Source organism: Poecilia mexicana, unplaced genomic scaffold, assembly GCF_051168715.1.
Source record: "Poecilia mexicana isolate PSO_F unplaced genomic scaffold, ASM5116871v1 scaffold_9, whole genome shotgun sequence".
In the NCBI taxonomy this organism is placed as follows: Eukaryota; Metazoa; Chordata; class Actinopteri; order Cyprinodontiformes; family Poeciliidae; genus Poecilia; species Poecilia mexicana.
The window spans coordinates 2,686,593-2,808,488 of NW_028263378.1; the positions used below are offsets into that span (position 1 = coordinate 2,686,593).

Consider the following 121,896-nt stretch of genomic DNA (forward strand, 5'->3'; position numbering starts at 1 on the left):
AATAAGAGATGTGAATAGCCCACAGGATGACATCTGGGCTATTTTGGAAGTAAAACAGAGGATGGCACATCATCCAAATGAGCCATGAGCTGGTATAAAAATACTCACGGTATGATCGTAACCTTGGTCAAAGACATTTTGTTTTGTGGCATGAAAACAATGATCAACCACATGGTCTTCACATTTATTTTAGTCAGAAAATGGCATTTGCTACTGTTGGCTGGGTTTTAATAGTAAAGTAATGATCTTTGCAGCTATACAAATATTATTATTTAGTGACTGATTTTAAAGAAAGGCTGGAGTTGTTAGCACTGTTAGCATATAGTTAGAAGTCAGTATGCTGACAATTTGTTCCTCTTTAAAAGCTAAAATAAAAAAAACCCAAACATCATTCTTTGGAGGTAAATTTTATTAACATGAACAAAACATAAATTCCCCGTTGCTCTTTGTTTTATGAGATATTATCTGGAGATGTAAGCTAGCTAGCTAGCCAGGCGTTCTGGGTCACCAGTTAGCTTGCTATAGGCTGCATTTCTAACAGCAAGACAGTTTTAAAAGATGAGATTTTTTTTTACGATGAAACAGTCAGAATTCCTTCAATTTCAACTTTTCAGAGTAAAAATAATGTATTATATTATATTATGGCATTTTCATTAGCCAGGTTAAATATCTTGGTGTTTTTCTTTTCATTGTTGCCAACTTCTCAGCAAAAGTTGTAATTGACTGTCCTAAAAATTGCTGGATGACATCATGACCTAATTTACATATTACATAATGTGGATCCAGGCAGGAGAAATAAGCAACTCAAACCTCTAACAAATTACGCAGGACGTTTATTTATACATTTTTTAACATAAAATAAACTTTTTGTGACAGAACAAGAATAAATTGAAGACATATACTGTGTTTCCATTAAAGTGTTATACATGCATTTTAAAGTATTGCAATAGAAACAGCAAAATTCAAAATAACTTCCACAATTTCACAAAAAATGAATAAATTAATATTTTAAAAGAGATATTGAAACACATTTTCTGAATAAGTTCTGACTTAGCAAACTTTCCCTGAAGCATGAAACTGAATAATTTGAAAGTCCAAACCTCCAGGTTAGTTTGCATCATCTAATTCCTGTTTTTCACAGCCATACTTGGCATCTGCATCTTGCGAAAGTACGCTTTGCTGCAACCAGCAGATAAAGACACTCAAAATCTGCATTTTCTTTTATTTTTCCTTATTTGTGACATTGCAGAAGTTTGCTTAAAATGTGCATGGTAATTGGATGGAAACATAGTTAGAGTAGCTGCATTTCCATTACAAAAATGTACAAAACATATTTTACTCAACTGATGTTGAAAAACACACCAGAAAATTGGCATGTTTGTATTAAATATAGTGTTGAAATGTCAAATTGCACAATTACATGGTGAATGGAAACACATCAAGTGTTGCAAAGTGTCGTGATCCGTAGATAGTTTCATTTATGCTTTTGTTTTATGTTAAGAAACTATTATTTGATTATTCGACTCATTTGTGTTCTGGATTTGTTTCTTTTGGGGGTTTTCGCAGTCCGGTAGACTTGGGTAGATTGGGAACCATAATTTGTCACATTCTCAGCTGCTGTGGTTCTATTTCTAACTATGCTGCATCAGAAGAACCAAACCTTTTGAAAAAACTGTACCTCTCCTCGCCTGTGGGGGCGCTGCACCAAGAACCACTGAAGGAAACAACACAACAACCTCTGGATAAGACACTGAGCACAACTTCCTTCTTCACAAAATGTAAACAAAAACAGAGTAGCATCAGACTTTAGTGGTTGTAGGATGTTTCCATTGTAGTTTTGTGAAATAAACTTTGATACAACCAAGAAACGCATAATGTTAGCACAAAAACCTTTTGTAGAAAAATGTGAAGGTAAATAGGGGAACATCACAACTTTTAAGATTTCTAATCAGCTTCCAGAAAACCAAACTAAACCAGATGTTAAAGCTGCTGTAAAAAACTCCAATACCATTAATGATAAATCAAACCCCGAATAACTGGTTGGTATTTTTTACTTATAGGAGGCATCAAGCAGAATGTCATTTGATTTAACAATATAACAATGAAGAAACAAAAGGAGCAACAGAACAGAACAAAATGTACCAGTGGAAGATATTTTTAAAATTGAACTCCTAAATATTTCCCTGTGGAATGCTTAGAACACAAAAGACACACATTTCTCAGATTTCTGACCCCAAGCAGAATGTTTTGTTGACTTCATGAATTATTAACACCTCATTGCTCCTCGAAGAACAACCTGACCTCTGACTTTACAGAATTGAAATGACCCGGAAAACTTTTTTTTCTGGTGAGGATGAAGCCGCTAGCCTTCCTGCAGGTTCTGGTGTGTAGCCGACATCCTGGTGTTTGGGGGAAAACAGAAAGCCACGGCGGGAAGCGACGAGTCAGAGCGTGGGTTATTGGCCTGTGGGGACTTTCCATGAATTTGGCTACTTTGGCACTCGCTTCCATGGGACGAGCATTTCTTGTTATGGTGGAAAAAACTGGCAAGCTGTGTTGGTGTTTCAAACAGCATGTGTCATATTAGCTGCTGAATGTGTTGATGGTTTCATGGAGGCCGGTTGCTCATCTGTGCTATTTGTTTCCAAAGCAGCTTCGGCTGCGGGGCGAGAAAGGAGACGGTAATGTAATCCACAGCTTATATTCATATTAACTCAGACAAAAACAGGAGTTCCAGCTCTTAAATCTTAGACTCATTAGATAACATAGAAATTTTCCTTAGATCCCACGCGTTTGAATTGTTTTGTAAAATGGTGTCAGGACACCATTACAGGTGAACTGTTTACTAAGTAAACATAACTCTGTTGTGTTGGTCCCATATTTTGAGCTTGAATCAGTTGCAACAACGTGATCCGTACTGAATTATGTAGACCATAATTAGTTTTTTAAATATTAGAAAAAAATGTTTGTAAATGCAAATAATGAAATTTGGAACCCATGAATTAGATATTAAGACTGTTTTTACACTGCAAACTAAAAATGTTAACTGCCTAAAAACCTCGGTCTTGGTTCGGTTGAAGTGAACCCTGGTTCGGTTTGAATGAGCATGTGAAGGCCAAGCAGACCAGAAAAGCTCCAAAAGCAGGAAGTGAACTCCAGCGCAGGTCATTCTGGGTAAATACAACCAAACAAACGCGTTAGCTCACCGCTAGCGGAAGAAATGACTTGCGGTCTTTTGCCAAACACTAAAACGAAATCCTACAAACACTAAAATCTGACGCCACTCCATTTTTGTTCACATTTCATGAAGAAAGAAGTTGTGCTAAGTGTCTTCTTCTGAAGTTTTTGTGTCATTTCATTCAGTGGTTCTTGTTTCAGCGCCCCCTCAGGCAAGGAGGGGAACAGATTGCTCACAAATTTTGAACAGTCTGACTCAGCACAGGGCAAAAGAGAACTGGTTTGGTAGAAGTGAACGATTCGGATGTGAATGCCAAGCAGACTGCAGTCCGATCCAAAAGCAGGAAGTGGACTAAAACAAAGGGCATTCTGGGTAAATAAAACCAGGACAAACGCATTAGCCTACCGCTAGCAGGAGAAATAGCTTGTGGTCTTTAGCAAAAGTCAAAAGATAAATCCTACAACCCCTAAACTCTGACACCACTCCATCTTTTGTTTCAGGAAGAAAGAAGTTGTGCTTTGTGTCTTCTTCAGAGGTTTCCATGTCGTTTCTTTCAATGGTTCTTGGTACAGCGCCCCCACAGGTGAGGAGGGGGACAGGTTTGTTTGACTCGGTGCATGTGAAAATGCAATAAATTTTTATAATTTTGGTGTCCAATCAAACCAAATCTGTCAGGTGGGAGACATTCTAAAAGATTATTTTCCACCTAAATCAGTCAAGCAGGGGTATGAGTAGTTTAGAGCTACGGTGAAAGTATGAGAAGATGTCTACAGGTTATTTTTATGTAACATTATGTGTAAAAACCAGCCGTTCTTGACTTTTATGTTGCTGAAAAAGCATCCAAGGTCCAAGGTGAACAAATTATTTGCATTCACACATCATTAAGAAGTGAACGAGCGGGGACTTCGGCACACACTGGGATCTTTCATGTTGGCCTCGACAGCTTTTTGAGGCCCCAATCAAAGAAATGCTGACAGTCCTCGTATAACTTAACACCGAGCCGGAGGAAATAAAAACAGTTCTGCGGCCTCAGAGCACTTCGACGAGCGGCGCGACCCAATCTGGTCAGGGTGTAACTGAGACGGCCTTGTCTGGTAAACCCAGGTGCAACAGAGGCGTTAAACGCTGGGAGGAAATAAGCAATAACTGGGAGTGTGTGTGTGTGCATATTTTGTCAAAGTGGTGTCAGAGTCGATAAGAGTCCTGCAGCGGCAGCGAACAGCTGGAAATTCAGCGGACTACCGACCGCTAAGCTTGTTTCATGCTCTGCAACTCCTATATTTGGATTAAATTATAGAAGTTATAGAACTATAATTTTCTCCTTATTATCTGAGCGGTAACATGGAAATCTAAGGAGTTTTAAAAATAATGTTTTTCTGGTAAGTTTTGCGTAACATTTCTCATCTTTGAGTTGATAAGAAACAAGTTGACAGAAACCTAATACAGAGCAAGGCAAACATCCAGTTTTCTTTTCTTTCTACATTCCAGGTTTGTTGTGTCGCATTAGATTATATAGTTCTGAATATGTGAAATTGAATACCGAGGTACAAAACGTTTAGTGAGAGCAAATGTCAGTCTGCAGGTCTGCATCTGCTGTCGGATCGGTGGAAACTTTCACAGTTTCACTTAGCAGGCGTGTGAAGTCACTTTTGGAAATGTTCCTCCTGAATCTTTACTTCATGTTCATTATTTCATCTCCAGCTTTCCCAGCTGCAGAAGAAACAGAAAGAGTCCCACAGTTAATAAAGTCCAAACAAGCGAACTGGATCTCCTAATAGAGCGTTTTCTGTTTGATTTAGTAGAATATCCTGTCGATCCTTTGCACGTGACGTCACGCTCTTCTGAACGCTGCCCCGCTCCGCCATGACGGACGTCAAAACAACCCGTCAAAAACTAAATGAAAGCTTAATATCGCTTTTATTTAGTTGATTTCACTTTAAAAATGGTCACAAGGTGGTGCTTGGTCGGCTGCACAAACAGACAAGAATACAAATTAAACTTGTCATTTTGTTTTATAACTTTTAAAGAGGTAAAATATGGCGGCAATGGATAGCAGCCGTCAATCATAATGGACGTAACGTAACGTGTTTTACGTTCACAGACAAATTAGCTCGACTCCGAGTAGAAGTCATGAATATCAACTGGCAAAAATTTCAGTCGCTCTCCTCCCGTCCCTCACTTCCGACGTCCATCATGGCGCCTAAAGTGTTTCTGTAAAGGGTTAATAAAAATTCCCACAAGACTGAACTGGAAGTGATTGGCGCCATGTTGGTAGGCAATCGCAAAGTAAAGATGAACCATGGCTTTTAGATCAACAAAAAGAAAACATACTGACACACTTAACCAATGTGAACGAGAAATGTATATCAACAAATTATTAGAAATTTTCCAGAAGAAAATTGGAAATTTCTGAGTTCCAGGATTCTGAAATGTACAAGAAAAGAAACCTCAATATTTTTTTTGAGATTCAAAACTCAAAAATGTTCAACTTTATAAGCGCAGAAATTTTCCACATTTTTTTAGAACATTTTTGAGATTCACCGCAAAACTTTTAACATATTTCTCACAAATTTCGGAAAATTTCTGAAAATGTCTGAAAATGTCTGAAAGTTGAACATTTTCACCTTTATGAATTCAGAAAATTTCCAAGTTTTTTCTAGAACATTTCTGAGTTTTTCAGAGTTTTGTGGTGGAAATTTACTCCCTCTTTTCCTACTTAAATAGTCCCTAACCTGAAACCAGTGTTCTTTGTGCACCATTCCTGCAGAATTTGCTGCTGCAGCTGCTGTCAAGTCCATTTGCAGCATTTTGCATCACACCCTGCTAAAATAATATGCTAACTGCTGCTTTTAAATCACAGTTGTTATTATCTGCCCTCTCTTTTTAGCTTTTATATTAAGAGTTTGAACATAAATAGTTCCTCCAAGAAAACCCAAAATTGTCCCAGAGCACATTTGTAACATTATACACAAGTGTTAAAACACCATGGCAACAATTTACAGCCACTTAAAGCTTATAAATTTGAACCGTATGACTATCTGCTTCTACATCTGGAGTAGCAATTCTGGAGCTCCAACCACCTTCACCTACGGGAAACCACAGAAGAAATCCTTTAACTTTGGATAAAAAGATTCCTGCTAATCTTGCGTTTTATTGCCCATTTGCAGCACTATTTTCAGAAAAACTACGTCAGCGATCATGAAAGATGTTTTCATATTGAGTTAATTTGTTGCCATGGTTTCACCTCATTAAATCAGTCATGAAAGTGTAACAGTGTATTCCTGCAGAAGAGGGGCTCGTTTTTCAATATCCAACTGGATTTCTTTACTGCTCAGGCCAAACTCGTAAACGTCCAAAATTATCAGTCAAAAGAAAAACCTTCAAGGCTCTAAAGATTTCAATTATATTTGTGAGCAATCCAGTTCACATAACACACAAAAAATAGCATAAATGCTTTATTAGTCACGGATTATTACACATATAGACGTACATTTTTAAATGCAAACTTTTTCTGTTGGTTACAAAAGAGAGTCTTAGCGTTTTATTAATCTTGTTTTATTTAAACTTTATTAAAAATAACCCTACACATCCAGACTTTTACTTAAATATCCATTCACTGAACTTGGCTAAGGAAGTGTTTCTGAAGGAAGAGTAGCCTGTTTTCTTTGTTTGTTGTTGAGAGTAGACTAACCAGAAAATAAAAAAACACAACTGAACCAAACAGTTGAAGAGCTTGTACAGTTGCATTCACTAAATTTTATTGAGTGAATAACTGAAAATATTTGAGATCTCCTCAAAAAATGTTTATAACTGCCTATTTTTATAGTTTAAACACTAAATATACCCTAATATGCATCAATACTCAGTAGAAATCAGAAATTAGCACTACATTGGAAGCTAGGTCTATGGACTTCCTTATTTTTGGGGGCTCAGCCAATCAGCACCAAGAACTATGAATGGTGCTCTGGGATTGGCTGCTTTCCAAATGCCAGCCAATAGCGTGTCAAGTAGCAAAGCAGGTGGAGATTTCATCTTCCAAAATACCTTAGATAGGCTCTGATGACAGATTTTAACAGTAAAATCTGTTATTACTGAACCACAAAATCAGCCTGTTTGTTTAATTAAATATTGCACTTTTGACTTTTGCTCTGCAGGTAAAATTATGTTCAGAGTTTTTGTGTTTTGATTTCACAAATCAAAAAAATGTCCGACTCCACGTCTCTCAGGCATCACCTTCTTTGATCAGTTTGCTAACATTACTTAAAAATTTGAAATTTAAACACATCAAACAACAATAAAACATAAATTTAGATTTTATCTTTTTTTTTTTTACTTAGAGTTGATGCTATTATGTCATTCCTTGACAAGAAACCCAACTAAAATATAATTTTTAAAAAATATCTGGTATTTTCAAAATAAAACTTTTAAATCTTTTAAGAATTGTGGTGACGTTTCCATGGTTATTTACCGTAAACCAAAATAACTAATTTATTTGATTAGGATAGTGCACATTAATCGTTGCACAATCGATGTGTAAATATGCAAGAATTATCCCAATAGCTAAATGTAAACAAAACGCCTCACTAAACAATACTTCACACTACACACATACATATTATACTTCTTCCAATATTCTGGAGGATGGAAAATTATGCATAAAATCTACTAATTTAAGCTCCCAAACTAACACTTTTTTGACCTTTACCTGTGTTTTCACTAACAAACTTGCAACCTTGCAAACAGATTCAGAGTTGGTCGCGTTCACCCCCTGGAGATGGGAAAAACGCAGGAAGTGATTAAAACCCCGAGGTCGTCCGTCGCTGTAGTGGCTTCTGGTTGTGACACTTCAGTTGCAGAGGGATGCCTGCTGAACAGATAAAACTTCACTTCAAGCTATTTATTTGCTTACACAGCTTCCCAGCAGCTCACTTGACCTCCGGGGGTCAAAACAACCAAGCAACACCTGTCTCAGTCAACACTAATTGGAACAAAGTCTGTTTCTGTTAGGGGACAACAGAAACAACCATTCTGCTTCTTGATCTTCTGCATTCACACACACACACACACGCACACACACACACACACACACACACACAGACGTGTAGCGCTGTCTGCTTTTGTGCAGTATTTATGGCGAGTAGACACAAGGGAACCTGACACCACATTTACAACCAATTGCTGTGCGATGATGAAGTGGCCCATTTGGTTTGGATTCAGTGTTTGTTCTCCGGCCGGCAGATCCATCATGACGAGTGGCCAGGCCAACGTCGTTACGCACACGGCCATATTTATCCGCTAAAACCACCCACAACGCTCCAGTAATAACACTTTTTATTTCTATTTCAAGAATTTTATGTGTTTATGTTTCTGTTTCTTTATGTTTTATATGTCTGTAAAAAGGTTTTTATGCAGATATAAACCTTTCTGCTTGCATGCGTTTAAATTTCACTTTCTAGTTTACCATAAGTTTATTTGTGACATTTTTCAGCTTTACATTGTAACAACATGAAATATGTTGATATGATGAAAGAAATGGTCTTCAGTAGAAAATTAATGTGTGTACAAAACCACAACAATGGATTTTAAATTGTGTTTAGGGTTGGACAGCCACTTCTGGAAATGACTGGCTACTGGTTTTAATAAGGTATGGACTGTAGATGTTGGTGCCTCACAGCCCTTCACAGATTGATGCTCAGCATCAGTTGCTGATGTCCTTCTTCAATCAAACTTATGCTCCTTATGAACAAACCATCAAATTTATTTCTTTGTAGACTTACTGATTATCAAATAAACAACTGGAATTTACTTTTCTGCAGACAGGCTTTTTATTTTGGCTTCGAATTTGTATAAAGTTTGGTTTTTAGTTTGTATCAAACATGTAGAGAAAACAGACTTGCCATCTTATTCCTCACCGCACAAGTACAAAATCTTACCAAGTATTTTTGGTCCAGTTTCTAGTGCCAATGTCTTAGTGCACTTTAAATAAGACAACACTTAAGAAATAGAACTTGGTTGCTAGGTAACGGGTTTGGCTTGGCTGGGGTTGCTAGGTAACAACATGAAATAAGTTAAATAATCTGTCAGTGGAACTAGAACTTCTTAAAAATAAATATTAAAGACGTATTAACTTAAAACAAGCTCCTATATGTTGCTGAAAAGTTACTTAAGTCAGTTTAGTCTTTTTTCCAGTGTGCTAATTTATCTGAAACTAGATCAAAAATACTTGGTGAGGTTTTGTTTTTTTGCTTTCTTTTTGTTGACATAATTAGGTGAAACATTGTCGGTAGATTTAAGCGTTCCGAAGCGGATAATGCTGTTCGGTGACATCTAAATCTGCAGAACTCGCGGCCGTTTTAAGTTCTGCCTGCTCCCGGTTTTACTGCCTGACAGATTCTGGCTCTCGCATTCCCTCTTGCCGAGGCGTTCAATCCGCACCAAATGTTTCACATTACCCCAGTGTGAAAACCCTCCTATTCCTCAGATTCCTTTTTACAGGTCCGCGCAACCGTGGAAACTTGATATTTCATATTTCATTCTGGTTTGTGGATGTCATTGCAAGTGGACGCCGGTTCACATGCAACCCTCCAGTCCGCCGCCTTTGATCAGCCTGACCACGACTAATTGTGGACGGAGAACAAATGGAAGAAATATCAGGGGATTTCATGGGAATTGCCACTTTGGCCCGGCGCTGCTCTGTGCCGTTAAAATAGCCAGTTGGCACTTGGAGAATTAGTATGTTTCCTCTTAGATGATTGTTATGGTGCACATGTTGAAACATGATGAAGAAAATGAAGCAGCACTTTACGTTTTCATTTTCTCACTGAAGATATGGCTACCTGTTTACTTCTTCACTCAACATGAGGCCCAAACAGACCAGATGAAAAACAGAAAAAAAGGCAACTTGTTGCTGCAAACGTAACAAATTTTACGCCTTGGAATGAACATTGTGTGATATTCCTTTATCTGTAAGGTAATTCTGGGTTATACATTTATATTCATGAGTTGTTCACATTCTCACATGGGAAAAGCAGCAGAATGTCTTAAAAATGACTGAATTGTTTCACCCGACTGCTTTTAAGGTCAAATTAATGGAGTATTTGAGGCAAATTTCATTTTATTCTCCATTTTCAGAAAATAATTATTTCTATCTTCTGTTTTAATCATGAAAAAAGATTATTTTCTTTTTTGATTTATTTCAGTTATTTCTGCAGTTTGACTTTTTAAAAAATGGTGATATTTGTTATTTGTCATTCATTTTAGTTTATTTTCATAATTTATGGAACTTAAATTTTTTGTTGATTATATTTTGTACTTAAAAAATTAAATCACAGTATTTAAAATATTTTTAACTTATTTTATATTTATTTTTTATTGACGCTGCTCTTGGTTTTAATAGTCCTATGCATTTTAAAGTTGTTGTCTATACCTCTGTTCATACGGAGTGCCTTGTCATGCAAAACTGAAGTAATATTAATATTGATTAAAAAATGTATATATACATCTTCAAATAAATAAATATCCTGGTGACATAAAATAAAAATAAAAAAAATTATATTTTTATTGCAAAGCTTATTTTGTCAACTGCAGTTTTATTTATTTATTTTAGTATTTTATTTTGTAAAGTTTCTGTATGTATTTCACAGACTTATTTTCTAACTTATCTTTATTTCATGGTCTAATATTCAAATGAGGGGGCGGAGCAACTTCAGTTCTGTTTTGCATTAATAAGTAAATAAATCACGATTGACACAATAAGATCCCCATTCATCTTAAAAAATATGTTTATTTTTATTTCATGGCAACATTAATTTATTTGATAGAGTATCTTTATTTATTTTTTAAATAAATGTTATTTATTTTTTAAATAAATGTTATTTATTTAAAAATAAAATTAATACATTTAAACACGGCACATATAATTCATTTCTGTGTCTCGTGGATTTTTGGCTAAAACATGTTTGTTTTTCACTCAGTGGGTAGAAAATCCAGAAATTTTACTCAAGGAAGACTATAAATCCTTCACAATAAAATTACTCAAGTAAAAGTAAAATACTCCAGAAGTACTTTTTTTTTTTTTTTTAATTACTCACTTAAATGTAATTAAGTAAATGTAGGTAGTTACTACCCAGCTCTGCAAGTTAGTTGTTTCTTGTAATTTGGCACTCTTCTCCTTCCATATAACTCACTCACGGTTTCTTTTCTTGTTTTATTTCTGTTGTTTTTCAGTTTTTATCTCATGCTAACCGTTTTAGCGTTACCCTCGTCTCTGAATAAACACTGATGGATTGATTGAGTGAACTTTCCTCTTCAAAAGGCTTTGATAACGTGAACACAACCTGACGTCAACGCGGCTCTTTTCTCATGTCCTGTTTCAGGCTGTAATAAACAGCGTTTGGAAATTTAATACTACATCCACAAAATCCCCATATGTTCTTAAAAGCTGCTCAGCTGAACAGTTCTGGCAAGCAAAGTTCATTCCATGGACCAAATATCAAGGGGCAGATGTAAAAAAAAAAAAATTTAGAGCTGCATAAATGTTCCAAATGTTTAAGAGTGGCCTGTGGATCCCGAGGGGCTCGTTCGCTAACCCCCTTTGTACGCGGTACAGGATGTAACTTTGCAAGCTGGTTTTCATTCAGCCTCACTTTCCGAAGCGTCACTGCATCTTTTTTTTTTTTTACCTGCAGGACAACAAGATGCACCAGAAAAATTAAGGTGTGGTTTTTTTGGGGGATTTTTTTTTTCCCGAACAACGCGTTGACCCCGCGCGGCCTGGGTTAAAAAAGGCGGCTGATTTTCTGGTTCACAGGGCAGGTTAGCCACGGTCCCAGCAGCAGGTGACTGGAAGGAGGTCACGACGTGGTCACAGGAGGGGGGTCCGCATGCCGAACCCTCCGAACAACTGCAGGGAGGGAGGTGGAGCACAGCAGCACAGACCCGCTCCTCCAGTAGAGACAGACAGACCGCACAGGACCGGAAACACGTCATCTCCTCTGCATGGGCCAATCTGACTGTGATAATCTGAAATTAACGGATTTTAAAGGGGGGAGGATTATGTGTTTATAAATCAATTACTCGCATGATTTGTTGCATCTTCCTACCAAAATGCCAATCCCAGACACGCAGAAAGATGATCAGGAATCAAAAGATGAGTTTGATTCCTGTGAATGTTTTTCCATTAGGTTGTTTTCCTCAAAAATGATACGCAGACTTCATGTAGGCCTGTCGCATTAAAACTATTAATTGCATGATGAATTTAAACTAAATAATTTCATTTGCAAAATGTATTGTTTCTCTTTCTACCAAAAACTGGATGATGAAAGTCTTCAGTCTGATGTTTTGGTCTCAGCTAGCCTTTTTATGAAGGACTACTTTGTTTATATAGACTTCATCTTATTTGTTGTTTTATTGTTTTATTTTGGATATTTAAAATGTTCCAGTGTTAAATGTTTATTTGAATTTAAAGTTTATTGATCTTTGAAAATCTATTGAAGTTGATTTGAAAATGGTCTCAAAACAACAATATTATTGTTTATCACAATAACTTCTGGGACAATTTATTGTCCATCAAATTTGTTATTGTGACTGATGGTGCCATTTTATAGCATAATTAAGTAACTGTGTTGACTTGAATTGCTATAAAATGACTTAAAAAATGTTACTTCATAATTTAGGATCTTTAAATTGGGCCTCTGTCTCTTTAAGAAACTCCTGCTCTTTCTGAAGCTGCGCCTTCAGGAAGTCATCACAACATGGCTCCTCTATTAACTCTTTAACAATGTTTTTACCAGCGTTGCTCTGAGAAGCAGCTCCTAACCTGAGCTCACCTGCTGAGCTCAGGTGTCCATGAGCTCAGCAGGTGTTTGCTAGTTGCTGCTGGCTAGTTTGATGGAGTTGAGTGGGGGAGGAGCTTCGCCTTGAAGGCGGGGCTAGCTCCAACCAGGTGTATTGCACAGCTGAATGGTTGACGTAGAGATTAGATTATTTCTCAGACATGCAGGAAAGAATCAAGGCAACATTCCAGGTTTGTTTTTGATGAGGGAATAACATCATAACATGATGGAAAGGTAAAACAAAAGTTATTTTTACATGATGCTGCTCCTTTAATAAAAGTTTTCACCTTTATGTTTGTAGTAAGTAAAACAAATAACAGAATAAACACTGTAGTTTCATTCAGCACTGAGGAACAGAGTGGGAACAAATGTGTTCATATTTTTGGACTTTTCATATATTGTCAAGTTGCAACAAACTTTAAATTTGCAGTATTTAACTTTTACAAAAATATTTTTATTACATACTTGTTAAAGTTATTATGTCATGACAGTATGAGACAGATAATCTGTGACAAAATCAAGCTCCTCCACTTCCTCCCAGTGCTGCAAAAATACACCGCTCCCGGTCAAAAACAACCAATCACATCCGGGAGGCCAGCCTTAACGCTGTCAATCAGTATTGTGTACTCACTGCTAAATGTGCTAATGGTGGAAAAACAACTCGTCGTCAGCGGTGGAAATGCTAACTAGCCTTAGCATTTGTGGCAGGATGTGTTGTGTGAAGCAACTGTAGCTTAGAAAAGAGAAAAGGGGGAGGATTTGAGAATGAGTGATTGACAGCGCTAAGACCCGCCTCGTGGCTCTGATTGGCTGTTTCTAATTTGAAGATGGAGGAGCTCGATTTTTTTCACAGATTGTCTCTTATATTATACTGTCGCACCATAATTAGAATTTTAACAATTATGTAAAAACATTTGATTCTTTTTATAAAAATTACATGCTGGAAGTTTAAGATCAACATAAGGCTTTTGTCAGGTGGATAGAAAATGACACCTGGCTTCATCCCCATAAAAACATGGATGATGCAAACTCCAACAGACACAAACACAAAAAAATAATGCAACAGAAAAATGTTGCATTATTTGAGACCAAATACCAGACCGAAGCACCAGACTGAAGACTTTTATCATCCAGAGAAAAATGATAAATCATGCAAATACCAATTATTAAGATTGTTTTAATTTATCAATTGATTAATTGATTTATTGTTTAAAATGAAGCTCATTTTCCAGACACCAAAAAACATCAACTTACTGCTTTTTTAACCGTTTGGACTGTTTAAAACTCAAATGGAAACGATAAAAACATGCAAAATGTAGATTTTTTAAAAGGTAACGTTAATAAATAATTTGATGACTGACTGAACATATTAGAAAATCCAATCAATCGTAGCTCATTTTTCACTATTCATATATATATCAATAAAAGCTTAAAATAACACATCTATCTAACCAAGTTGTAAAAATGCGCCGCCGGCTCATGGTGGCATGTTTCTGCAGGTTTCCTGCAACATGTTGTCTTCTGGGCGGTATCGCCTTTCACTTCTTACCCTTCATGTTCGCTTCGCCGAGTGGCAGAGGCAGCAAGGAGGCATAAATCTCCCAAAGTACCTGCTAGATATTAGGCCAGAGGAATCTGAACACAGCAAGAATAATAGGAATAATGTAGTTATTTTGATCTGAGTGACTTTAAAATCAAGCTGCTACCCGATATGATTCATAGAGCCTGTGTGAAATTTCCTCCGCTTGGCGTTCCCGTCCTTTCACATCAGAGAAGATGAATGAGCTTGATGAGCTGCTCGGTTTCTGTCTCGGCCTCCTCACATTTGGCCTTCACGCTTCCCTTCCCTCCCTCGCCGCGGAGCCGCGTTACGGGAGCCATGAGAAACGCCAGCCATCAAAGAACGACTCTGTTAGGATATCATGAGAAGGCGGAGAGGAGAAGAGTGAGAAAAGAAAGAAAACTCTGGTAATGCCTCATAAATTACGCTTTTTACGGAACGATGCGATTTGATGTGGGTGTCAGGTCCGCTTAACTGATTGGTAAGATCAGAGCCAGCGGGTTTTATCGGGCTTTGGGTTCGCCAGATGAAGCAAAAAGTGAGAAGGGAAGAGGACTGTTGGCCAAAAACAATTAGTCTCCAAGGACCGGTGCAGCTGCACCGCGCCAAAGATGTGCTCAAAGTCCAAATGTCAAACCAGATTGACTCATTTGTGGATCTGGTTCAAATATGTATGCTTTTCTATCTGGGAAGAACTCAAGACTCTTTAAACAAACTCCCTCCGGTCTTAACAGTATCTAATGACTCCGAACAGGAAGAGATAGGCAGAACAAATCGATCCCAGAGAGACAGCAAATGTAGAAATTAAATTTGTCAGCTTTTTAACAAACTTTGTTCTTTTTGCTTTCAAAAAAAACTCTTCCTCTTTTATTGGCGTATATTTTTTATTTCTCACGTTTCAATCAATGTTTCTCCATGAGTCATATGAAGAGTTTTGTCATGTAATTGACAGGAACTTGGAGTGAGTATTGTGAAAGGTTTAGTGATAAAACAGAAAACTTACTGAACTGGAAAAAGGTGATTGGGAGACGGACAGAGAAACAGGCGGAGGAGAAATCCACCGATGGGCAATGAAAACCAAAAAACTGAGGAAACCAGAGGAAGAGCTGCGCCGCAGCTCCAGCTTAACTAAAACTAACAAAACACTGACATGGAGAAAACATTTTCATTAACTTAAATAAAAACGGTAATTAATGAATAACGAACTATATTGTGCATTTATACAACATACTGAAATTATAGATATAACATCCTTTGATTTTGTGTTTATGAATCTATTTTAGCCTTTCAATCTGATGTGACATAGTTTTTTTTTAGCAGTTTACGGCACTCCTTAACGAACATGAGAAAGTCAGGAAGGCTGTGTTAGCTAAGCTAATACAGCAGTGGTTGATTAGCCTCCGCTGCTATTAGCTAAGCTAACATGGTTGATTAGCTGATTTAATCATCTACTGATGATCTGTGGGTATAACTTTTTTATTTTTCAACTGAACTGAAACAAACTTCCACAGCACATCTGTCAGCCAAGCTACTTTTTTCTTAATTAAAACTTTGTTATCTTGGTGTCGTTGTGTTGATAATTATTAGCAAAGCGCTGCGTCCCTTTTTCTTTTATATATCACTCATGCATTTAAGATTTAGCATGTTGTGTTGCTAACTAACACTGATCAAGAGAATTAAATGTAGAATGGCTAACACTGTTAGCTTAATTGGTCTCTCCAAACTGCCTTTAGGTGCCATTGTTAAATTAATTTCCCAATGGGATGAATTAAGTATTTTTACATTTGAATTTAATGTGTGCATGCATTGCCTATTTCTTTGGATGTCAAAAAGTAAAGAAAAAGAAAATAAAATCATGGGAAAGGACCGTTGTTTTTTCCAGTGGTTCTGAGATTCCCAAATTAAATATCTGGTCAAGATTTTCCACATTGTGATGAATGATGTTTGGACGTTTTCTCTTGTTTCAGATTCTTTTCTCTAGAACAGTCTGATCACACGGGGGGAAAAACTAGCGGACATAAATTCAGCCTCCAACACTTTAAGCCACATTGTCTTGATGACTACGATAAATTTTCAGATTAATTCAGAACGGGGATTATGAAGTCCAGCCCGTCTCCCACTTTCAAAACAACAAAATGACAGACTGCCAGAAATAATTTCTTTTACCAGCACATTTTATGCTGCCAAAAAATAGCAGAAATTTTATGATTTTTGATACACTCCAAAGTTCCCATATGTCTTTTATGATATGATTATTGATTTTAATCTGTCCGAGCTAAAGAGAAAACATTTCTCCCTCAAAATTGAATTTCCACACTCATTTAAATGTTATTATTTTATCACCAGCAGGGAAAACACCAGTTTACCAGTCAGATTCAAACTTGAAGTGAAAAATGCACATTTTTTATAATCCTGCACTGGTTTAGCTTTAAAGCTAAAGTCCACCTGCTGCCTTAAACATGCAACTAAAGTCAACAAGAAACTGTTTTGGTTTTAATTCAGAAATTAAAGTTCAGGAAGTTGATTTAACAACAAGAAACAAACCTGGGATACAAACTGTTTTCTTTGTGGGTCAAAATTTTCCACTAAAAAATACCAACCAACCTGAAATTAAGCAAATAAAATAGCCTGATAGTTATAGTAGATCTAAATTTGAAAGAGGTTTTTCCTTCAAAATCTCAGAAATTTTATGATCAATCTCAGAAATTTTCTAGAAAACTTTGAAATTTCTTAGTTTCAAAATAAAATTTTTGACATTTGAAATTTAGAGATTAAGTTTTTTGGAGAAAATTTCTGAGATCAATCTAAAAATTGCAATTTTTTTTGTAAATTGTCAACTTTTTGAACTTAGAAATTTCCACGTTTTGTTTTTGTAGAAGATTTGACATTAATCTCATGCTGTTTTTCTCACCATTTTGTTTTTTATTTGGAGCCCAGAAATGTTCTTGTTTTGGCCAGAAAATCTCTGAAATTACTCTCAAAATGTCAGTTTTTGGCAGAAATGTAATAATTTCTTTTCTCTAGATTTTGCACGTTTGGTGTATTAAAAGAAAAGCATCTAGTTTTCAGTTTCTTTTGATCTCTATTGGACAAATTGTCAGTAATAAGAACAGGATTTGCGTCACTTTCTTTCAAAGTATTTGCTATATTTAGTCAGATTTAATAAATAAAAACTGATGAGGTGCATAATTTCAGAAAAGGCTTTTTGTTAAAGCTCAGTTAGAAAAAGAAACACTTTGTGTTGTTCTCTACGTTTTTCATTTTAAGAAAATGACAGATTAAAGTGTGAACAGGACATTATCCTCAAGCTTTGCAAACAGATTTAAAATGAACATTTGCCTTAATAACAGAAGAGTCAGATCAACGTAACACACTTCCGTCTCAGGATACAAGAACATGCCGCTAAGCATTCTGGGAAATAGTTCCCATTCTTTTTCTTCTTTCAGTTTTTTAAGTGCTAAAAACTGTAGTTACTTCAACTCTTGGAGGTTTGACAAAATCAATAAAAAGTTAACAACGTACTACTGTAAGTTTATCTTTCACGATCACATTTAGGTTAAAAATCTAAAACTCACTAAACTACAGGCCAACTAAAAAGCAGCTAAATGTTTCGCAGTGTGTGAGCCGACGGTGTGGAAACGCTCCGTCTGTGGAAGGTGTCGTTTCCAAACAGCAGCCAGTTGGAGACGGGGATCAGCAAGTGCAGCCGTCACATTCCACATTTTAACAAGTTTCTTACCGCGTTCAGGCTGTAGCCAAGCCGAACCACATGTAACGGAGCGGACACGGTGTCCAGTCACACAGCACGGCCGTAAGTCACGTCAAAACGCCCCAGAGGTCAACAGCTTCACCCGCAGGCGCAAAACCATGAGCACTTTTACCAAGTACAAGATTCACAATCTTTGTTTTTACACTAAAAAGATCTACAGTGTGTTAAAATCACCTTCAGGTCTGAATGAGCCGTTCTGTCTCGGCATTTTGAAATGGAAATTATATTTCTGTTTTACACACTGCAAAAACATAAAATCTTACAGAATAATTTTGGTCTTTTTTCCAACACAAAAATCTTAGTAGACTTGAAATAAAACAAAACTAACTTACAAGCAACTTTTATTTATTTTTTACTTTTTTTTAATATTTGCACTTTATGCTACCATTTAATCTTTTTCCATGTTTTTTGTTTTACTGTTAATATCTAAATGTTCCTAAACCCAAAGTTAACTTTAAAATAAATCCTAAGTAGTTTCCTTAAAACAAATATTTATATAACATGCGAGCTAACTTTAGCATTTTCTGCCAAGTTTAGATTCATATGGAAGGAAAACTGGAGAGAAAAGTCAGCACTGCAAAAACAGAAAAAAAACACAACATGCAATTCTATTTCAAAATATTTCATAAAAACAAATAGCCATGGAAAAAATTATGTTTGTCAGAAAGTCGAACCTTTCATCAAATTAGCCAAACATTCCTGTAACAGACATGTGAAACGTTTTAGTTCTACATGATGTTCAGCCACCTGGCCACGCTGCTGCTGCTTCTTTTTATCATTTTTTTCATGTGGGAATTCTTTCATAATTCAGCCAGGAATGTCAGATGCGTTCTCAAGATGATGCACCTGATACTAAAAAGCAGTTCAGAGCAGCTCCAGTACAAGACGGATTGCTCCCTGGAGGCCGTTGCCGTTCTGTTTTGCTCTGGAAGCCATCTTTTTTTCCACAAAGAAACTTGCTTTGACAGCCTGTCAGTGTGTCTTTAAATGTAGAAGATATTTTTTTTAATCTGGGTGAATGCTAACTTCTCAAACATGTATAAGTAGCAGGATGAACATGCATAAAGCAATTTCCTGTGTTTTTGCTTGTGTGTTTGGGTCGGCCGCAGAGCTCGGCTCGGTGGGGGGTTGGACGATCTGGCAGCGGCTTCAAAGAGTCCGAGACATCTCAGGTTGGGGTGGGTTTAGGTTTTAATGCCCGTGTCAAAGTTTACGGTAACTTTTCACAGGAACAGATCTGAGTTGGACCAGGCAGGTGTTAACGCTCCCATCTCTCCGCCTTTCCTTAACACCAGGTCAGGTAACTCAATAAGATAAACACATTCACACTTGAGGATGAGCCAGCAGCTGTTCTTTAACGTAAAGGCTGATTTATTATGCATTTTCCAGGCACATAGTTCTGTATTATAGCAGAGTCAAGTAACTATGTTACCTTCTATTGTTATAAACTGCTTTATATATCAAAAATAACTTCAAAGAAAATTGACTGATGCCTTGAAATTGGTCTCCGTCTCTTTAAAAACCTTAGGCAGGTCTTCACACCGAAGTACACTTGTACAGTGGTAAAACCAGCTGACCAAAGGTGTCGGAGCTCAGGTAGGGTTGCTAGGTAACGGACAGAACTCTGCTGGGGTTGCTAGGTAACGGGCAGAACTCTACTGGGGTTGCTAGGTAACGGGCAGAACTCTGCTGGGGTTGCTAGGTAACGGGCAGAACTCTACTGGGGTTGCTAGGTAACGGGCAGAACTCTGCTGGGGTTGCTAGGTAACGGGCAGTGACATTACATCTGGAAGGTTTTTGAAATTTTCCAGACACCAATAAACATCAACTTACTGCCAAAAATCAGCTGGCTGTTGTTTTGTTTTGTTTTCGAAGTTGTAGAAACACAAATGGAAGTACAGAAATGTTTATTTTGAATAATAGTTCTCCTTCAATAAATAAAATACTCAGAATAACATGTGATGGAAAATGAAATAATGTGTCAAAGCTCTTCTCTATTTTGAAATGAGGAATAAATTGGCACCTTTTACACACAACTTCAACTTAAACCTCAGGGTAAATAAACTCTTCATGTCTCTCATTGAGGAAGTTACATCTCCTAAATGTTGAACAAAAAAAGTCCAAACTCCTGCCAACTAAAACAATGCAAACTCTAACATCAAACTTTATCTGATATTCATTTTTACAGATCATAAATTTTACATTTGACAGTTGTGAACTTTGTCTCCAGTTTCCAAACAGTTTATGATGTGCCAATAAAAACTAGTATTACTTTTGAATTGGTTACACGTTTTTAAGATCAAGCAAAGTGAGAAAAAGAAAGAGACTTTATCTCATTAATTACTTAATAAAAACAGTGCCATTTATTTGTATTGTATCTTTGAACTCTGGATAAAAAAAAAAAAAAGACAAATAAAATATAATTTCCAGAATTTACTTAATGTCTAAACATTTTGTTCCTTGTTTTTTCTTTGCTTTGTTTAATTTATTCCATCTCCTTCTTGTCCATCTTTTGTTCTTTTCTCATATTCTTCCCACCTTTCTTCCTTCCATCATTTCTCTCCTTCTCTTTCTTCATTTCCATCTCTTTTTTCTTTCTTTCTATTTGTTCCTTTTTGTTCTTTCCTCCTTTCTTTCTTTCTTTTTGTTCTTTTCTTCTATTATTTCTTCCTTTCCTGTTTTTTTCCTTTTTGTTCTCTGTTTGCTTCTCTTGTTTTTGATATTTTTCTTTTATGTCCTTCATAAAATTCATCTTCCTTTCCATCCTTTGTTTCCATCCTGGTGTTCTTCCTCCTTTCCTTGTGTCTTTAATTTCTTCCTTCATTTCTTTTGTATTTTAAATGGACCTTATTAGAACATCATCTTTTCATATTTTATGCATTAAAGTTTTCTTTCCTTCTTTTTTTGGTTCCTTTCAGTCTTTTGTTACCAGCGGTGAAGTATTTGTCTTTTTGGGTGGCCGTGTTGAGAGAAGCATGAGGAAAGTTGCACATGGCATTTCCCACTGCTGCAGCAGAAACAGGCTCTGCACATCAATACACGTATCCGTCCTTCACATGTAGAAATACCAGAGTATCCGTCACGCAGCAGGCGGCGCGGCTGAGCGGCCCTCCTGCTCTCCTAACACATGTGGCTCTGGATGTCTCACCGCTTTCTGATTCCCACCTCTCCTTGATTATTGGTGCTGTTTCTGTAGACTATAATTCACATATAATCGATTCCTATGTTCTTCTAATAAGAAGTCCCACTAATTATCTTTACTTTCTGTTTTACTTCATCGAACTCATTAAATACGTGGACAAAGTTGTTGGTACCGAAAAGCCAACAACGGCCACCAGAGCAACTTCAAACTGACAAAAGTAATTGTGAATAAAAATGTACTGAAAATTAACCGATGGAAATCATGCATTTATTATGAATTGTGGTTCAATAGAATCATATAAAAACAAACACCAGTCCTGTTTAGTTGGACTCTGCTTTAATTGAAGTTTAGTTCATTTTCCTACTAAACTCAGGTTCTGTTTGATTTCACATGTGAACGCCAAACAAACCAAAACTGTTCCATAAACAGGAAGTGGACTATGTTGCAGGGCATTCTGGGCAAAAACAAGCAAAACCAGTTTAGCACTAGCTGGGAGAAATGGTTCTTTCACCAAAGACAAATCCAACAAAATCGAAGGAAACTCCATTTTTGTTTACATTTGGTGAAGAAGGAAGTTACGCTTAGTGTCGTCTTCTGAGGTTTTTGTGTCATTTCCTTCAGTGGTTCTTGGTGCAGCGCCCCCACAGGCGAGGAGGGGAACAGGTTTTTAAAAGGGTTTGGTTGGTTTGAAAAGAGAAACACAGCATATGAAGATGTAATAAATGTTGCAGCTTTGGTCTCCTATCATACGAAGTCTACCAGACTATCAGGTGTGAAGACAGCCAAATAAAACAAAAATAATGCCTGTAATTTAATATTTCGTTGCACAACTTTTTGCGCAGTCACTTCAGTCAAAGGATTTTACCTGATTCAACGTGTATTTTGTCATCTCAGGTTTGAAGGGTGGCTTCTCCAGACGGCATTGATTGAACACTGTTCCAGTAATCAATGCGACTACAGATAAACACATGGATGAGTTTCTCTAGATCTCACCGAGACATTAGTCCTTTAATCCTATAAATGATCTTCAGGCGATAGAAGGACGACTTTGTAACCGTCTTTATGTGGCTCTGAAGGTTCAGGTCAAAGTTCAGCCTGATCTCTAGTTTCCAGCTGTAACAACTGAAGCTGTGTTGACTCTAGATCTATAACTCTAGATCTATAACTCCAGATCGTTCCTCTTTAGGTCCAAAGACAATAACTTCAGTTTTGTTTCTGTTCAGCTGGAGAAGGTTCTGACACATTTACCTGTTTTGAGCATCTGTTCAGTGGTTCATACTCACCTGGAGACATCGTGGTGTGGAGGTAAGGTCAGGTAATTTCATTTATATAGCACATTTTTAGCAACAATGCAATTCAAAGGCGGAGCTATGCAGCTGAGTATCATGTGCATAGCTAATCTTAGAAGAATAAAGATCTTTCATAAAATCAAGAACGTTATGGCCAACCCTGACCATTCATGAGATCGTAATGAGAAAGCTCAATACGATCTTTTTGTTCTTTTCTTCTAGAGCAGGGGTCCCCAAACTACGGCCCGCCACGTCATTTGGTCCGGCCCCCTGGACAATGCCCGATCCGGCCGCTTCCTCATACCAGAGAGCATTCAGTGGTTTTTTTTTCATATATTGCATTTTCTGGTTTTTATGTGGATTTTTCTTCAACCACCAGGGGGCTTGAGCAGATGTGAAACTAACTTTCCCTCAATGGAATATATACTAGTCAGTCCCAGTCACCGTTTCACTCACGGTTTTTTCCATTTGCATTCTGGGTAAAAAATCTATCTAAAAGCGCGAATGTGTCGTCCCCCCCCCCGTCGACAAGAATTTTCTAAGGTTTCTTTCTCCAAAAACTAAGACCGGCCCCCAACCAGAGAAAGGAACAGCTATGTGGCCCTCGCAGGAAAAAGTTTGGGGACCCCTGTTCTAGAGCATCTTCAGTCAGAGGCTTCTTCAGATTTGTTGAAATACAGACTGCTATAGCACATCTTTCCTGCCAACAGCCATCACAGTCTTCAATAACTCTGACGAATCTGAATTAATATGAGCTACAGCAACATTTAGTTTCCCTTTGGGATTAGTAAAGTATTTCTGAATTTGAATTTATTAATTATATTATAATCAAAGCATGTTTATATAAATGAGGGGGTTCCCAGGACTGAGGTACTCCACATATGATGTTTGTCACCTCCAATGAAAAGTTACCATTTTTAATGTATTTAAACATAAAACCTTTGATTTATTTTCCCCTGGTGTCATTTCCAGATTTAATGTTGAATAATCTGAACTTTTTTCCATTGTTTTAAATAACTAACATTTGCTTTTATTCCTCCAGTAATTCTGTGTGGATCCTGAAGAAGCCAGAACTTCAGTCAGGTCTGTGTAACTTTTCGGTCTCCACCACCGACGTGCGGGCGCAGAGATTACATACGATAAACGATCGCCACCAACAACCACCAAGGTAGATATGACTGAAGTGCAGAGAAGAATGTGTGACGGCGACCAGGCCGATAAGATACTGATGGAGCCGATAGAGGGACTGAGATACGACGCGTTGTTTCACACGCTCATGGAGTAGAACCGTGTTAACATTTTGATGTACAGCCGCGATCTTTATCTCACCGCCAAACTATCCCAAAGCCATCATCCTATCAATTTTTTGGATGGGCGATAAACTGCCTCGTTGATTTGCAGATGGGGAAAAAAAATCCCCCAGTCCGGGTTTTCACTTTGATCAGGACCTGAGCAAGATGGCTGCTCAGATTTCAGAGGAGGCGCACAGACACCTGTGTCCGTGTTGTTTGGCTTTGCTCCACTGGTTGTCTATCAACACCAGCCATGATAGACTGCCTTAAATATGAATGACCAACAAACCTGGAGAAAAAAACGGGAATTAATCCAGACGAAAACCGTCATTTGTGCATAAAAATTATGCCTGCAGATGTATATAGAATTATTTTCTCAGACTGAGTTTGAGGGACCTTCACAGTATCGTAGCTCTTCTACGCTGCAGAAAAATAAATCTTAAGTATTTTTGGTCTAGTTTCTAGTGCAAATATCTTAGTACACCTGAAACAAGACAAAACTAACTTACAAGTAACTTTCTGGAAGAAATAGGAGCTTGTTTTAAATAAATAATTCTTTAATATTGGTGAAAAAGTACTGGCCATTTCACTTATTTCACTAATTACAAGAAAAATGTCTTGATACAACTGAAATAATAATCTGCCAGTGGACCTGGAACTTTTTCTTAATATTAAGGAATCATTTATTTAAACAAGCTTCAATATCTTGCTTAAAAGTTACTTTTAAGTTATTTTTGTCTAATTGTAGGTGTATTAAGAATTAAACTAGACCAAAAATACTTGATAAGATTTTGTGCTTTTGCAGTGTAGAGAATGCTGTATCTATGAATTTCAATTCATTTAAAGATTATTACTAGTTATGAATGAATATAATTCACAGAAATCAGCTTTTTTCTTTGTCACTATTCAAACTAATAAAAATCAGTCCATGTTCTCGTCAGTAATCGATGATGAGTGCATGTATTTCCTGAAAACCCAAAGTGATGCCTATGCAAAGTGCAGCAGGATGAGGAGCCGCGGCTCTGAGGCCAGCAGACGGTCGTTTGTCAGCAGAGCGCTGCAGCTGCTGGAGCACTTTATTACTCGGCAGTTTATGATCTCGCCCATTTACCAAAGTGCTTCTTTCCCCAGGGGGTCTTTACCGGCCCCCCGACTTCATATTGGTACTTAACATTACCAATAAAGTGGGATCCAGTGTCAATAAACAGCACGGCTGGTTTTAAACTGTTTCTCAGGAGCGACTCCAACAGGAGCAGCTCAGCCAGGATCAAAAACACAAACAGTGGCAGGTGGAAATCTTTCATTAAGAAATGCTGAGATAAAATGAAACCCTGACATCACATGGAAACAGTCGTCTGTCACTGTAAGCATCTCTGGATGCTCCAGCTTGTATCACTTTCAGCTGATTTGCATCAACTTCTGATCCTGTTTGCCTTCTGGCCTCATCAGCGTCACTTGTTGATGTTTTTATCCGTCGCTTCAGTCAGTTCGGTTCTGCAACTGCTGAGATGTAATCGACAGCCTAATGCGAGCCGTCGTTCTGTGTTCAGCATGTAACTGAAGATTATTGCAGCCATTTTCCAGTTTTGGCAGGAAGAAGAAGCCATCTTAGAGTATCTATAGGAGAATAAACAAAGTGCAAGTTTTTCTTGTATTTATGCAACAGCTTTTTATGAAGGATACCGTTTCGTTCGTCAGAATTTACTATTTGGCATCAAACAGGTGGCTGCAGTTGTTGTTGTGGTCCAGAGCCGTGTGTGTTTGGTGTAAATATGTACTCAAGCTTTTCAGGAATAAATGCGACGGACTCCGTGCTGCTGATCCGGTTCCTTTTAACAACTTTCACGCTTTGTAAACGGTTCAATCTCGTACCGGGAAAAAGCTCAGTTCAGCTCCACTTTATTTGTTTGGCAATTTTCAAACCCAAATGAAACACAAGCAGCTGAACCGAGACAAAAACAGACACGGTGATGCCTATTTGTAAGGCTGTTTTAAAATAGGTAAACTAGGCCTAGAAATAAGATTTTAGGTCTATTCTGCAAAGCTCACAGTTAGTACAATAGGTTTTTATCTGTGGAATCAATCCATTAACAGGTAGAGTCTAAAACATGCGGTTTGGGCAGGATGAATATCCAGGCCAAAACATCTGAAATTTTTAGATTAATCTCAGAATTTTTCTAGTTCAAACAAGAACATTTCTGAGTTTCAAAAGTTGAAAATTTGCTAGAAAAAAAACTAAGATTTTGAGAAAAATCTCAGGAATTTTCTAGAAAAGTCAAAAGTTTTTGACTTTTGGAAACTTTCTGAGTTTGAAATCTGGAAAAATTTTGACTGTTGAAACTCAGAACTTTCCAGGTTTTTTCTACAAAAAACTCTTAGATTAATCTCAAAATATCAGATTTTTTTTCTAGAAAACTTTGAAGATTATCCTCAAAATGTCTGATTGTTCTCTTAACTTTTCAAGCTCAGAATTTCCTTATTTTTTCTACAAAATTTCTCAGATTATCATCAAAATTTTGGGGTTGTTTCTTGCTAATTTTCAATGTTTGCAGCTCTGAAATCTCCAGAAATCTCTAGAAAACTTTTGAGTTCATTCTCAAAATTTCTGAATTGTGTGGTGGAAGCGTGTCCCTTCTTCATCTCCAATGGCCCGAACACACCATTGTTCTAAATCCCACAAATACTTTGGATCCACTCTAAGACATGTTTGTTTATTTGAATTTTATTCATTATTTAGACTTATAGCTACTTATTTAATGAGATGATCATTTGTGTGACTGTGGTATTTTTCCGTACTGTTGATAATTTAATGTTGAACAGCTGCTATTATTGTAACATTGTTTATTTTGCTTCCACACGGTTCAGTGAGGTTAGTCAACCTGAAGGTATTGAACCAACTTGACATGATAATTATTGCCGTTTTTCATTCCACAGGTGCAACTATGCAAATATTGACTTAAGTCCCTTCAAAGTAAAGCAACTCATTTCCTGTGAATGTTGAAACTGTGGGGTTTCTTTACCGAACACTTTGCACCAGTTATCCTGCCCGCTCTTTAAACAACAACCCTTCAGATTGCCGTCACCGTGGCGATGGCTCACAGATCCACATTCACAGGATGACTGATGTTGTGTTTGTGCAGTAAAGCACACCAAACCCTGCTCTTGCTGCTTTGCGCTAATTCCCTCTGTAGCAAAATGTCAGCAGGTTGGCACTCGCTCAAAAATAAGATACAATATTCCCGTTTATCAAAGACGGAGGACGCGCAAAGAAAACAGAGTTGTCCCAGGCACCTCGCCCTGAAAAACAACAAGACGTGAAGCAGCTCAAGTGTTCCCATTTAGCATCATTGTTGACATGACAGCTTGCCTTAGTGCCAAGCAGGTGAGAAGGGCCAGTTACATGCTTCTCTGGCACTTTTCATTATCACCTGCACAAAAGCGGCGCTGAAAGACAGGGAGGAGGAGGAGAGCCGAACCCAGTAGTATCCCTGCGCTTATTCATTACAGCCGAAGGCATCTGCATCATGCCAGGGTGTCAATAAAGTCGGCTGAAACTGGAGCTGATTTCTTGCTAAATTGCACCATTAGTCACAGGCGCATATTTCAGGATTAGCCAATCATACAGACGGTGATTGTTGCACCAGCAGGGGGATCTTTGAGCTCTCAAAGAAGGTTTCCGTCTTCTTTGTTCGGGAGTTTTTTAACACTTACCAAATGTAAAAGTCACTTTTCTCATCTTTTGCAATTTTCAAGCAAAAAAAGTGATATCAGTTTGAAAGATTGTATAAAAATGTTTTTGCGTTAGCTAATGCATTTAGAGAACAGTGATTGTATAAAACCTTTTAACTCCTGTTAAAAGTCTAAAGTTTTGAGGTCTACAAACATTATACGATCAGCTAGGATTATCAAAATTATGGCTATTTTCTTAATCCCATAACAATGTACAGAAACAACACTGAAGATTTTATCTTTGGACTTGAAGAGGAACGAGATCTAGCTTCAGTTATCACACCTGGAAATCTGGGTTTGAACCTTCAGAGCCACATACAACAGTTACAAAGTCGGCCTTCTGTCACCTGAAGAACTTTTCCAGGATTAGAGGACTAAAGATCTAGAGAAACACCACAAATCTGGAATAAACTTCCAGAAAACAGCAAAACAGCTGAAACACTGAGTGTCTTTAAATCTAGACTAAACCTCACCTGCATAGAGCCGCATAATAACTGAAACATTGACCAACACATGTGATGTGTATGATTCTGATGATGTCACTCATCAAATTGTAACGTGTTGCTGGTTTCATAACTGTTTTTATATTTTTATGATGTAGAGCATGTTGAACTGCCCTGTTGCTACATAAATAACCTTGATTGATTGATTGATTGATTGAGACGGGAACGCTCTGCCTTTTTGTCACTGGGCGTTAGAGACCTGCCGTTTGAGCAGGTTTGTACATTTGGCCGGTCCCTCCCCCAGCGGAGCGTGATCGGGTTTCTCCGTCGCTCTGAGGCGGTTGGAAGACAGCGTGACGCCCCGGCGCTGCTTAAGGTGACATTTGATAGAAGCCTTAATCGTTATTTTGGGGCAAAGCGAGCGAACGGCGCCCAGTCAGGCTGGATTCCCACTCTCTTTTTTTGCATTGTTTGGATTAACACATTAATGCGTCACGTTAAATCTCTGCCACTGAAGGGAAATTTTCAGCACCCGGCTTTAGCTGCAAGACGAACTGCAGAGGTATAAGCCATCATTTTGCAACTCTATCTCGTTTGATTTCTCCCTCCAGTGAAAGGAAATAGTTCCCATTGAGCTCTGTGAAACAGCGAAACCATAACATTTGGTCAGTCTCTCGTGTGGTTTCAGGGGACAAAGCAAAATATCCCGACCAGAACAGGCTTCCACAGGCTCACAGCGCACAGTGAACTCCTGCTGAACTGCTTGTTAATGATTATAACCCTGATACATGCTGGTCTGTATTGTAAATGAGGGCACACTTAGGAAAACCACAGGGGCCTTGTTATGCTTTTGCTGTGTTCTTGCGGTCCACCTGTTCCCTCTTAAGTCATGTTAGCTGGGAAGATTTTAAAGGTAACACCCAGAGGTAAAAACGAAGGGGGCAGCAAGTTTCTGCCACAACCTGGAAAGGAAATATTAATCTCTTAACTCAGTTGCTCGACTTAATGAGAACAGTGGAGATGTTTGGTAAATGTAATAAAATAATGAACAACTCGGCGCATTTTACGTTATTTACAGTTTCTGAAAGTGTGGATTTGCTTTATAATGATGTCAAACAAATTAAATTAAAAAAATTGTTCTTCACTACCAAGTGTTGTAATTTAGAAACACAACATGATGCTGAAAAGTTACTTATAAGTTAGTTTGGTCTGATTTCAAGTGTAGTAAAATATTAGTACTAGAAATGAGACTAAAAATACTTGGTAAGATTTGGAGATTTTGCAGTGTAGATCTGAGTTGCTTTATCAGAAACAAGAAAATCATCTTCTGTTTGTAAAACTTAACCCATTCCTATCAGTTTTATTCATTTGCTGATTAAATTATTTTTCATTAACAAAAATAAAAATAACTGTTGACATGCAAGCAGAGTCATAAAAAACAAAGAACAGTTCTCACCAGCTGAGACTTGTTCAAAAGAATCAAATCACTTGTGAACGAAACAGTAATACTCGGTTTTATCCATCATTAGTTTTAACCACAATCCTTTGGTAAAACAGCTTCCTGCGTCACACTTTGAGCTCACCTCATGGCAAATAAACAGTCGTTTGCATGTAGTATCTTGTAAACCACTAGGAGGCGCCCAGGGACCACAGGTGTGAGAAAAACTGCACTGGGGCAACGGAGGATTCCTTCCCAATAACGTTCTGGTCCGTTCATTTGGCTACAATATAATGTTTTTGTGGGGTTTTTTTAATATATGTTAATATCTCATTAGAGATACATCTTATATAAATCTTTTTCTTTAGGATACAAATGCATCATACCTCTGCATAAGTTGTACAATGGCTACTGGAAAAGACAGAGGATTGTGTTGTTGACTTACTATTCAGAAACTATTTGCTCCATTCTTGTTGGCTGTGCAGGAGGCTCCACTTCTACTTTTCAAAGCATCCGCTTTCAGCCATTTTTACATGTGAGTGGAAAAGTTGTGATTATTTGCAGCTCATTTGGATTTAAAGTGACAAACTTAAAACAGCCAATTCTGAAAGGAGCTCCAGATTGAAATCTCATTCTCCAAGAATGATGTTATGCAAAAAATATAACAAACATGGACATGTTCATGATCTCCAAACAATATTTTTTTTGGTCAAATAAAGCATTGAAAATGTATTCCTGCGATTTCTAAGTATCAACTGTACAGTTTTCAAAAAGAAAACGCTCCATGAGCTTTTCACTTGGCAATTTAATTCCTGTGAAACGCAATAAGGAAAGTTTGGTCTAGCAGGAACAGAGCAATAGAAGTACAGAGTTACAAGACGGGACGGAGGTCGACAGCTAATAACCAGCAGTATCATCACACTCATTTCTAAGTGCTGACTTCTGCTTTCACTTTGGAAATCTATGGGAAAAAATAGACCAAACAAGCCAGTCATGCCCCACTGAAGTTACAGAAGCTGATCTGTTTTCTTTCCTGTGATTAAATGTTCTTCACTGTCCTGACGATGCCAAGAAATTCCCACATTTAGCAGCCACTTCCTGTTGAATGGCATGGAAATCCCATCTGATCTGCCAACAAAGCAGCTCTGACCTGTCGAGGCACAGACCGAACTCTGCAGGTTTGTCTGAAATAAACGGATCAAATAAAGGATCTGTGCTATTATAAAATATGTCAAAATTATTGCACTGTTACTTATGTGAATGCAGAACTCTGTTTGCACAGAGCAAGACCGTATTTCTGACCACATCATCGTCATTTTTAGGCATATTGTCAAACTCCAAGCTGGATAAACGTGAATATTTAATTAATTTAATCACAGCAGCTGATCAGAGGAAGCAGAGAACCCAAAATTACACTCAAGTAAGAATAGCCTTTCTTCAACATATTTCAACTCAATTAAAAATAAAAAGAAGCCACCAAGAAATTACTCAAGTAGAAAAAAAAAGTATTTGGTAAAAAGTTTACTCAAGTACTGAGGAAAAAATTATAAATTTTAGCTGCCAAAAGAAGAATCAAGCAGGAATCCTTTATCTTCCAGTTCTGTTATGTTCCATAATGTTTCGGATTAGCAAAGAGCCCTGGAGGTGGTGATAATCAATCAAGTTTAATTATATAGCACATTTCAAGCAACAAGGCAGTTTAAAGTGCTTTACAGCATAGAAACAAAAAGTCACAAAAGCAACATGCAGTCACCAGTTTGAGACCAAACATTACAGTTTGTGGGAGCATCATCAAAAACATCAACACACAAAATATGTTCCATTAATTACGGTTCATGTGTAAACAGGTGGCTTTTCAGTCTTGATTTAAATGATTAATAAAAATAATCCTCAAAAAATAAGACTTGCCTAAGAATTGAGGACACAGTGTGCTAATCTCATAAATCCTTATTTTTATCCAGACATCCAGACGTTTTTCTAGTTTAATAATGTAACTGGAGTGGAGCCCCGGAACATCAGGGGTTTGGACCACGACCGCCTACGACTGTTTTTAGAAATCCTCCTCTAAAAACGCTCATAACTCTTTTAATAGCTCAAACACCAAACATACCTTTTCATGCTTTAATTAGCACAGCAGAAACCATCTTGGCGCCGCTGCAGAAGCTAACATCCACCGTCTTTCTTATTTCCAGTCTCGGGGATTACATGAACTCCAATTCACACTGATGCAGAGCAAAAAGCCGAACTCTGGTCCACCTAAAAACCGACGCCTCGGTTCGGTTTAAGTACAGTTCAAATGTGACCGGAGGCCGCACCAAAAGCAGGAAGTGAACTACAGCGCAGGGCATTCTGGGTAAACACAACCAAAACAAACGCGACTCTAGCACGAGCGGGAAAAATGGTTCGTCTTCTTTTATTAAAAAACAAAAGAGAAACCCTACAACCGCTCTAGCCTGACGCTACTCCATTTTGTTTAGATTTTGTGAAGAAGAATGTTGCGTTCAGTGTCTTCTTCAGAAGTTGTTTCCTGCAGTGACTCTTGGTGCAGCGCCCCCTCAGGCGAGCAGGGGAACAGGGTTTGGCTTGTTTGACACGGTGCAGTGAGAAAACGACCCGCAGCAGCTGAAAATGAAACAAATGTATGGCCTCAATCGAACCGAGTCTTGCGGACTATCAGGTGTGAAGACAGCTTTAATCTCATTTCTGATTAGCAGACAAAAGCAGGGAGCTAAGATTAGCATGAAGACAAAAGTCTGGTGCTTTGGTCTCAACTTGCCCTCTTCTTCAAGGATCATTTTGTTTACAGAAACTTTATTTCTCTCGTTCTATTTATTTATTTTGGATAATTAAAATGTCTTTGAGTTCCAGTAAGAATTTAAAGTTGCAGAATGTGTTCTTGCATTATTACTATGCAATCATCAGCATTCTATTACTTGAAAATGGTCTCAAAACAACAATATGATCGTCTATTGCAGCAACATTGTGACAGGCCTTGCAGGGTGTAAATAGTTTTGGGTTTAACTGTGACATGCCTGAGTTTAGGGCTGTGGGAGGAAGCCAGAGTACCTGGAGGGAACCCACCTGTTCCAGGCAGGAATGTCCTGACTGAGTCCAGGATCTTACTGCAGCGCTTACAACTGCAGCACGCTAACAACTGCAGCACCCTAACGACTGCAGCATCCTCTGAACTGCAGCACCCTAACGACTGCAGCACCCTAACGACTGCAGCATCCTCTGAATTGCAGCACCCTAACGACTGCAGCATCCTAACGACTGCAGCACCCTAACGACTGCAGCATCCTAACGACTGCAGCACCCTAACGACTGCAGCATCCTCTGAACTGCAGCACCCTAACGACTGCAGCATCCTCTGAATTGCAGCACCCTAACGACTGCAGCATCCTAACGACTGCAGCACCCTAATGACTGCAGCATCCTCTGAATTGCAGCACCCTAACGACTGCAGCATCCTCTGAACTGCAGCACCCTAACGACTGCAGCATCCTCTGAACTGCAGCACCCTAATGACTGCAGCATCCTCTGAACTGCAGCACCCTAACGACTGCAGCATCCTCTGAATTGCAGCACCCTAATGACTGCAGCATCCTCTGAACTGCAGCACCCTAACGACTGCAGCATCCTCTGAATTGCAGCACCCTAACGACTGCAGCATCCTCTGAACTGCAGCACCCTAACAACTGCAGCATCCTCTGAACTGCAGCACCCTAATGACTGCATCATCCTCTGAATTGCAGCACCCTAATGACTGCATCATCCTCTGAATTGCAGCACCCTAATGACTGCAGCATCCTCTGAACTGCAGCACCCTAACGACTGCAGCATCCTCTGAACTGCAGCACCATAACGACTGCAGCACCCTAACGACTGCAGCATCCTCTGAACTGCAGCACCCTAATGACTGCAGCATCCTCTGAATTGCAGCACCCTAACGACTGCAGCATCCTAACGACTGCAGCATCCTAACGACTGCAGCATCCCAACGACTGCAGCACCCTAACGACTGCAGCATCCTCTGAACTGCAGCACCCTAACGACTGCAGCATCCTCTGAACTGCAGCACCCTAACGACTGCAGCACCCTAACGACTGCAGCATCCTCTGAACTGCAGCACCCTAACGACTGCAGCACCCTAACGACTGCAGCATCCTCTGAACTGCAGCACCCTAATGACTGCAGCATCCTCTGAACTGCAGCACCCTAACGACTGCAGCACCCTAACGACTGCAGCACCCTCTGAACTGCAGCACCCTAATGACTGCAGCATCCTCTGAACTGCAGCACCCTAACGACTGCAGCACCCTAACGACTGCAGCATCCTCTGAACTGCAGCATCCTCTGAACTGCCACTCAGGCTTTCAACAGAAAGAAACCTCTAAGTTTCTGTGAAAACTTTGCGACGTTTGTCTGAAATGTCCCAAAAATACTGAATTTCAAGTGTTTGTCTTTTTGTTGCTCAGTTTTATTGTCAGTTTTAACACATTTGACTTTCTTTCATCAAAGTTCTTCCTCTGGTTAGATCATTGTTCCCTCTTTGCTCCTTTGACTGCACATCAGATTCCTCCTGATGACTGCGCTGGGCCTCCTGCGCTCCTGGCAGCAGGCCAGGCCCGTCTACATTTCACTGATGGGCTCATACAGCAATTTGCCTGAACAAACTTATCCCAGCTGTACACTTAAAACCTCTGGAAAACACATCACTCTGACAATTTCAGGCATGTTTGGGTTTTCGGGTGGACTTTAAAGGGATGTTCCTTCCTGTAAGCTTGTGTTATTTGAGTCAAAATAAAAATAGAATCAAAGTGACTAATGTCGGCAGGCCTCACAAAGATGGCGTTCGGCTCATGTCTTTTCAGAAAAGAAACAGATTTGAGTGGAGACGTGTCAGGAGATGAATGGTGGAGCAACGCAGGCTTTGAATTCACTTTTTTTTTCACATAAGATGGAAGATGCATCTCCCCTCTGAAGGCTTGAAGAGTTTTAATTTTAAGTTTTTCTAAAAACGCATGCCTGCTCCTGCCTCTCACCCTTTGGCTGGTTTTGAGTTTAGGGCTTTGATTGAACTTAGTCTAAATGTAAGACTAGAGGTCTGTTTAAACGTCAAACATGGAAAAACCAGGGGATGTAACAGAAACATTCATGCTGCTTATGCTTTATTTGGTTTATTTTGTGGGGAATCTCTGGAAATCTTTTCCAAAAGTTTGCTTTTTAGCAAAAATGCTTAGTGAAAAACGTCCATGACCAGATTTTTACTGGGCTAACCCAACATGTCTGTCTGCAGACTTTGGGCCTTGTCCGTAGCTGATTTACCAAACAGATTTTTATCTGATTTGTCCTTTCATCCACACGTAATCTCTGTTTAATATCACTAAAAATGATTGATAAGACCTCCAGCCAAAGTGAAGATCTGAATTGTCCTTTGCGTTCAGAAGCCAGAGATTTAGTGGTAAACACATGACAGTCTGCAGTCCTGAGGAAAGATGGCTGCCATCAGAAAGCTGCTGATTTTTACGTTTGTTCAGACGCATTTCACTTATTTTGCTATAAGCCCAAATGCTTCAATATGTTGAGCTGCAAAGGATAAAGAGTGATTGGAGGTCGGCTGTTCTCCACCAACTATCCACTCCAGTATGGAGGCTAAATGCTGTTCAGTCATCTGGCTTCATCAGTCGATTGTTTCATGATTTATTAACTTTATATTATATTTAAAAGTAGTTCAGCCTCTGCCTGTTTAGTGGTTGTGAAGGATTGTGATTGGCAGATACAGGTTTTATGTTTGCTCTCCACTGCCCCCTATTGGTGTAGGATGGTTAAAACAACGCTCGGTGGCGTAGTTCAGTGGGTTTGTGTGGATGAAAACCTTTCATCAACCAATCAGGTGTGGATGAAGCTGTAGAGCACATCTCCCAGTCCTAAAGTCCCTCCACTGAGAGAAGAGACTTTAAATTACTGCTGACAGTTTATAAATCACTGACTGGCTTAAAGATCTGCTGTTGTCATAGCAACCATCCAGGCCTTTCAGGTCTTCTGGTTCTCCTCTGCATCCAGAACCAGAACCAAACATAGAGAAGCAGCATTCAGCTTCTATGCACCACACGTCTGGAACAAACTTCCAGAAAACTGCAAAACAGCTGAAACACTGAGCTCCTTTAAATCTAGACTAAAACTCCTTGTTTTGAGCTGCTTTTGAACCATACAAAATGAAACACTGACCAACTTATTTGATGTGTATTGATGATTTTAGTAACAGCACTCCTCCAAATATAATGTCTGTTCAGTTGTTGACTGCATGGTGTTTTCTTTATAACTTTTTAATTTTGTGTTTTTATTATGTAAAGCACCTTGAACCGCCTTGCTGCTGAAATGTGTTATACAAATAACTTGATTGATTGATTTTACAGAAACAAATATCTCGTTTGTCATCGTTTTACACCCGGCTGCGTGTGGACCGGGCCTTTCGATGAGGCAGCGAGCGTCCAGAGTTACCCTGTTCATGGAAAGGCTGCAGACGGAGGAGACGCAGTTTGAGCGAAGAAACAACCACAGACTTTTCACACAATTCTGTGAAAGCTTAGTGCCGTAACAAAACACGAGCCTGACAAAAATGTCACGCCAATCTGATGGTGAGCAAGTCGTCACAAGATTCCTGTCCAGGGCTAGAAAGTTACAGCTCTGAAACAGAAAGGAGAAATGCCTTTTCAGTGGGTAATGGTGCAGAGGGGGTGGGATTTGTGTTGAGAAAGGCCTCAGAGTTGGGAGGCAGGACTTTTTGACAAGCGCTTTGTTAGCAGAGGAGTCACATATTAATTGCAGTGAAGGGCGGCTGCCACTCGCTGCCAGTGAGCTTTCCTCTGCAGCGCCAGATGAAATACCACAGGCTCGAATTCAACATATAAACACTTTTCTTACGCATTGTTCTGCTAAAGTGAGTGTTGAGTCTCGAGTGAAAAGATGAAGGCTGACGAATCTGATCCAGTTTGTCAGAAACATGTCTGTCCACACCTGAGTAATGGCTTAAAGCCTTGAAAGCTGTCAAACTGCACAAGGCTGACTAAACATATATCATCCTCTGTTTACACACACGCTATTAAGACTGGTGTGCATTACAGCAAGTGGAAACCTGCGTACGATAAATCTAGCACGTTTTCAGAAGATCATGGAGGGAAAAATGATGATTATGAAACTGAAATAAACTTGTTTAGAATCTAAAATGTAGAGTAAAAAGGAAATGTGACTTCAGTAAAATCAGAGACTAGTCAAAAGGTTCAGAGAGATAAACAAAAATATAAAACCCGAAGTAGAGGTTTATCATTTTGACCTTACTTGACACATTAAGTTGTTTAAAATGCTTTTAATTATGCTTTCTATACTGCTATAGAAAGCATAACAGAGTTTCATACAATCAAATTAGATTTTTTTTTTCATGATAATCACCAAATAGGTCTGGGAATCAAAAATTAGCAGCAGTGATTATGGGTTATTTAACCTGCAATAAGGTTAAATAACCTATAGTCTAATCCCCATATTTACCACTTCTAGCTATTGGCAAATGAATTTGCATATTAACTAAATATTTAGCTTCATGTTAATTATTTATCTGTAAGCTAGTTTACTTGCAAACTAAGTATTTAGCCCACTAACTAAATATTTAGCTTGGTGCTTCAGATTTAGCTTCAAACAAAATATTTAGTTTGCTAATTAAATGTTTAATCTGGTGCTAAATATTTAGCTTAGAACTAAATATTTAACACCAAGCCAAATATTAAGTTAGTGAGCAATATAGTTTGATGCTAAACATTTAGTTTGAAACTGTGACATTTATAGAAGAATAAAAAATATGTTGAAAATATGACTGGAAAATAAACCCTGATTTTTTTTTCTCTTATCGCAGCTAAATAACAAATTATTGCTGTTTATTTTTGTCTGTGTAACTTTACAAAGGGTGTGCTGTAAGGAAAAGTTGTTCTGGATCCGTCCTAATCCGACTTTATGTCTTCAGCTACTATTTCTGTCTATGAAGCTCAGCACTGCCCCCTGTCAGTGTCGCATGGTACTTTTTATCACCCTCTGCATTTTCACCGCACTTTTATGTCCCATCAGAAACACTACATATGTCACACACACTCACTGAATATATTAGGCAGACTGGAACGATAGCAGGTAATCAAACTTAGCGACGTAAAGAGAGCCAGCAGGGAGCATGTGCTAACTTCCTGTATCAGTAATCCAGGTGAATTTCAGGGATTTTGGCCATAAACATTTTAAAATTATACAGGAAATAAATTTATGTACCCATCAAGAATGTCTCATTGTTAGTATTCTAACTTGTCAGGACGACAGGTGAGCACCGCCTCACCTGTCATCCTGTGTTTACGTCACTGGTACAAATGTAGCAGAGTTTGCACGCAGGTCAAAACCCATGTGAAAAAAACACTGCAAAATACCTTCATCTATCACTTCTGTCATGTTGCTCAACACATCTTTTGTTGAAATCTTCCCCAGTTAAAAGACACTTTGCTTCTGTAATCAACAAAGAGTTTCAATTCACAACTGCTGGAACCACGTTTTCCCTTTATGCAGTCCTATAGCGAAGATAATTCAACGTTTACTGGTTCTAACAGATTATTTACACAAAGCTCCTCTTAATAGTCACAAAATATCACATTCTGGTTTGTTTGTTAATTTTGTACAAGCATCAAGGGGTGAGCAGCTCTCTGACGACCCTGTTGAGCTGTGATCTGTCTTGAAAATAATTTTTTTTAAAAATGGTTTTTCTGATATAAGAGGAAAATAAAATGCTTCATAAAGATAAATGTGACCAAAAATCAGGTTGAAAATGTATCTTTTGACAGAAATTAATGACAATTGTCTGGTAAAATATCAAGCCAAGAAATAAAATGATGGTTTGCACGAGAAAGGCAGCGAAACATATCTGAGAGTTTTACATAAATTTTGAAGAACATTTAAAATATGTTTCTCTTTTATGTTTCCATGAAGATTTGTACGTGGTGTTCAATTTGTGAGCATGGCTGAAAGAAAGCAAGCGCTCTTCTAATCCTAAAGATTTACATATTTTGTAACTATTTAAAGTGATTTATTTTTACTCAGTTCATATTCAAGTCTTTCTCTCTTTACTCTCTCTCCTTTTTACAACAGTAGGATGAAAAGATCAACAGTCCAATCAAGGGATCGCTCCTGACAGGTGCTACTTCCTGTAGCCACAAGCTACGCTGCAGTGCTAACTCTGACTTTATATTAAAATAGCTGGAAATGTTTCTGGTGTTATAATTCTTAGCTGTTTCTCTAACAAAAACAACAACTGACTGTAAACAGGAAACTTCTGAGGGGTCAGATAAAGCATATTTAAACTGTTATGTTTCTGATTTCCTGAAGCCGCTAGCTCTGCTACGATGCTAACAGTCGCAGCAACAAATGGAGATTTGGTTTCAGCTACGTCATTTATAGTGGTGTTTTTCTGTTAAATTCTGTAAACACATTTCTGTTGGCATTTCTACAGGAAAAAAATCGACTTTATTTGCTGCTTATTTATTTATTTTACAGTTAAGTTTCTACGCCTGCCACAAGAGGGAAGAAACTCCGTCAGTCTCCGCTTTATGTGTTCTTACATTCCTTTCTAAATAAATAATGCCTGGTTTTCTACACATCAGGTTAGAACAGAATATTTACATGTTAAAACCCTGGAATTGACAAAGAGTATTTTTCTTTTACCATGGCTGCATGATGTATTATAACAGCTGAAACTCTTGGAAAAGACGTCAGAAGATCTATGTCTTGGTTTGAGTTCTTCAGCCACTCTGTGGTGATTTGCTTATCTTACAGGTTGAATTTTACTCAAGATGAATGGTGAATGATGATGGATCGCCTTTTTATTTGCCAAGTATTTTTCTGAAAGTACCTACCAAACTGTTTCCAACACTTGCTTCACTGTGTAACTAAACCATATGGTGCTTCAAGTTAAGTTGAAACAAAACCTCACTTGTATTTTATGGGTATGAACTTGGAAAAAAAAAGAAATAGGTGAGATCCAGGAGCACTATCATTGAATTTTGTTTGTGGAAAAAAAATCCATCCAAATCACCATACAAACCTCATACCACATATTAAAAGACAGCATTTTTCCCCTTCAGATACCTGATTCTCCAAATACAAACAGACATGTTGCCTCTTTTTTAAGTCCTTAACACCACTAACACCACTTCTGTGCATCTGTTTGAGATGAAGTGGACCTAACAGCTTACAGATGCTGACTGAGTGCTGACGATGGGCAGGTATTCAGGGCTGACTCCATCACCCCCCCATCGACTCACTGTGACAAGCCTAAAACACATGCTGGCTTTGAGCTTTCTGCTTCACTTCTGCTACAAGTTGAAAGGCCTGGAAACACATTTGGATAAAAAGGACCAAACTATCCAGTCTTGCTCTCTTTCATCTGTTTTCTCTGGTTCCATCGGGTTGTGAGAAAAGGACACAACTCAATTATAGACGCCAGTAAAGTTCCAGTAAAGTTTCGTATACATGCCTTAAAATGTTGCAGCAAAATGCATTGAGTACGTTGTTCATTCATTTTTTTAATTCAAATTTAGTAATTTTTATTTACTTGAGTAAAATATGTTGAAGGACTCTTACTTGAGTCCAGTTTTTGGGTACTTTAAGGACTTCTGACATTTTACTGCAGAAAGTTGTTAATTTCTAAATGATCTCTCACACTGTGTGCAGATATAGATCATATGGATTTGTTCTTTGTATAGCCTCTTTCAAAAAGAGGGTATTCTTAGTCATCTGTTAATATCTAGCTAGCTAGATAGCTGCATAACTAGCTACGTATAGCTAACCAGATCTAACAAGCTAGATAGCTTAATAGATATCCAAATTGGCTGATATATTACCTGGTCAAACATGGGGAAAAATTATTCTAAATAGCTAGATAGCGATCTAAATTTGGCTAACTAGATCCAGCTAGCCAACTAGCTAGATTGCTACCTAGTAAGATCTATATATCTAGCGATTTAGCTAGTTGGCTAGCTAGATCTAGATAGATAAAATCTGGCTCAGTCAATTCAGACTTAATTGTTTTAGTTATGAAAACTAAACATTAGATAAGAAAATAAGCATTACTTTGTATAAAGGATACAGAACAAGACTTGTTAAACCATAAAAGGCTTAGTTGAAATTTTATTTTATCATCTGTTAATAATCAACATCTGTTATTATCTGTCAGAGAATATTATCAAGCAGGGTCATCATCGTTCTGCTGCTTTCTTTCAGCCACAGCCACCAGATGTCCAGCAGGTTGTAATATTAAACAGCAGGCTTTAACAGTGAATGGCAGGGCACCTGCAACAAAGGCAACTACAAAGAGGCTTGCTCTGACAGCGTTTCCTTTCTTCACAGCCTCCGACATGGCCCCCGCACCATCTTGGAAAAAGATCTCGGTGCTGTTGCTCTGGACCAGATGCCGGTCCCTGGAGAGTCCTCCGAAAGCAGCTTTTGCAAACATGGAGAAACCGAGGTGGAATGATAAAGGAAGGCACTGGACAACCGCCTGTAAATCTGCTTGAAGTTTTCCTTTCATGAGTTGCAGTTAAAGAGAGAAATAGCAAACACTTGTCAGAGCTTCAGGAGATCCAAAAAACAACAAAAAAAACCCTGCAGCAATCTTTCAGACAGATGATTAGAAAGAGCTAGGTCCAGCAGCGCAAATATTAATCTTACAGCAAATTAAGCTCAGAAGTTTAAACTTGGATCCCAAATTACAAATTGGGGAATCACAAAAGTCTCATGTGTGTATATGGTCGCCAGATTAGGGATGGTTATTTATCGTATTATCATTTAACTCCTAATTCAATTATTTTTACCTTTTTCTTCACTGCAGAATCACCAAACCTTACCAAAAACTTTTACTCTTGTTTCTAGTCCAAGACAAAAATAATGAGACAAAATGTACTCATAAGTAACTTTACAGCAAGATATAAGAGCTTATTTTAATGAAATAATTCCTTAATGTTGCTGAAAATACGAGTTCCGTTGTCAGATAATAAAAATTTTTATAACAAGACAATTTCCCCATGTTATAAGTGAAATAATCTGCCAATGGAGTTAGAATTTGGTTGCTAAGTAACGAGCTGGCTGGGCTCGGGTTGCTAGGTAACGAGCTGGCTGGGCTCAGGTTGCTAGGTAACGACTTGAAATAAGTGAAATAGTCTGTCAATGCAATTAGAACTAGAACTAATTTTGCTTTTCAATAATATTAAGGATTTATTTACTTAAATCAATCTCCTATTTCTTGATGTTGTTAATTTTAGGTTAGTTTTGTCTTAATTCAAGTGTACTAATATATTTTCACTAAACCAGAAATCCTGGTAAGATTTTGTGTTTTTGCAGTGTTGACATTTCAAAAGTTGACTCAAAATTCTCTCGACAACTGAATGGAAACAAAGCTACTGTTTGTTACTGTGAAAATGGGGAAATGAAAATATTTAGATGCCAAAGTCATCAATTTAGCTCTTAGTTTTAGTTTTGGATTTTAGTTCAATTTGATAAATATTTAAAATGTCATGAAATTGATATTGAAAAGTTGGCATTTAGTTATGAAATCTTTTGATTAGGATACAAACACTGGAACATTCCAGATGCTGTTTGTTTGATCTTTTTCCCAGTATGGCAGTTTGGTAAGACTATTTTACAATTTATATTTGTGCAATTCTGGAGAATATTAGTCTAATGAGAGCTGATACAGGCCTGTCGCAATGCAAACTTCTTCTTTTAAACCTAAACCTGGCAGGGTGTATTTCTGTCGCAGTCAAAAACTTGATGACAAAGTTTTCAGTCTGGTGTTTTGGTCTCAAGCAGTCCTTTTTTTGAAGGACAATTTTGTTTACAAAATATTTTATTTATTGTTTCTGTTGTTTTGTTTATTTATTTTGAACATTTAAAATGTCTTCCAGTTCCAGTGTTAAATGTTCATCAGAATTTAAAGTTTATTGATCTTTGAGAATGTGTTCTTGCATTATTATTATGTCATTACCTGTATATTTCTTGAAAATGGTCACAAAAAACAATAACTTCTGGGACAATCTATCATCCAGTAAAATGTGTTATTGTGACAGGCCTTTCTGAGAATACACTAAATTGAAGTTATTTAGAGAAACCAAAGACAGATTTTCAGCAGAGCTGTAGAAAATACCACTTTTCAAATCCACCATCGGTAAACTGTTTTTTGTTTTAACCAACATCCTTTTAGCTGCAGGATATAAAACTAAAGATTCAAACATTCCTCAAGGCAAAATGGAAACTGGAGCGTAAGTCAGCTTATAATAATTCTTGCTAATATCAGTCATAAACACTAAATGTATAAAGGATTGTGAAACAGACTCAAACAGTGTGAACTGTCGTATGTTAAACAAGCTCCTCATGACCAGCATGCTGCCTGTCTCTGCTGTTTAAACAGTCACTTCATCATCAAACCCAGGGAAAAATAATAAGTACACCGCAATCTGAGCATTGGTTATTCAAATGGGAAGCTCAGGTGACACAGAGAAAAGCAAACAGCATGCTGCCAAATGTGGCACATGTAAAACTAATTATAGCACACCTTTTGTTTGCTCACACCTGCAGATTAGCGCGGCTCATGCATCAATGTCTGTTTCTGTATGTCTGTCAGAGACACAACATGTTTGAAAGAGAATAATCAAAAAAGATGAAATCATTTCATAACTTCATTAACACGTAATATAAAATAATTTAATTTTGTTGTTCTTTCTAATAATTTAAATCAGGAATAACAGATTCATTTTACAACAAATATGTAATTCTTTCTTTTATCACAAATGTTTGTTTTGTCTGATGGGAGACAAACAGGTTTTTATTAGTGATTATATCATTTATAGCTACCATGAATGTAGTTTCCATTCATTCTTCTGGAATAGAAATTGCTTTTATTATTCTTTCCTTTTGTACATAAGTAGGAAAGAAAGTTTTCTAAATAAACACAATATATGTATATTTAAGGTGATTTAAGTACACCCCTCAAATATTTTAGAATGTATAATAATGTAAATGTACTGAAGGTCAAAAATAATAAGATTGTTATGAACAAGGACCAATGTTATTTTAAAAACTTTATGCTAAAATCTGTCAGTTATTGTTGTACAGAATCAGAAATTTGTCCCTTCACAGTCAAAGTAACATTTTGAAACATTTATGAAACATTGATGAATACATTTGAATATACTTGACATATATTTAAAGATTATTTTGATTTTACACAACTAAGCAATCAACTGGAAATCACCAAACCACATGCCAGTGTGCTGCAATAAAAATAAGAAAAGTTTTGTTTGCATTTTGCCAAAAATATAATTTGCACTGAATATTTTTAGTGGTTAAAAAGTGTAAACTTAAAATGCAGTCACTTAATAAAAAACACAATTTTTAGTTGATTGTTCAGGTTTCACATGAATAAAACAGGATTTTGGAAGGAGAATACGCCGTCTTTGTACCTGAATGTTCCATTGTTCAACCCGTCCATTAAAAAAGGCCGGTTCCCTTTGAATAAAATGTCATGCCATTGACTTCCCAGAGACTTTTTACGGCACGTTTCAAGGTGAATGGAAGCCGTAACCACTAGTCCTTTCACTGACAAATGACTGCGGCCAAGCCCTTTCCTGGCTCTGCGACTCTAAAGACGCCGGCGGCTGCAACCGCGAAGTTGATTCAATTTGTTTACTTTGGGCCAAATTTACATTTGGGAACCCTCTGTGCATCCTTTCTGTAGATACATAAGAAAGAAGAGAATTGTTAAGGAGGGGAAGTTAAGATCAAAGTTCAAATGAGCTTTGGTCATTGACCTGTGAGTTTAATCAAATGAGGTTGGCGAAGCCTTTGAGTGTCTTCCCAGGTCATCCCAGAGTCACCGCTCATCCACAACGCACACATACCAAACTATGACGCATTGCAAATCCTTCTGACTGAATTTTAAAAAATAAGTTCCGCTCATCTTGCTGCAAATGCACCTTTTTCACTTTAAATAAAGGTAACTTATGACAGCACATGTTTACACAAAAGGTATTTCTCAGAGTGAATGATGAGAAATATTTTGAATACACATTTCTTTAAGCTAACCAACATGATTTGATTTATTTGAATGAGGTACACTCGATGTCAATGCAAACAAATATTGAGCTGCAGGGAAAAAAACAGGATAATGATGATAATAATAATAATTATACGACTGTTGAGGTTTAACAAACAAATATCCAGAGAAAACAGCTTTATCTTTTCATAATGAAATCAAAACACAGTTTCTGATGTCAAAATGATGCAAATAAAGTTTTGCTAAACTTGTGTTTCATTTGCATGCCGAGCCTCTGCAACTCCACAATGCTATAATCAGACTTACTGATATGTAAATACCAGCTACATAGTTTCAGACTCAGCTCTTGTTTGTTTTGAGCTCAGGTGCGTGTTATTCATAAAGACTTGGTATTAAACTCCAGAGCTGCACGAAACCCATTTTTACTGCGACAACTGTGGATCAGGGCTGCCATCTAGTGTTCATTTAACGAAATGCCTACAGAAACTAGAACGCGCCACATTTAACCTAAGATACATTCACTAACAAAACTTCACCTTTGACGACAAACAGTATGGCAATGAAAGCACAAATTTAATCTAATTATTATTTCTTAAGACCAATAAAACTTGAAATTTAAGATTTTTAATCCAGAAATACCTACAAAAAATATGTTAGTGTTTGGAAGTATGAGCTGGTGTCTGGTTATGCTGGGAAATTAAATTTGAAGTTTGTTAGTAGAAGGAAGCGAGAAGTGAGCAACACTGCAGCCCTTTTCATATGAAACCAATATCTGACTTTTTCACAGCAGAATGAACCAGTTCTGATCTTTTCACACCCAAAAACATCCAACCTGTGCCATTCATATGGAACTAATTCAGAAGCGGTCGGATTTAATTAGTAGTGAGAACAACTATGCAAACAAACAAAAAAAGGATTTCAGTAAAAAAAAAGAAGCAAAAAACAGCTAGAACTGAGCATCAAGACATGTTGTGAACACCTTAGAATGGTTTAATGCTTTAATGCTTTAATGGTTCAATCCATATCTTCAGTTCAACCTCTTCTGAGGTTTTGACAATAGCCTCAAGGGTAATGTTTTCTGTGTTGTTTCTGCATTTTTTCCTTCCACTCAACTTCCAACTGATATGGATATGGCGTTTTGTGAACATCCAGCTGGTTAAACAATGATATTAAAAAAAATAATAATAATAATAATCACAACTGTAAAGTCAGTAGTTTTCCACGAGATTGAAAGGGCCATAGCATAATTCCTGTCAATCAATGAAACTTCAGTTGGGTCAATTTTGGATTATTTCTTACTTTAATAAATACAGCTAATTATCAAAAGTAGCAATAAAATAAACATTTGAATTGCCATATGATGGGTAGGGTTTATACCACCACTCACTTAAAAGATGTGAAAGACAACAGATGAACTTGAATAACTATACATAGTTATTGTGTAATGAGTCTGCATAAGAGTTTCACGTGTTGAATATAAATACTGAAAAAAATCTTAGTACCTTTTTGAGAGCCAAACGAGTGTAAACAGAAAAAGTAGATCCAGATCTCAGAAAAGAGCCCTAATTCCCAATAATAAGTGGCAATAAAGTAGGCATACGCCCCATATAAACAAAACAAAGGCTGACTGATATTCACCCAATCACCAGCCTCGGGAGGCGGAACTTCCGGTGACATTGACAAATCAGTGTCGGCGAGGCGAGACGAGAGCAAACTGAATATGACAGCAAAACAACACCGAGGGGGAGTGAACTTCTAGACACCCGTCATATTTCTGAAGAAACGTTACAGTAATCCCTTCTAACAGTGTGCGGTTTCACAACAACTGAAAGGTAAAATAATTCACGTCGCTTTTCCCCCCTAATCTTTACGCTTTTCTAATAACTCTGCTTGGTGTTTAACTGTCCAAACTTTGTGACACGGAACACATCACAGGGTAGCAGTCCGAAACGACAGCTAGCAGGCTAAGCTAGCTAGCTGTTAGCTAAGTTCTCGCTCGAGCCAAACAAACACCTTTAAAATCGCCTCAATTATTTGCTCTGCGAGCCCTCGTCTTTCTAAGCGTCGTATTTAACTTGCATTAAGTCTCTAAAGGTGCTGGCATGACGCTGACAAAAGCCCGACTTTCATCTTTAGTTTGATTTTTGTCTTGCACATGATGGCCACCAGTTTTTTAGGGGAAGCCATGATGATCCAATCAGAGTCGCTTCTTCTTCATGGTAATAGTTCACCAGCTAACGGTCACGTAACTGTACAGGAATGTCTCAGAGATCCCGTTGTGTGTTTAACTTTAAGCTTTATATTTTGGTATTGCGCTAGGCAATACCAGTGTGCATTTCAGTCCAATAACCAATAAAACATTGAACTATGCGTCTGTTATGTATGTTGCTGTTAACCTGGACGTACTCCTTCATCGGGGATGTCATTTTTACACTGTACCGAAAAATCTGTTTTCAGTATTGACAGCTTATTTAAAACAATAACATTTTATCAGAAAAAGATAGCAATAAACATTATACATGACTTCATATCGGCTTTTAATTAAATGTTTCCTATGTTGTATTTTTCTAGGTAGCTTTATGGCATGGGCGGTTCTAGACGGGGTAAAGAGGGGCCAATGCCCCATAGAGCTGTACTGAAAAGATAAGACTAAATCTGTTATGACTAATAATCCTCTTGGATCAAATTAAATTTTTCACCTTCACAGTTTTAGTTTAACCATGAATCACAGATTAAGGTTTTGTACTTTTAGCTGTACTGAAATAGGATGACAGTTTTCATCCCCAGATCAGGAATCTGCAATTTGCAGTTCTGAAACTGAAACACTGCCTCTTTTTCCTGTTGTAATTTTTGTTTCATTATTTCTCTTCTGTGCTCCCACAAAAGACAAAGCAAGACAAAAACAAAACAAATTCATTTCATTTCATTTCAGCTACACAAAAACACATAACTGGCTCCACACTATGATTTGTTTTAAACTGAACACAAATAGTCAAAATGAAAACCTTTTCTGATTTCACACAATTTTAGAAGGAGAAATTAGAGCAGTCAGGTTCCTACGATCAAATAACTTGAATTACTGATCACTGGTTGTCATAATAACCAGAGTTTTGCCAGTTTCAGGGTTTCTCCCAGAAAAGTTACAAAGTCCGGTAAGGACGACTGCCCACCATGTTTCTGAGTTAAAAGGTGTTTCCAGTTGACAGGAAATTTTGAAAATATCACTAGTTAATTATGTGTAATTGGAAGACATTATATGATCAAAAAAAAGAAACATAAAAAATACAAACAAAATAAATATAATTTTTTTGCACTTCTGTTGTACAGGACATTTTTTGTCCTGTAGCTGCGGCTTGTCACTTTATTCACTGAAGTTGTTGGCATGTAAACCAGTAAAGACAGGAAGTGGTTACAGAGTTCAAATGAAAAAAAAGACTCCTGACCTGATGTGGTCATATACTGACCGTACTATGTTGCCATGTTGTTTCCAACCATTTCACTATTACTGGTGTATTAAAAAACTTATAATAAATTAACAAACAATGCTTAGCCTGGCAGGAGCACAAGAAAAGCCTGACAGCCCGCCAGGCTTATGATACCTTGGGATGACCTTGAATTTGCTGCTCTGTAGCACAAGTGGATGATCACCAACTAAGATAGAAGAACATCAGTAATGTTGTTGTTGTTATTGTTGTCCACTATGGAAGAGGTTTAAGGTGATTTTCAAACTATTTTAAAGTATTTGGAAGCTTAGCAAAACTGCCATTAGACTAATTCCGAGTTCCATCACAATATTTGAATATCTAAAGATATGTTTTTAAAGTGTTTTCTGATATTATAAAAGGTTAAAATGAAATGGTACATGTAAAATGTTTTCCTTTTCTTTGTTTCCCGTCTTTGTTCACCTGATCTAAAATCCAGTGCTTGTTGTTTATCCCCCCTCAGCTGACTGGTGTCCTCTCAGTCCAGTAGATGTCCACGCCGTCAGACACGTCAGGTGGCATGTCCCATCCTGGCCCGTCACCAGGGGCAGGCCTGTCCCCAGGGCCCATCTTGGGCCCCAGCCCCGGACCCGACCCCTCACCAGGTTCTGTTCACAGCATGATGGGCCCCAGTCCTGGACCAGGAACACCCAACGCACCGCATGGCATGCAGGCCCAGGGACAAAGCGATTACTCTCAGGACAACATGTATCCTATGCATAAGGTCGGCTGTCTCTGCTACTGCCTCACAGAGAGTTTAACACTTCTTTCTTGTTGCACTGACAAAACTTCTGAAGCAAATTCAAGTTATCTGGATGCAATTTATTTTTCTAAGTTTAATAAAGTAAAATTTTCTGCTAAATTAGATTTTTATCAAGTGATCGTTGCCACTTCTATTCAATAATACTTTATTTATCCCACAGGGAAGCTAAATGTTGTAATTCATAACAGCCAAGTGTCTTTAAAAGAGTTGTCATAGACGGTGATGCTGTAGGCAGGAAGGTTCTCCAGTAGCAGTCAGTCTTGCAACAAATCTGAACATGCCTCTGACTGAAGACAGTTGTTTCTGCTTCTCTCTCTGCTCTGCATTCATGAAATCTCCTTTTCAACTCCTCTGGAATTTGGGGTTGTAGTTCAGATATTATGTGAAACTTTGAGACACTAATTAGCTGCTCAAGGTAGTAAAAATAATACTTTGCTGCTATGGTTACAAATCATAATAAATGTAAAAAGTAATAAAAAGTAAGAGCAAAAGACCTACCAGCTGCAAAAGCAGATATATTCATTGTAAAAGAAAAAAATCAACCCCAATCAAAACAGCTAAAACAAAAGCTATAAAAAATGTGTTAATATATTTACTGCCAATCAGATTTATCCAGCAGAGCAGCGTTTGGAAACAGGAAGAGCAGCATGACCAAGTCTCCTGTTTCTCTGTCTTGTTTCAGCCCATGGAGGCGGCCATGAATGATAAGACGATGGCCGAGGCGATGCATTTCGGTCACATGAAAGGTGTCGGCATGCGATCCCTGCACAGTGGCATGGGGCCTCCTCAGAGCCCGATGGACCAGCACAGCCAAGGTGAAGCTCTGGGCGGAAAATTCAAATAAATATTCAAAGTTGAGCTTTTTTTTGACGCCATCATCCAGTTTTCAGTGATAAAAGCTGTGAATTATCTAGAAGAAATGACAACTAATAATCCAAAACTGAAAAAGCAAAGATTATTATTAAAACATAAATATAAGTCTTTACACCTCTTGAAATTAAACAACCACAATCTGCAACATATTTTAATGGTGTTTTATGGGAGAAACCAACACAGTTCATGGAAGCTACATGATTAATGCTTTTATAAGAGTGACTAACATTTGTGTTTATCATCTTTTACTACTAGTACTCTTTTAAATCAATACTATGAGATTAGTAACTTAAAACCAGCTTCTGTTTCTTGCTGAAAAGTTAGTAGTAAGTTAGTTTTGTCTTAATCTGAGTGTAATGAGATATTTGCACTAGAAATTGGACAAAAATACTTGGTAAGATTTTGTGTTTTTTCAGTGAACAGAAATAAATACATTTATATATCTAACAAAATATTTAAACATCTTGGCAGATGTCTGTTGATCTGTCACCAAACAGAAGTAAAATACAAATTTCATGCTGATGGTTGTGAATTTTCTGAAATATTAAACCTTTGGGGGGTTTGTGGGGTTAGGATACATGTCTCCACATCCATCTCCAATGGGAATCCATGAGCATGCCTCCAGCCCCATGTCTGGAGGTGGAGGCGGGCCGACCCCGCCCCACATGCCTCCATCCCAGCCCGGCCCCATGATGTCCATGGACCCTCAGGGAGGCATGGCCACCATGTCGGGGATGGGCCAGCCGGGGCGCGGCCCCTCCTCCTTCAGCCCCGTCCAGCTGCAGCAGCTCAGGGCGCAGATCCTGGCCTATAAGATCCTGGCCCGTGGGCAGCCGCTGCCCGAGAACCTCCAGCTGGCTGTTCAGGGCAAAAGGAGCCTACCCACGATGCAACAGCAGCAGCAGGCGCCGCTGCCGCCGCAGCAACAGCCACAACAACCACAGCAGCAGCAGCAGCAGCAGCAGCCGCCGCCACCGCAGCAGCAAGCATCTGGTGCTAGCCCGTACAGGCCCTCAGGTAGGAACCAAACGGGATAATATGACTGTTTTCTGGCCGGTTCCCGATCACCAAACCTCATCCGCCGATTCTGATTTTGGCTGATACCAGTTTTTTGTCTGAAATGTTGCAAAATCTAACAAGAAAGTTGCTGAATTGGCAACAGTGAAAGTGACTGTCGTTTACCTGCAAACATGCAGACCTGACCTGGTGGACCGGTCCGTCAGTCAAACCTCTCACTGCAGAGCAGAAGAGACGGCGCCTGATTTTTAGACCTTTGCCGAGGTGGACATGACTGGACATGTAAATGTCAGCTGGTCACCCAAAATTAAGGAAATAGTTGCTGATAAATTGGCCGACCGATAAGCTGGTGCACACATGATCAAGTGTTACACATCAAAATGTTGGTTGGTGTTTCATTAATTATGGTTCAGAAGCAACTTTAACCAGATTTAAAGGAACTCAGTGTTTCAGCTGTTCTGCAGTTTTCTGGAAGTTTGTAAATGATACAAATACTCGCAAATGCATGCAATAATAAAAAACATAAGTAAATAAAGTAAGTTTTAATACATATGGCTACAACTGATAGCTTTTTGGGTATTTTTACATCTCCAGCATTTATTTTAAAAGTCAGAAAGCCTCTCCTGGTTGTTGCTGTTTTCTTCAGCCCACCTTGACATTTTCAGAAAACTTGTACAGTTGCATGTTGGATCTAACTGGTTATGTCTGACAGGAATGTCGATGGCTCCCATGAGCGGCCCCCAATCGAGCCCCTGCCCAACACCAGCACTGCAAGGACACAATCAGAGCACCGGACCCAAGCCTTGGACTGACGGTGAGTCCTCAGGCTGACGCCTGAGTCGGTTTCTGCTCCGGCCTCAGCAGCTTTTAACTTTTATAAGCAACATGTTTGTCAAATATTTGTTAAAACTGTCACTTTGTCTTGCCGGTATAATGTGAAACAGAAAAGCTCCTTCACCGGCACATCATGTACACGCTAAAGATTAGCGAAGGATAAGATCATTAAAAGTCTTATGTTTTTTTCCAGGTCAAGCTAGTGACAATCAAGCACAGAAGCACCTCACCCCGGTCCCCAGTGGCCGCCCGTCTCCAGCTCCCCCCCAGGCGCCTGTAGGGCCCCCGGGCCCCGTCCCGGGGAGTTCAGGGGCCGTTCACCCTCCAGGGCAGCAGGTGTCGCCCATGCTCCAAATGCAGCAGAAGCAGAACCGGATCACTCCGGTGCAGAAGCCCCAGGGGTTGGACCCGGTGGGAATCCTGCAGGAGAGAGAGTTCAGGTAGAGTTTGGACCAGAGCCACAGGGTCACTGTTCTCACTTTTCTTGGGAACAAAAATATAAAATATCACATTTTATTTTATTTTTTTATAGTCTAAAATGTGAAAACTGAAAATGAAGTTGGAGATCTGGAACAAGGCTTCTGTCTTTCCACACTGATAGAGTTCTGGTTTTAAACTCAGAGAATGAGCAGCACTGCAATGCATTAAATTCATTAAAACTTATTAAAATGCATTTCTATGAGATGTAGCTGTTTATCAGAGGAATTAAATTCTCTGGAGTTTAAACTGAAATAGTTGAAAATAAATCACAAAAAAATCTGCGTCCCTTCAACCTGATGGAGGTGAAGTGTCTGGTGGAGGTTCTGTTCGGTCTGAATTTAGATAAGTGCTTATAAACAGTTAATTTACTATTCAGTCATGATGAATTTAATGAACATGGGAGAAATTAATATAATGTTGGCATCTAAAGGTCAACAGATTAGGATTTGAACTAATCTGTAACAGACATGGCCAACAGAATCTGATTACAGGTCAGTTTGTGACGATGGTACATAAGTTACAGATGTTGCTGGTTTTGCTGACTGTTTGCAGACCGAATTTAGTTTTTTTTATTCTCTGTAGTTTTCGTTATTCCCTAACAGTCTGTGATTAATGTCTCCATCCTGCCGTTGTTGCTTCTCATCGTTGGCCAGCGATTCCAATAATCGTAAATTGAAAATGTGTTTCTTGTGATAATTCCCAGTGATTTCTGTTTTCTGAAATCGTTGACATGTATTCTGTGGCTTTTTAACGGTGTGATGGTCTCTGTCAGACTGCAGGCCCGGATCGCTCACCGGATCCAGGAACTGGAGAGTCTGCCCGGCTCTCTGCCTCCGGACCTCCGAACTAAAGCGACGGTGGAGCTCAAGGCGCTGCGGCTGCTCAACTTCCAGCGGCAGGTAGGAGAGCTGAACCTACATGAGAAGGTTTTGGTCTTCAGTTCAGAACAGGAACTATAATCCAGCAAATCTTTGTTTTCTGAAAACAACAAAAATAATGAACAGCAACTTTTACAAGAAAATTAATCAGATTTTCTTCAGGACTGTCACTAAAGACTACTTTTTTTTTTCTTTTTGGCGCAATCCAACTTTTTTTTTCCATTTAAAACTGACACATTTTTCTTAAAGGTGAGTTTTTTGTAACAGTTTTTATTGCAAACATCTCTAGCATAAAGATTGTTCAGCCATGAATGCAACTGTTTCCCCGCTTTACTTAAACATCTCCTCTGTTTAAGGAGAAGTTTCATCAGTATGCGACTCGTGCGCTTACTGTTGAAACCAGATCTTCACTTTCACTGAATAAAAAGTCACAAACATTTTTTTCTCACCGTCTGAAGTTAAATCAGATTAATCTTCTCTGTTTTAGGTTAGTTGGAATTAATATATTTATTTCTATTTGACAAATACCAGAAAACATGGCAAAAAGATTTTTTAGATATTTTTTGTAACTTTCTTCATTATGGAATGCCTCTTTCCATTTAATTTCTTTTTACTGATAACATTTTTATGATATAGCCATGTTTTCATTCAATTGTTGTACAAAATTTGAGCAAACTTTTCAAACGTCGTAAAAAAGAGAAAAAAAAGAAAATGACACTTAGGCGTGTTTCCATTAATCAGGCTCAAACATTTATAGAAATATGGTTAGTATTATAAATAATTAACATAACTAGTGGTTGTTAAATGTTAACACCTCCATTGTTATGCATGGCTGTGATAAACAGGAAGTACAGGTTGCTAATTAGCATAAACCATAAATCTCAGAAAAATGAAGAGTCTTCCCCTCCATGATGGACGTTTGGACTTTCTAAGAACTCGGAGCCTCAAGATTTTGCGAAGTGAAGTCACTTATTTCAAATTTCAAGCCCTTTTGAATGTGACACTTCATAATGTGCATAAAAAGGCATTGATGGAAACTTTTTTTTTTATGCAACCGGACGTAATGTCCAGCTGAGGCAGGATGTGGTGGCATGTATGAGGCGCGACACGACCCTGGAGACGGCCCTCAACTCGAAGGCGTACAGGCGCAGCAAGCGGCAGACGCTCAGGGAGGCGCGCATGACGGAGAAGCTGGAGAAGCAGCAGAAACTGGAGCAGGAGAAGAAGCGGCGACAGAAACATCAGGTGAGCCGTCTGAGCTGAACGGTAAAAATCCTGAAGATTTCTAAGCTTAATCGTTGTTGCTTGGTTTGCAGGAATATCTCAACAGTATTCTCCAACATGCCAAGGACTTTAAGGAGTACCACCGCTCGGTGTCCGGGAAAATCCAGAAACTCACCCGAGCCGTCGCCACCTGGCACACAAACACCGAGCGGGAGCAGAAGAAGGAGACGGAGCGGCTGGAGAAGGAGAGGATGAAGAAGCTGCTGGTAAGTCTGTGGCCACATCATCTACAGAAGGACAAAGACAAATTATTTCCCTCGAGGTTTCGTTACATGATGTCTTATTCAACGCGCTGTATTTCAGCCGGACGATTATTTGTGTTGCACAACGCTCTGACTTCCACCAGTGAGCTGCTGACAAATGCTAAGTGCTGTTAGCAGCCGAAAAGAGAGCGCTCACTCTGGGAAATATTATTTCAAACTTTTATCACTTAAAATTACTTCCAACCTTAACTTTTCTCTCTTTAGACTTTGGAGTATAATTCTCCCCGTTTTTAGATTTGCTTAATATCTTCTGGCTCCGTTTTGTTGCTTGGTGGTCAAGAAGTGTAATAATGTATAAAAAATAATAAAACATAGATTACCTAAAAAATAATAATCTTTTTAGATAAAAAACAAGTTGTATGAAAGGCAGTACCTCATTTTAATCTTTAGCTTTAATCTTGCTTTTTAATTTTTAAAATTTAATATGAAATGTTTTATTTCTCACTGAGTGTTGTTCGTATTTTAAGCAATGAAATGGTTTCTTAAAAAAAGGAGCTGAATTATTTATTTGTTGCAACCAAAGGGGGAAATTACTATCAATAATAAAAGGGTTTAGAACAGCCATAATTTGAATCCATTGACAATTTTAGGATTTGTCTCCTAGATGTTTTTTAAATGGTTTTAGATGTTTGCAGGCAGAGATTAGGAAATTGTATCCGTATTGAATTTGCTGCCTTTGAGAGGCTGAGTTAGGAGTCTGAAGGTGAACCAACTCCCCTCCTGTCACCGTCTGTCCAGGAAGAGGATGAGGAAGGCTATCGGAAACTCATTGACCAGAAGAAGGACAAGCGTCTGGCCTACCTGCTGCAGCAGACGGATGAATACGTGGCCAACCTCACCACTCTGGTGTACGAACACAAAGCTGCTCAGGCTGCCAAGGAGAAGAAGAGGAGGAAGACGAAAAAGAAGGTGGGAAGATGTTTTGGGTTTGTTCTTTTCTCCTGGCAAGGCGCTCGATTCCAAAACCAAGAATATATATTCTTTTTTAGGAAATATTTCTGTAACTCTGTTAGCCTCCATTTGCAGTAATCAGACAGAAAATGGTCAAAGAAAGAAGAAGGTGGAAACATGCAGCAAAAGGCACCACAACTATTTATTGTTGATTCATTTGTTGGTCTTAACCGTGATGTTGTCAATGTAAAACATAAATTAAATAAGTATCATTAATCTTGTTTGTTTTGAGCAGTGGTGGGCACACTTCACTAATAGCTGAGCTCCTCTATCAGTTAGCATTTTGCTAACTTTTAAAACATTTAGCACAGTTAGCTTCCCCTACATTTATTCTTCTGCATAAATTTGAAACCGCAATTTTTTATTTGTTTTTAGTTTCTCTGACCTTAGTTTGACATCCATGTTGAAGTTTTGGCTATCAGCTGTTAAAACTTCTTCAAGCAGCTAAACGTTTACATTCATCTCTTATTTTGAAGTGGGCGAAGATCGTTTACTCAGCAGTTTTTCTTTTTCATTTCCAGAAGGTGGAAGGAGACGGTGAAGGTACCAGCGCCATTGGACCGGACGGCGAGGTAAGTCACATGACCAATCAGCAGTTCATGACCAGTGTTGGTACTGCTGGAGGTGAATATGCAGCTCTGCTCTGCACTTCAGAGCAGAGAGAAAACATTTTAGTGACTGTTGACTCTTTATTTTCCTCTCATCAGTAATAAATCTTTAAAAGATCCTTTAGTTTTTTCAATATGAGTGAACCTGGTGAGTTTAGCTGTGAATTTAGCAGCTAAACGTGGTGAGCTGAGACCAAAACAAACTCAGAAACAGGGAATATTGCACCGATTGGATTAAGAGACTTTAATCCAAGGAAGAAATAGATTTTTCTACTTGGAGCTGAAGTCTAAAGTTTCAGTTTCCTGTTTCCTTGGTCTTAATCTGTTTGCCTTTTTATCATATGCATCTTTAGAAACAAAAACCTGTCAGAGTTTGTGAAACTGCATAGCGTTTGCTTGCTTGTTCTGCTAAAAGCTCTGGTTGTGTTGCAGCCCATGGATGAGAGCAGCCAGATGAGCGAGCTGCCAGTCAAAGTGATCCAGACGGAGACCGGGAAGGTCCTGCAGGGCACCGACGCCCCCAAGTCCAGCCAGCTGGAGGCTTGGCTGGAGATGAACCCTGGGTGAGAAGCCATACTGTTACGCTGAGCCGGTATCGGCTGCAGAAACCTTGACGACATTTCACTGAGCTTCATCTGCTCTGAGCAGAACGGGCAGATTTATATGGAAATGAATGGAAATAGCAGGATCACTGTTTACCCTACTACTGCTGAATTATTTCAGTGGCTTCAGTTTGTAAAAATGCTGTCTGGAAAAGACTAGAGTTTGATTCTGAAAAATGTTTAAACATGCATTTGAGGTGGAAAGTTTAGTTCTTTCCTGACTCCCTTTAATCTTATCCAGAGCAGTCTGTTTTAGCAGACTGTCTTTGGCTGTGACAGACAGAAAGGATAAACCGGAGCTTTGCTGCGTTGCGTTCAGCCTCCCTGGGATCTGCTGGAGTCTAACTCAGTTTAAAAGTATCAGCCTGCAGACGCATGTCTGTAGAAAGTTTCCTTTTAAACAACTTCTTTGACCTCTTTATGTTCCTCCGTCTGTCGTCACTTGGAACACGACTGATCCTGAAAACGGCTAAATTTGATACTTTTACTTCTCACAGTAATAGCATCCACACCGAAGAGTGTTGTCTTTTAAGTGTGGTGCTTTCACTGAATACGCGCTCGTCAAGCTGAAAACCTGCCCATAACGGCCTCTAGCAGAATTAATTTATCAGACAAATTAAATTAAATACATCCTTTAGTCCTTAGTTTAACTTCATTACATCTGAATTTCTGTACAACTCATCGACCACATTCGTTGTCAGAGAACCAACTCATAAACACACTCACTCCAAACTGAAAAGAAATCATTAAATATTTTTAGGGAGAAGATTTGAACCTGTCTCCAGTTAGAGATGCAGATGATATTCAGTGGTACACATAATTTTAACCAAATGAAAAGGTCTAAACTCCACAGTTTGTTAGTTCTGAGGCGCTGTTTAATGGTGGATTTTCTTCAATTAAATGAAGATAAAACTGGAATATTTATCTTTGCGCCACAAAAATGCATTTATAAGATAAAGGAGACGCTTGGACCTCCGTTCTTTGGTTCCTCTCTGGGGAACCATCTAGTTTTACTTTGGATGCAAAGTCTCTGTTTCATTCTTGTTTTTAATCATTGTTAAGCTAATCTGCATTGTCTCACGTCCTCAACTGGGAATAATTATGCATCCTTTTGTTTCAAAACAATTGGAATAATGTAATGAATTATGCACAAGCCTTATCAAAACCTCCTGAGAGCAGTTTCAAAGTAATCAGATGACTGCTGCCAGGTTTCTGGTTAGTTTAAGAGGCTGTTACTGACTTGGAGAGACACAGGCGGTTCAGAACGTTTCTGCAGCCAGATGTACACAGCAGATCCCTGGTGTTCTGCTGAGGTTCTGCTGAGGTTCTGCTGATGTTCTGCTGATGTTCTGCTGATGTTCTGCTGATGTTCTGCTAGTGTTCTGCTGAGGTTCTGTTGAGGTTCTGCTGAGGTTCTGCTGAGGTTCTGCTGACGTTCTGCTGATGTTCTGCTGACGTTCTGCTGAGGTTCTGCTGAGGTTCTGCTGACGTTCTGCTGATGTTCTGCTGACCTTCTGCTAGTGTTCTGCTGACGTTCTGCTGATGTTCTGCTGACGTTCTGCTGACGTTCTGCTAGTGTTCTGCTGAGGTTCTGTTGAGGTTCTGCTGATGTTCTGCTGACGTTCTGCTAGTGTTCTGCTGAGGTTCTGTTGAGGTTCTGCTGATGTTCTGCTGACGTTCTGCTGACGTTCTGTTGAGGTTCTGCTGAGGTTCCGTTGAGGTTCTGCTGACGTTCTGCTGACCTTCTGCTAGTGTTCTGCTGAGGTTCTGCTGACCTTCTGCTAGTGTTCTGTTGAGGTTCTGCTGACGTTCTGTTGAGGTTCTTCTGACGTTCTGCTGATGTTCTGCTGACCTTCTGTTGAGGTTCTGCTGACGTTCTGTTGAGGTTCTGCTGAGGTTCTGCTGAGGTTCTGCTGAGGTTCTGCTAGTGTTCTGCTGAGGTTCTGCTGACCTTCTGCTAGTGTTCTGCTGAGGTTCTGCTGACCTTCTGCTAGTGTTCTGCTGAGGTTCTGCTGAGGTTCTGCTGACCTTCTGCTAGTGTTCTGCTGAGGTTCTGCTGACCTTCTGCTAGTGTTCTGCTGAGGTTCTGCTGACCTTCTGCTAGTGTTCTGCTGAGGTTCTGCTGAGGTTCTGCTGACATTCTGCTGACCTTCTGCTAGTGTTCTGCTGAGGTTCTGCTGACCTTCTGCTAGTGTTCTGCTGAGGTTCTGCTAGTGTTCTGCTGACGTTCTGCTGACCTTCTGCTAGTGTTCTGCTGAGGTTCTGCTGACCTTCTGCTAGTGTTCTGCTGAGGTTCTGCTGACGTTCTGCTGACGTTCTGCTGACCTTCTGCTGAGGTTCTGCTGAGGTTCTGCTGACCTTCTGCTAGTGTTCTGCTGAGGTTCTGCTGACGTTCTGTTGACCTTCTGCTGAGGTTCTGCTGACGTTCTGCTGACCTTCTGCTGAGGTTCTGCTGAGGTTCTGCTGACATTCTGCTAGTGTTCTGCTGACGTTCTGCTGACCTTCTGCTGAGGTTCTGCTGACGTTCTGTTGACCTTCTGCTGAGGTTCTGCTGACGTTCTGCTGACCTTCTGCTGACCTTCTGCTGACCTTCTGCTGACCTGCTTGTGTTCTGCTGGCGTTCTGCTGATGGTTCCATGCTGAAGTGAAGAATCGAGGAGACGGAGCGTTCTGTTCAGTGGCCTCCAGAATCTGGATTTCTCTTCCTTTGGGTTTAAAATTGGTCGACTTTAGAAGCCAGTCCAAACAAAACATTTCACATCTGCTTTTTATTTACTTGTGCTTTTATTAGGGTGCATCAATGAATCACCTCTGATTACTTTCATTTTGGGTGAGCAGCTGATACTTCAATATGAATCCGATCTCTGACTCTTCTGTAGAATAATGCAAACCAGATGTGAAATGTTGAGCTGCTACAGATTCTGAAACAGCTCATCCTTTATTCAGAAAAGCCTTAGAAATGATTCAGAATTTAATGTCTAGATTGGCACAAAATCTACTGGAAACATTAAAAAAGTAAGTTTGTAGGAACCTGCTGATCTATCCTACACCCAGCCTTAGACTCTGACTGGATGCAGATTGTTCTGGTTCTAAACCAAACGGTGTGCAGCCGTTCAGCCGTTCCTCAAGATGTTTCTGTTTCTGCCTGATTTCTGAAATCTTCGCTGATGGTGGAAACTTCCTGTGTCCGTTTTTGTTCTGACCAGGTATGAAGTCGCTCCCCGTTCAGACAGCGAGGAAAGCGGCTCAGAGTTCGAGGAAGAGGTCAGTGACCTTCATCAGCATCATGTTTCATCCTCAGTTCTGCCCTGCTTTGAATCAGCTGCCTGCTGTTTGCATGTGAGCAGGTTGCTCCACCAGGGGGCGGTAGCTGCAAGCTGTTTTAATTCTTAGCCTTTGATATGTTTGGACTCTGTTTCAATGATCTGCCTTATCAGGACGAAGAGGAAATGGGCAAGGCGGAAACGGAGGAGAAGAAGAAAACTGATCCCAACGGAGACGAAGAGGCTAAGAATGACGCCAAGAACATCATCGAGTACTGCATTTGTTTTTCATTGTCACACATATTACATTTGAACTCTGAGAAAACACGAGTCCAACACAGGCATAATGAAGTTAAAGACGAGTCGAAAGCTCTTCAGCTGCTCTCTTCCTCTGCACACGTTCAGGTCGGCCAAACAAGACGTGGACGATGAGTACAGCGTGCCCACTGGGGAGACCAGCTCCCAGTCGTACTACGGCGTGGCGCACGCCGTCATCGAGAAGGTGGAGAAGCAGTCGTCTCTGCTGATCAACGGCATGCTCAAACAGTACCAGGTAAACATCAAACCGCCTCCTACGTTTGAAATGCTGCGAGCCAGTCCACTTTTTTCACTTCCAAGGCCGATAATCTGAGGTTCACTAGGTTTCTGTCCACCACAAATCTGCAATAAACTTCCAGAAAACTGCAAAACAGCTGAAACACTGAGTTCCTTTAAATCCAGACTAAAATCCCAGCTGGTTAGAGTTTGGAGCTTTTGAACCGTATTAAATGAAACATTGAAAACATATTTGATGTGTATGACTCTGGTGAAGACAAAATGTAAAGTTGACTTTGTAATTTAGAGTTTTTATGTAAAGAGGCTTAAACTTGATTAAATGAAACAGCTGAACCAGCTTAAAACGTTTCTGAAGACATAAATGTACCGATTTACACATTTATTTGATAACTCTGCAGCAGTACAGCACACTTAAACATTTAAATACCAGAAATAAACACCAACAAACCTTTCAGACGGTTCAGAAAGTGGAATTAGGAATTCTAAAAGTAATGTAAAATAAATAAATAAAGCATGACGTCACTCAGGGCACAAGGCGTAGAACTAGACTGAACAGATCTGCACTCTTGGATTGGATTAAATTAGCCGTTTACTTGGCTGAAATGAATTCATCTGTTTTTTTGCTCGAGTTTTGATTCCTCTTGAGCTTTTCATGTTTTCTCAGAAACTCAAACCTCAAATAGGCTTGTTGGGGTTTTGTGTCGCAGAACAACACAAAGCCGTGATTAAGAGGAAAGATGAGGGAAATATTTCCTTTTTATGAGTGAAACCTTCTAAGTGGGAGTTGGATGTGAATTGGAACTCGGCCTTCTGTTCTGCGAAGGCCTGAGAGGAGAACAAACGTCATGAAGAGCAGCCGACGGCTGAGATAAAATCTGAAAACACGTCTAAAATCATTGGTCTTCAGTTTTAAAATCCCCCCAAAATTATGCTGCTTTATTCTCTTTTTTTGTTGCAAAATGTGAATAAATATTTCCAGATTCTTATTAAAACAAAACACATTTTTATCTTAGACCTAATCGGGTAGCTGGAGTTTTAATTTTGGTTTTAAAATCCCTTTTCTTGTCAGACTTTCAGCTTCATCTGCAGTCATTTTTCCTCTCATTGACTCTTTAATGTTGCATATTTTCCTGTTAAAACGCTTCGCCGGCGTTGGAGAAGCAGGTTTTTACGGACTCGTACGTCGTCCTGGCAGTAATCAGTCAAAAAGACAGTTGTCTAACAGAAAAGACATACAGCGGTGACAGTAATGGAGTAGTCATTTTCTGCTCGTTAAGATGGATTTTAAAAGCCTATTGTAGTTAACAAATAATTGTCTTGTTTCCATGAGTGAAAGAGCTGGCTGCCATTTAAAATTCATTCAGCGCACACAGTGCAGCATGCATGTTGGCGCATCTGCTTTTAGTTTAATTTCAGCAGTTTGGTCAAATAGAAATTTCATGCTGAAAAAAAACTTTTATAAAAGTTGAAAACTTGAACCACTTGCAGTTTTCAGCTCTGAACTACAAAGTTGTAGATTTCCCAACCCAAACTTCAAATTCCCAAAAAAATGCTTTTAGAAATGATTTATTTAATGTAGATTTTTTTCACCCCCTGAACAAACTGAAGGGCAATAGGTAAACATCCTGGTCTTAACAGAAATCTGAGCCACATAGTTTCTGTTTGACTTTAATATCCAAGCATTTAGGGTGAAAATGTCCTTTACATGGAAATTGACGGGGAGGATTCAACCTAAACTGGGAATCCAGAGTCGGTACCTGCAGACCCTGTTGGCCTTTGACTGGAGTCCTGCTGGAGGACGGATCCTACCGGAACACAGTCACACACATCACCTTTCAGAAGCTTAAATTAACCCTGAAGCAGCTTTATCGTCCATCACTGATGGGAGCTGATGATGTGCGTCAAACTTATGGGTGTACCAGAAACGCTGGATTCACAAGGTTCCGTCCTGAAAATGAAATAAATGATTTATTGTATATTATTAAAATGTATGTAATTAATTAATCTAAATTATTAACATATTAAAGTTCTGGCTACAGTAATCTGTGATGCCCGAATCTTTTTGTTGAATCTTGACCAGAGATAAGCAGGCAGATACTTTTAAAATCTGATTTAGTTTTTCTTCTCCATCTTTGATCCAATTTTTAACTTAACAATAAAAGTTAGGTGAAGTTTTAATGCTTGTAGTCACATAATCTCCTCATTCTGTGTTTGAGTCAGAGATACGAACCTGCAGCACGTTTCTGTCTTTTACGGTTCATGTGTTTTCTTGCTAATGAGCTTTTCTGTCTCTAGATATTAAAATAAACTTTTAAAAGCTCAAACAACCTGGAAATCTGTATTGTTCAGCAAAAAGCTGCTCAGTGCAACTCTAACATGAAGGAAGTAATCTGCTGGAGATTTGTACTTTTAATACACGTTAAGCAGCAGCCAGATCATTTGTTTAGGAAAAATTGCATCTTAATAATCCTCATATTCTTAATTAGCATATAAATTATGTGAAGCTGGCTGACTGCAGCCTAGTTTTGTGGTTGTTTGCATCCATTAGCATATTGTTTGCAATTAGTCAGACATCTGGATCCTTCTGGAGCCGTTTAAGCCGATGCCCATCTTGTCCTGCGTGTCTGTAAATGAGTTCTTACCTGTTGCAGGCAGTCAGGTGTGACCAAGCAGATCTGCTGTGGTTTCACTGTGCTGCTCAGGTGGAGGACGAACGACCAAACTGGGAGCAGCTCACATTATTTTTCCTTCAGCATCCAGTTGTCTCTCTGCACATCCTGCTAATTTACTGTTGGGTTGGTTTCATGTGAGCGGTGCTGCTGCTCCTTAGGGATTCTCCAATAATCGGATCACTTGTTTCCACTTCCAGCATCGATCTGCATAACAGACCTGGAGAATTTAGAGAAGCAGTAATATTTCTATTCTTGTGCTAATATAAAGCTGCCTTCTGTTTCTGGAGACATCGCTGACGGACGCGCTGATCGGAGACACGGGGTTTATAATTGGACCTCCTCTCTGCAGCCGCTGGCCTCCTTTTTGTTCCGTTTCATCATCCTGTCTTTTGTTCATTGTTATTTTGCAGCTTGTTTATTTTTCCACCTGCTTTATTTCTCTGATGGAAAAACAAACGCAGCGAGCTCACCAGGAAAATCTTTTTTGGGGTAGAAAAACTGACATTCAGATTTTATTTAAATTCTGTTGTTTTCTCTTCACTTTTTGATCTTATTACACATTCACACCTCCACAAACGAGCCAGACATTCTAGCCAAACTGGAGTTGAACTACAGAGGACTAAACAGAGCTGGTTTATCTGCAGTGTGTCATTTTCTGCGATAGAAACTTTGCAGCTCTGCGTGTCGCCGTCTGAAATGTTGTTTGTGTGTTTTTAAGGTCCAGGGTCTGGAGTGGATGGTGTCCCTCTACAACAACGACCTGAACGGCATCCTGGCTGATGAGATGGGCCTGGGGAAGACCATCCAGACCATCGCCCTCATCACCTACCTGATGGAGCACAAGAGGCTCAACGGCCCCTACCTCATCATCGTTCCTCTCTCGTAAGCCGTCCTCAGCTTTAGCGTAGACAGCCTGCTACTACAAACACGCAGCAGGACAGGGTGTTTTACTGGACTGAAGTGGTGGATAATTGTTTCACAATTTTATACAAATAAAAATCTAAAGTGGGGAAGCGATGCTTTCAGCAGAGACAACCTTGATTCCCTTTTATTCTCTTTAGTCCAAATGGAGGGAGAGTTTCATTTTTTAATGAAACCTTTTGTTAGAAATGTCTTAATGTGAGCTGAAATCCTCCGGCCATCCTGGAGGATTCCTTCTGTCTGATGTCGACAATTTTCTCTGAACCTGTGAAAGTCGTCCAATTAGGACGCCGGTCCTCTGCAGTAATCTTCGAGTGTCTCTCCTCTCTCCTTCCTGCATCTTTGCACATGATGGAGTCGAAGTGGCTCTTAAAGTAATTTAAGCTGCTGCCTTTGAAGACGGACGCTTTGAGTGCTCCAGGTTCACCATCCACACCATCCAGTGATGAAAGTTACAGCTGAAACGTTTCATTTGCTCTTTTTCAGGACTTTGTCCAACTGGGTTTATGAACTTGACAAATGGGCTCCTTCTGTGGTCAAAATTGCTTACAAGGTAAAATCAAATCTGTTGTTTTGTTTCACCTGAGCTGTTTTTCATCTGTTTTTTGCTAACTTTATTTTTTTTCTGCCTTTTCCATTTAAGGGAACTCCTGGTCTGCGTCGGGGTCTCGTCCCTCAGCTCCGCAGCGGCAAGTTTAACGTCCTCATAACGACGTATGAATACATCATCAAGGACAAACACATCCTGGCGAAGGTAAAAGACGTCAAAGATGCGTCCCGTTGGCCGAAACCGCTCTGAACTTTCAGGCTTTCAAAAAACCGGTTCTGTTTGAAGAGAAATCTCTTATATTCAGTTGTTTTTCTTTGTTTTTTATTTCTGTACAACGTTACAAAATGAATCCTGAATGAAATAATGAGTTTTGCAGCATTAAAAGCATCAGTCTCTTTTTGCAATATTTAACTTTTGGCTTCAGCCAGAGCTTTGATGTCCCTAAGAATGAGAGCAGGGTTTTGATGGATGGAAATGTGGAAAACACTTGCATCTTAAAAAGGTGCATCTAAAACATATCAGACAAATATCTACAAATTTATTAACTTAAAGTATAAATTTCAAGCATTTATTTCTGATGATTTTTGCTTTCAGCTAATGCAAACCCCAAATTGAGTCTCTCAGGAAACCAAAGTAGTAAAAATAACTGATATAAAAACAATATTTTATGTGTCTATTCGTTAATGGAGGGAAATCCTCCATTAAGTCACCATCTAACCTTGCTTAGCTAGCTGTCAGAGGTTTAGCTGACAGTCTTTTTCTGTACATCCCTAACCTGAAAACCTTGGAAAAAATTCAACGTATTGTCTGGAAAATACGATATTTAATTAGCCAAGGCAAAGAACTTCAGGGCTAAATTTGATCCATGGAATAATTTAGTCTTTTTCCATAAAGTGCTTCTGTTCAGTTCTCTGCCCTGCTGCTGTTTCGGAGCATTTTAACGATGCTGCAGTTCTCACTCCACCGCCGGTGTTTTCAGATCCGCTGGAAGTACATGATCGTGGACGAGGGCCACCGCATGAAGAACCACCACTGTAAGCTGACGCAGGTGCTGAACACCCACTACGTGGCTCCGCGCCGCCTGCTGCTCACCGGGACGCCGCTGCAGAACAAGCTGCCCGAGCTCTGGGCCCTGCTCAACTTCCTGCTGCCCACCATCTTTAAAAGCTGCAGCACCTTCGAGCAGTGGTTCAACGCGCCGTTCGCCATGACTGGAGAGAGGGTAACGGGTTAAACTGAGGCTCTTCTGACTGTTATAGTAGAAAAACCTTAAAATGGGTTTAAATTAACAGCTTTCCTTTAAAATGTGTTGCACAATTTCCTTTATTTGGGTTGTGGCTACAACTTATTCTTCTTCTATTAAGGAAGCATAACTAACTAATGAAGTACCAAAATATGGCAGTAACATTCTAAGTCCATATTGCCCACCCTAGGCTGAATAATTAAAGCTGCTTTTCATGCTTATCAAGCTGGTGAAGCTGTTCTGGTGCAGAGGTAACAAATAAACTTGTAATTCTATATTGTTTAAAAAAAAGGAAACGTTTTACTTCAGCTCAGCTGTTTTTCTGTGTTGGATCGGTATTGGCCAATACGAACCCTCACATATGAGTATCAGTAGTGATGAAAGTGGATCCCCAGTGAAAATGTCCAGGGATGCTCCTGGACAGCTGGTGCAGAGGCCCGGTCAGTTCAGGACTGGCTGCCCGGCCGGACTCTGAGGTTCTGCCCCTCGTCTGTTTCAGGTTGACCTTAACGAGGAAGAGACCATCCTGATCATCCGCCGTCTGCATAAGGTGCTGCGCCCGTTTCTGCTCCGCAGGCTGAAGAAGGAGGTGGAGTCTCAGCTGCCTGAGAAAGTGAGATGTTTACTTTGACGTTTGTTACGACATGCAAAATGTTCACTGCTGCTCGACCTTTAACCCCCTAACTGTCACGATGACACGATGTTAACGTTTTATAGGGTGACAGTTAAGGGTATGACAGTGGGCAACCGTGGCTCTGTGGGTAGAGTAGTCGTCTTGCAATCGGAAGGTTGTAGGTTCGATTCCAGCTTCCTCCTGCCACATGTCAATGCGCCCCTGGGCACTGCGCCCCTGGGCACTGCGCCCCTGGGCACCCCACCCCAAATTGCCCACCGAGCTGCGTATCGGTGTGTAAATGTGTGAGCATTTGAGTGCAAATGGGCGAATGTAAAGTGTAAAGCGCTTTGAGTGGTCAAATGACTGGAAAGCTCTATATAAGTTCAGTTCATTTACATGTAGAGATGATCCAGAGCTCAGAATCATTATCTTTTATTGGTAAATATAAAATTTGAAAGAATGTTCAATAATTTCACTGAACTTCAATCCGGAACCGCATGGCATTCTGGGTAATGTAGGCAGAGGAAAGGCTTTAGCCACTCAATCTCTAGTTAATCTGTGCTGGTTTGGTAACATGACAGATATTTAAAATAATTAAACTAATCAATATCTATTTGTATTGATCTGAAACAACACTTAGAAGGTTCTACGTTTTCCAGCCCGCTTGAAGTTGTTTCTCAAACCACCTTCACATTGGATGTGTTCCTCCTCTTTGAAGCTTTCTGACATCAGTGGTGAAAAAAACCTTCTGAAATCTGGAGAAACTTCATCATTGTTTTCCTCCTCCTCTTCACGGTGACGAAATGTTTTGGTGTGCTGATGCAAGCAGCACCTGCTTCCCTCTGAGAGTTGTTGGTTTTTATCTCTTATAAATCATATTTGAATCTCTGCCCAGCTGTCTCTTAGCTGAACTTTCTCTTTACTGACCTTTTAGTGACATTTTTCCTCTTCAAGGGGAAACTGAAGCTGTCGGCCTTTAACTGCTGATCTGTGCAACTTGTCAGCTGCAGCTGTTAATTATCGACAGTGATGGGGTCGCCATGTTGGAACTGTGCATTTTGGGGAAAATCGTCTTCAGCTTCAGAGTGAACTAACTGCCTTATGAAGATGTCAGAATAACCGTTTTGGTTCCTTCACTTTGTGTTTACTGTTTTCTCTCTGTGCCGTTGAGCCAGAAAGTCTCCACGGTGCTGATAATCCCTCCTGTTTTGTACTCGTCAGGTGGAATACGTCATAAAATGCGACATGTCTGCGATCCAGAGGGTTCTCTACCGCCACATGCAGAAAGGCATCCTGCTGACCGACGGCTCGGAGAAAGACAAGAAGGTGACTTTTATCCTCATAATGACGCCTTCCTGCTGTTTTTACATCAAACGAACAGTTTTCAGCCTGATGTGTGGACGTGCATCTTGATAAAATACAAAATAATTATAAGAAGTTCATTCAAAGTTCAGGTGGTTCAGTAACTCAAATCCAAAAGTGAAATTCTGACATGTAGAGATGATGCAGTACATTATTGATTGATTACCTGCTTCGTTTAAGTTAGTTTGTTTCTACAAGGACAGAAGCAAAGGTTAGCTAAATTCACAACAAAGCGTAACAATATTTTTATTTTCTTCAGGGCAAAGGCGGAGCTAAGACTCTGATGAACACCATCATGCAGCTGAAGAAGATCTGCAACCATCCCTACATGTTCCAGCACATAGAGGTGAGCTCTGCTGGCACGAATACATGTTTCTGATGCTTCACTAGTTCAACTCCTTTACAGCTGTTTCAGTTTTCCTCCATGTAGGGTCGTTTGCTCGCTGGTCACAGTGGCTGTTTGAGGTCTTAGAAGTTGGAGTTGTTTGTGCAGTTTTGTCTTCTCGTTAAAACATCATTATCTTCCATTTTGAACATTTTGGTTTGTTATCTTTGTTCATTGTTTACATCAAAGTAACCCAAAAGGCTCTGTGGTGTATTTTCAAAGCTCTTCCGAGTTCAGATATTTTTTTATTTTTAGGACTTCACACCTTTTCCTAATGAAAATCCGACATTTTCTTTGATTCAGGAGTCTTTTGCTGAGCACTTGGGCTACCCGAATGGCATCATCAATGGGTAAGTTACACATAAAAGAGCTCTTCTTTTCTACAGCATCACAGCTCATTTCATCATCTGACTTACAAAGCATTGAATGTGAAAGAAGACAGCTCAATCAGGTGAAAACGTCACCGTACTTTTAGAACTTTTCAGAGTTTAAACAAGGTTTGGTAGGACTGACCAGACATATTCTGCAGAATGGCTCAAGGTTTTGTTCTGTCTAATATTATTACTATCATCTTTAATGAGCCGTTATTTAATCAGTTTGCTAAAAACCTAAACACAGACTGTCTCTCCTCCAGTGGAGACGTCTGAGTCAGATGGAAGAAATGAAAATGTTCCTGATCAGAAGCTCATTGTTTTAGGGGTTTTTATGTTTCTTTTTACTGCTGAGCTTTTTAAAAACACAGATTTTCTTTTATATTAAACAGGATTCTGCAGGTAATATTTGGGTTCTTTTTAACATCTTGTAAAACTGATGTTTGTTTCCTTTGTGTATTTCGGTGTTTTTATTGCTATTTGGTTGCTGAGTGTTTCTGTTGGCCAAAATTAGTTTACATTTGTATTTGTTTATATTTTCTTAGACACACTAAACATGTTGGGTGATTTTGTATATGACTACATATCAATATATTTTTTATTCTGGTGAAAAACAACTCTGGTTTTAAGTGACATTAGTTTGATCAACTAAAGAAAGCATAAAACATTTTTATTTGTCTTATACTACAAAGAAACAGCAGCTGAGCAGGTAAATGATTTTTAATGCCATCGTCTCCATCAGCCATGACCTGTACAGAGCTTCTGGGAAGTTTGAGCTCCTGGATCGGATCCTACCGAAGCTCCATGCCACTGGACACAGAGTCCTGCTGTTCTGCCAGATGACGTCTCTGATGACCATCATGGAGGATTACTTCGGCTATCGCAACTTCCAGTATCTACGCCTTGATGGTAAGATCACACCTGCGAAATATGCCGAGCAGGTATTTTACTGGTTAATTAGTGAACTAATTAATTAACTAACAAAAAGAACGTGTGTTAACACTCTTGACTAATGTGCAAGAGAAATTTTCAACAAATGGCTGCTGTCAGGATCAACCCGTATAATACAGATTATGGAAACATAAGAGCTTGTGGCTTGTTTATTGTTGTCATAGCAACTGCCATGACGGTTAGTTAAGGATACCTACCAAGATGGCTGTCAGCTACAAAGAAACCGTCTCAAACATCAGTAAACTTTAAATTCTAATGAACATTTAACACGTGAACTGGGAGACATTTTAAATACCCAAAATAAATAATTTGACAAATAACATTAATTATGAAGTTTCTGTAAACAAAACTGTCCTTCAATAAAAGAACAAAACACCAGACTGAAAACTTTAGGCATCCAGCTTTTGGTAGAAAGAAAGAAAAAGGAAATTATTTAGTTTATTTTTAATTTATCCTGCGGTGAATTGATTTATTGCTTCTTGCTACAGACGCAGCTGCTAGTTGTGAATAATTTTATAAGCCTAAATGTAACTAGTGTAAATAGTTAGAACATATTCCTGCTTTCGCCAGTATATGTATAAATATGTAGACATCATTATGTAGAGGAGTACAATAATGTACTTTATGTATGTGAAAGATTGTATGTTTCTATTATTACATATTAATTTTTTTATTTTCATTTATTCTGTTGTAAACATTCCTCCAATGAGGAAAGCAGTAACAGTTGGCTTGTTGAATTATTGCCAAGTTGTTTCTTTTTCCTGTAATTCTCTGCTTCAGTTTAAACAAAGTAAATCTTTAAATCAATAACAAGATCCTTGTTTTCAGGAACCACCAAATCCGAGGACCGAGCCGCACTCCTAAAGAAATTTAACGAGGAAGGGTCTCAGTACTTCATCTTCCTCCTCAGCACCAGAGCCGGAGGCCTGGGGCTCAACCTGCAGGCCGCCGACACGGTCGTCATCTTTGACAGCGACTGGAACCCGCACCAGGTCCGTCCATCACAACACAATCATGTCGACATGTAAAGCAGTTTTTATCATTTGTCTCTGAAGGCCTTTGTCTTTAGAGGCACATTCACACCAGTCCTGTTTAGTCTGCATTAATCAAACTCTGGTCCTTTTGCTTTGGAACTTGGTTCATTTGTGGAGGTGAGAACGTGTAACCAAACTGATGCAGACCAAAAAAGCAAACTGTGGTTTGCCTACAAACCTCGATCTCGGTTTGGTTGAAGTGAACTCTGGTGCAGTTTGAATGAACATGTGAACGTTGAGCTTCAACAGCAGGAAGTGGGCTTCAGCAAAGGGCATTCTGGGTAAATAAAACCAAAACAAATGTGCGTCTAGCTTTAGTGGGTAAAATGGCTCATAGTTTTTCTATCAAAAACAAAACAGAAATCCTACAAGCGCTAAAATCTGACGCCATTACATTCCGTGAAGAAGGAAGTTACTCAGTTTCTTCTTTAAAGGTTTTCATGTTCTTTCCTTCAGTGGTGCAGCGCCCCCACAGGCGAGGAGGGGAACAGCTTTTTGAGAGTTTAGTTTGTCTCACATTGTGCAGTATGACAGAGAACCACAAAGTGTTGCAATTTTGACCCTGAATTGAACCGATTCTACTGGACTGTCAGGTGTGAAAAGAGCCTTAAATGTTACCCCAGTTTACGCTGCTTTTGTCTCCACTCCACCACGAAACGAACTCTACAGTAAAGACAAACACTTTGTAGTCAGTGAGGGCGTTTACGCTACCTCTGCATCGCTATCTGTTAAAATTAGGACTGATTCTATCTTTGCCAGAGCAAAAATCAACAGGCAATTTTAGGAGCACAGCGTCTGCGTTTTCAAAATAATCTACCAAAACAAACTACATTTAATAGAAATACCAACTAAGTTAATGAACATATGGATCTGTTTATACATAAATGCTACACATACACACAAAACATGGATTTAATTCTGAAACCAAGTTGAAGTCTCGCTCAAGTCGCAGATGAAGTGAGAGATTAATGTACAAAAAAGTATAAAATTAGGAAGTGGAGAACTACAGTATTTTATAACACCACACATCCTTTTTATCACTGGCTTTATGTTCCCATGTTTCTTTCTCAGCCACCTCTTGGGTTCCCAGTGCAGCGCAGCAGAGACGCCTGCAGTGTAAATGCCTTTAACTTCCTGTTAATGACATTTTCTCCTGTAACTGCAGGACCTGCAGGCCCAGGATCGGGCTCACCGCATCGGGCAGCAAAACGAGGTGCGCGTTCTGCGCCTCTGCACCGTCAACAGCGTGGAAGAGAAGATCCTGGCTGCTGCCAAATACAAACTGAACGTGGATCAGAAAGTCATCCAGGCCGGCATGTTCGACCAGAAATCCTCCAGCCACGAGCGGCGCGCCTTCCTGCAGGCCATTCTAGAGCACGAGGAGCAGAACGAGGTAGGAAAGCTGCGTTTTGATGCTCTTCAGCATTTAGACCCCAGACACGATCCTCCGGCCCGAGTTCGTCATGTAAGTGCTGGAGTTGTAAGAAAAATAAATGGCTGATTGTTCCTCTTGAGGTAAAGTATGTGTTATGCGTTTGGAAAATTTTAATTAAATCCTTGTCGGCTCAATGAGGGCGTCACTTTGATGTGCAAATAATTTGCCCTTCAGTCATTTTTCATGCCCAATCTTAGCTGTTTATTTCCTACTTGAAATCTGAACAGCACACTTGAGTTTTTCCCTGTCTGGCAGTAAATATGTTTTAAATCCTGAATGGGTGATTTAGAGCGTCCTGATGATGACGTCTTCTGCTTTGTTTCAGGATGAAGACGAGGTCCCTGATGATGAAACCCTTAACCAGATGATAGCGCGTAATGAAGACGAATTTGATCTGTTCATGGTAAGAAGTTAATTTACATTTACTGAAATGTGATTCTGTGACAGTAAAAACTTCAAACACTGATGATCTGTCAGGAGCATTTCATCATGTCTACACGCTGCACAGAGACATCATTAACACAACCTGATTGCTGCAAACTTCAGTGGAATCACATGTGGCGTTTTGGTTTGTTTCTAAATCCACCTGGTCGTGTTGGTTGTTTTTAGTTAACCAGAGTTAACCTGCTGTTACCAACTCAGAACAACAACAACTAAAGATTATTGTCCAGAAAGCTGCAGTCTGTGTACTGCTATTTGAAATATTCAAAAAAACTTTAAAGTGCAATGAAATGGTTTCTAATTTAATGTTGGAAGTTCTTTAGACTCATGCTTGTTGTGTTGCTTTCTGTTACCTAACTATTCCTAATTAAGTGATTTATTAACGTGACTTAACCTCTTTCCCCTAATAAATAAAATCAAATGTAAAACAAAGTGAAAAAACAATCTGCAATATCTTTTCACACCCTGCGCTGATTCTTTTTGTTTCGTCTTCTCATGAGCTCCTCTTGCTCCTTTCTGTCGTCCTGTAGCGCATGGACATGGACCGTCGGCGCGAGGACGCCCGCAACCCGAAGCGTAAGCCTCGTCTGATGGAAGAGGACGAGCTGCCGTCGTGGATCATCAAGGACGACGCCGAGGTGGAGCGGCTCACCTACGAGGAAGAGGAGGAGAAGATGTTCGGCCGAGGGTCGCGCTGCCGGCGGGACGTGGACTACAGCGACACGCTGACCGAGAAGCAGTGGCTGCGGGTAAGAACTTCCTACCAGTTAGGATTCATCCAGCAAAACCTGCAACCACTGGGATGCATGAAACCAAATGTTCTTTAGCTTAGAAACAGAAAGCGTCTTCCTCCGCTTCGATTCACTCTCACTTATAAATACAAACACATGGACACAGTTTTATTACTTATTTATCATCATTATAATTATTCCCACTGTTACTTTTTCTACAGTTACTGTCTCTGTTTGCTCCCCAACATTTTATAACTTTCATTTTATTGTTCATTATATTTTAATATAAGAGTAAAAAAGTATTTGGTAAATATTTGGTAAATGGTCTGCTAGGGTCCTGAGTGACTCATCAAATTATGAATCATTTAATAGTTAAAAATTACATCACCAGACGGACCAAAATGTAAAGTTAAATGGAAATTTTGGTGGTTTAAGGATGACAATGACAATGACTGATATAAGTAATAAAAAATAAAATCAGGCAAAAGAAAATTATTTTCTCTCAATAAAAAACTTATGAAACTTTAACAAAAACTGCAGGTGTGTGTCTTTGGATGTTTGTTTTTCATTCAGTGGGTAGAAAATCCAGAAATGTTTCTCTAGTACGAGTATAAATAAATTATATTTATAAATTATTATGAAGTATAAATACTTCATAATAAAATTACTCAGGTGAAAGTAAAAAGTACAGCTTAGTAAAAATCCTCCTGAAAGTACATTTTTTCAAAAAGGTTACTTGAATAAATGTACCTTGTTTCTCCCCAAGTCTGGTAAAACTATCTCAAAAATAACAATTAGGTTCTAAAATAATTCACTCTTAATTAGAAGAACGTTGATAAATCGGCCACAGTTTTCTTAATTTTGTTAGATCGGTGATCGGCTGATACTTGCATGTCTTATCCACTGATATTATGTTCTGTAAATATACCAGAAGGTTCTGAAATTCAGCCACTTTCCCTTTATTTAGCGACTTTTCAGACAAAACGAAGTCTGATCGGCCAGAAAAGCCCAGTCGGAGCGCACCCTCACCTTAATATGTTGCTACAGATAAAAACAATCGATTTGGTTTCAACCGTTCTGTGATCTTTTCATTTGGAGCAACAGAAATGTGACACTTCATATTTCTGTGCTGCTGGTTCTAAATTTTCTCTGATTGACAGAAAAACAACAGAATGTCAAGTTGTTTCTTTTTCTCGTGCTTCAGTTTTGCTGCTGCTCAGCTTCTGACTACTGTTTAAAAACGCTGCACCCTTTAGATCCTCCACCTGTGGTGATATGCTGATGCTGCTTATTGCTTTCATATTATATAATTATAACTTCTGAACATAATTAGAAGTTCTGCTTTGTGGGACGCTGGTGGCAAACAACGAATAAGCACTTTTCCTCCAGAGAAACACCAAAAGCTCAACAAATCAATTTTATTGAGTTGCTCAGACGCTTCAGGGAAAAACAGAATTAGAACAAAGACACTTTGAGGCCAAGGTGACAGGATGTTGGGACCAGTGTAAGCTGCGGTTAAACAGACGCTCATTAAATCAGAAATGTGGGCCGACACGCCGGCTGGGTGAACCAGAAGAACAGAAACCACCGTGACAAGGTGACACAAAGATCTGGGCCTAATTTCAGCTCCACGTCTAATGGCTTAAAAACAGCATAAAACGCTCTTATTTGGAAAATTAAGGTGTGCAGAACGCTGATAGACATGTAAATAACTAAAAAATGTACAGTGGAGCTGGATGATCCCACTGAAAAAAGTTTCATGATTGAATTGTTCCATATTAGTTAATCAGTAATTATTAATTATTTTTTGTTTTAAATATCTGAAATACTGATAAACTGGTTGTGTGACCGACGGCTGTCACAATGAAACATTTTGCTGGATGATAAATTGTCCCAGAAGTTTTCTTAATAAACTATAATATTGTTGTTTTGAGACTATTTTAAGCAATAAAATGGTAATAATGGCAAAATGATGCAAAAACATATCCTCAAAGATGAATAAACTTTAATTTCTAATGAATATTTAACACTGGAAAACATTTTAAATATCCAAATAAATAAACAAATAAATTATGATGAAGTCTCTGCATGATTTATTGTTTTTCTCTTTCTACCAAAAACTGGATGATGAAAGTCTCCAGTCTGGTGTTTCGGTCTCAGCTCCTTTTTTGGAACGACAGTTTTGTGCTCAGAGACTTCATAATTCATTTTATTTGTTGTTTCTGTTGTTTATTTATTTTGGATATTTAAAATGTCTTCCAGTTCCAGGTTTGATGTTCATCAGAATTTAAAGTTTATTCATTTTGAGAATGTGTTCTTGGTTATTATGCCAGTTCAGCCGTTATATTACTTGAAAATGTTCTCAAAACAGCAACATCATCATTTATCACAGTAACTCCTGGGACTGTTTATTATCCTGCAACATCTGTTATCATGAGGCGAAGTAACATTAAACCCGGTCTCTGTTCTGCTCCGACTTTCAGGCCATCGAGGACGGGAACTTGGAGGAGATGGAGGAGGAAATCCGCTTGAAGAAGCGTAAACGCAAACGGCGCCAGGACAAAGACTCGTCCAGCAGAGACGACGGCGGCATGAAGGCCAAGAAGAGGCGAGGGCGACCGCCGGCCGAGAAGCTCTCGCCCAACCCGCCCAAAGTCACCAAGCAGATGAACACCATCATCGACACAGTCATCAACTACAGGGACGGGTACGGTAGAGCTGCTCCACTTTGAAAAGCAAACACAACCCAGAGACATGGAAACGTTATTTAGACCATGTTGTAGTCTCTTCACCACCAGCAAATTCAACCCAAACAGATGCTAATATACCGACTGCCAGACCGGTTATTGGACCATAGATGTCCCAGCAATTAAACGATTACAATAAATGGAGCTGAAAAAACCCGATTACGATTCAGCCTGTCATGACAACAAATGTCGCTGGACAATCAGTTTCCATCCATCCATTTCTAACACCATTGTCCCTCGTGGGGTCGGGAGATGCTGCTGCCTCTCCAGCTAACATTTCGGGGTCACCTGGACAGGTCACCTGGACAGGTCACCTGGAGACCACCTGGACAGGTCACCTGGAGGTACCTGGACAGGTCACCTGGACAGGTCACCTGGAGGTACCTGGACAGGTCACCTGGACAGGTCACCTGGAGGTACCTGGACAGGTCACCTGGACAGGTCACCTGGAGACCACCTGGACAGGTCACCTGGACAGGTCACCTGGACAGGTCACCTGGAGACCACCTGGACAGGTCGCCTGGACGTACCTGGACAGGTCACCTGGACAGGTCACCTGGACAGGTCACCTGGAGACCACCTGGACAGGTCACCTGGACAGGTCACCTGGACAGGTCACCTGGAGACCACCTGGACAGGTCGCCTGGAGGTACCTGGACAGGTCACCTGGACAGGTCACCTGGACAGGTCGCCTGGACAGGTCGCCTGGAGGTACCTGGACAGGTCGCCTGGACGTACCTGGACAGGTCACCTGGACAGGTCACCTGGACAGGTCGCCTGGACGTACCTGGACAGGTCACCTGGACAGGTCACCTGGACAGGTCACCTGGACAGGTCACCTGGACAGGTCACCTGGACAGGTCGCCTGGAGGTACCTGGACAGGTCACCTGGACAGGTCACCTGGACAGGTCACCTGGACAGGTCGCCTGGAGGTAACTGGACAGGTCAACTGGACAGGTCACCTCGAGGTCACCTGGAGGTACCTGGACAGGTCGCATGTCTGTCACAGGGCAACACAGAGACAGACAGGACAAACAGCCATGCACACACACCTAGGGAGAATTTAGAGAAGCCAATTAACCTGACACTCATGTTTCTGGACTGATGTTTGGTTCTGGTTCTGGTTCTGGATGCAAACCAGAACCAGAAGGTTGATCCAACAGCAGCAGATCTTTAAGCCATTCAGTGATTATAAACTAACAGCAGTATCTTAAAGTCTTTTCTCTTATTGGAAGGATGTTGGAACTGGGCTGATGTCTGTATCTTCCTGGTTTTAGTCAGAACTCCAGCAACAGCATCTGGACCAGCTGATTGATTTTTTTAAAGACGCTGTTGCAGTAATCAGTGCAACTAAAGATAAACGCCTGGATGAGTTTCTCTAGATCTTGCTGAGACATCAGTCCTCTAATCCTGGAGGTGTTCTTCAGGTGATAGAAGGCCGACTTTGTAACTGTCTTTATGTGGCTATGAAGGTTCAGGTCAGAGTCCATCACTACTCCCAGGTTTCAGCCTGGTTGATGGTTTCTTGCTGTAATAACTGAAAAAAGAGAAAACATCCGTTGTGTGGATGAAAAGACCTTCTTATTGTCAGGTTAGAACAGGAAACCTGGTCCGAGACGATAGGAAGGTACCGAATCTGAAGCCAAAATGGTTCTGGAAGGACTCGTATAAAGAACATGACCTTTTTAATCACTGTCCTCCATGTTGGCGCTACGCCGCGCCGCCGCTGGTTCTGCTGTGCTGGCTCCATGTCGGAAGATGTGGTCCAGCCCATTTGGTTCGAGTTTGTCGCCAATGAGCAGACCGAAAAAAGGCGGCCAGGTGTGTGTGTGTGTGTGTGTGTGTGCGTGCGTGCGTGCGTGTGTGTGTGTGTGTGTGTGTGTGTGTGCGTGTGTGTGTGTGTGTGTGTATACAGCAGTGGCCCTTTATAGAAAACACTGATGACACTGATTGTGCACTGAGCTGTGTGAATGGTCAAAATGACTCTGGAGGAAGAGGAGGAAACCCGCTAAGCTACTGATGAAGCACTGAAATACGACGCCTGTAAAGAAATATATTTCTGTAAAGTAGCCAAAGGTTTTCTCACAGAACTCATATTTCAAACAGCAGATCTTGGCACTGCAGCAAAAGCCTTTCTTAAGAAAGTGAAAGTATAAATTTGGATATGACAACATTTTTATTTTAAGAAAATGACCAACTAATGTTTGAAAAGTCAACAGGCGTGATGTTTGTGTTGCTACATGGAGCTGGAAAGATGAAAACTGTTTATGTTGATTTTAAAGGGCCAGTATTATGTAAAATCTTTCTCTTTTTTGCTGTACATCATGTTTTAATGTTATTCATCAAAAACAAACCTGGATGTGATGCCAGTGAACCACAGTACATTGTTTTCTGTTTTAAGTCTTCATCCTTTCATTTTTAACCCATTTTCAGACACATCCTGGGAGAACCTGATAGGATTCAGTCGTAATAAAAACATCGGCCCACACTGGGATTCTTTCACATTCATCCAGTAAAGGATGAATCTGTTTCCTTGAATACGTCTCATTTCGACCCTTCGCTGCTTTAATAGCGGCCGAATTTTCATTCAGGCAGCAGGAGAAAGACCGGGCAGCGAAGATGCTGATTAACAGCATCTCTCTCCTCCTATAATCCTGATTGTAGACTTTCATTAGTGCCTCTACAAAAAATATCTTTACCTATAGGAAGTAAAAAATCAGTTTTCATGTAGGCTGATCCTGTAATAATGTTTTACTTTTAGCTGAAAAGCCACTCGAATATGATTAAACTGGAGATTTTTTATAAATCCAGAAGTCAGATTCCTGCCTCTGTCGTTGATCGTTGTTCTCACAGCATATGTTGGCCTGTCACAATAACAGAGAATAGAAAGGGACAGTTGAGACCAAAGCTCCAGACTGAAGACTTTTGTCTTTTCTCATCCAAATAAATAAATAAAACAACCTCCAAACTGTGTGAAGCAGTAAAAAATAAACAAAGCTTCATTTCCTCTCTACAACACACGAAGGCTTGTCAGTGTGGAAATCTGAGCAGATAAAGAGCCGCCACACCTTCAGAGAACTGTTCTGGGATCAGTCGTTTTCCTGATCTCACATCAAGAGCCGTAAATAAACAAACCAAGCTGCTCTGAGGTTTCTAGGAATTGCAGTCATTCATGGTGCCGTCACACTGCGAGGCAGACATCTGAAGATACGTTTCCGGACTCCACATCCAGGGAACTTCACAGATTATATCAGACTACAGAGTTGGGCGATATTTGGGTCTCCTGAGGCGTTCAGATTATATATATTTAACCTTATTAAGATTAGAGATGCAATAAATATTTTGGTTTCTATCTAATTACAAAACAAAGGGATTAAAGCAGAATATGAATAAATACATGAACTAAAAAAATCATTTTTATAACTGCAGGACTACATGTCTAAAACTTTTATTAAAAATATGTTTTCCAGGCATATTGTGCTATTTTATTGCACAGTATGCCTGTGCAATAAATATTCCAATAAATATTGCAATATTTAGGTTGTTACTTTAACAGTAACACAATATTAAGAAACTGTTACCAATAAATTATATATATATGAAATATGACTAAAATGAAGCTCGACTTCCTGATTTAACGCCTTGAAATTGGGCCCCTGTCTCTTTAAGAAGCTCCTGCTCTTTCTGAAACTCCGCCTTCAGGAAGTCATCACAACATGGCTCCTTTTTTAACCCTTTAACTACGTTTTTACCAGCGTTGCTCTGAGAAGTAGGTCCTGCAATGAGCTCAGCTGATGCTCCACCAGGTGTTTGCTAATTGCTGCTGGCTAGTCTGAAGGAGCTGAGTGAGGGAGGAGCTGCGCCTCGAAGGCGGAGCTAGGTCCACCCGGTCGTTTTGCCCAGCTGAATGCCAAAAGACTTTGTAAACAAGCATGAAACCGTCAACATTAGAATAACATTAGAGCATGATGCAACACTCGCAGTCGATTTTACGTAACAGGTGGGGAGCATTATATATTTCCAGGCACATTACTTGATTTATAGCACAATCAAGTAACTATTTTACCTTCAGATGTTAAAAAATGCTTTATATGTAAATATATATGCGATAACATTGAAGGAAAGATCTGAAGCCTGTCTGCTGTTTTGGCAGCTTGCAGTTCACACACACAGTTCATCACAGAGGTAACTAAACCAGAACACATTTTTAAATCCCATCACTGACTAGAATGCTGTGGCATCTGCAAACAAAGAGTTGGCCAAACCTCCTCCAGAGAGACGTAAAAGACTTACCACCAGTGATGGAAGTTCTTGCTTTTTCTGACATTAAAAAGAAAATCTTGAAGGAAAAACTTTTTTCTGCTTTGTGATACTTTCTGATGGGGGCTTAGAGTGTGGGTGTTTCTGTAAAACACTCAGAACCCCTGCAGGCATTTCAGCAAACATCCAAATGCAGCAGCAGAGAGTTCACTCCACTAACAGATTGTCATTAAGAAGATTAATGGCAAACCCTATGACTCTTCATTAGCCGTATTATCCAACCGCTTCTCAAATCATCCAGGACAAACATGAGAAGACATCTGCTTAAGTGGATGGAAGAGTTGCTGCTTTGTTTTTCCTTTTTATATTTTGATCCCATCTGGGCTGTTGAAGTTGTGATTAAAGTCAAAAACTCCGGCCCATTTTTTAAGATCGTGTCAAATTTTGGAAAAGTAATAATTCAGCGGGTTGTAAACACGACAACAGGAAGTCTCCTGGCACAACCCGCCAGTGAAGCGGTCATCTGAACACTTTGAAGCAGATGGTTCAGATTTGGAGCTGCTTGTGTTGTTGGCATTGAAAACATTTCTGACAGAAGCAATCAACTGTGTCTGTTTACAAGATGAATGCAGAAGAGGAAACTCCGACGCCTACTTCTGCCGACTAAAATCTGTTCCCCCTCTTTTCCTTCTCTGGGGAAATTAGCTTTGGGGAAACTTCAGGTAGTAAACAACCTTGTAATCTTTGCTTGTACTTGTAGCTGGCAAATAAATATTCATGGGTTCCAACATGTTGGACTTGGTTTTACAGCCTTTTAACTTCAACTTGAATAAATGTAGATGTCTGCAAGACGAACAGCACTGAGCTTATTAAAAATTAAAGGTACAAACTGCGAATATGTTCTTCCTTTTTCCTTTAAACTTCATGAAACAGGGACTCTTCTTATTAGTTGCTAATTACAAAACCGTATCTGGGCTGAATTGCTTCAGTGAAATGGTCTTTCAACCTGCAAATCTGATAATTAATACATAAATCCTCCATAAATTGGCTGTTGCTTGAGTTTTTATTTTCTTTGCATTTGTGGGTCATAATCATGTCTCTGGTCTTCATGACAGCCCTGCTGTTTATACGCTGATCCACTTTCTTCATTTCAGCAAATCAAAGCTGATTTTTTCCAAATTAGTCTGGGTTTGGTCATTAATCAGTCAGTCAAGTTAATTTATGTAGCATATTTCAGAAACAAGGCAGTTTAAAGTGCTTTACATCTTAAAAGCACAAAAATAAAATGTCATAAAACCATCAGACAACAATGGGAAACCATTAATACACATCAAAATGTTGGTCAATGTTTCACTTATTGTGTTTCAAAAGGAACTGTAAAAACGGAGGCTTTTAGTCTAGATGTAAAGGAACTCAGTGTTTCGGCTGTTTTGCAGTTTTCTGAAAGTTTGTTTGTAAGCTGAATGCTGCTTCTCCTCGTTTGGTTCTGGATGCAGAGCAGAACCAGAACCAACAGCAGCAGATCTTTAATCTGTGCTGAGCCGTTCAGAGGTTTATAAACCAACAGCAGTGTTCCCTCTGAGCTGTGAATCCCAGTTTTAAGGTTTCTTTTCCGTTTCCAGGTCAGGCAGGCAGCTGAGCGAGGTGTTTGTCCAGCTGCCGTCCAGGAAGGAACTGCCAGAGTATTACGAGCTGATCAGAAAACCCGTCGACTTCAAGAAGATCAAGGTGAGTGACATCAGACCAAACTTAAAGATAAGATGCTGATGCAGGTGTAGGAAGGGCTTTAGTTTAATCTCCACCTGCCCTGGGAAATGTTAGGTACCACATAAATGTCTCTGTGGGTTTTGGGGGATTAGATGTTTCTGAATAATCTCCCTGAGGTCAGGAAGTTTTATAGCAGCTTTGGTCATAATTATTTGTAGATTTAAGCTTCATTAATATGAGAAACTGTAGCCCTTCATTGTGATTGTAGAAAACTGAGTCTTAAAAGACGTAACACTTTTCCTCGCTGGTAACAGGAACGTGTGAGAAACCATAAATACCGAAGTTTGAGCGACCTGGAGAAGGACGTGATGCTTCTGTGTCAGAACGCTCAAACCTTCAACCTGGAGGGATCCCAGGTACCAAACGGCTTTTCTCTGATCGACCCTTCACCTCCTCATGTTCTCAGATTAACTCACAGCTCTGTGTTTCCTTCAGTCTTTCTGTTGGTTGGTCTGTCTGTGGCAAAGTGACGCATCTTTATCCTTTTTGACTCTTTGGTACTTTCTGGTTCTTTATCATTTCTGCTGCATATCTGGACCAAACAATGCCTCATGTTAACTCATTTTGTCTTATTTTTTACTTTTGGACAGTTGTTATGATGTGTAACCATGGCAACAAAGCATTTTTAAAAAAAATTGTTTTGTTTTTTGTACTGAAAGCAGCTGACTAGCATTTCAAATTCATCTAAATAAATTTTTTGAATAAGAAAATAAACATTTTATCGTCTCAAATGAGACACAGAAGAATTTGGTGAAGCTAAAACTGCCTGCTGAGTTTTTTATATCTTAAATAAAACGTGTTTGTGTTTTTGAACAGTTTTGGCTGAATTGCTGCTCTGAATGTTGTTCTTTCTTTTTTTTGAGTTTATATACTCTGGTTCAGATTAGTTGACAATAATCGATAAATCTGATTAATCGTTTCAGCCTTGATATTTCATCACTTTGCACTGACTTCATCTGGACCTTCTTTAAATCCTTTGTTGGGGATTTGTACATTTTCACACATGCAGTTTGTGTTTATTTAATAAGATGGAGAGAAACAATGTTTCTCTTCCCAAAATGAATTTTAACAACTTAAAATTCACCGTTCATAGTTGAGCCTTCTGGTCCCACTGGGACCAGTCTGCTTGCCTTTGCAGGGAAACAGCTGCTGCCGTCACTTTAAATAATTGTCCTAACCTTCAGTTCAAAGATGTTTTTATATTTTTAATAACAGATATACGAGGACTCCATTGTTCTCCAGTCTGTTTTCAAGAGCGCCAGACAAAAGATCGCCAAGGACGAAGACAGCGAGGATGACAGCGATGAGGATGATGATGACGACTATGACTCAGAGGCCGAAGGTAACACGCAGACTTTAAAACACACACACACACACACACACACACACACACACACACACACACACACACACACACACACACCCTGAAAATCAAGCTTGTCATCTCATTAGAAATCGCTGCTGCAGGTCGACTCGGTGCGTTCCCACTGAAAACACCAAACCGCTGCAGCTGTCAAACTACCAGCGAAAAAACACAAAATAAAAATCGACCTGTTATAACAACTCTAGATGCTAATGTACTTAAAAACCTTTCTAAGCCTTAATTTGTTCACAGATGTAAGAACATATGTTGAAAAATTACTTGTAAGTTAGTTTTATCTTATTTCAAGTGCACTAAGATATTTGCACTACAGACTAGTTGTAAATACTTGGTAGGACTTTGTGTTTTTGCAGTGCAGGAAGTCATTGCGATGCTTAACGCTGGTTCTGTTCTCTGACTTCTGCTCAGCCAAGTCTGTGCGGGTGAAGATCAAGCTGGGTCGGGACGGACGCAGCCACGACAAAGGCAAGAAGAGGCAGAGCCGCGGAAAGGCCAAGCCGGTGGTGAGCGACGACGACAGCGACGACGACCTGGACGATAACGTAGGTTTACGTTCACATCCAACAGGGCTCACGGCAGAACTGTCCACCTTCAGGACGTTTTTATCTCCAGCTCTGGTACATTTCTACTTATTGGAGGTTTAAATGTCTCTTTACCAGCTGAGGTCATCTGCTGCTCTAACAGCAGGTCGCACAAAAAAGAAGGTCAGAGGTCATTCAGTGTCATTTATATGAACTTTAGGTCAAAAACAAACCAGGAAATGAAAAAGGATGTTTGAGGCCAACACCGTGTGAACCGGTTCTGATGTTAAACCAGACGTTTCCGTCGCTGCGCCTCGCTGTTTTCATCCAGGAACCGCTGGACGGAGGCGCTTTGATCCAGGAGAACTTAGCTTAAAACGGTAGCGGTTAGCTTCTGGAAGCTAGCCACTAGCGCTGGTGACAGCACTGATACCGAACGGAAACCTGGAAGGATTTCTAGTCTGACCTTTTCCAGAGCTCCTCCGCTGTCCTCTGCTTTCTGACCGCCGTCTCTCTCTCTTCCTGCAGGATCAGTCGGATAAAAGCAAAAGCGACGACGACGACTGAGGAGGACCAGCAGCAGCTGCAGCAGCGTGAGGATGTTGAGCTTAAAAAAAGAACAATATCTTCATTTTCTGTCCAGCTTCCTGCTGTTTTTGTTTGTAGTGCGTTTTATCTTCTCTGCCATCAACTTTAAAATATATTACTAATCAATCAGTAACTTACAGCAATACCAATCAGCTCATTATCTTGTTTTTTAGAGTTTTCTAGAATATTTTTGTCTGGCACAGAAGAAATTCTATATGAAAAACAAAGACGCACATTTGGTCATTTTATGAATTCATCTTAAAGTATATGAATATTCCCCACATTAATATAAGACAAATAATTTGATATATCAGTGAAAGTTTGTTTTCATGTTCATGTGGAGGAAAAACTCTTTCAGGTTTTCTTTTTTTTCTGCATTTTGGTGCTTAAAATGGTAAAAATGAAAAGATCCAGTTTTTCCCAAATGCAGCCACTTCAACCAGGATTTTAATTTTTCAGGTAAATATCAAATATCTGTTAATTGTTTAGGATTACGCCGTTCTCTTAGATTAATGTTTTCATTGTTTTGGAACGTTAATAATATTGATAATTATAGTTGAAATACGTTTCAGCTCCCATTGTGTCTAAAAACATCTAATTTGACAACAAAATTAATAATCATTTTTAATTCAATTATAATGAATAATATCTTGCTTGGTTATTATATTCTAAACAGAAATTTAATCAGATTTTAGTTACTTTTACTGTTTATTTAGAAAATAAAAACTGCTACGTTGAGCTGAAAGTATTTACCCCCTTTACAGATTTCTTATTTTTTGTTTTAGTTTTTTGTCACATTAAATATTTCAGATCAAAATCATTTTAATATCAGAAAAAATAACCTGAGTAAATAAAAAACAATGCAAACTTCATAATGACTCTTCTTTTCAGGATTGTTTTAATACGATCTCAGTCTGATTTAAGTCGAGGCTTTGACTAGACCGCTCCAAAAATATGCGTAAATAATTAGTTTTTGTCTTTATTTCCAGTCGTTCAGCAATTTGCTTTTGAGAAAAAAATGTTCAGATCTGGGATTTTCTGATCAGCCCCTCAGCATGACTCCACCTCCACCATGTGTGACGTTGTTTTCTTTACATCCTGTTAGTTTTCCACCAGGTCACACTTTACAAAGTAACTCCACAGAAATGTTTCCTTTCCAGCAGGATCAATAAGACTTTTGTTTTAAATATTGTTTTCCAAAAAAAGCATCTTTAATTTCAGTTTGTCTACAGATTAATGAACATTAATGACGTTTTGTCTCATCTGCGTTTCTTTGGGACATTTCTGCCTCCTTCCTGCAGTCAGAAAGGCACAATTTAAGAAATTCCAACAATAATTGATAAAACTGATCTGAAAAATACAAAACAAGTGATTTATGAGCTGTTTGTGTTTCACAGAGCCCCAGGTTGGAGTTTTAACAGTTTTTCTATTTACTCTGGTTATTTTTATCTATTTTTACAACATTACAAGTATTTTACTTCACTACTCTGGCTAAGCTGTGACATTATTATTTTTTTATAAATCAGAAATAAAACTGTTATTTTCTTGAAAAACTATTAAAATCTGATCTTTAAAATTCCTAAAATAATATAAATCTTTTATTTTAACTCACTGTGGGAAATAAAAATCAGCAATTAAAGCAACATCCACCTTCAGAGCTGATTTTAGATTTTATTTAGGTGAAAATGGATAAAATAAAACATTTTTTTTGTCTTTTGACATAAATTTACATCCACAACCATAAAACCATTTTTAAAGTTGATAAAATATCTCAAGTTGAAAGATGAAATTCAGACGGTTAGAAATGCAGACTGCCCTTTTTAATTGTATGAATAAAAACATCATTACATGTTGTTTTATAAGCTTTATTATATTCTGATAGTTTTAAACACTTTTTCCATCTCCTTTCTTCTGTTACTATAAAAACGTTTGTTTTTTAAATCACTGTGTTGCAGCTTCGTGGGGAGACGGTTTGTTTGTTTTTAATTTTTTTGCTCCAGCATCTTTAAGGAAATGTTTCGCCTGTTGCATGAAAACTAAACGGCGTCTCTCTGGTTTTTGAACGGAATAAAAGGCCCTTTTATTACATTTAAAGCAGAATCTAAATGAGCAGGATATTTTTAAGTGTTTTGATTTGCTCATCTGGTTTGTGTGTGCCTCGTTCTCCCGCCTCGTTCTGTGTTTGTAGCATGAACTCCTGATGCAGATTTATCACTTCGGTCCGTGAAACGCTCCGTCAGCGCAGCTTAGTGTTTGCTTTCTTTGCACAGTGTCCTTGTGGTTGTACTCTCATGGCCCCGAGCAAATAAATATTCATGACTTTCTGCACAAAAAGCTGTGATTTTGATTATTTTATTGTTTTTATTTGATGCTTTGTGTGTGTGGAGGGTGAATACATTACTGTTATTGGAAAGTGATTAAATTCTCTAAGAATTTTGTTTTGCACTTCAAAAACACAAAATCTTACCACGTATTTTCTAACTCTAAAATTGGTTTATTTTGCAAAACTGCAAGGGAAACACTGTTTTTGCATCATGCGAGTCACATGAGCAACAACCGGATGTTACTACTGGCGGAAACCAAGAAGAAGAAGAAGACAGGAAGTGGTCGGAGGATCATGTTGTGGCATGTTTTTAGTGACTTATTTTAATTGCGTTTTCTGTTTAATGGAAACACCATAGTTGTGAAATGGTTTTTTTCAACATTAGCAGAACATTGACTGCAGTCATTCATAATGGAAACGCAGCAGCTTTTCCCACTGCTCGCGGCTGAAACTGAAACATCGCAGGGCAGCAGCAGCAGAAGAGCCTGGCTCTCCACCGCACATCAAAAACCAGCCTCCTTTTTTTATCCCTGCCATTTTAAACAGAGCTTCTCCAGACCAGTGACCATCCATGGCCTTCTTTTCATCCGGCGCTTTGTAGCGCCGAGGTGTTGGTTCAGGCCTGAGCCCGGGAAACGACGGGCAAATTGGATGCTAATCCTCGTCTGAGCAGCCGGGACGTCAGGTGCCAGGGCCCATTCCTGCTCTCCCTCTGTAGCCTTTGTCTTCGCCTCCACCGCCGGGGATCTGTCCAACTCCAAATAAAATCAGGAATCTTTTTTTTCGCCTCCTGATGACTCATGGATTGTGATCTGAAAGGGCCAGGTGTCCCGTGTTGTTAAAGAGTCCGGTTTGTTTGGTGCATTCAAAGGTGGGAAGCGGGCGCTATATCGGTGCTAACGCTTGCACAGCTTAAAAGGAAAGCTGGGAGAGGGCTTTGTGTCCCTGCGGATTCCAGGGTTCACTATCAGTTTAACGCATGATCGGGGAAAATCCTCATGGTTTTTTCTCCTTTCAGACTGGAGGGCAGCTGAGGACGCATCGTACCTGATGTATCAGTTCACACCTGAACTGGATCGAAAGCTGCTGGCATCAGATTTTAATGTGGAGTAAAAGAAGCTATTTACATCTGGAGGACTTCCTAAAATTGTTTTAATCTAAAAAAACAAAAAACAAATTGAATTCAGAATTTGTTTTGGTAATTAATTGGTCTAAAGCTCAATTTAAAGACGTTTTCTCAGTAGATTCAGTTTGATTTGGGACCAAAGTTGCAACATTTGTTACCTGTTCTCCTCCTCGCCTGTGGGGGCGCTGCAGCAGAAACCACTGAAGGAAACGACATAAAGACTTCTAAAAAGTACGCAGAGTGCAACTTCCTTCTTCATGAAATGTAAACCAAAATGGAGCAGCATCAGATTTAACCACTTGTAGGATTTCTCTTTTGCGCTTGGCTAGCATGTTTGTTTTGCTTGTTTACCCAGAATCCTTTGTGCTGTAGTCCACTTCCTGCTTTTGGAGCGGTCTGCGGTCCACTTGGTGTTCACATACCAGAGTTCAGATCAACCGAACCCAGACTGAGGTTTTCAGGCGGACCAGAGTTTGATTACAAGTTCTTCACACCTCAACAAACAAACTGGACTTTCTGGACAAATGGACTGGAATTTGATTAAAGCTGCAGGACTTTTATAAAAATATGTGATTTTTATATATTTATTAAAACTATCTCTATCAGACGCAGAAGGTAAGTCGTAGCGCTGTCAATCATGCTCATGTATGCGCTGTTAAATGTGGTAATGGTGATTTATTTCTGGGAGAAGGCAGAGGAGCTCTTTTTTGTTTCACAGATTATCGGTCTTATACTGTAACGACAAGTGAAAATGTTAACAAATACATTAAAACTTTTTTTTTAAATAAAAATAAACTGCAGCTTTAAGGCCGACTAACCAGGGCTGAGAATGCACCTTCTATATTCACACTAAATTTATTAGTGAGATAAACTCCTTCACCCATCCCAGGCCGTCTTCTTGAGTCGACATCTTCAGAAGCCACCACGGCGCCAGGTGTTTCTACTTTTGATTCCATTATTTTATCCCTGCAGCCTAAAAGAAGTTGAATGTTTGTGATGCATTGTTGGGATTATTCCATCGACCAAAAGTCCTGAGAACATTGAAGTAAACAAGCTGATATTTTCTTTTCCCAGAGCAGAATCTGATTAGCATGAACAATGTGTTTTTTCTCCAGGATTACATGTTTAATTCAAAATGCAACACGCATGAAGAAAAACAAAAATCTAAACCCAAAGACCTGCAGGATGCAGGTTGGTGTGAATGAAACGGAGAAACAGTCGTTTGCTTCCAGAGGTTTTTTTCTTTCTCATCTTTGAGCTTTAATCTCTTCCTTCTGTTTTTTTATTGAAAATAATTCAGATGAAAAACTTTTTTTCTGACCCAGAAATTAAAGTATTTCTTTATGCATCTGATTTAATAAGAGAGAAAATCAATATTTCACTTTTTTCTGTTTCATCAGAACTCATCTTATATTGAAATGTGTTTTTCAGGAACATTTGGTTCAGTTCTGGAAAACAGGAAAACCTGAAACCCCAGTGGATGAAAGGAACATTAAAAAAAAACTCTTTGCTGTCCAGCAGCAAAACAAAAACCTTCATTACTCAAATTCATTCATTTTTCTTATTCAGTGCATAAAAGTTTATCAGTTATTCTGACACTGAATCTCAGGTTTGATATCAAACTTTTATCTGCTGCTGGTAAGACACTGACTGCTCAGAAGGACTTAACAGAACCACACTTTGTGAAATAAGCCGACTTCCTCCAGGTTTTTATTTATTTGGTTCTGAAGCATGAATCTGAGTTTTCAGAAAAATAAACTTTAATTTACAGCAGCGTTTCACTCTTACATGAAGCTGTCTGAATATTTCCAGCAGCGTTTCTGACACTGTTTCTTCTTCTTTGTCGTTTTTAATTAATTCGTCCTTAAACTGTGTGAAAGCGAACACGATCGAGAAAATAACTTTTAGATTCATAATGCAACGTGCCAATTAAAAGAGACGGGCTCAAGTCGTGATGTCTGCTGCTCTCATTTACAGAAAATCTGCTGATTAAAAAGAATAAAAATAAAATTGTTCAGCGTCTTGGCAATATTTAATATTCAGATTGATTTAATCTGCTCAAAGTGTGTCCAAAGCGCGGTTCGAGGGCCATTTGTAGCCCTTGGACTGATTTTTTGTGGCCCACTGTTGCAGTTGAACAGTTTTTAAAAAAATGTTGAACATAAAACAAATTACTAATGCTTTTAAACCAAACGTTTATAAGAAGTAGAATCGTGTTTATCCAGAGTTTTGAAAGAAAGTGGTCCAAAGTCTGAATACATTTTTTAAACCAAGCCTAAAAGAATTAGAAAACTAGACGCCTTTCAGTTAATACAGCAAATTATTTTAAACCTTTGCATTTACAATGAAAAACAAATAAAAAATCCAAATTTTTAGTCAGTTTTGAATACTTTTGACTTGATGTTGACCCAAGTGTCAAAAAGATAAAACACCCAAGTAGTTTTTTGTAAAATATATTTGGAGACAAAAGGTTTTTTATTTTATTTTAAGTGCTAAATGTTCATATTTTGTATGATTTTTTCTTAATTACTGCTCTGAAAATGTTTTTTTTGGTAAATGACTTTTTTTGAGAGTCTTCTCCAGCTACCAATGAATCGATTACTAGATTAGTTTAAGATTATTTCAATAATTAATTAATTGTGACTAATCAGATTAACCGCTTTAGCAAATGAAAGTAGTTTGCATTTTATTTTCTATCATACAATCCTAATGACACACCTTCACTTTTGTACTTGTAATCTAATTTTTCTTTGAACTTCACCAAACATGAATATTTCTGGAAGCAAAAAGGATCAAGAACCAAATCAAGTTTCTCCTAATTAACTCCTACAGCGATAAATTTATTGGAAAATCTGGGAAAATAGTGACGTCTGCTTCACATCTCACATTTTGAGTAAAATGTTAAAGGACTTTTTTGCAGCTGCCGCGGTGCATCATGTAATTGTTTGTTCGGTTTATTTTCTCTCTTTCTGCAGCTGTAGAAACAGACTGATGTTTTCCTCTCCTCTGCTCTTCTCTCTTTCTTTCCCTTTTAATCTTTTCCACCAACTTTCTCTCTTTCTTTCTGTCTCAATTAAACCTGAATAATCAACTTTTATACATATATGAAGTGGAGCATCACAGTGGAAGCTGTAACTCTCCACTTGTGAAGGTAAACCTGTTGGCACCTCACTGCCAGACATATGTTAAAAGAATGAATAAATGTACTTTAATATATTTATAAAGTATTAAAATAACCTGAAGAAAACTCAAACTTTCTATACGTTGTCTTTCAAAAAGTTTTAAAATAAGTGAGTTGGGTTTAAACTTGGACTGCTGAGTTTCTCCTGATGGTTTGTTTATTGATGGTGAGGAAAGATTCACACTGTGACCATAAAATGACCATTAAAACGGCCATTTTATTCCCACTTTCCCTGTTTTTTTAACAAGCCCAAAGCTGTGGCGTGAATCAGCATCCGGCAGGCAGCTGGATGCTGAACCGCCAACAGTAGAAGAAGAGAAACGCGTTCAGGTTGGCTAAATGGCCCAATTATGTGTGAGAGGTGTGACACCCGGCCGGTGAATGAAATGAAGCTGCAGCAGGAAATTAGTGTTTGTGTTTGCATCAACTCGAGAAGGCTTAATATCTGGGTATGAAAATATGCATTGAGCCAGAATCTGCCTGCTGGTGTCAGAATTATTCTTGCTGCAGTCGTTCTCAAATCAGCAGAAAACCAAACAATGCCAGAGGAAAAGTAATTAGCAACAGACGATGGAAAACCAAAGGTTTCAGAGAGCTGTTGCTTTAAGTTTAGGCTGATGTGAATTTCAGATGAGCAACATCTGGAGCTGAGACAATCATTTCTGAAATTATGTCAGTTTTACTCCAGTGTAACGAGATGCAGAGTCCAGTTGATCCGCAGAAGATTCTTCCAGAAGTTTGGGAATCATGAAGAAGCGGTCAGTTTTTTAGAGATAAATCATCAATGGCACCAAAGATAACTACCTCCAGCTTCAGCTTGTTCTGCTTCAGCCTCCACAGAAATGGATTTTAACAGGCTTTTTGTTCTATTTATATGTTAAAAATATAAAGAAAATCCTTTAAAAAAGCCTTTTTTATGTAATAGAACAGCTTGAAAATGAGACGGTAGCAACACAATGGAAAATTAACAGCCCACCGTCATAGCAAAGAAAGCTTCACGAACCTCAGCTGACCTTTCAGGATCGCTTTTCTCAGCTGCTGTTTTCAATAAGCCTTTTATCTTTAATTGCAGGAAATTGGATTTGTAGTTTTCTTACATGAATCTACGTTTTCTGCTGTGATACGATGATTATCTTAAAGCAGCTCTTCTCCACTTTCAGGCTGTTTAAATGCTGCATCGTGGTGCTTAAATGTTTGTTCTGAATAGAAGTGGAGAGGTTGGAGCGGCAGCATCATTCAGATGTAAAACAGGAGGAGGAACTGGAGCGGTGAGTCCGGCTGGAGGAGGCATGTGGATCCTCTCCATCATCTGATGGGAGTAAAATGACTTTGAGGAATTTAATGTCTGAAAGAAGCAGGATTAGAAATGAAGCAGGTGAAAAAAACAAAGACAATGTTGTCTCAGCGTTCTGATAACACAGCTGCAGCATCAGGTCTTTATTGCACTGCAGGCATTTTTTCCCATTTCACTGCGGCGTGCTGAAAACAATAATCAGATCTGATGGTCGCTCATTCCTCCAGTGTCTGGAACTAAAATCTCATGAAAGGTATTTTGTAATTAACTTGTAAAAAGATGCCTAAATTAAAAAATGGAAGACGTTTTTCACAAACATTTATGAGAATACTTCTGTGTAAAATAGGAATAAAATTCATTCGTCTGATTAATACAGAATGTCCAGACTTTGCTTCGTCCTTCTGCTGTAATTTAAGGTTTTCATAAAGTTTGTCCATAAATCTTAATATCTCATTTTTGAGATCTGAGGTTTTATATCTTTTATGTTCAAAACAGGCCAAACATGGGATTTCCATCTCTTTCCATCCCTTCTAAGGAATAAATAGAAACTTTCCGTAAGGAGGAAAGAGAAATATATATCAGTTATTATCAGAGTAATAAAGTCATCTGATTGTGTATTTTTTCTGTTGATAGTCTGAATAGTTAATAAAGGGCCATTTTCATGTGCACTTCCATCTCAGCCTCACACAAACAGACAAACTTAAAGTGAATAAATTGATTTTCAATCAGTTTTTTGCACTAAAGAGTTAAGAGTATATATGTCACTCTGAGACTCTTTAAATGTTTGTATATTTAATATTTAAATGGATATTTGTGGCTGTGTACAAAATAGACCTGGTGTATTTGCTTATTGCAAGGAAACGCAACAGAAAATGTTTCCCCATATCGACTCTTCGTTGCCAGGTATGCAGGACGGATCCTCACACAGAACCCAGACATGGGCTGGTTCTGCCAGCGATTCAAGGCCCGTCTCTGACAGCTCATTGTGTCGATGACAGCATTATGCTAATTTACACTGAGAAGACAGTTTAAAAGAAGCCTGATCCGTCTGCAACGCCCTCTGAATCATTCATACCTTTTTCATATTTTGGAACATCTCCACCATAAATTTTATCCTTTTTTATTAGGATTTTTCACAAGTGGAAATCTGAAATGCATGACTGGCTTTTACATGCAGCCCCTTCATTCCAGGGGCTCCTAAATAAAACTGAATTGTTTTCAGTAAATCCTCAATTAGTTGCAATAACAAACTTTACTTGAGAAACATTTCCTTGTAAAGACAAAGTTTTTGTAAATTAAAAAATATATATATTGTCACATGGGCGTCGCCATGTTGTTTACGCTGCAGTGCATCCTGGGTAGATGATGTATGCAGGGTGCTACGGTCCAGCCGGAACAGTCGTTTTTGCGCATTGAATTTGAACAAAGTACACCTGCAGCAAACAGAAAGGGGCGGGACGAACCCCTGTCAGTCTCTTACCTTATTTGGAAATGGAACCATTACACTCCGGAGGTGAAGGGGGCGCTATTTCCTATATTATCCGCGGTCTCCCGTTTTAATTTTCTTTTGAAATCTGTGATGTAGCTTCATCTGTAGGACGGAGTTTCTCTCTCAGCATGTATTTCAACTTCTCTCTTTTATTCAGCGCAGCTCACAGTGAAACTGGTGGGTTCGGTGCCTCAACAAAGGTTAAGAACCACTGGCTTATTCAACAGATATTTCGTTGAATACGAAAACTGAGGCGTTTTTTCTCAAGCCAAATGTTTGTGTTCTGCCCTCATCAGCCTCCATAACCTTCACTTCTTGTTTTTGTTTATAGATTTTGCATCCTCTATAACCAACCAGCATCATCGGCCGGCATGTACTGGTGACAGAATGGCAACTTCTGCAGGTTGGTGGAAAACATAAACATGCAATTCTGTAATTATGAGTTTTAGGAAGATTGCAGCATATTTAGGCCAACATGTTCAACTAATCATGGATTTTAAGAATATTTTCTTGACTTTTTCTTGAGACTTTCTTTAAAGGAAATTATTGTTGAGCCTGTGTTGGTTGTATTTACCCAGAATGCCTTGTGCTGTAGTCCATTTCCTGCTTTTGGAGCGGTCTCCAGTCCACATCAGTTTGATTTTCACCTCCCAAACAAACCAGACTTTAAATTAACACACTTTTTCTTACATTTTATGGCAAATTTAAAGAGACCTTATTAACAAGTAGATGTAAAAAGACTCATACTGGTCAAACAGGCACGATGTTGAAATAAATATTACATTTTGGAGCATTCAGATGAATCCCCTGATCATGGTTGTGTTAAGGCTCCCTGAAAATACAAAGCAGAACGTTTATTTTCTGAGTGACACAAACTTAGCAGAACAACTCGCTGTTTTTCACCAGAGTTACCTAAAAAGCTCCTCTTGCTTCATAATGTTTCCATCTGTGTTTAATTCTTATCATCATCCTTTCACGTCCAAGTCAGGAAATTCATTTTGCAGGAAGTCCTCCAACAATGAAACACTCGGCTCACATCCGCCATGCAAAACCCGCACAAGTCACTAAACATGAAATAATTAAAGAAGTGAATTACGATAAGGCATTTCCACCCTGACATGTTTGCCTCTTTGAGGGAAGCATCAGTCTGGATATCAGCACAACCTGCTGCTCATAAGCAGCTTCTCTTACTTCATTGGCCACTTTCACCACTCAGACGGATTTAGTTGAATCTTAATTAGCCGTTCCCCGCAGACTGATTAGACGGTTGAAATTCTGCTGATGTTGTGATGTGATTACTCTGAATTGTTTCACAGATGCCCAGCTCACAGGCCGAACGTGCTCAGACTCTGAGAACGGATCGGTGGCTTTCCTTTAATCCACCTGAGATGTTTACTCTCTCTTTTTTGTAGTTTTTTCTCTTTCCACATCCGTACAGTTTTTACTTTGGTCCAAAATGATGCCAACCATAAGACGGCATGTTAGGATGTTTTGTTTCGCTCCCTCCTTCGGTTTGCAGCATGATTACACCGCCTGACCTCCTGCTGTGCCGCAGACCTGCCCCAGAATTAGAGCATTTGTTTAGCAGAAGAGGTGAGGATTTAATTGGCCTCATTGTGAAATGTGACAGGTTTCACATGTCAGGTTGCTGCCAGCTATAAAATGCCTCCCCCTTCAGGTAAAAATGTTTTAAAGGGGATGTATTATGCAAAATTAATATTTTGTACATTTTTGTTTTTTCATTTGCGTCTCTCCTGCTTCTAAAAACATCCCAAACATTATAAAAAAAACCGCAGCTGGTTTTTGCAATAAGTTGAAGTTTTTTGGTGTCTGGAAAACGAGCCGTTGAAAAAACATCTGGAATGTAACGTCACAAATCACCAGGCACTCCTGTTGCCTGGCAACCCCAGCAGAGCTCTGTCCGTTACCTAGCAATAAAATGCAGCTCCAGCACGGCAGGTCAGCTGGTTTTATTGGAGTACAATGGCTGCTGGAAAAGACTTCCAGAAACCACTTGCTGCATCCTTGTTGGTTGTGCAGTGGGCTCCACTTCTGCTGTTCAAAGATGTATTTTTTTATGATTGCGCATCTGTTTGCAGCCATTTTCTCATGCGAGTGTAAACGTTGAGATGAGGTGCAGGGGGGCCATCGGCAGTTTATTTGGTTTTAAAGTGACAGAACCCTAAAACTGCTCAAAACGGGCAGAACTGAGCAGATTAAAATCTGATTATCTAAGAATTATTTTGGGCAAAAAACTATAATCGTGTTTTTATAGAACATAAACCTATTTTAACCTAAGGAAGCACAATAAGTCACCTTGAAATCATAACACCAGGATTTACAGTGGGAATATAAATAAGTGGCTCTCTTACCTTTTATTTAATTCCTCATACATTTTTCAAAAGTAGCTGACAGTTAATGATTTTATAGCTGTTTCCTGAGACAATTAGGCTTTTATTTTCTTCCTCCATCACTGAGTTTTTAAGTGATCCTTCACAGTGACAAATGGTCAGGAGAGGAGGGAAGCCAGCTTTGACTCTGAAAAGCAGATTAAAAACCTCAGCGTGGCGCAGAAGAGCCGACTTCAAATTAGTCTGAACTCAGCAGAGAATCAACAAGCTGGAGGCATCTGCTGAGGTTTAATCTGCCAGGAGATGAACTGTTGGAAACATGAGGCACAACTTAAAACCAGAAATGTTCACAAGTCATTTACCCAAGTCCAGGTTTTGAAGGGAAAGTCCATTTTTATGCTTTTAGGGGCCAGTTTCTGTAGTCAAAGTAAACTCTGGACGGAGTCGGTGAAGCCTCAGGCCTCTGAAATTGTTTAGCAACAAACAGGACTCAAGTCAGATCTGAACCCTCCACAGCCTTTTACAGGAAAACCAGAGTAAAGTTTTTGGACTGCAGTTCATTTAGTTTTAAGTATTTGATATGCGAGTCTCAAATATGTCACAAGTTAAGTTTCAAGTCTTTGAAAAGCAAAACCACGTCTGGTCGCAGTCGTTTGGATGGAAGTCGAGTCCCCAGCCTTCGGCTGTGTTCACTCAGCAGGGCTTATTTTTGACACTGTTAGTATTTCGTATTTGTTGCAGAAAAAAAGTTTAGATTTTGATTTAAAACTGGGATGAAGTCTACAACCAGCTGGAAGGAAACCAACGAAATGATGGGGAAAAAGCAAAAGTTTTCAGTTACAAAATGAAAAACAACTGAAGTTTAGAATGAAGTAAAGCCTGGAAATGACACAAACCCCTTAGAAAGCGTCTGGGCTTTTAGCCAAGCAAAATAAATTGGTGAATAAATTTACTGACATAAGCCTCAGGTATCAGCTTGTTTCTGGTTTAAGTTTGAAAAATCAGTTAATTTTAAAATCAATTCCTTTGATTTTCTGAGTTTTCTACTAACTTCACGTCGTCTCACCTTAACTTAAAATTAAACTCTGGGTTGTTTAAACACAGATTACGTCCACCATGTTTTTGCTAATTACCAACACTTCCTCCACACTCAGTCTTATCTGACCTCCTTTTAAATAAGCTTTTGGTTTTATATTAACTCACCACTCAGCGTCATTTCCTCACAAGATGTACGTTAGAAAATGCTGAAACCGAACTGGTGATATGATCTCTCCTCATTACTGACTGCAGCTCTCTAAAGTTGCTGCAATTAAAGCCGTTCCTTAAAATATTCTGTCTAATGATGGGAGTTTTATTGTTGGAGATAAACTGTGTGGCCATTTGGGATGAAACCCAAGCGTTTCCAGCAGGACTTGGTGAGAACGAGGCAGTTATCAAAAAGATCTGATACCATTAATAACTCTTTCAATAGAAGTCCAATAATAATCCATAAAAAATAAAAGCCTATAGACTCTACAGTTCTTAGTTCCTGCCGTATCTCTGCGCTCTGCAGTTCATTTATCTCAGTTCTCGATGATCATCACTTATTTTCTTCTGCTCTTAAAGAAAGTGAGTTTTGCTCTGAATACATTAAAACTTAGCATCTTTTTACCTTTTGTCCAGGTAAATCCAGACACTGTAATCAGTTTGCCTGCTTTGCCACATGATCACTTCAGGGATTATGGTGCAGATGATGTGACTGAGCGATGTGACAAAATGTAGCGTGACGCTTCAGAGCAGCCAAGTCGTTGTCGGACAGCTGTGCCGTCGTCAGGGTCACACCTGGAGCAGAGGCACAGAGCACTTCTGATTCCAGGCACACAGGACCTCAGAGACGAGCCTGAACCTCTCATTTCGTCAGGTAAAACAGAAAATGTCTCACAGTAATGAGGTCTGAGCTGCTAGTTTCCATTTTACAAAATGAGAAGCTGGAGGTTAAAACCCAACATCACACATGATCAGACTGACAATTAAAAATGAAGAAACATTGAAAATGACCTTTGGAAATGTCCCTGTGGCAGCTGAACTGCCTCTTGAGCCTGAAACAGAAGTTCATTCTGCTGCTGACCAAACACCCTGCTGACCAAACACTCAGCAGCGTGACGGCGAGCCGTCTGCATCCCTGCAGCCATCTGCATCCCTGCACCGTCTGCATCCGTCTGCATCCCTGCATCCGTCTGCATCCGTCTGCATCCCTGCACCGTCTGCATCCCTGCAGCCATCTGCATCCCTGCACCGTCTGCATCCGTCTGCATCCCTGCAGCCGTCTGCATCCCTGCAGCCGTCTGCATCCCTGCATCCGTCTGCATCCCTGCATCCGTCTGCATCCCTGCAGCCGTCTGCATCCCTGCATCCGTCTGCATCCCTGCATCCGTCTGCATCCCTGCATCCGTCTGCATCCGTCTGCATCCCTGCAGCCGTCTGCATCCCTGCACCATCTGCATCTGCCTGCATCCGTCTGCATCCCTGCATCCGTCTGCATCCCTGCACCGTCTGCATCTGCCTGCATCTGCCTGCATCCGTCTGCAGCCGTCTGCATCCCTGCAGCCGTCTGCATCCCTGCAGCCGTCTGCATCCCTGCAGCCGTCTGCATACCTGCAGCCGTCTGCATCCCTGCAGCCGTCTGCATCCCTGCAGCCGTCTGCATCCCTGCAGCCGTCTGCATCCCTGCACCATCTGCATCTGCCTGCATCCGTCTGCATCCCTGCATCCCTGCACCGTCTGCATCCGCCTGCATCCGTCTGCATCCCTGCATCCGTCTGCATCCCTGCAGCCGTCTGCATCCCTGCATCCGCCTGCATCCCTGCATCCGCCTGCATCCCTGCAGCCGTCTGCATCCCTGCAGCCGTCTGCATCCCTGCATCCGTCTGCATCCCTGCAGCCGTCTGCATCCCTGCAGCCGTCTGCATCCCTGCAGCCGTCTGCATCCCTGCAGCCGCCTGCATCCCTGCAGCCGCCTGCATCCGCCTGCATCCCTGCACTGCAGCCGCCTGCAGCCCTGCAGGGTCTGCAGATGCAGCCGGAGCTTTCTCACCGCCGTATCGCTCAGACTTGCTGCCCAGTGGCTCGTTCTGAAACGCTCTGGCTATAAATATCAAGGCTCAAACAGCAGAAGGTTCAGCAAACTGCTGACAATTAGAGGTTTTTTATTTTGTTGTGCTTTTGAGAGGAAGCTGAAGTGGAGGATGATGGATGGTTTGGGATGTGTTGGGTGAAAGCAGAGGATGCCGGCCTCTTTCACCTGTCAGTCAGTCACTTTATTCTCAGAGCTTTAAAAACCAGAAGCGCCGCGGGAGTGAAGGGCTCAAAACGCTCCCACAGAGAATTCCTTTCTGAAACCTGACGGTGAACAGTGGCAGCACATTTATGATGTTTTTTACCAAAGGTTTGGACCTCAGTTTCTGTTGCCAATAATTATCGATTTGAATTCAGTTTTTTTTCTTGGTTGGTGATAAATGGACTTGAATCGAACCACATTGGGGACCGTAGTGTTGGTATGTGGCTGCGTTTCCGTTGACCATAGAATTGCCAAAGGCCTTCAGGTCTTCAGATCTCCAGGTCTTCAGGTCTTCATGTCTTCAGATCTTCAGGTCTTCAGGTCTTCAGGTCTCCAGATCTCCAGATCTTCAGGTCTTTTGCTCTTCTGAATTATAACTCTGATACAGTAAAAGCAAAGTTAGGTTGTCTTGGTTGGAGTTAAACTCAGGAAAGTACCAGAGGTAATAAAATGGATCCTTTTTGCTTCCAAGGTCAAACACGGACCGACTCAAGTCGCTCCAAAAGTCCTGATGTTTCACTGAGAATGAATATACTCGCAGTTTGTTGTTGAAATGTACATTTTTACTGAGTTTTTCATGAGTTAAAAATGTGATGTTTTAGAAACTTTGTGTGTTTTTAGTCGTTTCATGTTGTTTCGCCTTCCTGCTGACAAACCAGCAGGGGGCGTAACACACTCAGAATATTTCATCCCTCTTTAACTTCCTGCTGATTTCAGTGCAGCGAATCAAAGGCATGTTCAGGATTTCTGTCTGAGACGTTTTTAAAAATGAGTAGATTTATGAGTAGATGTTGTGAATCGGTTAACTGGTTAAGTTATTCACATCATTTGTAGATTGATTCAAAAAAACTTGTTAAGGCCTTTAAAGATTCTTGGTGCAGTTTATTTTTAATGTGAACTGCTGTACAGCTCAGCTGCTAAATAAATCATGAATTTCCACAGCAGGATTTTACAAAAATACAAAGTTTTTCTTTAGTGTGCAGATTGTCTGTGTACGGATCGATGACATCATTAGAAATGGAGGATTGGCAGAAAGCAGAGGATTCTGGGTAATTAGTTGGGCTTTCAGAAAAATCACAGAAATAATGGGTGGAGTTTGTAAAGTTACCCTGTTAAAAATGTAAAAAAAAAAAAAAAAGTTATAAAAAAAATGGGAGCTCACTTTTCAAAGTCATATATTCAGTGTTCGTCATTTGTCTAAGAATATTTAGATCCAAACTGAACATTTAGCTACAATGCTAAATATTTCATTTGATGCTAAATACGTAGCTTACTGCTACATATTTATGTAGCTTACTGCTACATATTTAGGTAATAACACAAACCAGCAAAATAATCTTTCTTGGCAAGTTAATTTGCATATTAGCTAAATATTTACCTGTGAGCTAGCTCTGTAGTAAGCTAGCTCAGTAGTAAGCTAGCTCAGTAGTAAGCTAGCTAAATATGAGTTAGCCTCACGTTCTTTTTACTTGACAATGCTTTATAACGTCGCATTAAGCAGGAAATATGGTGTTTCTCTTTTCTCTTTCTTTTGTAGATTTGTGGAATCAGAAGGCAGATTATAATTTTCTCTTTCTGTCTGCAGAATAATATTTATTATTTTTACTTTATTTCTTCTGTGGTGTTAAGTGGGCTGATGGTGATAACATGGACAGCTCTCCCACTGCAGACATGATGGAGGTAATCGGTATCCATGAATTAAACAATCTTTTCCTTCAGATTTACAAATCCAACCATTAATTTTAATGCATTTATTGAATGGATGTGGTTTAATTAAAATAATTGTGTAAAATATACGAGTAAAAATTCTCCAGCCAAGCCTGAAGAATCTGAATTAGGTTTGATTAACTTTAAATTATAATCTAAATTAATTTAATTTTAACTACAAATAGTAATATCATATTCAAGCGTATGACACAAAGTACAATTTATTATTTTTTTGTACAAACTTGAACCAAAAGCCTTTGTTTTTTCTTTGTCTCGATCTTTTTAATAGCTTGCAGTACCTATAAAAGTGGAATAATAAAAAATATATACATATTTTTATGTGTGGCAAATCCTTCATAAATATTTAGAGAAAATGGTTTGGTTGAAAAAACCATTTAAGTGAATACTAAACACTTTCTGTCCTTGTTGAAGCTTTTCTTTCACTTTAAAAATGCCACAGTTCTGTCACTTTTCATAAATTATGATAAAATATGCTTTCAGCTTTTCAGCGACTGTAAACCGGCTGCTCACATAAACCCCTTTTATCTAATCATTGCCTGACGTTCTGCAGCCAATCACAAAGCAGAAAAAGTTTGACGTGAGCCTAACAAGCAGGAAGTAGATTCTGTTTTATAAAGAAAGGAGGCAGTTTCCTCTTCCATCATTAAAATCCTGAATCAACAAGCAGTAAACACTAAATCAATCAGTTGTCTTCTTTAAACATATGAGTGAGAAATAAGGTGCAGATAAATCGGCTTTTAGAAGCGTATAGAAAATATCTGCTGCTCATTACAGATGATGATGCCAGTTTCTGAACGGAGAAATCAGGGATGTAAAATATGCCTGATATTATATGTTATGTTTACTAGTAGGCCTGTTGCAATCAATCAATTAATCACATTATGAATTAAAACGAGCTCAATAATTTCCATTTGAATTATTTTTTGTTTTTCTACCAAAAACTGGATGATAAAGTTTTCAGTCTGGCGTTTTGGTCTCAAGCAGCTCCGACTTCATAATTCATCATTATATTTATTCTTTTCTTTATTTTTGATATTTATCTTCCAGTTCCAGTGTTAAATGTTCTTTAGAATTTAAAGTTTATTAATCTTTGAAAATAGGTTCATGCATTATTATGCCATTACCATAATAATACTTGAAAATGGACTCAAAGCAACAATATTATCATTTATCACATTAACTTCTGGGACAATTTATAGCTGGTGATGCACCGTCACTAGCATTGATTCATGTTCCTTAAGCCGGGCAGAATGAACATGAAAATGGTCGCAGTGTCTTTATTTCTCATCTAATTTCTATCAAATACAGATTTAATTAAAGCTGAGAAACTTTGACTCAGTTTCTGTCAAGATTCAAGTGAGGACTAAGTGAATTTCTGTTTTCATTTTGGATAATTAATTTAATTTTACATACCAGCATTTGCTGCAGTCGGAGCCACAGTTTGTTAAATATCTTGAGATGTAATTGATCATTTTTGACGACATTTATATCCAGATGTTCTACAAACGATTGAGGCGTTTTGCCCAGTTTTTGTCGTTTGTTGAAATTTTGAGAATTTGCAGCAGCTGCAGTGCAACAGGGAAAAATGCAGGAAAACTGCTGAAAAGTAACTCAAAGCCACTTGTATTCTTCTTTTTTCTCGCTCTCTCTGTCAGCTACGCTGCACACAGACCCGTTGCCGTGGCAACTGACAACAGTGCCTCTATATGTACAGTATCAGCATTCAACATAAAAAACAAACACTTCCCACAGAAAGAACAGAATATCCAGTCCCTGCAGTTTTGCTGATCTGACAGGTGGTATTTAGGTCGCCTTTTTTTATTTTATAACTGAAAACAAACGTCACAGAATCCCACAGCACATCTACACCTTAAGATTGTCAAAGTCAAGCTAGCATAGCTGACCTACTTAACTCTGCCTCGCTATTTTCTTCTGAATTAAATTTTTTCCTGATCTTATCATCTAATTGTTGAAATGTTGAGAATTCGTAGCAAAGCACTGCATCCTTTTTTCTTTTATATATCACACTATTTCATTTAAGACTTAGTGTTATGTTGACAACAGCTAAATCCAATAGTTATCGTTAGCTTGCAGGTTTTGGGGGGCACATCTGTAGTAAAATATTTATTTTCATATCCTTTAAGTGATTATTTATTTTACTGACCAAACACATCTGTAACCGAGTGAAAAACGGCACCACTATGTGACGTACGATAGTCACATGATGTCCAGTCGCTAACGGGCCTGTGGATGGTGAGCGACACCAGCAGGAACAAACCGGCGCTCCTGCCTGTCATAATCTACTCTCTGTTTCTGTTGGAAGAACCTGCATATATTTACATCTGTTGTTTTGGGTTGAATGTCATTTTTCATTTAGTCCATAAGTTTGTAAGGATGAGATATGACAAGATGCAGCTGTTGTCAGTGGGAGTGGTGCAAATAAAATGTAATTTATATCCGACCCTCCGATGACAAAAGCAGTTCTGAAACAGTGACTCTGTGGTTTCATCAAGGATGGAGCAGCTGTCGGTTGTTTTTCATTTTAGTGACATGTTGTGATGAGAAAAACATTATCTGCATAACAACGTCTCTGCAGAGTCTGACAGCAGCCAGCAGAACGGCACAAAGGGCTGATGGGACGCATCCGTCACCCATCAAACGCTGCCATTCAAAGTTCCCTGAAGCTTCACTACGCTCAAAAAAATATGCAAACATTGTTGAATATTTCTGCAGTTCTACTTGTGTAGATTCACCAGAAATATTTTATTGCTCCGGTCAGTACAGGATAAACACTGGAACATTTTCTACCTGCTTTTCAAAATAATTTAAACATTTAAAGCCATTTTCTAAATTATTTCCATCAGCAGGAGTTTGGTTTGAATGATTCTGGTTGAATTAGAGTTTCATCAAACTTGATTAGCCTATTGAACCACCAGAACCAAAATACATGGAATACAAACTTTATACATGTACAATTAAATAAAGTTATGTTTAAGACTTAAGTATTTTATCACTACTTTTCATCATAATTACAAAAAAAGTCTCAGCAAAAAGAAAAGCACACGTTGCTTTAATGGGTGCTAAATGTTTGAGTAGTTTTAATAAAAAGCAGGAAGGAATGAAATAAACGGTAAACACAAAATGTAGTTTCAGATTGGCGAACTGGAACATCCACAGGATATTAAAGCTTGCATTATAATTACTGTCCACTTAAAGTGGCCGAGTCGGGAACATTTAGGACGTCATCAGCCGTCCAACAAGCTGCAACTTTTAGAAACATTGAGATTTATGACTCTGAATTAGCAAGACTGAATAACAAGCTGGCCGAAAAAACAGGAGAAAAATTCAGCCTCGGTTGTTTGACTATAAAAAGTGATGGAAAATGAACAAATGTCACAATTATTTACTTAGCATTCACTCACATATTTAGATTGAAGGTAATATTTCATTAACAAGCTAAATATTTAGCCTCCAAATATTTAACCTAATTATTTAGCTTAATTGGGAGTTTAGGTTTGCAAGAGCCATCTTTTGTTTGATAGTTAATATGCAGTGAATTTACCTTAACATTTAGTTTAGAGCTGAATATTTAGTGCTAAGTAAAGGTTTAGTTTATAAGCTAAATATTTAGGTTGTGTTAAGAGAGGAAAAATTCTTGAACTTTAAAACCTTTTGACTCGTTAAATCCTCTCTTATGCCCGGGTTCAGAAAAATGCTGTGCGCAAAGACTGAGATCACACAGAGATAACAGCGTCACAATAATCAGCATTTATTCAAGACAGATGCAAACTATCACCAGACACACATCACATAACATCAGAAACCTCAGAGCACAAACAACACATGAATTTACCTGAGAGAGAAAAAGACAAAAGATGGAAGCGACAAACAAAAAGCAAAGACGTCTTTGGAGAAGTTGCAAGAGCAAAATCTAATGTGTTACTTCTGTGTAGAAAGTTTTATCTTCTTTTCTTTAATTTATTCAAATAAGGCGTATCTTTGCTCATCCAACCAGGAGCTATCTCTGACCCTCTCTCAAGCCAGAAACCCCTGCCGTGTTTACGGCCTTTCACAGATGAGTGTGAAAAGCTGGAACTTCCACTGTGTTGTTTTCCACACAGACAAAAGGCAGTTCAAACGATCCTAGCAAACCATCTGCTGGAACTACAGGTAACATAAAGGTCAATAGGCCAGAATACGTTACTGATTTAAAACCACAATTTAGGCCATTTGAATCAAGACATATTAAGTTTTAAAACTAGCTTATTTTAAATTTATTTTCTCAACAGTTGTTAGTTTGAAACCCTGAAATTAATAAATGAATAAATGACATGATGAAAATGTTACTTTTGAAAATGAGCCTCCGTTTATGTAGCAGTCTCGTCTCAAAGCAAATTTTATTTCAATGTTATCCCAAATAAAACCTAATAATGCTCCTAAACTTTAAATTTGAATATCAGATAATCTGCAGCAGACACAGAAAAAGTTTGACATCTTTAAAAACTGAATTAATTTCTTTTTCCGCTACTTGAGCACATTGAAAACAAGGTGGAGCAATGTCACAAAAAACATGAAGGGAGACAGCGGAGTTCTGTCTCCAGGGAAGCTGTTAAATTTCTGCATGACCCTCTTCACAATCAGCCCAGACGCAGCGCTTCCTGCTATTATGAATAATGCGATGCTGTTTGAGCAGCTGGAGGTTCAACGTGACGGACACACAGGTTCTCCATAAATTAACAGCTTCTCTTCTTTGTGCAAAAATGGGTGACCCACTGTGTCTTTCAAAAATATTCACTCTCTTTGAAATTTCCAATATTTTCTCCTTTTTCCCAAACTTCATTGTTTCACTGGAATCACACAGAGCAGTGCAGTTTGTTGGAAAGTTTTCTAAGTTTTTACCAAATGTAATCAGAAGCTGAGGATTTGTATTCGTCTGAGTCGAGGAGATAAAAGTTTTGCTTATTGAACTTTGGAGAATAGTTCAGGCTCAGACAGACTGAATGGAGATGAGAACACCAGTTTTCAAATCTTGACACTGACTAACTTGAGACCAGCTTCCTCTGTTAATGGTTCAAACACCAAATATACTTTAACACGCACAGTGGAAGCCAGAGTTTCCAGTTTCCCACATCGTCACTGTTGGGGTTTCGATCAGAGGCTTTAGCAAACGCCAAGCCAATAGCGTGTCAATCAATCAGTTTTATTTATAAAGCACCCTTCATACTAGAACACGTGTCAAACTCAAGGCCCGCGGGCCACATGTGGCCCACCATGTCATTTTATGTGCCCCCCCAGCATTTTATAGGCCGATGATTAACTTAAAATAGGATTTGAGCACAAATTGACTACAAACTACATCTCCCACAATGCATTCCGATTGTTACCAGCCAACATTACGGCTTCTCACCACTAGAGAGCAGCAGAGTCACCTCAAGCTGCTTATTGATTTTCCCAGCGAATAAAACTGAGACATCGACAAGCTAACATCAAAATGTCCAAGAAAAGAAACATCGATTTACAAGTAAGACTGTGAATGAAGATGTGTGTGAGTTGGTGTCAGGGCGGCAGGTGGCGCTAGACTTTTTTTGTTATCCGTTATCTTGACCGACAACATAAAAGAAAATCGGTCATGTACTATTTTTATCCGTGAAATTACAATCATATTAGTCGCATTTTATGCGGTTTAGTTAATATTCACCGTGAATCCAGATCCCATCACAAATTAAGCAGATAAATGTATCTACATTTTTCTCGTAGTGACAAAAATCACCTCAATAACTTTTAATAAATTAAATTAAGCGACTTCACTTAACTGGTTTTCCAATATAGACAATGTGTGCAAGAAAGCACAGAGTAGAATGTACTTCTTGAGGAGACTGGCCTCCTTCAATGTGTGCTCTAAGCTCCTGTACATGTTTTACAAGTCCATTGTGTCTACTGTTATATTTTATGCTGTTGTTTGTTGGGGGGGCAGTGCAAAGAAGAGGGACATACAGAGATTGAATCGCCTCATCTGCAGAGCTGGCTCTGTGGTCTATGTGAGCCTGGAGTCTGTGGAGACAGTGGTGGAACAGAGGACACTGTCTCAGTTTAGTCCTGGAGAACACAAGACATCCCCTACATACTGTTTTCTCCAACCAGAGAAGCTCCCGCAGTGATAGGTTTCTTTCACTGCGATGTTCAACTGAGAGGTTTAAAAACTCCTTTGTCCCACGGGCCATTAGGCTTCACAATGCTGTGACTTCTAGGAGGGTTGAGAGAGGAAGACAGGGTAATTAGCATTTTTAATGTATTTATTGTATTTAAGTTCTTTTTACTAGATCACTTTTAATGTGTGTGGATGTGAATTAATGTGTGAGCAACAGACAATCTTAATTTCCCTATGGGATTAATAAGGTTTTTTACCTTACCTTTACCTTTTATGGTTCAAAAATAAATTTAATTGTAGAGTGTTGATTTTATTTTTGAACCCTTATTTATTTTTGAACCATTTTTTAATTGCAAAGTGTTGATTTTATTTTTTAAACCTTTTTTATTGTAAAGCATTGATTTTATTTTTGAACCCTTATTTATTTTGAAGTGTTGATTTTATTTTTGAACCATTTTTTTAATTGTAAAGTGTTGGTTTTATTTTTGAACCCTTATTTTGAAATGTTAGTTTTATTTTTGAACCCTTATTTTTTTTTTTGAAGCGTTGATTGTCTGAAAGACCTTACACATGAATTGCCCCATATGGGGTTTGAACCGACGACCTCAGGATTACCAGCACCTCAGGATTACCAGCACCGTGCTCTAACCTGCTGAGCTAACTCACCTACCTTACAAACTGTTGGGTTTCCATGGATTTAAGAAGAACTGACATGATCTCACCACAATGAAGATTTGATAAAAGTGCTTATATTCTAATGTTTTTCAAAATAACACATAATATTTTATTTTCCAGAGATTTTGTATTTTGAAGTGTTATTATTTTTGAACCATTTTTAATTTTCAAGTGTTGATTGTATTTCAGAGATATTTTTTATTTTAATGTGTTAATTTTATTTTTGAACCATTTTTTATTTGGTTTATTTTATTTTATTTTATTTTATTTTATAGCCATTTAGCCAAGTCTCTGCAGAACCATTTGTCTCTGCTAATGACATCTTCAATACAATTGTTTGATCCCAGGCTTAGTTTATGGACTGTAATGTGAAATTAGGCACAAGTATAAGTCTGACAGTTTGTTCACCAAGTTACTGTGCTCTCTGAGAAGATCTGTAAGTATTTCACATTGTTCCATGCCCATCGTTAACGTTAGTCTCTAACAAAATGTGGATCATCTACCAGGAACACTGTAAAGAGCATGAGTTTCTGTAGAGTAGTGGTTATCATGTTTGCTTTACATGCAAAAGGTTGCTGGTTCGAAGCCAGACAGAAACAGATTTTGCAAAGGTCAACAAGGGTTCTGTGGTGTCATGGTCTGTACTCTGAATCCAGGCATCTGAGTGCAAGCCTCAGTTGAAATTTTCATGCGTTGCATCTCACATCATCAACTTTGGAACCTCAAACTGAAACAAAGCAGAGAAGTTCAGTTCCTGTAGTGTAGTGGTTATCACGTTTGCTTTACATGCAAAAGGTCTCTGGTTCAAAACCAGACAGAAACAGTTTTTGTAGGTTATGCATCTCTTGGGGTGCAGTGAGACAACAAGAGCCTTCCTCTCCTTTGTGATGGTTCATTTGCCAATCGGCTTCTTTGAAATTGAAGCTACTTTACTTAATTACCAATTGGCAGTTCTATGGCGTAATGCTCAAAGCCCGCGGGCCACATGTGGCCCCCCAGCATTTTATAGGCCGATGATTGACTTAAAATAGGTTTTGAGCACGAGACTACAAACTACATCTCCCATAATGCATTCCGATTGTTACCAGCCAACATTACGGCTTCTCGCCACTAGAGAGCAGCAGAGTTACCTCAAGCTGCTTATTGATTTTCCCAGCGAATAAAACTGAGACATCGACAAGCTAACATCAAAACGTCCAAGAAAAGAAACATTGATTTACAAGTAAGACTGTGAATGAAGATGTGTGAGTTGGTGTCAGGGCGGCAGGTGGCGCTAGACTTTTTTTGTTATCCTTATCTTGACCGACAACATAAAAGAAAATCGGTCATGTACTATTTTTATCCGTGAAATTACAATCATATTAACATCGGCTATTTAGTCGCATTTTATGCCGTCAGCTCCCGGTCAGAAAGACGCATTTAGTTCAGAGACCATGAGATGATATTCAGAAAGGATTTTTTATTAATTGGTTTCAGTTGCCTCTGAGACTAAATCTTTGCGTAAAGTCTATAATGTCTGCCCATGTGACTTGTTTTTATTATTTGTTTGCTCACCTTTAAACACTGATTTAAATATTGTAATTTTTAAGTAATTTTACATCCAACTCAAATGTAATATTTAAAACTTCAATACATAAAATCAGTTATTTAACAATATGAGGTGGTGTTTAATTTATTTTATTTTATAAAATAAATTATTTTATACATTGTATAAAATTGTATTTTATACATTTATGCTAGGGCTGCCCAAGTCTAGTTTTCCAGAGCATCTGCAGCTTTAGATGGATTCCTTCTCTAACACACCTGGACCATTGACTCATTATAAGCCTCTACAGAACTGAATGAGGGAAGTCAACCTTTTGTCTGGGGTGTTTTAGCAGGGATGCCCTCCTGATTTGTATTGTCAATGTGGCCCGTTGAGGGGGGCCAATATGCTGAAGTGGCCCTCGGTGAAATTGAGTTTGACATCCCTGTACTAGAAGCAGTGACGTACATTAAAAACAAACCATTACCCTCCCCCCCCACGTGGAAAAACACGGAACTGTATGGAAAATGCACAAAAAATGATCCAATTAAGGAAATGGAGTTAAAAAGATGGTCTTGAGCCTCTTAATAGCATGTTAGTTAGCGTCGCCTCTACGTATTTCCACTTCCAAAGCTGCATTTTCTTACTAATATTTCAGATATGCAAAAAAAATCCAAGAATATGCAAATTTTCTGCAAATAACTTGGAGTTACATTCGAATAAAACATCTGCAAAAATGCGAATCAGAGAATACTGAACGATGAGAAAGTAAGAGCTAATATCAGTGTTGTGTTCAAGACCACCTAACCCGAGACCGAGACAAGACCAAGACTTTTAGGGTCCGAGACCAAGTCAAGACCAAGACCGAGGGGAGTCAAGACCGAGTCAAGACCAAGACCAGCGGCCCGCGCTACATGACACAATGAAATGTAAAATATGATCGAAATTGCTTCTCAGAATAATCTGAAAGATCCATATTTCCATAAAAACACCTAGATATTAAATACTTAATACATTTTAACAATATTAAATATTCCATTTCTGTGTTACAATGTGTGATGGTCTCGTGCCATCCCTAAAAACATAACACCCTGGGAATTTGCCCATATTGCTCATATAAGAATCCACCACTGTTGCACCATTAAACATAGCAATTGAGGCAATGCCCTGATGGTAAATAACGCTCAACTATGAACACTGACCAAGGAGCAACAAGCAAGAAGTAACCAAACAGAAGGCGCTCATCGTGACTGTTTTCACTCTCTATCCCAGTACATGAAGCCAGGTAGTCTGACACCATGGCAGACATTACAGTTGCCACTTTGAACAAAAACAAAGAGCAATGTGCATGCTCTGCGTGCTCTTTCGTTCTTGTGTTTTAGTTATTTGTTAATTTAAATATCAACGTACATAATTAAATAATGATGCAGTGCACACAGAGCATTACTAGAACAAAGAACGGGTGTTCTGTCAGGTCAGATCGTCATACGCTTAGCAAAACTCACGGTGTTCTGTCAGATCAGCATACGTTGTCAGATAGTCGTACGCTTAGCTCAGACATGCATACACTGTCATTACCATATGATTTTATTTAATCAGCAACATAGAATCATGACGTAGATCATCATACACTTGGTTATTAACAGTTGTATGGCATCCAGCTGCAGCCAGACCTGCTTTAAATACACTTTGAAACCACGACAACGCATGTATATCTATCTAGTTATCATATTATAAACAATTTAATGACTTATTTTCGTCATAACTTGTTGCATATGCTGAACTGACAACTCCACTGACGGTCGGACTTCTTAAGGCGCATGCGCTGGCATGGTACTCACTGCATGTATGCTAGGAACATAGAATCATGACGTAGATCTGTTATTAACAGTTGTATGGCATCCTGACTGAGTTTTACAAGGGCGTGTGTTGTAGCTGACTCCAGCTGCAGCCAGACCTGCTTTAAATACACTTTGCAACCATGACAACACATGTATATCTATATAGTTATCATTGAAAACAATTTAATGACTTATTTTCGTCATAACTTGTTGCATGTGGTGAACTGACAACTCCTCTGACGGTCGAACTTCTTAAGGCGCATGCATTGGCATGGTACTCACTGCATGTATGCTAGCAACATAGAATCATGACGTAGAGCGTCCTGACTTAGCGGTTAAGTGAGTTTTACACGGGCCTGTGTTGTAGCTGACTCCAGCTGCAGCCAGACCTGCTTTAAATACACTTTGCAACCATGACAACACATGTATATCTATATAGTTATCATTGAAAACAATTTAATGACTTATTTTCGTCATAACTTGTTGCATGTGGTGAACTGACAACTCCTCTGACGGTCGGACTTCTTAAGGCGCATGCATTGGCATGGTACTCACTGCATGTATGCTAGCAACATAGAATCATGACGTAGAGCGTCCTGACTTAGCGGTTAAGTGAGTTTTACACGGGCCTGTGTTGTAGCTGACTCCAGCTGCAGCCAGACCTGCTTTAAATACACTTTGCAACCATGACAACACATGTATATCTATATAGTTATCATTGAAAACAATTTAATGACTTATTTTCGTCATAACTTGTTGCATGTGGTGAACTGACAACTCCTCTGACGGTCGGACTTCTTAATGCGCATGCGCAGGCATGGTACTCACTGCACGTATGCTATTCTGACAGTGTATGGTAATCTGATAGAACAACGGCTCTCAGTGAGTGACACTCCAGTCCTATCTAATAAATAAAGAGCCGTGGAGAAGAATCGACTGTTTCTGAATGTCACATCACTATATTCCAGACTTTTGGACATAGCGTTGTCCTATATATGCGACAAGTCAGTCAACATCTCCGCACAATAATTCAGGAAGTGAGTGACTTTTTTTCATCAAAAATTCTTATGCGTCTCTGTACAGCTAGCTTTGTTAACATCACGTTAACGGGGCTTACCTTCTTTGAGCTACTTTTCTAAGTGACGAAAATAGTTAGACGTTGTCCCCATCGTCTCTGAAAGCGAAGCGCTGCTGAGTTAGCTCTGGCCATCGGATTTCTTACTATTTATGCAGCGCTATTATATTACTGACGATTAGACAAACATTTTCTGCTGCTGAGAGAAAACCACTGCGCATGTCCTGGAGCGCCGCGCGTGAGTGAAAGGTGGGGAGGGGGAGGGGGAGAAACACGTAGTTGCTTGGATTTTAATTGGTGCATTTTGCATCCACTGAAAACAAAGATGTTAACAAATAAAGTGGACAGTATGCTGCACGTTTAGTTATATTTTCACAGTCGTGGTCTCGACTGGTCTTGAAATAAAATGCCGAGTCCTCAGAGCCCGAGACCGAGAAAAGACCGAGACCAAACGTGGTCGAGTCCGAGACGAGACCGAGACCATCAGAAAACGGTCTTAAGACCGGACTCGAGACCAAGACCGATCTCGAGTACCACAACACTGGCTAATATACTAACAAAGAGCTACAAATAAATGATGCAAACCAGCCTTCAAAAAGTCTTTGTTCTATTTTATTATTTGTAGACTGAAAGCAGCAGTGGAGTAACAACACATCCCTGTGGAACGCCTCTGTTCCAGACAAGATGAGCAGATTAAATATTATTAAAGATTTATTGTGTTTTTTAAACCCATTTAATCAGAATACTGAGGTCACTGTTTACATTCAGATCACACAAATAAACATGTCAAACTGTCTGTAAATAAATGAAAAGTCTGTTATGCACACATATGACTGAGTAAAGCATCTTCTACCCAGTAAAAACAGCGTTTGTGTTTCAAAGACCTGATCCCACTGATTTACATGCTTTACTCTTAAATTTAACAATATTTGATCCCGGCGGTGTAAAAATCCAGGAAGTAGCACTCTACAGTTGCTCGCTAAATGTGTAAATAAACCTCTTTTCAGATTATTTAATCATCTTCTGTCATTTTCATTTCTCTGCAGCCAAACGACGAGTTAAGCTGCGGAGGATTTGGGTCATATTTGGTCCGTTTACTGTTCATTAGTAGGTGTGAGTCAGTTAATGTAAACCTTTGGAGTGATGGGCAGATGCTAATATTTTATACCAGGGACTCATCAGTATGTTTCATTCTGAATGTTTGCTGTGAACACAGATTCTAGTTTGGTTTTGCTGTTTTGATCCACATGGATGTAATTAAAAAGCATTAAATGAGATCAGCTGTGATGTAACTCAACCACAGATGGTATTTCTGTTAAACTGAGTCTCTGAAGAAAGAAACCTCAGCAATGCTCCACATCAACATGTGAGCCGTCCAGTTATCAAATGAAGGAGGTCATGACCTTTTCACACAGGGTCAGGCTGCTTTCAGTAGCTTTTTCCCTTAAGAAGTGAAATCATCATTTGAAAACCAAGTTTTCTTTGTCTAGTATAAAAACGTGGCGCCTGGAAGTCCAACAAAAATGCAAAAACAGAAAGAAATCAGTCAACATTTAATATTAAACGACTCAGGCCTGGTCCACATGTAGGAGGATTTCTGGAAAAACTAATACATTTTATGTTCATCCACATGAAAACTCCATTAAATATAAAAAAGTATTATTTATAACAGATCTGACCACAGTGGAGGTGTGAGAAAACTCTGTATTTGTGTTTGCATGTGAACATGAAGAAATGGAGATTTATGGTTGCAGTCTGCACAAAGAAATTTGACAAAATATCCACAGACTTGCTTTAACATGATTCCCAATCGCCTTCTGTTTTAATAACTTTATATTTTAATATGTTATTTAAAAGTATTTCAAGCTGTAGACTCATTGCAATATGACATCACATGTGCAACGACCCCCAGCTTCCTGCTGGAGGGCAAAAAGCTGCTCAGCATTGACTAGCATTGGTTTTAGCTGCCAGGTTGTCAGCTTAACGCGGTAAATCTTAAATTTACGTGTGACGAGTAAAGGAAAAAGACACGCAGTGCTTTGCTACTAACTGTCAACACTACAACAACTAGATGGCATCGTCAGAAAAAAGTTTAAATGAAAAAAAGCAACTGAAGTAGTTTATTTATGCTAGCTTGACTTTGACAACCTTAATATTTAGATGTGCTGTGGGATTCGGTCTGTTTCAGTTCAATAAAAAGTAAATAAAAAAGTGACCTACACCGAATGCGATTTGATCACCATGGGCGTTGAGTTTACATTCAGAATCGAGTCGAGCCAAGATACTCTCTCAATATTTCATCCCCCATTGTTCAAAGTAACTGGGAGCGGAAAAAAGGCAAGAGACTCCTCCCAACACGCATTGAGCTGTTATCATCTGTCTTTGTTCAATAAAAACTGAACACAAAATATTCAGCAAAGACATCTGAGCCTCTGTTATGATTGCAGAAGCTTTCGCTACGTAATGTTTTGGTGCCACTCTCTCAATTTTATCCGCCTTTGTACAAAGAGACTGGCAAGAAAAAACAAAGGCTTGCCCAAAGGCGCAGCGAGAGAGATTTTGACGTCTCTAGAGCAAAATGTCAAGTGTCAGACTTCAAAGTGCAAACGAGTCCAACTTGAAACGATGTCCTGTTTCTTCACGCTCGAAATGCGTTTGATCTGAATGCAGCGTGATGGATCAGCAGTTACTCTGACCATAAGCTAATTTAAACAATCACTTCTTAATAACCACTAAATAAACATCAAGCCCGAGAGCGTAATGCTGTAACAGACTGAATGTTCTGCTCTGTTTGGAAAATGTGTGCGTTTTGTTGGTGTTGAATCCTGATACAGTCAGTTGCTATGACAACGTCATTTGTTTTATTAACCTTATATTCATATAGGTTATTTAAAAGTAGTTCAACTATCTGTCCACACAAATGAACCCCCTGGCGCCACGTTTAGGTCATATCAGGAAGTCGTGGTTGTTTTGAAACAATCTGATTGGCTTACAGAGGTTTTACTTTTGCACTCTGCTGCCCCCTGTTGGCTTGGCATGTTTAAAACAAACCTCAGGCGTGGATTTGTGCGGGTTCATGTGGATGAAAAGTTTGCCGAAGCTTTTATTATTTTATTAAACAATGTCACAGAGATATCCATGTGTACAAGGCCTCAGATTCTTTCAGAAACAGATAAATTTAAACACCTCAGCTGACTGGGTAGCAAAATCGTTTATGAACGGTTCACTCTCATGTTGACGTTCCTTTTAACCCAATATGTAAAACTCTGGGTTCGACAGTGTGTGAAACATTCATCCCTTTCATCAAAAAAGCTGTTAAAAAGATGATGTCAGTTTTATCTGAACATTAGAGACTAAACAGCACTTAGATAACCAACTGGGACCTATTAATATCCAGCAGAGATGCATTAGATGAAGTGAAGACGAACTGCAGCCGCATTACGTCTGAAACCCTCTGTATAATTTAGAGCAAAGCCCTTCTGTGCTAAATGCAGCAAAGTCTTTTAAAAGCTGCAGGAGTGTTTATTGCTGTTTTTCAGACTTGACACAGTTTCAAACAGTGTGACGCCGTAAAAAGGCCCCTGGGGGCCCGAGTCACAGCAGCAACGTCACAGGATAAAACTCATTTTTCATACTTTAATATGAAACATTATGGGAAAGAGTACAAACATAATGTACTTAAGTAAAAGTACTGTGACTCTGATCCAATTTTACTGAAATACAAGTAAAGTCACCGATCTAAAATGTTACTCAGTCAAAAGTTCACTTTATTAAAATGTTACTAAGTTACCTTTAGTAAAGATGAAAGAGGAGTTCATAAATAAAACATGTTAGCATATGACATCATAAATATTTGTGAGGTTTTATGTGTATTTTAATGAGACATAATGTTTGTATTATTTTTAACAGATACATTAAATGTAAAATACTAAAAACAAAAGTTCAGATATTGTAAACAAAACAAATATGCTGCCTTGAAACATCCATTCCTTTCATGTCTTTAATATTTATTTTAACATCATTTTCTTAAAATCAATTATTTATGTTTATACATTATTTTCCTTCCTTTGATTTCCCATAATTCAATTCAAAAATACTTTATTGATCCCAAAGGAAAACTAAATGCTTTTGTATCTAATTTAATTAGAATTGTCCACTTGAATGAATGTTGCCATAGGACTAAAGTTCCCTTTTCTTGCCATAAAGGAACCTGAATATCATTAGTGGTTTATATCCACAGGACAAATAAATAATAATAAAACTACTAAAGTTAATGATAAATAATAAAATAACTGGTTTTACTTGAATCAGGTTGTTAAAACGGCAAAACAACTAGAAGATGCAGAGACTCATTTTACTGTTAAGACATGAAAATGATCCTTCAGTCCTGAATATTTTTAGTGTATAAACAATACTGTGATTATAATTCACTGCTTGGTTTTATGTAAAAATATTCTTTGTTTTTGGAGATGGCATTTAAACTGAGCTGGATTAAAACAGAAAGGTCAACTGTGCAGGAAATTTCACCGATAGAAAAAAGATCTGAAAACCAAGTTCAGTCTGAAGATGATCTTTTCCTTTATTTTATATATATGTATATATATATAATGTCAATGTTAATGTTGAAAAAATATCAGGCAAAGATCAAAGAAACGTATCAAACCCAAAATTTATGGGCAATTTATCCTGTTTCTTCTTTTGTGTCACGACTCTTTGGTGTTTGTGTTTTATTGGGTTATTTATGATTCAGAGGTTTTGCATTATTAGTTCTTTCTGATGAGTTTGTTTTTATAAGTTATTCTGCAGTTCCTCATCCTGAATAGTTTCTGTTGTGTTTATTCTAGTTTAAGTCTTCTCATAATCTGTCAGTTTCTTTTGTCATGTTGGTCCGTTTCTGGGTTCGTAGTTTATTCTTTAGCTCTGGCTCTTAGTTTCTTTCATTTGGATTATTCCTGTCATTTTCTGACCTCAGTAGCTGCACTTCCTTTACAAATGTGCTCAAAATTTTACTAATGCTGACAAAACACAATTTCACAGTAGCAATGCTTCCACTGATTAAGAAATGCAAATAAAATCAAAGGTGAAGAAGTTCATTCACATGACAAGTCACTAAAAAATATCCTGCAACTACTTCCTGTCGTCTTTGTTTTTGTTTGAGCAACCCCAGCCAAGACCTGGCCGTTACCTAGCAACCCCAGCCAAGACCTGGCCGTTACCTAGCAACCCCAGCCAAGACCTGGCCGTTACCTAGCAACCCCCGCCAAGACCTGGCCGTTACCTAGCAACCCCAGCCAAGACCTGGCCGTTACCTAGCAACCCCAGCCAAGACCTGGCCGTTACCTAGCAACCCCAGCCAAGACCTGGCCGTTACCTAGCAACCCCCGCCAAGACCTGGCCGTTACCTAGCAACCCTCGCCAAGAACTGGCCGTTACCTAGCAACCCCCGCCAAGAACTGGCCGTTACCTGGCAACCCCTGCCAAGACCTGGCCGTTACCTAGCAACCCCAGCCAAGACCTGGCCGTTACCTAGCAACCCCTGCCAAGACCTGGCCGTTACCTAGCAACCAAATTCTAGTTCAAGACATTTTCCCCTGTTATGTGAAATAATCTGCCGGTGGAACTCGAACATTTTCATCAATATTAATGGATTATTGATTTAAAACAATCTCTGACATCTTAGTGGAAAGTTTCTTTTAAGTTAGTTTTGTCTTAGTGAGATATTTGAACTGGAAACTTTAAAAATACTTGGTAAGATTTTGTGTTTTTGCTCTGTACAAACTACTCTGTCTTCCTCTGCTATTAGAATTTCTCTGTTTTTTGTTCTGACTGTGATAAAATGTTTACTGCAACAAAAGATGTCAAATGTTGCCAGAAAGAGGCCAGAATTACTCAAAGTTTTTAGCTAATTGTTTCGAGAAATTCATAAACTGTAACTTTTTGTCATTCTTGACACTACCTAAAGTTTTTATTTTATAGATCTAACAACAGCATAAAAAAACAGCTACACAATAACTTTTACAGTAAAGAAAACGTTTGGCTTATTGCCTGTCAATAATGTCTGTTGACGTATTTTATGGTAAAGGGGGAAAAACGAAACCCAGCAGCTGCAGGAAATGAGCAAATACTTGCTGGTCGTCTTTTTCATCTCCTGTTTACAAGATCGTGCGTAAAACGTTGAGACAGCTCAGCTCGACCTACTTCCGCCTCCACAGGGGGCCGACTAATTTACCTGCTTTGCAGTTGGGGAGCAGTTTGCTGCTGCATCCAGCAGGCGCTCGCAGCCAGAGCAAGTCTCATGATGGGGGTCAGAGCGCTGCTTCACGTTTATCACTCATCACAGAAAAGAAGAGGGAAACCGCAGCAGGAGCCACTCTGAGGTAAACAGTCATAAACACAGACAGTTTTATCTGACAAGAGCTCACAGGCTAGTAAAGACAACAACAGAATATCAATTCGGTTAGCTGAGGCACAATATGTTCTTGAAATTATTATTCAGAATACCCAAACATATAACCAAATGTCCGTATTAACCTTCGTGAATATTTTTTGTGAATGAATCATCTTTGAGCATGATGATGTTTCTTTAACTGGGCCACACACACAGATCAAAGCTGCACAAGACGTTGCAAAGCAGTAATTAGACAGCATTCCTGTTGCTCTGTGCTAATCAATAACAGCTGTTTTAAAACGATCTGACGTAACGTTCCCCTTACAAAAGTATGATGTTTTCCCAAAATAACTTTATTTTAAACAAGAAATGTACAGTAAAAAATAAACATGGACAGTAGAGAACAGGATATTAACATAAATACAGTATCTATAGCATTATAAAACATCTTCTAAATTATATCAAAATTAAATTAGGGCTTAAAGGTTGGAGTGTTTCAAAGGTAAATATAATTTAAATTGATGTTAGCGCTTAAGCATTAGCTAAAGTTGAATACGGTTGGTGCTGTGGTTTAGCGCTAGCAGAGCTAGCTGTTTAGTTAAAGGGGCTTTTTAATCTTTACATCATGTTATGATGTTTACCTGGATTGTTGCTTTGATTCTTTCCTTCATGTTTGGGAAATCCTTTAATCTCCATGGCAACCATTTAGCTGTGCAAAACACCTGGGTGGACTTAGCTCCGCCTCCGAGGCACAGATCCTCCCCCACTCAGCTCCTTCAGACTAGCCAGCAGCAATTAGCAAGCACCTGCTGATCTCATTGTAAAAGCTGCTTCTCAGAGCAACGCTGGTAAAAATGTTAAAGGGTTATTAGAGGAGCCATGTTGTGACGACTTCCTGAAGGCGGAGCTTCAGAAAGAGCAGGAGCTTCTTAAAGAGACAGAGACCCAATTTCAAGGCGCTAAATAGCAAAATCAAATCACTTTTAAGTCACATTTGATTTGTACAATAATTTTATAACAACTGAATGTAGCAGTTATTTGATTGTGCTACAAAATGGCATTATGTGCCTGAAAAACACAGAATACTGCCCCTTTAAGACAAATCTAACTTAGATACAACTTTTCACCACTACATAGGACCTTGTTTTAAGTCAATAATTCCTTAATTATTAATGAAAAAGTACTAATTATATAAGTGAAATAATCTGCCAGTGGAACAAGATATTCTTCCTATCTTCTAAGTTAAAATATTTTTTACTTTTATTTGAGTAAAATAAGTTTATGCAGAGTGAATCCAAAACATGTCTTCCATCATGATAATATGCAGTAAAATGTTTAAAATGTTTAAAGCTTAAACTGAATGTTTATGTATTTTTTCAAAATACTTGAAAGATAAAACACAAGACGTACGGCGGAAACTTTAGGACCAGTAAAACATGTCGTGGTGTTTCAGCAAAAGTTGTTAAATTTTAACCCGGTGAGCCTTCATGCAAACTGTTGCTCCAGCATCATACAGCAGCTTTATGAATATTTAATGGATGGATGCGGCTGAAACGAGGATGTTCACAAACTAACGCTGCAGGAAACTTTTTCTCTTTGTAAAAGAAAATCTCATCGTTGCTCAGGGAACGTCGGTGTAACTCCTCCACAGCTGCAGGCAATTAAAATTTCTAACAACCAGAAAGGTTTTGCTTTCTATGACAGTGTTTACACAAAGCTTTTCTTGGTGCAATTTAATAACAATCAGTCTTCAGAGGATCATGAAGACACATTATGGACACATTACATATCAGTGAAACTCTGTTGTGTGTCATAAACTGCAGTCAGAACAGATTGAGGTCGTCAGTAAATCAAGTCAGAATTATGGGTTATTAGGGACAAGTTGCAAAACCATACATTTATTTATTTTTCTTACACCAAAACACACAAGAAACTACATATTTAAAAAAAACTAAATGCAGAGACACAAAATACCAAGGTAACCAATTTTAGCTGTTTGCTCATTAAATTTGCTCATTCTTGTTTTCTAAAAGTAAAGTTGCGTTTGAAGTTGCAGTGTTTGGCGTTCGGAGAGCCTGACTTTATCTGGAGCTGCAAACCACTTAATGAGGCTCTGAGGGATGATTTGATTAGACCATTTCAGCATGAAAGAAACACGTACAGATTCAACAAAGAGTAAAGTATCGCTGCGGGTTTCTGTTTCACACCTGAGGCGTTTCTGCTGGAAAAGTTTCAAATAAAATATCCACTGGCTTAAAAACTTTAAACCTAGAGCAAAAGCTCCAGCAAAGTTATAAGCTGCTGTGTTTAAAAACAACAAAACCTTCAGACATCTGCTTCATCAGATGATGGCTAATTATAGTAAAACCTCAGTAAATCTTAAGGAAAGCCTTTTACGTTCTCCAGAAACAAACTGCAGATGTTAGGCCAGTTTCCTCAGATTCTAACTGATTTACAGTCAGAAATCCATCATGTTTAATGAACCAATAGATTCAACTCTGTTATTTATTAAAGAAAACAAAAAATGAATCCCAAACAACTCGTTTGACGGCGCAGATGTTTGTTTCTGCACAGCTTTAGAAAGTGTCCATGCAGGAAGAGGCCTGGACTTTAACTGGGTCATTAAATCCTTTTCAGACGTCCTTTTGTAGACCTGCTGCTGTGATTGGTGTCGTTGTCCTGTTGATGACTCAGCTGGGGTCAAGCTCCGTCTGCTGGACAGATGGTCTCATGTTTGACTCCAACGGTGTTTTCACGCCTGCTAAACTCGGTTAATTGGGGCCAAAATTACAACATTTGTTT

General features: G+C 39.1%; 2 protein-coding genes, 1 long non-coding RNA gene and 1 other non-coding gene across 4 annotated transcripts; 3 read left to right on the forward strand and 1 right to left on the reverse strand.

Moving 5' to 3' along the window:
* Positions 1–25,349: 25,349 nt before the first annotated feature.
* On the reverse strand, positions 25,350–31,958 carry LOC106933045 (uncharacterized). Its single transcript, XR_015764190.1, has 2 exons — positions 31,785–31,958; positions 25,350–25,681 (listed from the first exon to the last, which is right to left on the reverse strand). It is a non-coding gene; the product is annotated as an uncharacterized LOC106933045 (long non-coding RNA).
* Positions 31,959–46,531: 14,573 nt separating this feature from the next.
* smarca2 (SWI/SNF related BAF chromatin remodeling complex subunit ATPase 2) lies at positions 46,532–86,968 on the forward strand. The gene is made up of 34 exons (XM_015012075.2): positions 46,532–46,636; positions 48,750–49,010; positions 49,732–49,864; positions 50,496–50,939; positions 51,652–51,753; positions 51,967–52,213; positions 53,026–53,152; positions 54,203–54,376; positions 54,448–54,621; positions 55,417–55,587; positions 56,151–56,201; positions 56,670–56,800; positions 60,046–60,103; positions 60,277–60,374; positions 60,508–60,655; positions 64,048–64,211; positions 64,737–64,803; positions 64,894–65,004; positions 65,780–66,022; positions 66,543–66,656; positions 67,881–67,985; positions 68,281–68,367; positions 68,710–68,756; positions 69,520–69,686; positions 70,557–70,720; positions 71,928–72,155; positions 72,523–72,600; positions 73,169–73,387; positions 75,853–76,076; positions 82,000–82,105; positions 82,399–82,500; positions 83,360–83,486; positions 83,934–84,067; positions 84,575–86,968. Exons 2-34 carry the CDS (start codon positions 48,777–48,779, stop codon positions 84,611–84,613), a joined length of 4,818 nt encoding a protein of 1,605 aa, XP_014867561.2. The 5' UTR covers positions 46,532–46,636; positions 48,750–48,776; the 3' UTR covers positions 84,614–86,968.
* A 10,815-nt stretch (positions 86,969–97,783) lies between these two features.
* LOC148157584 (uncharacterized) lies at positions 97,784–100,687 on the forward strand. The gene is made up of 2 exons (XM_088008440.1): positions 97,784–97,813; positions 98,533–100,687. The coding sequence occupies exons 1-2, from the start codon at positions 97,784–97,786 to the stop codon at positions 99,526–99,528; spliced, it is 1,026 nt and encodes a 341-aa protein (XP_087864566.1). The 3' UTR covers positions 99,529–100,687.
* An 8,328-nt stretch (positions 100,688–109,015) lies between these two features.
* trnav-uac (transfer RNA valine (anticodon UAC)) lies at positions 109,016–109,088 on the forward strand. Its single transcript has one exon. It is a non-coding gene; the product is annotated as a tRNA-Val (tRNA).
* The last annotated feature ends 12,808 nt before the right edge of the window (positions 109,089–121,896 follow it).

Excerpts from the sequence above, each read along its gene's own strand:
- smarca2 (XM_015012075.2), top strand. The coding sequence starts at position 48,777 with ATGTCCACGCCGTCAGACACGTCAGGTGGCATGTCCCATCCTGGCCCG. Across the intron at positions 54,622-55,416 it reads AGAGGATGAAGAAGCTGCTG|GAAGAGGATGAGGAAGGCTA; the intron begins GTAAGTCTGTGG and ends CCGTCTGTCCAG. Across the intron at positions 82,501-83,359 it reads TCAACCTGGAGGGATCCCAG|ATATACGAGGACTCCATTGT; the intron begins GTACCAAACGGC and ends TTTTAATAACAG.
- LOC148157584 (XM_088008440.1), top strand. The coding sequence starts at position 97,784 with ATGAAACCCAAGCGTTTCCAGCAGGACTTG. Across the intron at positions 97,814-98,532 it reads AGCGTTTCCAGCAGGACTTG|CAGCGTGACGGCGAGCCGTC; the intron begins GTGAGAACGAGG and ends CCAAACACTCAG.